General features: G+C 33.5%; 4 protein-coding genes and 1 non-coding gene across 7 annotated transcripts in view; 2 read left to right on the top strand and 3 right to left on the bottom strand.

Annotated features, from left to right (window-relative positions):
• Positions 1-13,064, bottom strand: part of LOC138713147 (uncharacterized) — a 15,282-nt gene extending 2,218 nt beyond the window's left edge. Inside the window, exons 1-4 of one of the 2 annotated variants that reach the window (XM_069844968.1) lie at positions 13,021-13,064; positions 7,068-7,462; positions 3,675-3,941; positions 255-574 (exon numbers count right to left, since the gene is read on the bottom strand). In XM_069844968.1, coding sequence (XP_069701069.1) covers positions 255-574; positions 3,675-3,941; positions 7,068-7,395 — 915 coding nt within the window. In that variant the 5' untranslated portion in view covers positions 7,396-7,462; positions 13,021-13,064. Of the gene's footprint in view, positions 1-254; positions 575-3,674; positions 3,942-7,067; positions 7,463-7,562; positions 7,724-13,020 lie in introns of those variants that run through there. The other variant, XM_069844969.1, reaches the window with a different exon arrangement.
• Positions 13,065-25,758: 12,694 nt separating this feature from the next.
• LOC138713144 (valine--tRNA ligase-like) lies at positions 25,759-69,687 on the bottom strand. 2 transcript variants are annotated; one of them, XM_069844962.1, is made up of 18 exons: positions 69,441-69,687; positions 68,061-68,268; positions 65,362-65,608; positions 62,752-62,980; positions 59,568-59,747; positions 59,131-59,255; positions 57,197-57,342; positions 54,994-55,110; positions 51,593-51,842; positions 47,312-47,425; positions 45,491-45,598; positions 43,490-43,649; positions 38,185-38,474; positions 33,101-33,310; positions 32,846-32,960; positions 28,375-28,553; positions 26,098-26,247; positions 25,759-25,990 (listed from the first exon to the last, which is right to left on the bottom strand). In XM_069844962.1, the coding sequence occupies exons 1-18, from the start codon at positions 69,685-69,687 to the stop codon at positions 25,910-25,912; spliced, it is 3,156 nt and encodes a 1,051-aa protein (XP_069701063.1). In that variant the 3' UTR covers positions 25,759-25,909. The 2 variants fall into 2 exon arrangements, with proteins under 2 accessions (XP_069701063.1, XP_069701064.1); XM_069844963.1 differs by having other exon boundaries at positions 47,312-47,416.
• Positions 69,677-76,464, top strand: Su(P) (prostaglandin E synthase Su(P)). The gene is made up of 6 exons (XM_069844966.1): positions 69,677-70,009; positions 70,205-70,414; positions 70,648-70,850; positions 71,111-71,222; positions 71,568-71,668; positions 74,245-76,464. The coding sequence occupies exons 1-6, from the start codon at positions 69,677-69,679 to the stop codon at positions 74,504-74,506; spliced, it is 1,221 nt and encodes a 406-aa protein (XP_069701067.1). The 3' UTR covers positions 74,507-76,464.
• Positions 73,003-121,457, bottom strand: LOC138713146 (uncharacterized). The gene is made up of 10 exons (XM_069844967.1): positions 120,957-121,457; positions 114,841-114,993; positions 114,609-114,739; positions 111,174-111,306; positions 110,964-111,089; positions 102,811-102,894; positions 99,678-99,833; positions 89,136-89,264; positions 82,851-82,978; positions 73,003-74,419 (listed from the first exon to the last, which is right to left on the bottom strand). Exons 1-9 carry the CDS (start codon positions 121,129-121,131, stop codon positions 82,857-82,859), a joined length of 1,209 nt encoding a protein of 402 aa, XP_069701068.1. The 5' UTR covers positions 121,132-121,457; the 3' UTR covers positions 73,003-74,419; positions 82,851-82,856.
• A 12,463-nt stretch (positions 121,458-133,920) lies between these two features.
• Positions 133,921-133,992, top strand: TRNAN-GUU (transfer RNA asparagine (anticodon GUU)). The gene has a single exon. It is a non-coding gene; the product is annotated as a tRNA-Asn (tRNA).
• The last annotated feature ends 10,187 nt before the right edge of the window (positions 133,993-144,179 follow it).

Raw genomic sequence — 144,179 nt, 5'->3', positions numbered from 1 at the left:
TACAGCAGCAGTGTATTATGATAATAAATTATTGAAATAATTTTAGTTTTGTCTTTTAAGTGGGCAGAAATTTGATTCGTACAAATATAACAAAATATGTAAAGCCGGTCGTCCAACTTCATGTCCAGGGACTAATACTATTGATGAAGGCATATCGTTACTTCAAAATTCCTATCAAGAGTCAGAGACATAATGTCATGTACAAACTTTTAATCTGGATTTAAGATAATATTATATTGCCTTACGCTCCTGACCTGTAACATTCTGTCCATGTTATTCATGCGTACTTCCAGGGTAGCACTGGTGGTTATGAAATAGTGAAGATCTATGACCGGCGAGCCCCAGTAAGCCAGCTGGAAGTCCACAAGTCGAGCCCTGCTTCCGTCCCTGCTGAACTGGATATTGTTGACCCACAAGTCAGAGTGGGTCAGCACGTTAAACGATGAGTCGTCGCGTTCAATGGTTTGTTGAACCAGCTTCATCACGTCGGGTATCTGGCGACGCAGGACGTCTGCGTACTTCTTGAAATCCTCCGACCACGTGTCCAGTTCTTCTACCAGGGTCGTCGCCATTCCTGACATACGTATGAAACCAGTTTAACATATAGTTATGTTCGTAATTATTTCCAACGCCTATTTTAAGTTTTAATAACGAGTGCCGAAGCTCTTAAGAGAGTTTTGAGTCTTAGCCTACCCAAAAAATTTGAGTTATATTTAGTAACAGTATAAGTTTGTAATAACGATGTATCATGTATCGTAACACATGTTTCACTCCGATCCTCTTGGCAGTTATTCCAGAATGGACAGTTCAGTGCGAGAGGCTTGTGGCAGAAGCCTTGTAGCGACGCGCGACAGCCTTATTCACAGGCAGCGGTACCCGTAAGTTTGAGGGAAGTCGGGGGAGGAGAGGGCGTCGATTTGCTACGACTCAGCAGCAGAGGCGTGGCTACCCCCTACATCGTGATATAATACGCCGCGCTTTTTGGTGTTCTATGAATGCGCTGCGTTATTGATTGTTAGCTTAATCAAAAGTACATGCATGTGTGTTACATACTAATTTTGTATAAAATGGCTCATAATGAGAGAAGTATTTGCAGAATTAAAAGAGAATCCGTTTTCAAGTTAGGCGTATGAAACAAAATGAGCTTACAAAGACAGAATGTTAAAATGTTATGTTTTATTTAACGACGCTCGCAACTGCAGAGGTTATATCAGCGTCGCCGGATGTGCCGGAATTTTGTCCCGCAGGAGTTCTTTTACATGCCAGTAAATCTACTGACATGAGCCTGTCGCATTTAAGCACACTTAAATGCCATCGACCTGGCCCGGGATCGAACCCGAAACCTTAGGCATAGAAGGCCAGCACTATACCAACTCGCCAACCAGGTCGACACAACAACAAAGATAGAAGATCAACACTATATCTACATATTAAAATAGCGTTTGGAGGAAGAGAAAATAGAAAATTTCAATTTTCAATTGTTTGTATGCATCTGAAATCTGACTAGTGTAATATGTATCTAGTCGGCGATGTATGCAATGGAGGGGGAAAGAAACTGACCATCCCATCCCATTATCTCTTGGCTTAGTTGCCTCATAAGTGGTGCCTTCTTGGTATTACCACAGTCTAGTATATACAGTCACGAAGCTTGAATTTATGAGGGTACTGGAAATAATAGACTGTGCAGGTACTATTTAGCATTTTCTGTAACGAGGCGATAGTAGCGATCCTAGTGGTTAGCAACTATCTATGGATGCATATTTATTATGTATTGAGCTTCGTGACTGTATATACTAGACTGGTATAACTTGTAAATTTCAGACGTGTCTTCGGACAGTTAATTAAACAATAAAATAACAATTTTATAAGAAATATCCTTGGCTAACAGGGTGCTCTAAGACAAATAAGTTATATTGCTATACCTGTATTTTGTTTGGGAGTGAAAATTAATGGTCATCATCTTCTTGTGGGGTCCGTGTCAAAAAACATTTTTACAGAAAAGCCGAGAAACATCTGCTCTATAAAAATATATAAGGTAAGCAGATTTTTTCAGCCTATCCAATATTTACACCTTAGCTTTGCCACTGAGTTTTATATATGGGGAGGGGGGTCAGAAACAATGGGGTATAAGTACACTTAAGTTATTTTTCAAAAAATGTGGTTGAAAGTACTTAAGATTTCGTAAATTCTGTGAAATTTTTTATTTAAATTTTAGTGTATGATATGGTTAAAAGATGCATCCCTTTGCCACTAAAATTTTGAATGTTTTAGCTTTCCCTGGATGTACCTAACTCATGTTCTTAGAAATGTCATTTGTACCCCTTTGCTTCTGATACCCTATGACTTTACCGCTAAGAATAAGGAAATTGGTTGAATGTTCCATAATACTTGCTAAAAATGTCATTGGTAATGGCATGCAACTTTCTTTTTCTATCCTAAATAATTTGTCTGCAGAAGAATCCAGAGAGAGGAGCTGAAGCTACTTTACAATTAACCAGAGGAACGCACTATTAAGAATCTTCGACACATCCCTAGATACAGTTCCTTACGAATGATTTCCTGAGGCTGTATACTTCTAAAGAACTACAGTCATGTTTCAGATACTTGCGCTTTAGGATGAAAATGATATCAACTTGATACGTTCCTTCCAGGATTATGGAACTGCTATGATTCAGTTCTACAGGTCTTTTCCAGAAGTAACATAGCCTAATAGTACATTATGCAACGAGCCTGTAATGGTAGTAATTAAGACGCGAGTATGTTTGTTTATGAAACGAGCGCAAGCGAGTTTCATAATTTTCATACGAGCGTCTTAATTACCACTATAGGCAAGTTTCATACGACTTTTTATGCTCGACCATATTTCTAACTTGAAATTATTCATAAGTATTCATGTTATGGTTATGTAAGTAAGGAGAGGAACTGACCTGAATTGTGAGATGTGCGCAGACGCGAAAGTATTGATGTTTTCCGAGGCAAGAATGTCATTGACCTTGATATAATCTAGAGAATAACATGAAGATTAGTCTTGATATAACCTGGAAATTGATTTAGAATTGAAAAACGAGATGGCAAATTGAATTTATTTGAATATTATTTACAATTAACGCTAATTATTATAGTAACAGAACATAACCTTCTGCGACTGTATTGGATTTCCAGCCTCCGTGACTATTCGCTAATTGTCTTTCGATTGCATATCCGAGAATAATCGATACTTGCGGTTTTATAATGGTACAATGGTGATTTCTCATTGGCTGAACAACTGAATTATAATGAATAGGTGTACTTTAATGAGGTACATTAAAGGGATACTATCAGGTGTATAATTACTAGGCCTACATTTCGGCATGGTCGAGCATAAAAGATTTGCACAATAAATTCTGAGTTGTAATTTTCTCACAGAAACACAAAAACAGGCTGATACAGAAACAATGTTGAATCAACTTCATCGTGGAAAATAATTAAGGAAATAGTATAAAAATAGACTATAATGGTGACATTAGGCCTATTACTATTTATTGTTATCATTATTATTATTACTATTTGTGTGCAGGTGGTTATAAATTGTAAACATATAATTTATTGGCAGCCACTGCAGTGGATTGTGTCTCCGTATAAGCTTAACTTATCTGTTCAATTCAATAAGAAAATCAATTATTAATGTAGCCTACCTGAGAAGAATTTTGACCAAGCACTGACCGTGCCTGGATCATGGTAGAAGCTTACGAGGAACTTCTTTATGGACTCTGGGTACCGTTGGTTCAGGATTACTGACGCGGCGTGAAACCTGGCTATGGTACGCATGACGAGCAGACAGTGCTGCAGGTCCAGTCCAACACGACGGTTCTCCATCTTGAATCCTAGAGCCGTCAGATCCTCCATCACTACGAAGGCTTTGCAGGCATAGTAACATTTCGGAGCCAGAGGTTGGAAACTGTCTGCAGGGAACAATCAACGTTTTTCATTCAACAGATATCATTCCGAAAATTCCTTTATATGTATAAGAATTGCTAAATCTATATATATATATATATATATATATATATATATATATATATATAAACTATACATATATACTACACATATATACACGTGACGTCATCAATTTTGCAAATAGCACTTTAATCATGTTACATTGATTACACATATTAAGACGAGTTCAGAAATGTATTACAATATCACCTTCCTAATCAATAACAACAACAAAACGAAACAAAAACGTACTTCCAATGTGATAATGTTATGCTTTGAGAGTCACAGAAAATGTTCCAAATTGTGACTATTCACATTAATTCGAAGGACCGTATGACTGCCGGGGATGTTGCTGGCTGAATGGACACACAAGCCTGTCGAATGCGTTGCTGAATGTCGTATGGTGTTGTCAGAATGTTCTGGTACACGCTGTCCTTTACAGTTCCCCACAGGAAGAAGTCAAGTGGCGACAGGTCCAGAGAACGTGCAGGCCACTGTACGTGGATTGTCGCGTCGACAGTTATTGTGACTTGTTTACATGTTAAGACAGCAAACACACAACACACGACGTGTACGGACGTCAGTCGTCTTTCGTTTTGTGTAAGTTAATGCACAAGATGAATGGGGCACCACAACAAACGGCACGTTCTGCTGGCATTCATTTTGCATTTTGTTGTTGTTATTGATTGTGAAGGTAACATTGTGATACATTTTTGAACTCGTCTTAATGTGTGTAATCCATATAACATGATTAAAGTGTGTAGTGCTATTTGAAAAATTGATGACTTCACGTGTATCTTGTACCATAATGTATTTACATGCACTAAATCCCTACAGTGTTCTTAGTCCGTCGTTCTAACATAACTCTCAAAAACAATATATATATATATATATATAGCTTCAGACCGCTAATTAAATCAAGTATACTGCATTCGAAGAGTCTCTATGTGCTGTAACCAATGAAACAATTGGAACAACTGTAACTTTCTAAAATATCTCCGAGCCTACCGCACGTCACACAGAAAGCACGGTGAGATAAGGAGAAACAAACAAGTGTTTCTATAGCACGGATTGTTATGCGTGTATGTCAAAACTAAAAAAATCGACTATTCATCTCTCTGTATGTAGCTCTTCTATTCCAGTGAAGTAAATGAGTCTGATATTAACAGTGGGTGGTTGTTTTTCATTTCAGCAGTATGAAGAATTTTTTTTCAAACAGATAATGCCGACACACCTGTCTCTTCCACCCGCAAGTCTGCTTCCAGGAATCGAAATCGTTACCGTAACGATCATCAAGCTTGGAGATATTCTGTGACCACTGTAATCGTGGCGGTTTAGAATCGCTTTTTTCTTGTAACCGTTAAAGGATAAATCAAAGGTATTCGGAAAATTAAAAATACACCGAGTGCCGTTATTGGGAGAATGTAAAGTTAAAACCCTCCACTCTAAATGTCATAACGACCAGTAGAAGTCACGAAGGTACAGTTCCATACTTTCACGACTTACGCTTTATAATAAGGTAGTGTGATCGACACCACTTTCAGACCGCTTTACCCTTTACAGCAAACTAAGTTGAATACACTGGCGTATAATACGTTTTTGCAACGTCACCAAATGGAATTGACAGGACGTTCCAGTACTTAGATGTTTGTTCTACAAACTGAGCTATACGACCGCCATGAAGTAACAATACACCATTACTTACTTACAAATGGCTTTTAGGGAACCCGGAGGTTCATTGCCGCCCTCACATAACCCCTCTATCGGTCCCTATCCTGTGCAAGATTAATCCAGTCTCTATCATCATATCCCACCTCCCTCAAATCCATTTTAATATCACCCTCCCATCTACGCCTCGGCCTCCCCAAAGGTATTTTTCCCTCCGGCCTCCCAACTAATACTCTATAAGCATTTCTGGATTCGCTCGTATGTCCTACATGCCCTGTCTGGATTTCATGTTCCTAATTATGTCAAGTGAAGAATACAATGCATGCAGTTCTGCTTTGTGCAACGTTCTCCATTCTCCTGTAACTTCATCCCTTTTGGCCCCAAATATTTTCCTAAGAACCTTATTCTCAAACACCCTTAATCTCTGTTCCTCTCTCAAAGTGAGAGTCCAAGTTTCACAACCATACAGAACAACCGCTAATATAACTGTTTTATAAATTCTAACTTTCAGATTTTTTGACAGCAGACTAGATGACAAAAGCTTCTCAACTGAATAATAACAGGAATTTCCCACATTTATTCTGTGTTTAATTTCCTCCATTTGTTACTGTTGCTCCAAGATTTTTTTAATTTTTCCACCTCTTCGAAAGATAAATCTCCAATTTTTATATTTCTACTTCGTACAGTATTCTGATCACGAGACATAAACGTATACTTCGTCTTTTCGGGATTTATTTCCAAACCTACCGCTTTACTTGCTTCAAATGAAATTTCCGTGTTTTCCCTAATCGTTTGTTGATTTTCTCCTAACATATTCACGTCATCCGCATAGATAAGAAGCTGATGTAACCCGTTCAATTCCAAACTCTCTGTGTCATCCTGAACTTTCTTAATGGCATATTCTAGAACGAAGTTAAAAAGTAAAGGTGATAGTGCATCTCCCTGCTTTAGCCCGCAGTGAATTGGAAAAGCATCAGATAGAAACTGGCCTATACGGACTCTGCTGTAAGTTTTATTGAGACACATTTTAATTAATCGAACTAGTTTCTTGGGAATACCAATATAGCAAATTAAAAATCACCGTTGCCTTCGAATAACAATTGATCGGTTATTGTTGAAAGGAAATAAGTCCACTTTTTAAAGTTTTGAGATAATAAAAAAAACTGATTTGTGAATAATCTATCGAAGATTAAACCAAAATATATTGTACATATGAAATATATGTGTACAATATATTTTGGTTTAATCTTCGATAGATTATTCACAAATCATTTTTTTTTTTCGATTATCTCCAAACTTTAAAAAGTGGACTTAGTTCCTTTCAACAATAACCGATTCAATTGTCTAACTCACAACTAGTAACCGAATATAAATTTAAAAATTATTACACATTTAGCGGGAAACGAGGGAAGTGTATGCTTTACCTGGCATGGCCTTCTGTAGAAGGGCGTGTATTTTAGGCAAGATATCGCTGTATATCTCCTTTTCTTTCTTGTAGATGATGCTATTCTTCATGATATCGGCAGCCTCTCCCCCTTCCATGCAGATTTTAACGAGAAGAGGAAATACGTCACCTCCTTTGACCTTCACTTTCAACCGCTGAATACTGCTCAGGTAGTTATCGCCTTTGGCCGTGGAAACTTCTACACCTACGTCCGTCACAGTTACTTCGCCGTGGTATTCCCGTAGCCACAATTCCAATCTTTTCTTGTCAACCCATGGTGGAGATACGAGTGCTTCGGTTGTTGTCATGGTGACCTACAAGATCTGGATCTTGAAGAATAAGTAGTTTTCACTTAACTGATAGATGACTGCAAATCTGAAAAGAATTTTAGAAGGTGAGACTGTGAACTCCACTTTTGTGTTTTTATATTTCCTGATTATAGTAAGTACAAAGATAAAGTAGTTTGAGTCCACACCTGATGGCCTGGGTTTCGATTCCCGGTCGGAGCAAGTTACTTGGTTGAGGTTTTCTCCGGGGTTTTCCCTCAACCAATATGAGCAAATGCTGGATAACTTTCGGTGCTGGACCCCGGACTCATTTCACCGACATTATCACCTTCATCTCATTCAGAAGCTAAATAACCTAAGATGTTGAAAAAGCGTCGTAAAATAACCTACTAAAAATAAAGTAGTAGTCTGATATAGCAAAACATGGATTTTCATATTTTCGCGGAAATACAATTTTTCAACACTCCCAATTACTCACCATTTCATAGAAGCTGCTGGTAATGCTCTTCATTACCGAAATGTAGCCATAATTAGTAATTTTAAAATCATTTATGATTTAGACTGACTTCTTGGGAGGTTATCAGAGTACCAAATTTGAGGCATGTCATGACAACTTTCATTTTCAAAGTTAAGCGATAATATCACGAGATATCTTATGTCATATGGCATCCAGTGTATATTGTTGCAACACTAGATGGTAGTGTGATGTATGGTTATCGTACAGAGAGCAATGTGATTTCAGTTGTGAATCGACCGCCGTGTCGTGCACCATTGCACGAGTATGTGATCGTATCACTAAATGAGTATGATATGGTTATCGCAGAGAGAGCAATGTTATGCGTAATTCATAATGCAGTTGTGAGTCGACCGCCATGCACAATGGATGTGGCCCGGTGGGTTTTTGGGGTAGGTATGTATGCTGTAATGCTATTCCAACTACCGTAATGAATACGAGTAGCATGATACTGTGTCATGTTTGATAGCTACCTACCCTATCCTACACCCCTAGTAGACATAATGCGCTTTCAAGTAGCATATACATATAGTCTACTAGCCACCGGCGTGGCTCAGTCGGTTAAAGCGCTTGCCTGCCGGTCTGAAGTTGCGTTCGGGCGCGGGTTCGATTCCCGCTTGGGCTGATTACCTGGTTGGGTTTTTTCGAGGTTTTCCCCAACCGTAATGTGAATGCAAGGTAATCTGTGGCGAATCCTAGGCCTCATCTCGCCAAATATCCTCTCGATATCACCAATCTCATCGACGCTAAATAACCTAGTAGTTGATACAGCGTCGTTAAATAACCAACTAAAAAAATAGCCCATCCTACCCTTTAAAGTAGCATGTTACTGTGTCGTTTAGGAATGTTTTGATCCCTGCCTTACGCTATCCTACTAGTATACACAACCTGCCCTAACATTTGCATATTTCAATATTTCGAACCGCGCCCTTATTCTCACACAAAATAGTTGCTATGATCTATTCTCCACTTTCACTTTTATCACAGATAAAACTAGCACGCATGAAATCAGAAGAAGAATTTCAAATGTCATCCCACTTTTCTTCTCTTAGCACGCTACGTCACGGTTTTCGGGTTCCTCACTAAATCAGGCACTTCTGTATATTGTTACCCTGCAATTTCCTTCTTGATTTCCGCATCGGCTAAGTTTTAATGTATATAAATATCCCATATAAGACATATTGTTCCTGATAGGCATCGTTATCTAGGCGTTATCACACTGAACAACTGGCCGAAAACAACTCACGACCTTATATTTAGTATAAGAGTGACTTAAAGCACTGTTCATCTAACTTGAAGGCACGTGACTTAACAATACTATATGAAGTCTCCTAAATTTACGGAGCAAACTAACTCTCTGGACTGTTGATGAATTTGAAGTTTTCTAAATTTACAGAGCGAACTCTCTGGACTGTTGATGAATCTGAAACCTCCTAAATTTACAGACCAAACTTAACTCTTTGGACTGTTGATGAATCTGAAACCTCCTAAATTTACAGAGCAAACTTAACTCTGTGGACTGTTGATGAATCTAATGCCTCATAAATTTACGGAGCAAACTTAACTCTGTGGACTGTTGATGAATCTGAAACCTCCTAAATTTACAGAGCAAACTTAACTCTGTGGACTGTTGATGAATCTGAAACCTCCTAAATTTACAGAGCAAACTTAACTCTGTGGACTGTTGATGAATCTGAAACTTCCTAAATTTACAGAGCAAACTTAACTCTGTAGACTGTTGATGAATCTGAAGCCTCCTAAATTTACGGAGCAAACTTAACTCTGTGGACTGTTGATGAATCTAATGCCTCCTAAATTTACGGAGCAAACTTAACTCTGTGGACTGTTGATGAATCTGAAGCCTCCTAAATTCACGGAGCAAACTTATATCTGTGGACTATTGATGATGATGAAGCCTCCTAAATTTACGGAGCAAACTTAACTCTGTGGACTGTTGATGAATCTGAAGCCTCATAAATTTACGGAGCAAACTTAACTCTGTGGACTGTTGATGAATCTGAAGCCTCCTAAATTTACGGAGCAAACTTAACTCTGTGGACTGTTAATGAATCTGAAACCTCCTAAATTTACAGAGCAAACTTAACTCTGTGGACTGTTGATGAATCTGAAACCTCCTAAATTTAAGAAGCAAAACTTAACTCTGTGGACTGTTGATGAATCTGAAGCCTCCTAAATTTACGGAGCAAACTTAACTCTGTGGACTGTTGATGAATCTGAAGCCTCCTAAATTTACGGAGCAAACTTAACTCTGTGGACTGTTGATGAATCTGAAGCCTCCTAAATTTACGGAGCAAACTTAACTCTGTGGACTGTTGATGAATCTGAAGCCTCATAAATATACGGAGCAAACTTAACTCTGTGGACTGTTGATGAATCTGAAGCCTCATAAATTTACAGAGCAAACTTAACTCTGTGGACTGTTGATGAATCTGAAGTCTCATAAATTTACAGAGCAAACTTAACTCTGTGGACTGTTGATGAATCTGAAGCCTCATAAATTTACAGAGTAAACTTAACTCTGTGGACTGTTGATGAATCTGAAGCCTCCTAAATTTACGGAGCAAACTTAACTCTGTGGACTGTTGATGAATCTGAAGCATCCTAAATTTACGGAGCAAACTTAACTCTGTGGACTGTTGATGAATCTGAAGCCTCCTAAATTTACGGAACAAACTTAACTCTGTGGACTGTTGATGAATCTGAAGCCTCATAAATTTACGGAGCAAACTTAACTCTGTGGACTGTTGATGAATCTAATGCCTCATAAATTTACGGAGCAAACTTAACTCTGTGGACTGTTGATGAATCTGAAGCCTCCTAAATTTACAGAGCAAACTTAACTCTGTGGACTGTTGATGAATCTGAAGCCTCATAAATTTACGGAGCAAACTTAACTCTGTGGACTGTTGATTAATCTAATGCCTCATAAATTTACGGAGCAAACTTAACTCTGTGGACTGTTGATGAATCTGAAGCCTCCTAAATTTAATTAGCAAACTTTACTCTGAGGACTGTTGATGAATCTGAAGCTTCATAAATTTACGGAGCAAACTTAACTCTGTGTATTGTTGATGAATCTGAAGCCTCCTAAATTTACGGAGCAAACTTAACTCTGTGTACTGTTGATGAATCTGAAGCCTCCTAAATTTACGGAGCAAACTTAACTCTATGGACTGTTGATGAATCTGAAGCCTCATAAATATACGGAGCAAACTTAACTCTGTGGACTGTTGATGAATTTGAAGTCTCCTAAATTTACGGAGAAAACTGTCTGGACTGTTGATAAATCTGAAGCATCCTAAATTTAAGAAGCAAAGCTTAACTCTCTGGACTGTTGATGAATTTGAAGTCTCCTAAATTTAAGAAGCAAAACTTAACTCTCTGGACTGTTGATGAATCTGAAGCCTCATAAATTTACGGAGCAAACTTAACTCTGTGGACTGTTGATGAATTTGAAGTCTCCTAAATTTACAGAGAAAACTGTCTGGACTGTTGATAAATCTGAAGCATCCTAAATTTAAGAAGCAAAACTTAACTCTCTGGACTGTTGATGAATTTGAAGTGTCCTAAATTTAAGAAGCAAAACTTAACTCTCTGGACTGTTTATGAATTTGAAGTCTCCTAAATTTAAGAAGCAAAACTTAACTCTCTGGACTGTTGATAAATTTGAAGTCTCCTAAATTTAAGAAGCAAAACTTAACTCTCTGGACTGTTGATAAATTTGAAGTCTCCTAAATTTAAGAAGCAAAACTTAACTCTCTGGACTGTTTATGAATTTGAAGTCTCCTAAATTTAAGAAGCAAAACTTAACTCTCTGGACTGTTGATAAATTTGAAGTCTCCTAAATTTGAGAAGCAAAACTTAACTCTCTGGACTGTTGATAAATTTGAAGTCTCCTAAATTTAAGAAGCAAAACTTAACTCTCTGGAGTGTTGATAAATCTGAAGCATCCTAAATTTAAGAAGCAAAACTTAACTCTCTGGACTGTTGATAAATCTGAAGCATCCTAAATTTAAGAAGCAAAACTTAACTCTCTGGACTGTTGATAAATCTGAAGCATCCTAAATTTAAGAAGCAAAACTTAACTCTCTGAACTGTTGATAAATCTGAAGCATCCTAAATTTAAGAAGCAAAACTTAACTCTCTGGACTGTTGATAAATCTGAAGCATCCTAACTTTAAGAAGCAAAACTTAACTCTCTGGACTGTTGATAAATCTGAAGCATCCTAAATTTAAGAAGCAAAACTTAACTCTCTGGACTGTTGATAAATCTGAAGCATCCTAAATTTAAGAAGCAAAACTTAACTCTCTGGACTGTTAATAAATCTGAAGCATCCTAAATTTACGGAACAAACTAACTCTCTGGAGTGTTAATGAATCTGAAGCCTCCTAAATTTACAGAGCAAACAAACTTTCTGGACTGTTGATGAATCTGAAGCCCTTTAAATTTACATTTCATTGTGAAATTAATATCAACAGAATGAAATTAATCTACAGAAGTAATTCATAATACAACTACAGTAACAGTATATGCGGAAAGAAAGTATAAAATACTGAAACTGATTTACTTGTATCACACACACTGAAACGCTCAAACATTTGTCTAATTTCAGCGTAATAAAAACATCAGTGCCATGTTGAAAATGCAAAGTGGGCTATGGTACGAACCTCGCCAGCGATGTGATAATTCAACAAGACTGACAAACAAACAGATTTATATAAACAAATAATCATAATTACATTTCCGTTAACATAGATAATCATAACCCAACTGATTAAAGATTTCTGATATCAGAGATTGGTGTTCTAAGCTCGATATATTTCATGACAATTGCAGTGAGCGTTGCATCTGTTGGAAAAGTTTTCTCCTATTAATTCGGATTCCTCTGCTAGTTCTTATCCTACCGTTGCTCCGTTTTACCGAATCCCATTTCATCGTTTATGAATAGTTAGAAAAAAGATTTCAATTTTAAAAATTCCAATTCATTATCAAAATGTCTTTCACGAAAGTATTCTAACGATATTGTATTCTCTAAACTAATAGAAAACAAGCAGAATTCGACTTATATTTTATTACAAATGCTTAAACAAAGTTATGAAGAGTAGCTCACCTCTTTCTCTTCCGTTAAATCTTGCTCTGAAACTGTTATTTTGCGCAGCTCTTTTATATGCAGCTGATAAGCGAATAAAGCCCGCTGCTCTTGAAAGTTGCTTACATATTGCTAACTCATTCTGTTTTTCAAATTTCTATCATCATTGCTAATTTCAACACAAGCAAATGCTGATTACAATTTTGATTAGATAAATTTCAATCCCTACTAACAACTAGATAATTTTAGAAATGATCTAATTTATGACATCTATTAACTGCAATGGTTATCTAGCATCTGAATGATATGAAAGTAATAAAAGCAGCGAAATGGTGTTAACTGTTATTCTCCACACTAGTTACGTCACACAGAAAGTAGAAAAGAAAATAAGTAACAAGAAAAGTATGAAAGACTTTGTCTATCCAAACTTAAAATCAGCCATAAGACCTATACCACATGGTCCCACCATTCCCGTACCTAAACCGCCCCTTGCTTAACATCATCATCATTATCATTATCATCATAATCATCATCATCATCATCTGAATCTTCAGACCATTATTACGATTCGTCACCCACATGACTACCAAAGTAGTTTACATAAGAAGAACTGAATGACTTGGTCTGAGATTTGGGTCTCTCAAAAAGAATCTGCACAAGTTTTTAGGTCTCGAATAAATGAAAAACATTTGTTTACTCAAGGCACAACATTCTACTGGTTGCGAACAAGAGAAACAGAATTTCGCGAATATTTCACCAAAAAAGGCTGTCTTGTTTATTGCAAAAACATTAAAGGTGTATTATCAAAATTTGGAGACACAAACAACACTTCCGAATTGAGGTTATTTATTGATTCCAACAAAAGGAGCTCGAAGGCTGTACTTCTACACAATGGTAATAAGTAGGCTTCGTAATTTATCTTCCTATAAACTGGAATGAAGTAGCCCGATTCTAAGTATATGTGACATCCTAGCGCAGGTACAGGTACGTTCGTATACAAAATAGTTACGCATCCTCTGCCCTCTTCCTCTAGAAAGTCAAAACGCAGTCATAGTGAATAGTCTTATCGATCACTGCTCTTACTAGTCGTATTATTTAAATAACTACATCTTTGTGTTATTATTATATTATTATGATGTACCGAAGTACATACGAGGCGCATCCAGAAAGTAAGTTTCCCTATTTAAAAAAAAAAGAACACACACTTTAAGGAAAACATTTATTGGCAACAGGTACAGCAATTTTTCAGCTATTTTTCAACATAGCCACCATCAGAATTGAGACACTTGTCGTATCGTGGGATCAACTTTTGTATCCCTCTGTCGTCTTCAGCTCTTCGTCGTTGCCAAAAGGCTCACAGGAGGACAGGGATTTCTTGAAAAAAGAGAGAGAGAGTGAGTGAGCGAGAGGGAGAGGGGGGAAAGGGGGAGGGGAGGGAGAGAGGAAGGGAGGGAGATGAGGGAGGGAGGGAGGAGGAGGAGAGGGAGATGGAGGGGGAGATGGAGGGGGAGATTGAGGGGGAGGGGAGGAAGAGGAGGGAGAGGGGGAGAGAGAGAGATATATATATGTTCGGCCCATAGGCCTGACAGCTGCCGATGAGAGCTGGCAATGCTTTGTGCATTAAAGAACTTTATCACCGACCGAACCTCGGGGCGGCGGCAGAAGGAATAAGAGCTTCAATTTCGAACCACTGCTGCCACGCTACTGGCACCAGGCGGGACCTGTCCGGCTGGCATATGATTGATACGTCATAGATCTGTTACGCATGCGCAATTGACACGGCTAATTACGTTTACTTTCAAGGGGAAAAAATCGGGAAACTTTCTTTCTGGATGCCCCTCGTATATTTCCGTGCAGGAATTCTGCGTCACCATATGATGAAAGACGGACAGAACTGAGGGGATTCGATCCGGCGACGGAACTGGAATCCGGTGTGGCTTAGTGGATGAACCATCAGCACGAGAGCTGAAAACCTGGGTTCGAGTTCCGGTGCCGGAGAGAATTTTTCTCTGTTCTATCTATCTTTCATTACATTTTTGTGGCTGATTGAAGGTTCATTGGAGAGGTAAAATACCTTAGGTAAGACGTTCGAGCGTGTAATATTGCAGGGCATAATTGAGGATAGTTTAACTAATATTTTCACTTTCAATATAGACATTACATATAAGTTGTGTAAAATAAACATAAAAGTGACAAAAACAGTGCACTGAAAGACACGGCAATACCAAAAGGCACAGAAAGTGTACTGAGCGTAATCCAAAAGAACCAGTACCATCAAAATCTGAAAATTATGAAGATATTAACTCGACGTTTAGCATGCATCTATGTAGCCTACCATGACGTTCAGTGCCAACATCCCAATTAATAGATTAAATAATCTACATTTCAGGGAATTTCTAGAAAATTATATAGAAAATTAGTGGGTTTTCAGTGATGAGCAACATATGCAATATCCTAATGAAACACGAAAAAATATCAGACAAGAATATCTTGTACTACATTATGCACCAATAACGTCATGTGCTACTGAAAGAATTTCTTGCAATATAAAATAACTTCAAGTGACATCCGCATATGTTCAAGTTCCGTAACTTACGAATGCACGTTATTATTCACTGCAGAGATCACGACGAAAATGAACATCACGGCTCAAGCATGTGTTTACTAGTATAGCTTCAGAATGTCGGGAGTTGACTGTACTCCACGAACACGCAGCGACGACCTGTTTGTTTATATTCTTATCCGTTGCATTATAGTCCGCATCACCGTTTTTGGCGTGTGAAATAAGTAATGGGAACGTTAAGTGTGAGTGTTTTACCTTTAGCGTAGTCAGTCTGACAACTGTATTTGGCAAATGGCTGATGTGACGTGTATAGGAAGTGGTACCATTCTCAGCTGCACTAGCAACATTCTCACAAACTGGGCACTATATTCTAGGACACACGCCAAAAACCTGTGTTCGGCGTACTATATACCAATGTGTCTTTAAGTTCAATCTTTAGGTAGTTGGAATACGAAGCCTAGTAATAAGAATAATCAATATCAGTAGTATATTCTGTGCACTTGAAGGAAAATTATGAAAACATGGAGATGTTGAAGGCATTAAACCATTCAGAACACCAATGGGTAGTATGTGGAGACCTGAAACTCGCAGGAATGTTGCTGGGACAACAGTAAGGCTTTACAAAGTTTCCTTCTGTCCTGTGTCTCTGGGATAGTCGTGCTCGTGAATCACATTGGCTTAGAAAGCAATGACCCGCTAGAACAACAGTGAATCCTGGGGAGAAAAATATCATTAGAGAATATCTGGTAAAACGAGATAAGATCATCTTGCCGCCTCTTCACATTAAACTGAGAGTAATGAAACAGTTTGTGAAAGCATTGCATAAAGACGGTGATTGTTTTAAATACATAAGTTCCGATTACTCCTTCCTCTTTGAGGCTAAACTTGAAGACCCAATATAAGAAGTTTGATGAAAGATGAATACTTTGACAATTTAATGACCCATGAAGAACGACTGGCTTGAACAGAATTTGCTGGTTTGCAGGGTTGTTTTTCACTTCCATTCTGTACATTATATTATATTTTTTTTTCTTTACAAAAGAATTAATTCGAAGCATTATGTGTACGACCTTTTTTACCGTCTTCACATCTTCTCAAGAAGCAAGAAAAAATTCGCATTTTTTCATAAAGATGGCGCAACAGCACGAATCGGCGCATTTAATGGAAATCCTACGTAAAGTATTTGATGATAGACTAATAGGTGGTGGCATATGACTTCCTCTGTACCCCAGATTTGTTGGTGCGTGACTGTGACGAAAACAACCCGTGTATCCTGGAAGCTCCCAAGGATGCAATAACGTGGCTAATAGGCCTACGTAATATTAGTAGGGATGAGTGCAGAGAGTGTCTCAGAATTCCATACGTCCGATGCAAAATGAGTGAGTGAGTGATTTGATATAGAGCGTTGGGAGTACAGACAATACCATTATGTAATGTAGGTGTATTCTTAGAGGACTTCCCCTCCCTCATTATAATTTTAAAAATGATGTTTTATTTAACGACACTCGCAACTGGCGAGGTTTATCAGCGTCGCCTATGTGCCGGAATTTTGTCCCGCAGGAGTCCCTTTACATGCCAGTAAATCTACTGACATGAGCCTGTCGCATTTAAGCCTACTTAAATGCCATTGACCTGGGCCGGGATCGAACCCGCAACCTCGAGCACAGAAGGCCAGCACTAAACCGACTACGCTACTCAGGCCGACCCCTCATTGTAATATAACTGAAATAAGTTAATTATGCATTTTCTAACGTATATAAAATATCAGGAGTAAATCTATTCCATCTATTCGGTTTAGAAATATTAATAAACTAATATATGTCTATTTATAAGCAATACACTGCTCTGTCGATTTAGTAGAATACTTTTGAGTCTAAAAAAAAAAAAGAAGAAAACAGTACAACGTGGTCTGCTGTTGTAACGAGAATCTAAGCCCCGGCATACCAGTAAGGCATCATGTCACAAACACGTTCACGTCTGAGTATTTCTGACAAAGTAAATATTATTCAAAGCCTTGAAAACAGCACAAATGTTAAGGATATTGCTGGAGAGAGTAAGATAATATATATTTTCTTTATTTAATCTTTTATTTATTGATTTATTTCTTTATTTACTTCTTCATTCATTAATTCGTTCGTTCATTCATTCATTCATTCATTCATTCATTCATTCATTCATTCATTCATTCATTCATTCATTCATTCATTCATTCATTCACTCTATTTATTCTTTCTTTCCTTCCTTTATAACCTCACTCATTTTCCTTCCCTCCCTCCTTTCCTTCTTTCTCTTTATTTAACTATTTATTTATATATTCATATACTAGTCACCCTATCCCATTATCTCCTGGCCTAGTTGCCTCATGAGTGATGCCTTATTGATTCAAACTTGTCTTCGGACAGTTGACTAAACAACAACAATATTCATGCATTCATTCATTAAAAAAAAATGTTATGTTTTATTTAACGACACTCGCAAGTGCAGAGGTTATATCAGCGTCGCCGGATGTGCCGGAATTTTTTCCCGCAGGAGTTCTTTTACATGCCAGTAAATCTACTGACATGAGCCTATCGCATTTAAGCACACTTAAATGCCATCTAGCTGACCTATGATAGTTTTATACCAGTTTTAAGTCCATACTTGGACCGTTTGACATAATATATTCTGCTACTCGTCATGTCATTTGAACGTCCAGAAAAAAAGTCTGTGGAGAGAAAGTATACTGGAATGCGAAAAAGGAAAACAATTTTTACTATACAGTATTAAAAAATGGGATAAAACTGACCTTCAGAAGAATAGCTAAATTATAATAAGATCTTGTTACGCAACTGATTGGCAGTCAGTCTTATCAATTATGACGTCAAGATTTTTCCCAGACAACAAAGATTCGTTTAGTCTAGGCTATTTATATAATGCACGATGATTTGCGAAAAGTACAATGATTAATAGACTATATTGAAAAAGTTAAGAAAGAAGGGAAAGGAGAAAATGGAAGAAAATAAAATAAAATAAAAGCAACCTAGGAAACAAAGTTAAAATAATCAAATGGATCATTAATACATTAATGAAAAGAATACGAGAAATGAAAAAAGCAGAAAAAATTATAGAGATGGAAAAGAAAATGCAACGAAAAAAAAAATCTGTGTAATAGGCCTACGCAATAGAAGTGAAATTTCTTAAGCTGTACAAGTGTAATAATCCTTTGAAATCTTCGTCCAATGACAGATGGTAAATAGAGTTAAATTTAATACTTTGACACTGAATATTTTTCGAGTTCAAAAATTAAATCACTGATTCATGATAGCTAAAATTAGGTATGAAAAATGAAGCCATACAAAAAAAATTGATTATTTATAAATTGCTTTTCAAATATATATTTTTTACTTGGTTATTTAACGACGCTGTATCAAATACGAGGGTATTTAGTGTCGATGGAATTGGTGATAGCGAGATGATATTTGGCGACATAAGGCCGAGGATTCGCCAAAGATTATCTGACTTTCGCCTTACGATTGGGGAAACCTCGGAAAAACCCAACCAGGTAATCAGCCCAAGCGGGGATCGAACCCGCGCCCGAGCGCAACTTCAGATCGCCAGGCAAGCGCCTTAACCGACTGAGCCACGCCGGTGGCTTCTTCAAATATTTGATGAGCACTTTTATTTGATTTGAAGTCCTCGTATGGTGAAGTGCGATTTAACTAACATCAGTTGGATCAGCCATTGCATTCGGTGATTTTTCATTGATTGTTGGCAATGCAGGAACATTCACTAAATCGTTGAAACTTCGCAACTGAACTGCAGAAGTGAGGTTATAAAATTCCCTTTCCTTGGCCTATATTCTAACGGTCTTACTAATAAAAACTCTATATACAGACGTTTAACTGTCTTATACTTATACAATGAGTAGCTCGTTTATAAGTCGTGTGTAAATTCCTTACTAATAATCACTACATACGTCGTGTATAACAGTATAACTGTTACACAGCTACGTCATAGTTTCGTCATTACTTCGTTACGAAAGGTAATAGAATATCTGAGGTTCTCTATTGCATCCGGTAGAGCTCTAGTGTGCCGTGTTAAGAATCGATAGTACAACTGGCTCTGATCGATTACCATACTATATTTTGGTCAAAGAGCACAAGCTACAGCAATAATATTCTACTTATTCTGTGCTCTTTTGTTTGTTCTTCTGTGGTTACAAGGCAACCATCATCATAAAATGACAGTCGACACGAACAGCTGTTAGAGGGGCGGCCATTTTTTCTCTATATACAACGCTTAAACAAGGGGTTTCGTATATATAACTACCGCAAAGAAATTCCCATTGTATAGTTACAGGCTGTTTATACATCCATCGCTTATGAATGGTTTATTAGTAACGTTTTCTGTCTCAACGCTGCATAAGTCTCGTATAAAAACTATACACGGTTTATTAGTAAGACCGTAACTGTACTAATTTTCGGAGGTTCATTTGTATGCTTTTCTTCAAGCCAAACTCTGGTATTCTCGTTCGTTCTGCCCCTAATTTTGGCGCATTTTCTAGCACAAAGCTTCTAAACAATGTGATTTCACTGACTGGTTTAGACTGTGTAAAGTCATAACACCACACAAAAGACGCACTGCCCGACAGCAGCCCCACTCCAATAAATTTATGCATAAATCTGCGTAAATTTCTTACAAAAAAAAAACATAAAAAATGTTATTTACACGATAGCACAGAGCCACCGGTGTAGCTCAGTTGGCTAAGGTGCTTGCCTTTCGATCAGGAGATACGCTCGGGCGCGGGTTCGATTCTCGCTTGGGCTGATTATCTGGTTGGGTTTTTTTCCGAGGTTTTCCCCAACCGTAAGGCAAATTTCAGGTGATCAACGGCGAATCCTCGGCCTCATCTCGCCAAATATCATCTCACTACCACCAATTCCATCGACGCTAAATAACCTCGTAGTTGATACAGCGTCGTTAAATAACCAAGTAAATAAAAACGATAGCACAGTGATGTACACAATCCAGTAGCAACATGCAAGGCTCTCTTCAAACGTCTGTCACAGAATTTTGTTTCATGGTGTTGGACTTTCAACCCAGCATTAAGAAGTTTCCACTTCAAAAAGTCACAAAGAAAATCGTGTGACGAATTTGAAGTAGAAGTGGGTGTATTTCATCCTGTAGACACGTGAAAGTCGTGGATATCTCAACAGGCTTTTCTATTTGATTTAGCTAGTAACTGTTAAGTAACTGTTATACACGGGTCTCTGATAATTTACGGTAGCATAATCCAACCTTTCAGAACTCGAAGATATGTTGATCATAAAACCGAAGCTGCAGGTCGCTATGCCAATTTATAAAATGAATGGATACCACAAACAAATTATTTATAAATACCTACACAATATATACTTAGTTATTCAAACAAATCTTATAAGCTAACTTGATTATATTTTTTGTTCATAAAATATATGGTTCGCACTTCTTCCAGTATTATAATCACAATACTTAGACGAATACATTTATGTAATTTTAGAATAAGAATATATACATACAAATATTAACTTAAATTACTTTCTAATCTATACTAATAATAAATCTGTAGCCAAAATTTTTCTGGTAATTTACGATTTTCCAAAAATAATTGGTGTAACAAGTATAATTAACCATCCTGAAACCGAAAATCGCTTTTTTGAAATTTTTGTTTGTATGTCTGTCTGTCTGGATGTTTGTTAACTTTTCACACGATATGGCTGAACTGATTTATATGAAAATTGGAATATATAAATTAAGTTCGTTGTAACTTAGATTTTAGGCTATATGGCATTCAAAATACTTTATTTAAAAGGGGGGGCTATAAGGGGGCTTGAATTAAATAAATCGAAATATATCCCTTATTATTAATTTTCGTGAAAAATGTTACATCACAAAAGTTTTTTTTTAATTATTTCCGATAATTTTTATTCTATACAAAATTTTGATAGTACTGATATTTCATGAGATAAATGAGTTTTAAAATGTATATAACAATGCCATCTAAGGTGCTGTAATGAAATAAAAAACAAATGACTTCATCTATAAGGGGCCTTGGACAACAACAATCGAAAGCTATTAAACATAGCTTACCGAGAATGTTTCTGTGTTTGTATGAAGTAATATCGATTAAAGGATATGCAAGACTTTAAAATAGCAACATAATACATTTTCAATGCCGCCTCAGATTATAGCGTTGTTGTTCCTGCAGTAACTCCAATGTGCAAAATATAAAATTTTTGAGTAGAAAAAAACACATTTATTTATTCCATGGCAATGGTACATAGGAGATCGTGAATTCTTACATTTACGAAAGAAAGAAATGTAATTACATATCACTATATATCACTATTTAAGTTATTTGAAGGGTTCAGAACCATAGTGGGCCAAGCGCCATTTACTGAAGACGTAGGAAACAAGGGTTAAAATTAAGTTATTACCATAATTCAATCGAAACATATAGCAAGTAATATAAAGTATACACAATAAATCCAAATGATGTCAATCTTCATTAAACTATGGTTGCATGTAATAACAATTAAGAAACATGTTAAAGGAATTGTCATTGCACCAAATGAGTGCTCTCTGGACCAAAATGTTCGTATTTTAATTATTTAAATACAATTTAAATTAAGTAACATATTAAACGATTTATCCTTCTATCAAACACGAATGTTCCCTGGATCAAATGTCCTATTTTAATATTATGTAATTACTTTATATTTATTTCTAACGGGTGCAGCGGAGCGCACGGGTACGGCTAGTTAATTAAATAAATATGCATGTAAGTTAACACCTGTGTAGGTTCACTCAATAAGCTGGTTGCAATGCTTCCAGAGCTATTTACTAATAGATGGGATCCAGGATCAAATAAAGAAAAGTCTATATGTAACCAAAATAAACCTACATAAATACATGAGTTCACTCTACTTGCTTGGGCAGGACTGACAAAAAAACTGTTCTTCCGTCAACAATAAATTCAGAATCTTCCACAGTCCAATGCAAGATCAGATTAATTTTCCAAGATTTCCTTTTTGTTGCTTATTCAACTATCTGAAGACAGGTTGCAACTCGTAAGTGACTCGTAGGGCAACTAAACCAGGAGATAGTGGAATAGAATGGCCAGTTCCTGGCACATCGAATTCTTTCACTAAAGAACTGTTAAGTTCCCTTTACACTATTCTACATGAAATTTTTTACTACAAATAACGCAGACTGCTTGAAACAATAAATAGAATACAACATACAACTTCACTAACAAAATGCCATAAAATAACCGGACTCAGTGTTGACAAAGTTCTTTATTTTATACTTATCTACCAGTAATGGTGTTACAGATGAAGTCCACATTAGGTTTTCATTACGAAATATTCGAATTTTAGCAGAGATGCAGTAGACAGGCAAGAGTGGGCTTAAAAATGACTCCATTCTATTTAAGTGGCAAAGAGTGGCACCCATTTTTACTACAAAGGCAAGCATTATGTTGCAACAACGCACTACGTCTTTCTTTTTTTTTTTATTCATTGCTAACTTTCTAGCACCTCTTAGTGATTTCTGATTATGCTTAACGATGGCGTTACATGTCAAGAATGTGAAATTGAAACTTGTGGTTAGATTTCTGCCCAGCAACAGTCCTGATATTATTGATTTTGAATAAATTTTATTCAGCTTCCTCCAAGTGAAGACTGTCTAGAAGACAAAGCTTACCATAAAATTTTCTTTTTTTTTTTAAGTAAATGGTAGGTAAATAATTATAATGGGAAAAAAAAAACAATGGAGAAGGAAAAGAAAAAGAAATAACACAATTATAAATAATTGAAGACGACTAAACAAAACATCATTAATTTCAGAAGAAACATTAAATTTCCTAGTACAGTATCTATTTGCTATCAGGTGATAGCAGTCGTCTATTTAGCACAAGTTGCAAGACTCAACTTAAGTGAGCAGATCGCCATAGCAAAGAGATCAATCTATTTAAGTGTAGAGATGGTTTCTTAGGATTTTTATAGATCCCTTCACTGCAGATACTTCAGCGACAAGAGTTTGTCCTAGACCAAACTGCTTACAAAAATGCGCGAATCTTTTTCTGATGGTCCCTCTAGCCCCAATCAGTAATCCAATAACTTCGATCGACGTTAGATGATATTTTTCCTTACAATATGGTATAGTGGGGTCGTATATATCGCATTTTTCCTGATGTACCTCAGTAGGTTGATTGTATTTCTTTCATATTTTTAAGACTGGTTAATTAATAATCCGGTACACTCACAATCACACTCACATTCATACAAATTTTCAGACTCTAGACACTGGGAACTTTTCTTCTTCAAGGAAAATTCCCAGAGAGCATAGCCCGGGAATCAAACCTGGGACCTCCAGATCTGGAAACCAGCATGCTGACCATCAGACCACACACGCAGTCGTTCAGTTGTCTGTCGACATAAACAATATATTCAAGCCACCAAAATAAACTTATTATTTATGTGGGCCAAAGGTAATACTTGCAAGTTTAAAACTGACTAATTCTGTATTTTTTTTTTATTTCTGCACGAATTCGAGAAATTTGACTTCAACATGGATTTGAGAAAAAAGAGCCATTTGCATACCGTAACTGTTTCTGCTAAAGGCAAGTTCTTTCTATGTCTTTAAATCCTATTTAGCCTTCTTTGGGGCTAAGATGTAGGTCATCCCATATTATTTGCAGATGACACAAGTATAGTAATTACAGCCAATAACTCCAACACATTCCAATCTTCAATGGAGGAAATTCTATTCAAAATATGTGACTGGTTCTCAGTCAATAAATTGGCATTAAATTGTAACAAAAATAACATAATTCAATTTAAATCCTGTCCAAATCCAACCTCGCAAATTTCTAGCGCAATAATCAACAGAAACAACAACAACAAAATTTCTTGGCTTAAAAATCGATAATAATGTTAAATTGGAAAAATCATATTAAAGAAATTACCCCCAAACTAAATTCAGCTTGTTTTGCTATTATATCTATGCAAAAGATAGTAAATATTAATACCTTAAAAACAATATACTTGGCATACTTTCACTCGGTAATGAGTTTTGGAATAATATTCTGGGGAAATTCCACAGATAGTAACAGTGTATTTCTACTACAAAAAAGAGTACATAATTAGAATAAAATAGTAGGTGCCAAATCTAGGGAATCGTGTAGGACTATTTTCAAAAAAACTACAAATAATGCCCATGGCTTGTCAGTGTATCTTTTCATTAATAATCTTCCTCGTATGTAATCGTGAAAACTTTGTAACTAATTCAACAGTTCATAGCATAAATACACGTCAAAAAATTGACTTTCATACTCCATCGGCAAGTCTATCTTGCTATCAAAAAGGAGTGCGTTATATGGCAGTAAAATTTTTTAATAGCCTCCCTACCAATAAAAAAAATGAAACTCAAAACATAGGATTATTTAGGGCCAAATTAAAGAAGTACCTAATTTCTCACGCCTTCTATTCTGTAGGTGAATTCATAACATTCAATAACACTTCATGAAATTGATACTAAAACTAAGTGTTGTACTAGTAGACTATATTGTAAATCTCGTCTGTATATATTTCATCTAGACTGTGACTATAAATTAAGACTTCATAACAGTATTAAGTTTTTTGACTTGTTCCATATTCTAGTTGTAAGCATGTATGAATACCATGGAATGTTAATAAATATAATACAATACAATCACGAAGGACTGCACATATTCGGAATCAGCAGACATGGCTAGGAGGAAGAGAAGGCCTAATGGCCTTAACTTCACCAGAATAAATAATAATAATAATAATAATAATAATAATAATAATAATAATAATAATAATAATAATAATAATAATAATATTCTAATTGCAAAGCAAGGAAAAAATACTTTAAAACATAAAAATCAGGGTGGTGGTGATGATGATGATGATGATGATGATGATGATGATGATGATGATGATGATGATGATGATGATGATGATGATGATGATTGAAAAACTGTAAAATAATGTTAGTAAAAACGTACGTACCTCTTCAAACCTGTCCCAACAATCTTTGTACATCACAAACTAGAGTCAGTGATGTTTGAATCCAGGTCTTTGGCACAGAAAACCGTTCAGCTAATGATGTATTTGGTGTAGAAACGATTAATAATAAAAATAAGCAAGAAATTCACTTTACATACTGTCAGTCTTTAATTCAAAGGGAAGTAACCTGAGAAAAGTTTCCACTAACACAAAACACAAAAGTAGCAACAGATTACAGTTGTGTAAGTTAAACATGGCCGACTATAAAAAAGGAAACTTTATTTACATAAGTTCATCATGAATCTATATTCATTAATTTTCTCAGTGTTTCTCTGTGTTTTCGAACCTGTCTCAGTTCATTTTCCAAGCCCTGGATCTGTGGAGAGAGAAGAAACAAAATAAATTACTGAAGACCACAAAATCCTGAAACTTGAAATATTTGATTAAATACATAATTTTAATCTGGTTATTGTGATGCCTCACCTTAAGCAAGTGAGCCTCTTGCACATGGGGTGGTGCCTTGCTTTTGTAGCCGCTAGCAGTTGTGATCTTGGTGAGCTTTGCCAGTTCCTTCTGCAACTTCTGTTCCTTCTTGCATGCCTGTGCATCCTCCTCAGAAGCATTCAAGTTCTCCTGCAGGAGAAAACCGATGCATACATGCCATAAAATGCATCTCAAGAACTTCTCGTCCAGTTCTCTTTACTCTCATTTCAAGGGCTCGTAAATTTTCCTTTAGCTGTAAAGCACTGAAAATGTAGATCACGTTGCTATCTTAGATGTTGTCCAGGCTGTATCACATGAATGATGGTGGTGGCAACAGCTGTGGTAATAAGTGGTAATTAATGATAGCAGCAAAACAGAAGAACTTTGTTTCAACAGTCCACCAGAAACCCCACAACTTCACTTTGCCTAACCAGAACCTGAATCTGGCGACATGAAAAACGACGTTCTAACCATATTTTGCCTAATGGTGCATCCATCACAAACTTACATGTTACAAAAACAATACATACATGGGTCATTTGCAAAAATTGTAAACAAATGGACGATTGAGAACGTCAAAATTAAAGTACTATTTAGTGCATATTCTGCATGTATTAATATAGTGCTGAATATTTAAATACTTATATAGTCACAATCATGCCAATCACATCAACGGACGTATACACGTCATCCAACATCGTAAGATGAAGTTTACATTTCAATGTTTCTTTCAACCCATAAGCAGTGCTGACTAGATCAGATGCTATGGACAGTACTCTATAACAGAATCGCCAGTATGAGAGGAGAATTTCAAGCCTTTGGCGTGAAACGAACTCGATAGCTCAGTTGGTAGAGCGCCTGACAGGAGTACAGGAAGTCGCAGGTTCGAATCCTGCTCGAGGTTGTGAGGTTTTTCTTTCATACATGGCATGATTGTGACTATATAAGTATTTAAATATTCATTAATATGTCACATCAATGGACGTATATACGTCATCCAACATCATAAGATGAAGTTTAATATAGTGCAATGTCTCTGCCATAGTAAACAGCCACTGTACACTCACCTTGCTTTACAGCACTGTTTTGAATGATGTAACAGACATGACGGAGTAACAGATCTGACAGGTAATAGACTTGACAAAGCAAACAAGCATGTGCGAACCTAAAATGTTTTTGCTTAAAAAATCTTTAAAATAGCAACTTAACTACTGGACATGTGTACTATTATGTCCTCTTTATCTTGAGTTTTTATGTTGTTATTTGTGGAAAACACAACACAAACAGATCTGACAGAGTACAAATGCACGCTTAGACTAAAACACAAAGCAACAGTTTGACACACAAACTCGCCAAATCAAAATGGGTGAACATAGCAGTACAATCTAAATGGGTCTTTGTGCATCATCTTGGCTTATGCTGACATCTGTGGGATTTCTTTTTCAACGTATCCATAGGAACAGAATGGTGTAACAGACCTGACTGACTTACTGGACGAGAGTAATTATGTAATCATATTTAAGGAAATATAAACTCAGACATAAATGGAGAAGTTTTGATAATACCAAATGTTTCTTTAATTTTTTTCTCAATTACATTATTAAACAAACCTTTATCTGGACGTAATCATGCTCCATTTTAAAAACTTAACTAGTATGGACACTGCATTTTAGCTGTCAGTATGAGAATTTTATTTTATTCTCGTGAAATATTTCACATGAAGGAAATAATTCTTGTGACGTTTACTACATTAGTATTGAAACTACTCACTGTTAGGAATTTATAACTGTATCGTTATAAATACAATAATGGGAAGGGTAAGAATTGATGGACATCATTTGTTATACAAATTCTGCAAATGACCCAATTACATACAGCAAAATCTTAATTTCCATATAAAGGGTTAACAAGTAGATAGCTGTGAGTTTTCTTCGTATTCATAATATATAATTAAATGTAAACTAAATAAAATAAACTTTTGGGATGAATAATAAGCTTATATGTATGAAGCTAATTAAATTCGCATTCTATCAAAATATTCCTCTCACCATCATGCATTACTGGCCAATTTCCCTGGTTTTGTATACCAGCTCACTGTAAGCAATGTCATACATACCTACACACAGTTTTTGTGATTGAAACACGTCTTCATATTGATAACAATGACAGTGAAAATTAGAACTATACAGCAATATTAATTGTTTACACCCTAATTTTCCATTACAAGTCATGTGGTACACATATAACCCACAGAAAATTCAATTAGTATTCAAATACCTTCATAACAAGATGTACAGAACCATTAGAACCCAGAGCTTCTGTCACGGAACAGTCCCTGAGTTTGGAAGAAGCTTCAGCTTCTATCTCAAACCTCTGACATCCTGCCAACATCTTCACAATTGCAAGGTGTTCATTGTACACCTCTCTTTCAGATGGTGATGGTGTTACAATGTGAACTGCAAGATAAATTGGACAAGAGAATGAAATGAAGCTATAATTATAAAAAAAAAAAAAATCACAATAACAATATTTAAAGATTAATCAACTTGTTAAATGAATAAAGATTGCTTTTTTTCTGACTCATAAACACAATCTAGTTACCTTTTCTTGTCTCCAGATATGATTAACTAAGATCCATTTGCATTCAGCCTGCAAGATTTCCCAATCAAGCTACATTTATAAATGGGATGAATAGGAATGCTGGGGTTAATGGGAACTGATTTTTATTATTTTTCATTTCTTAATGTCAAAGAGTAAATATAATAAGTGTGTTTATGTGTCTGTTCGTAACAAGTGAACAAATAAACACTGTTATTATTATATTTACATCTTGATTACACAATTTTTAACACTGTATCACTTCGGAATATGTATGGTAAGAACAATGAACCAACAGGATTACAACGAAGAACTAAACACACTCAAATACATAGCACAAAGAAACGGATACAACCCCAACATAATAAACATAATACGTAAGACAAAACATAATCACAAAAAAACAGAAGAATACAACAAAAACACAAGAACACAAAAAATACATTACACTAACATACGAAAACAAAAACACACATAAAATTGCAACCTCATTCAAGAAATTAAATTATAACATTGCATACAGAAGAAATAACACTCTACAAAAACATCTCAACACACAAACAACACAAACAAACAAAATACAACCACAAAGGCGTATACAAACTCAAATGTAACACCTGCAACAACTTCTACATAGGACAGACAGGCAGATCATTTCAAACACGTTACAGAGAACACATCACAGCCATAACAAAATTACAAAACACCTCCAGATATGCAGAACACATCACAAATTCCAACCACACCTACAGAGACATCAACATAGACATGGAAATACTGGACATCCAACCAAAAAGCCAGAAACTAAACACACTAGAACAATATGAAATATACAGACACACGAAAACACACCCCAACAATATTCTCAACACACAATTCAATTTCAAAACACATACACTCTTTGACTCTACACTACGAACGCACCCACACAAGAAACAAGAGGCACCAAGACCAACAACGACCAGTTCTGAAGATGACCCAAAATAGGTCGAAACATGTTAACAAGATACGTTAAAATTTAACACAAGAAAGTTCTTATCATACATACTCCGAACATATTATAAGTACTACTGCATTTACTAATCGAACATTATCATTATGATTAACAAAATATCTACTGGAAAGTACATGATATACATCTATTTCCGAAGTAATTCACATATTACTTGGATTATATGACCGTCAGCTGAAGAAAATTGCACATTAGCTCATAATTCTTAAATAGTTTGAGGTATTGGGATGAAGTAAGAAGAAAGAAAACAAATTCAGACTATTATTTGTAAAATTATTTATTTATTTTTCAATATAATTAGAATTATCATTACTGATAGGCCTACTATCCATAAACTTTTGTTAATACCTAATTTCTCCATCATTTGTGAAGAAATCTGCTGCTGTTTCTTCTTTCAGTCAGTTCTTCACATCAGCCTTCCTTTGAGTTCAGTGTTGAAAGTAACTGAAATTTAAATGGTGTCAGTCTGGACTGTAAGGAGGATGTGAAAGGACATCTACTTCAGCATTTTCTTCCAGGTCTTGAAGCGTATGATCGCACACTGTTATGATGAGGTGTAGTTTGGTGACAGTAGCCCAAAATACAACAAATATACCTGAATTACCCAGATATCTTTGATTAATAGACTGATAAATTATTGTTCATGAATGTGATTTACCATAACATGTTTTTCTAAGCAAGCTGCATTCTTTACATAAAGTTTATCAAGATCACAGCTCTTTATAGTAAATACGACCACAAAATCATCACCAGGAACATTTATTAATTTTTTATTTTATTTTAGTAGGTTATTTTATGATGCTTTATCAACATCTGAGGTTATTTAGTGTCTGAATGACATGAAGGTGATAATGCCAGTGAAATGAGTCCGGGGTCCAGCACCTAAAGTTACCCAGCATTTGCACATATTTGGGTTGAGGGAAAACCCCGGAAAAAAAACCTCAACCAGATAACTTGCCCCAACCGGGAATCGAACCCGGGCCACCTGGTTTCGTGGCCAGACGCGCTAACCATTACTCCACAGGTGTGGACAACATTTATTAAATGCTATCAAATATCTGTAGGTGATATAGTAACAAACTCAATGATACAATGTTCTAAGTACACTAACATATTGTCAGTACATAAATCCATATTTATGCACTGCCATCCAGTTGGATTCATGCCACTTAACATAACTGTATACTAAAACCCATCATGGCTTCTCTTTCAGAAGTTATGAACTCATGTGCAAAACTTTTCAGCTGCTCCTTCATTCTCATAATGTTTTCGATTGTTTTAATATTACCAATATATAAACCAGGTTAAGTTAATTAAAAGCTAATCGATAAGGATAACATAAATATAGCTTAAGAATAAAGAATTTATTATTTATGATAAAGACATCTGATAGAATTTATTGCATGTTACGACAAAATTATAGACAAAATATGACAGAAGAGTTAAATTTTAGTGTGGGAATGAAACATCACCCATCCTCAAACAAGAAATTCAACACTGACATACTAACATAATTACTTACACCTTCCAGTGCTTTTAACCCAGAAATTAAATTCGAATTGGCACACTAGTAGAGTATAACATGATCTAAATGTCCATATCTGGAGACACAAATATTAAATTAATATTTACATCGTCAATTGAGGCATTCCCTGGAATAACAACTTAACGAACATTTCTCTGTTTCAAACATATATTGAATCCTTAATAACTCTTCTTCCTTCTAACAAAATACCTGTACCTCGTTTTAACCATGACAATGCTTTTTAGTTCTTTTGAGCATTCTGATTGAGGGACTATTTTACTTCCGGAAAATTTTACACTGAGGGACTATGAATCATAAGCAGTGAAAAATATAGTGGGACTGCGTTGGTGTTAATGCAGCTTATGTGGGTACTTCTTTGTTACTTGTTAGCTTAAACAACAAGTTTAAGCCCCCTCACCACGACAAGGTGAGTACCCACGAGAGGGACAGCAACAGGCATCTATAATGAACACCGATCAAAATACCCCTCATTTCTCGTGAAAAACAACTGAATAGACTACAGTGGACTATAGTGGACTTTATGTTGTCAACAAACAGCTGGATACATTAAGAAGATTGATTGATTGAAGCATTCTGATTATTGTGTTGTGTTTCTGTTTTGTGAAGGATTTTAGATAAGAGCGCAAACAACCATAGTAGCTGACGCGCTCTTTTTAAACCCCACTAACTCTAACAAAATATTATTTCTCTCCAATAAACACAGCGCCCTCTAAAAACATTTGAATGTCGTTCTGCGTAATGCTGTTACACGAGATCTAAAATGTTTGATGCTCTGTATCTAAAATTCAATATTTTATACTTAAGTTCTTGTTTGTTTGGAAGTAAATCCCGAAAAGACAAAGTATATGATTATGTCTCGTGACGAGAATATTGTACGAAATGGAAATATAAAAATTGGAAATTTATCTTTTGAAGAGGTGGAGAAGTTTAAATATCTGGGAGCAACAGTAACGAATATAAATGACACTCGGGAGGAAATTAAACACAGAATAAATATGGGAAATTCCTGTTATTATTCGGTTGAGAAACTTTTATCATCCAGTCTGCTGTCGAAAAATCTGAAAGTCAGAATTTATAAAACAGTTATATTACCTGTTGTTTTGTATGGTTGTGAAACTTGGACTCTCACTTTGAGAGAGGAACAGAGATTAAGAGTGTTTGAGAATAAGGTGCTTAGGAAAATATCCGGGGCTAAGAGGGATGAAGTTACAGGAGAATGGAGAAAGTTACACAACACAGAACTGCACGCATTGTATTCTTCACCTGACATAATTAGGAACATTAAATCCAGACGTTTGAGATGGGCAGGGCATGTAGCACATATGGGCGAATCCAGAAATGCATATAGAGTGTTAGTTGGGAGGCTGGAGGGAAAAAGACCTTTAGGGAGGCCGAGACGTAGATGGGAAGATAATATTAAAATGGATTTGAGGGAGGTGGGATATGATGATAGAGAATGGATTAATCTTGCTCAGGATAGGGACCAATGGCGGGCTTATGTGAGGGCGGCAATGATCCTCCGGGTTCCTTAAAAGCCAGTAAGTAAGTAAGTTCTTGTTCCAGAGAATGCCTCAGTCACTTGTCTTCTTTACCTTGGGATCTAGCTTTATCAACATTGTACTTTGTTCTCAGTCTTCTAATAGCAGAGATCACGTTCGTTATAAGCTCCAATTCTTTTTCCAATTCTTCGTCATTCCACTGTTCCCACTGAAAAAAAACAGTATGGTATTCTTACAATAATATATAGGGCTGATGTTTCAGCTTTCAAATTGAGACAAAATACAAATTGAGTTTCATCTCATTAAATTGGCCCATTTCCCCCCCCCCCATAAAACAAGAAATCAAACCTGCTGAGGCATGGGGTATGGCGCCACCATAATGCTTTCACTGAAGTGGTGCTCTTTGGGACGAGGAAGATGGTGGTACAATTCCTCAGTCAGGAAGGGCATAAATGGACTCAAGGCATGCAGAGCAGTATCCATACAACACAGGAGAGTCCTGCACGTTGCAACAGCAGCCTCTGACTCTGGTTTTTTAAGTACCAGCTTTGTGGTTTCCTGCAACACATCAACAACTTTATTGCAGCCTGTATGAGAGTGCATATCAACATGTTCACATCCCCTATTTTCTTTTCTTTCCTAAAAAAAATATATACTGTACAAAAGAAACCAAATGACCTGGAAATGTACAAAAACTTTCCCAGACATGTTCAAACATTTTTACCTGGTAATCTGAGAAGTTTTTCATATTGAAGAAAAAGCACTGATTCAATATGAAAAACTTATCAGATTACCAGGTAACAATTGGCATTCATACAGTCCTCTTTGTAGATTGAAAACTCAAAAAAGTTTCATATCCATTGCTCAAGAATTAAAACAGAAAATCAATATCCCGAATTTAAAAGAAAATTTACAAATTAAACCAAACCCTTTAACTCTATTAAATATAGAATATAATCTAAATTTAACACAAGTAATACTGAAATCAGAAGTAAACACTGAAATAATGAAACAATTGTCTTTAGAGACAATTAATATTAGGTACCCTCCACAAAATTGGCTTCAATTTATACACTGATGGATTCTTGATCTCCAAGGAACAAGGTGCCGGTGCAGGTGTTACGTGCTGTCTCTTCTCACTTTATAGATCTCTTGGATATGGAGCAACAAGTTTTGATGGAGAAATCATTGCAATAAGTGAAAGTCTCAGGAATCTTCTATGCCACATCAATAAATTTAAGAATGCAGTTATATTGTCAGACTCCAAAGCAGCTATTCTATCAATAGTCTCTAAACACACACCTTCATCTCAAACAGCAGAAATAGCTAAAATGCTCTCTCAATTAATATCACTCAATAAAAGAATTGTATTCCAATGGATACCATCCCATTGTGGAATCTGGGAAACGAGAATGCGGATGCATTAGCAAAGGAGGGCAGCACTGCTACTTACAGACCTGTTACTAAATCTATATATTACTCTGTGAAAAGATTTATTAAATCTACATACTTAGACTTCAACAAACAAAATTTGATAGCACAATCTCAAGGGAAAAAATGGAACTCTTTGCATCATAATCCACAGTTAATTCCCGATTTACCACGAAAATCGTCTGTAGCTGCATTTAGATTCGCAACAGGCCATGACTGTTTGGCCAAACACCTGCATAGAATTGGAATATATCAGTCCCCTAACTGCACATTGTGCAACTCAAACCAAGAAATGGATTCGGAACACCTCAAAATCTGTGCTTCAGTGGCTGACCATGATAATATCTTTGAAAAATATTGGAGTGCAAGAGGTCAAATGACTTTATTGTCAAACGCCTGGCATTAGAAAACAACAACAACATATTCCAATTCTATGCACTGTTTGGCTAAACAATCATGGCCTGTTGCCAATCTAAATGCAGCTACAGACGATTTTCGTGGTAAATCGGGAATTAACTGTGGATTATGATGCAAAGAGTTCCATTTTTTCCCTTGAGATTGTGTTAACAAATTTTGTTTGTTAAAGTCTAAGTATGTAGATTTAATAAATCTTTTCACAGAGTAATACGTAGATTTAGTAACAGGTCTGTAAGTAGCAGTGCTGCCATTCTTTGCTAAAGCATCCGCATTCTCGTTTCCCAGGATTCCACAATGGGATGGTATCCATTGGAATACTATTCTTTTATTGAGCGATATTAATTGAGAGAGCATTTTAGTTATTTCTGCTGTTTGAGATGAAGGTGTGTGTTTAGAGACTATTGATAGAATAGCTGCTTTGGAGTCTGACAATATAACTGCATTTTTAAATTTATTGATGTGAAATAGAAGATTCCTGAGACTTTCACTTATTGCAACGATTTCACCATCAAAACTTGTTCCAAATCCAATTGAACTATAAAGTGAGAAGAGACAGCACGTAACACCTGCACCGGGACCTTGTTCTCTGGAGATCAAGAATCCGTCGGTGTATAAATAAAGCCAGTTTTGTGGAGGGTACCTAATATTAATTGTATCTAAAGACAATTGTTTCATTATTTCACTGCTTACTTCTGATTTCAGTATTTCTTCTGTTAAATTTAGATTATATTCTATATTTAATAGAGTTAAAGGGTTTGGTTTAATTTGTAAGTTTTCTTTTAAATTCGGGATATTGATTTTCATTATCAATATTAATGTATCATTAGTTGAACGAGCAGAGCTTCAGATTTCCATGTCAGAAACCTATGTTGAAATCCCAGCAATTTCAAGATGAATTTGTAAGGTACAAAGTAGGTTTTTGGAGTAGGTTTTTGCAAAGTGATCCCATTTTTTTTTTAAATTCCTTAATTTCTCTATGAATCATAATCACCCCGTGGATGCACTTTCTATAGTTCACCACAGAAAACATTTATTATGCCAATATCCCGAAGGTAAAATAGTCCTCTATTCAGAGCTCTGGGTGAGTACTATTACTTCTGACCTCAAACACAACTTGTGTGTGAGAAATATTGGATAGCAAGAAAGTTAATGGCTTTATTGCCAAGAATTCAGTATTAGTTAACATCTTTATTATAACAAATAACCACAGTTTTGGCGACTTAATCACAGTGTCATGAAGGTAGGGGAGACTGTCGTATCCTCAGCATAGTGTACCTTTGAACATTTTTTGTTTTTTAATTTTTGCTGCTACCTAGAGGACTCAAATTGAAGTAGATTGTAGAGAAAGCCACTAAGTAGCTCTGGTTTGATTTATTGCAAAGTGTGAGTTCCGTAGACAAAAGAAATTTTTTAGTACCAAAAGTAAACATTTCGTTCAATGATATATGTTTTCTAACACAAAACCAGATTGTATTTGTTTCTATCCTTCAAGTACGGTGTTTTGTTTCTATCCTTCAAGTACGGTGTGTTTCCTATCATGTAGTGAGTAATAACATATTTTAATTTCCATGATTTTTTCGAATCTCTGGTTTTGGGAGCCATGTTTGTTTAAAAGTGCACTCTCTTGTACCTTTGAACACAAAACATATTGTAACATGGAACATGTTCCAAGGTACAAGATACTATCGGTTTTTGTTTTTCTTTTATTTTAAGGTCATGTCACGAAGTAAGTCTGGAGTTAAGAGGTCCCAAATTAATACGGATACCTTGAAGAAAGTTGTTGGAGCAGTTATTGCTCCTCCAGGAAATAAAATCTCAATCAGAGAAGCCTGCTCTGTTTATGATTGCTAATACATTTTAAATATGATTGTCAGTTTTTACAGCTATATTCCCACCTATATTCCATGTGTTCCAACTTACAAGAGGGTATGTTCCAAGGTACGTGAACCTGTTGTACCTTTCAACACATTACATATCTTTTCATTTTATTTTTTCCATCCTTAATAGATCTGTGAAACAGGAAAATACATACAGGAAGTTGTAAAGGAATCTTCAATAATTATTTCAAGCATTTTTTTATTTTAAAAAATTTCATTTCCCAAAATTAAAAAAAAAATAAAATAAAATGTGAAAAGTGTTTAAAGGTACAACAGTCTCCTTGTAATGAGGGACGTAATTGTTGAGTGAGCGAAAATGTTTCAAGATCTGTAGCATGGTTTATAAGAGGCTACAATTTTAATTCCTGCTCAGCATAGACCTTAAAACTTGAACAGAAAAGCGAAGTGAATATCTTGTCATCGTATGAATCAAAACTTTCGGTCAGAGCATGCGCAGTATGGAATTTTTTGACTTAGAAAATACTCGAATCGTTCAATTATTATGTTCCTCACTGTACATACAATATATTTGTACAAGTGATAGCAATACATTTGCCACATTGCAGTCTACTTGCTGTGAAACACAAACACCCAAAGATCAGTGATTTAAGGTGTCCCAGTTTTAGTGGTACAGAACTGATTTTGATGTTTTTGTCCCACATTCCAATATGTCTGGTAAGACACATAGATGTATTCTTTTAGATAAAAATGCACTGCGGTCTTAGGTTAGTTTGTTAGAGAAAAATGTGTCTTCGAAATATGTATTATGTCTTTCTCATGTTAAATATTACTGTACCTGGTTAACATGTTTCGGTCTGTTATTGACCTTGTTCAGAACTGGTTGTTGCTGGTCTTGGCGCCTTTTGTTTTGTTTCTTTTGGGGATGTGTTTGTGTAGTGTAATGTGGAGTCAAAGAGTGTGTGTGTTCTGAAATTGAGTTGTGTGTTGAGAATTTCATTTGGATGGAATTTCAGAACACACACACTCTTTGACTCCACATTACACTACGCAAACACACTCCCACAGGAAACAAAACAAAAGGCTCCAAGATCAGCAACAACCAGTTCTGAAGAAGGTCAATAACAGACCGAAACATGTTAACCAGGTACGATAGAATTTAACACGAGAAAGACATATACTGTAATACATATTCCGAAGTGATATAGTGTTAAAAGTTGTGTAATCAAGATGTATAGAAAAATGTCTTCTGGAGATGTGTTATAGTTAGGCTTTTGAGGTATAAGACAACACAATGTACTGCAGCCCAGAATTCCCAGTACAACAGAGACCTTAATTTTTGTTTTGTAGGTTGCTCATTTTCTTTTTCCACATCGAAATCCTCTAATCTTTTTTGTGTTGGTATAAGAAACTAAAAAGCAAAGATAGAACTGGTCAGAATTGAGGGCCGTTTTTGCAAAACTTGCTAACTGAAAAAACTAAATCTTACAGGAGAGACAAAACATTATAGTAAGCAAGTTTTGCTGTATGTCTCACTTATAGCAGAAAGCAAGTTTTGAAAAAACGATCACACTTGGACACACTACAATGAAGAGAAATAACCCAATTTTACTAAGACACTTTGAACATCATGCAGAGGCCTGCCTTATGTTAACGAATCCATCAAAATCTCAATTTTGCAAATTTTGCAGTTAGTAAGTTTTGCAAAAACGGTCCTCAATTATGGAGGGGTTAAGCAACTTTTCTTACCAGGTAGAAATCACAAAATTCGTTGTACAGGAACATTCGCAGAGCTGAAGTAGCTACATGGAACTCAGCAGTACTCAGTCCTCTGTGGACTTCAGATAGCATACGAGCCAAGCAGCTCAGAATCCATCTGTCCAGCTTGCTGAGATGGCTCTGGGAGCTGCCCAAGTCGTAATCCAAAGACAATGGCACTTTTTCGACACACATCTTCGTGTACTTGGTGGCTTGCCATATTTTGTTACAGAACAGCCTGTTAGAATGACACTGCTGCACGTCGAAGTTGATGAAGTGATCTGCAACAATCAGCAATGTCTGTACTCCGCTTTGAAAAAGGAAGTTGCTTTGTACAAAAACTATGTTACATAATTAGCACATGTATGTCCTTCAGACCATCTCTGTTTTCACGTAAATTAATTGAACGTGAAGCAGTTGAAACATATTTGTTATTACAACTGTTGTTAGAAGTGCAAAAGTTTTTTTTTTTTTTTTTTTTGAGAGGACTGAAATAAACTGAATAATTGAGGGAAAAATTGTTCCGGAGCCGGGTATCGAACCCGGGACCTTTGGTTAAACGCACCAACACTTTACCACTGAGCTACCCGGAAACTCTACCCGACATCGATCCAATTTTTCCCTCTATATCCACAGACCTCAAAGTGGGCTGACAACCGTCAAGCAACCAACATTGAGTGCACACTAACTCTGTGTGACTTAAATTGTGGTTTTTCTGTTAACGAACAGTGACGTATATTATGCAAATAAGCTTTCAGGTACAACTCCCTATGAAGTTGATTTGAATAATTTCGAGGGAAAAATTGTTCCGGGGCCGGGTATCGAACCCGGGACCTTTGGTTAAACGTACCAACGCTCTACCACTGAGCTACCCGGGAACTCTACCCGACACCGATCCAATTTTTCCTCTATATCCACAGACCTCAAAGTGGGCTGACAACCGTCAAGCAACCAACATTGAGTGCACACTAACTCTGTGTGACTTAAAATGTGGTTTTTCTGTTAACGGACAGTGACGTATATTATGCAAATCAAGCTTTCAGGTATAACTCCCTGTGAAGTTGATTTGAATAATTTCGAGGGAAAAATTGTTCCTGGGCCGGGTATCGAACCCGGGACCTTTGGTTAAACGTACGTAAATGAACTGGTTTTTCACTTACAACAAAGAGTTTTATTCTAAGTAAATCAACCAACAATGTACAATACTGCTACACATAAACCAAAATACAATTTTTCTATTTCATTAAGTATCAATCAATCAATCAATCTTCTTAATGTATCCAGCTTTTTACTGAAGATCTGGAACACATTCTTCTATACTGTCCATCCATAAACCACAAAAGAAGTGAATTAAACTCATCAGTACCAGTTGCAGAAGACACAGCCCTGCAGTATATATTGACTACACCCCAACTCTGGCTACTATACTGTTTTTGCTGTAAGAAAAATCCTAATGTAAACATAAGCACGTTGCCATCATACCCGTGATTGGCTCTCAGTCGAAACACTCACATGACGCAGGAAAATATAGTTCGTATTTGGAAACCATAATCTTGTATTATATGAAAATAAAACATTGAATTCTAGTTGTTACATACGATGAAACATTTAACTTTACACATATATAAAACGCTATATAAAAGAAAAGCTACTTTTATATTTTGTTATGTACTATGAACGCGGATGAATACCAACAGTAATACCGAGGTAGTCTGTTCTTGTAACAAGCTGGCGTCACTTGAGCTCGTAGTTGTTCACGTAACCACGTGATACTGAAGTATGGCTTCTGTATCCTCGGTGTGTGTGGTTATTAATCATAAGAGTGGAAACCCTCTCAAAAGCGGAGAAAAACAAATAGTCTTAAATGTATAAAATAAGTTAAGTGAGTTGAATCCAACGTTATCTATTCAGAGCAAGTCAATCAGACCGCATGTTCCAGCTGGAAGGGATAACTGATGCTGTTGTCGACCGTCTCGTCATAAATCCTGCCGACGATAGTTCTGACAACTCCGATTGGAAGGAATAACTCCTTTGTCTGGCAGCGATTGAACTTACACCTAAGTTTAAAATAATTTAATTACAGTAATTATAACGTAAATGTTTCCTAAGCAAACGAATGCATAGTAGTGAGGTTAGGCCTACTTGACGAGTAACGGGAAATGTTTAACATGGAACAGAATGTACAACAGTAGGCGGGAACATGTACTGAGAATCTATGGTGCCAAACAGCGGCCAATGAAGCCTCACTTCAGTCACGTGCTATTGTTTACATTAGGATTTTTCTTACAGCGAAAAGATTATAGCAACAGGCATCTATAATAAACACTGATCAAAATACCCCTCATTTCTCGTGAAAAACAACAACTGAATAGACTACAGTGGATAGTGGACTTTATGTTGTCAGCAAACAGTTGGATACATTAAGAAGGTTGATTGATTGATAAAGTCCACTATAGTCCACTGTAGTTTATTCAGTTGTTATTTTTCACGAGAAATAAGGGGTATTTTGATCGGTGTTCATTATAGATGTCTGTTGCTAGTAGCCAGAGGTGGGGTGTAGTCAGGGCTGTGTCTTCTGCAACTGGTACTGATGATTTTAATTATTTCTATTACACAACCAACAATAACAATAAACAACAAAGTCTTTGTGAACAAAATTAATGAAGGTTTAAACTTACTCCAAGACTGAGCTACAAATAATAATACGAAGATAAATACCAGTAATACAGTGTATAAGTTTTCTCCTTAAGATATCAAAATCCTTCCTTCAAACTGTTAATGTTATCCCTGCTCACAGTGTTCCAGGTAGGACCTAATATCCCTGTTGCCATCGCTGCAACGAGAATGAAACTTTCCCTCATGCTCTAAGTTTCTGCCCCAAAGGACAGCTATTAAGAAATAATAGACATCACATGGTGAGGAGTAACACTGCCAAATGGCTTCGAAAATTCAAAAAAAATATTGAAATGTATGAAGAAGTACCAAAGGTTCTAACATCAGTTTTGTTATTAACCAACAGTACATTTTGAAAAAAGAGATGCAAAGAGTAAAGTAGATCGTGAAAAAAAGAGGCACTATGAATCTTGCTTCAAATAGCTGGAAGAAAATCACTGGGAGGTGACTGGAATATTGTTTAGAGCACATGGAACTATTTCAAAATTTTAAATTCCTCTTTGTTAATTGTAAATCATCATCTGTAAAATAAATAAATAAGTAAATAAATAAGTAAGTAAGTAAATAAATAAATACACAAATAAATAAATAAGTAAACAAGTAAACAAATACATCTATACTAATAATAAATCTGTAGCCGAAATTTTTCTGGTAATTTTCGATTTTCCTAACATATACAATTAACCACCCTGAAACCGAAAATCGCATTTTTTTAATTTTTCTTTGAATGTCTGTCTGTCTGTATGTTTGTTACCTTTTCACGCGATAATGGCTGAATGGATTTCGATGAAAATTGGAATATAAAATAAGTTCGTTGTAACTTAGATTTTAGGCAGGGCATGTAGCACGTATGGGCGAATCCAGAAATGCATATAGAGTGTTAGTTGGGAGACCGGAGGGAAAAAGACCTTTAGGGAGGCCGAGACGTAGATGGGAGGATAATATTAAAATGTATTTGAGGGAGGTGGGATATGATGATAGAGACTGGATTAATCTTGCACAGGATAGGGACCGATGGCGGGCTTATGTGAGGGCGGCAATGAAACTTCGGGTTCCTTAAAAGCCATTTGTAAGTAAGTAAGTAACTTAGATTTTAGGCTATATGGCATTCAAAATACATTATTTAAAAGGGAGGTTATAAGGGGGCCTGAATTAAATAAATCGAAATATCTCCCTTATTATTGAGTTTTGTGAAAAATGTTACATAACAAAAGCTTCTTTAAAAATAATTTCCGATAAGTTTTATTCCTTGAAAAATTTTGATAGGACTGATATTTAATGAGATAAATAAGTTTAAAATTAAAATAATTCCATCTAAGGCCGTGTAATGATTAAAAAACAAATGACTTCGTCTATAAGGGGCCTTGGACAGCAACAGCTATGAAAGATAGCCTACAGATAATGTTTTTGTGTTTATATGAAGTAATATCGGAAGCTAAATTAACAGATTTGTATAATTAATTATTAATTCACCATTGGAAAGTGTAGTTTCTCTAGATGGACATAATGCTATAATGTTATTACAGTAACTTCTGAGTGAATCGAGGACAGGTAAGATTAAAATAGCTTCTTATGCACAGAAAACTTGATAGGCTATTCTGTATATTCGTTTCCTGTATTTCCTAAAATAATTTTTATGACCAAATGAGTGGTCTCTGGATCAAAATGATCGCATTTTAATTATGCAAATACAATTTAAATTAAGTAACATAATAAACAATTTATCCTTATATCAAACACGAATGTTCCCTGGATCAAATGTCCTATTTTAATTATGTAATTACTTTATATTTATTTCTAACAGGTGCAGCGGAGCGCACGGGTACGGCTAGTAAATAAATAAGTACATAAATAAATACATACATAAATAAACAAATACATAAATAAATAAATAAATAATTCGGTTACAAGGATGGATGCTAAAAGAAAGGTGAAAGAAAAAAACTTAACCATGTATAGTTTTTATTATTTTTATTTTTTTATTATTAATTACGTGACTCAAAGAGTGAAAGCACAAAATATCTAAGTATCAAGATAAATAATACACTGAATTGGAACACATACACAGATATATTAGAAAAGAAAGTCTACAACGAATTCAAGCTAATCACAGATTTGAAGATGGTTCTACGTATACCTTCACTTACACATGTAATGATGGGTTGATGTAGCTCTTATACTACGTCATATTCAGTGTCCCCTGTGTGCAATAACTTGGACAGTTTGCACGACATGCCAGGAACATGATGTTTCCCTAATCGGGCTGTAGACATATACACATCGAACGAAAAATATTGCAATGAGAGACACATTTATGAAGTTTGGTTATTAATAACATATCGTCACCTAGGTAACTCGAAATTTTCGTTTTTTAGTTATCTCTGTTACAGCATAGCAAAAATCGCACACAATGTAATGCAAGAATTAGGTAACTGACCGAACAATATCAGGAACATCTATTTTCCAATGTAAAAAATAGGTAAAAGAAAACGAGATGTATTCCTTAGTGCAATAAATAAGTAAATCTCGAAATAGGAAGAATTGAGTTACCTAGTTCTTGCATTCAGGTGATGATATGTTAAACCAAATAGACCAACGTTTTGCATAGCTTTGCTGTACTTACGCTTGATATTTGTGGAGCACAGAGTGAATCTAAGGGCATCTGCCCCACATTCAGCAATTCCTTTTGGAAACATTTTCTTCTGGCCATCTAATATTTTCTCCAACTCTGATTTGGACAGGAATCCAGCCTCGAAACTTTTATGTGCCTGAAGATTCAGGTTCTGAACAAAAAACATTTAACCCTTTTATTTCAGCTTCAAATGAAGGTTAAATTATATTTTAAATTATCATACAGTTTTCTGTAATATGGTGCCTCCAAATTGTTGTAAATTGCAAATACATTTTGTAAACTGTAATAAAGTGCCTCTAAATTGTTGTAAATTGTAAATATATTTTGTAAACTGTAATACAGTGCCTCTATATTGTTGTAAATTGTAAATATATTTTGTAAACTGTAATAAGGTGTCTCTAAATTGTTGTAAATTGTAAATATATTTTGTAAACTGTAATAAGGTGTCTCTAAATTGTTGTAAATTGTAAATATATTTTGTAAACTGTAATACGGTGTCTCTAAATTGTTGTAAATTGTAAATATATTTTGTAAACTGTAATTGGTGTCTCTAAATTGTTGTAAATTGTAAATATATTTTGTAAACTGTAATACGGTGCCTCTAAATTGTTATAAATTGTAAATATATTTTGTAAACTGTAATATGGTGTCTCTAAATTGTTGTAAATTGTAAATATATTTTATAAACTGTAATATGGTGTCTCTAAATTGTTGTAAATTGTAAATATATTTTGTAAACTGTAATACGGTGCCTCTAAATTGTTGTAAATTGTAAATATAATTTGTAAACTGTAATATGGTGTCTCTAAATTGTAAATATATTTTGTAAACTGTAATAAGGTGGCTCTATACTGTTGTAAATTGTAAATACATTTTGTAAACTGTAATAAAGTGCCTCTAAATTGTTGTAAATTGTAAATATATTTTGTAAACTGTAATACGATGCCTCTATATTGTTGTAAATTGTAAATATATTTTGTAATACGATGCCTCTATATTGTTGTAAATTGTAAATATATTTTGTAAACTGTAATACGGTGCCTCTAAATTGTTGTAAATTGTAAATATATTTTGTAAAATTTCTTCTATGATTTTTGTAAGTTCTGTATCAATTTAAAACATTTTTAAATAAACGTGTGCAGCTCTATATTTAAGTATGGGCCTGAAAAAATTTGCGCCCCCCACCAACTAACCTAAGTAAGTCTTAGAGTTTTAGCAATCGAACTGTAAAAAAAATGTCATGTTATAACAATTTACGCTACTATCTAAAGCAGGCATCTGTGAAGTGGGAGGAAAATATTGAAAATTTAATTTCAAGTCGATTTTCTTTTCCTTTCTTAAAATGTTGCCGCTCCTACAAATTTGCTGTCCTAGTTCACACTCATGTGTTACTACAGACCTGAAAGCATTTATTTTATTTTTTTTTATATATAATAATCAGGAGTACTGCATTTACTCATGTAATAGACCAATCACATAATGTATGCACCTCAATGTTTGACAGTAATATGTAGGGAAAAAAAATTCCTACATAATGTATGCATTACATGTCCAATTACTACCTTCGAATAGGATAAATAGTGATAGAGTTACCTTTACAAAGTATACCTAGTTTTTCCTTTATTTATATTCAGTTTTAGGTTATGTTGTTTTACATTTTTTATTAATTTCGTATGTTACGCACTTTACAGTATTACTGCAGGTAAGCATTCGATATATCGATGTTTTTGAAGTCATACAATCGATCATTTTCAATATTACTCCAATGTAAGATGTCGAAACCAGCTGTGTTTATCAGTGAAATGTCAGAAGTTATGATTTTTCTCCTAAAATATTTTTTTCACATATAATATGCATCCTGGATTTTTAATAAAAAATTATGGAGAAAAAGTGTGTCTATTATAAAAAGTACTTAAATGCCCATTGTGGAAACAATGAACTACTACAAAAATACAGCTATACGACCACAACTGAACTATTAAAATAATGTACCTCCAATGAAATGCCAGTAATAATGTCCTCGGGATATATCACATTTCCGAGGCTCTTTGACATTTTTCTTCCTTGAGCATCACAGATAATTCCATGGAGCAAAATATTCTGCAAAACAAAAACAAAGTCACTTCTTTCGACAAACACAGAAGACTGTTTCTTAAAAATATCATGGACAAATAAATGTCAACTTGAAAATCTGTCAGTAGAAGAATAAAACACTGTTATGTTTACTCTTTGAAGTCAATTACTTAATGATGCTGTATCAACTGCACAGTTATCTGGTATTGGTGGAGTTAGTGAAAGCAAAATGGTATTTTGGTCAGAAGAGTCAAGTGATTTGCCTTACAGTCCGGAAAATCCTCCGAAAAATTCAATACAGGTGATCAGCACAAGTAAGATTTGAAATCATGCTCAAAGTACAGAATTGCTCGCTATCCCTGTACCACAAAGAAGCCTTCTTTTTCTATTATTTAAAAAATATGAGAAGTGCGTCTATAATACTGTAAACGTAAAATAACATGGTAAGAAAAAAACTAATACAAAGGATAAACTGAGTGAACTTCAAAATCAAAATTTCTCTATTACTAGAGGCATTAAAATATCGCAATTACGATTATGCGATAAGAATATGAAAAGTGCTTTTCAGTTTTCTTTACATTTCATCATAATTGTAATCCTTTGAAGCCAGTTTCATTATTGCGAATTAATGTTATTAATGGATATTATTACGACTATTTCGTTTATATGACGTCATTCCATTTTCGACCAATGAAGTGTAATGCAATTTTGAATTCCAACCAATCACAGTCATACATCACGATAATTTCTGCAGCTCGAATTATCACTATCAATTTATCGCATGGTCGTTCTTTTGTTTAGTCAGTGTCACCAATTGTTTCCACGTATATCGATGAGCATGAATCCATTGTACTAAATAAAATGCGAAATCCAACTTCCACATCTACATCTTCATCTTCTAATTCCATGTTCATTGTATCTAAAGACAAAGACACTCCTTCATAACAATTGTTCATTTGATTAATGTATTAATCAGGTTATTTGTAATTATACTATAACATGTTTAAATTAAATTATGATTTCAGCAGATAATGAAAACGTATTTGTTATAATAACAAGAGAAAAGCGCAGTACATGTAATTAACATTGTTAAACCTGTATTTCGCTTTTCTCAATTGGCATTACTGAATAACATTCAATTTCTTTATTGCAGCAATCGATATTCATCTATTTCGACTTCACAATGTCTGAATAGGTTAAGTATTAATAAATATACAATTATTAACATTTTGTGAACGAATTTTAGGGATATATTATTTACATTTTTATTTTATTCACGAAATGGTCCTAATAAGAAGTCTGATATTTCAGCAAATCTCAAATCTCTTATGACATTACTATAGATAAATTGTATTTTCAGCAAAATACAAATAATGTCAAAGAATTCGTAATATATTCCTTTTAATTATTTTAATTTGAATATATATATTTTTTCATGACACAGGCGGAAACTTCGTTTTTGTGGTCTAGCATACATCAACCGCACATGTGTAATACTGATATTTTTCATCTGCTAGAGAGCACATTGACCAGAGAGTGTAAATCTGATGCTCTCTGACATGGACATGGATATCATTCCTGGGCAGGGGTTTCGACAGTAGACTTTTAAATTACAATAAATGTCAGTTGCCATTGAATTTTAACACAAACGTTCATGGTACATTCAGCGTTATAGTAAAATGGGTTATTTTCAAGATAAAACTATTAGAAATACAGATTAAGAAATTTACTTTCATGTACCTTAAAAGGCAGTTGTCCTGTGAGCTGAGTTCCCAGCATGACCATACGAGCTACCCAGAAGAACAGGATGTCATGTCCCGTTTCCATTAGTGTCAATGGGTAAAACTTCTCAAGCTGAAAACAAAAACGACTATGTAAACAAAATGTTACAGCAGTGATTTTCTTCAACTGGGCATTCTGTAGCACAAAATATTCAAGAACTTCTTAATTTATATTTGAGTAAAGTATGATTTGATGAATAAATATGAGATTACTTATCTTATTCTAATTTAATTACCAAGGCAATGCTTCACTTGTTTCCCCTGAAAAATTGCCGCTGTTGAAGGGTGTAGTGAATTGTGTGGAATAGCAAATTTGTTATACGTGAAGATATGGCACAAATATGTAATAATTTTTCTTTACATCTACTTCGGATATTGGTTTTTATATTACACTGGTAATAATAATAAAACTGCTAATTTTTATTATTAAGGTTTGGAAATAAATTCCGAAAAGACAAAAGACATGTTTATGTCTCGTGACTAGAACATAGTACGGAATGGAAATATAAAAATTGGAAATTTATTCTTTGCAAAGGTGGAAAAATTCAAATATCTCAGAGCAACATTAACAAATACAAACGACAAATTAAAAGCAGAATAAATATGGGAAATGCGTGTTATTATTCGGTTGAGAAGCTTTTATCATCTAGTCTGCTGTCAAAAAATCTGAAAGTTAGAATTTATAAAACAATTATATTACCGGTTGTTCTGTATGGTTGTGAAACTTGGACTCTCACTTTGAGAGAGGAACAGAGGTGAAGGGAGTTCGAGAATAAGGTGCTTAGGAAAATACTTGGGGCTAAGAGGGATGAAGTTACCGGAGAATGGAGAAAGTTACACAACGCAGAACTGCATGCATTGTATTCTTCATCTGACATAATTAGGAACATTAAATCCAGATGTTTGAGATGGACAGGGTATGTAGCACGTATCGGCAAATCCAGAAATGCAAATAGAGTGTTAGTTGGAAGGCTGGAGGGAGAAAGACATTTGGGGAGGCCAAGATGTAGATGGAAGATTATATTAAAATGGATTTGAGGGAGGTGGCATATAATGGTAGGGATTGGATTAATCTTGTTCAGGATTGGGACCGTTGACAGGCTCATGTGAGAGCGGCAATGAACCTCCAGATTCTTTAAAAGCCAGTAAGTAAGTATTATGCCAAACCATAATAAAAATTAGCAAAATTTTTTATTTTAGAAAGTAGGCTTTCATGGCTGGCATCAATATATAAAGGATTCTTTGGGCTGAGAATGCATAACCTGCTGGTGGTGTTGCACCCAGATGTTTCGTCTACACTACAGCAGACATCTTCAGCAGCGAGGCACATGTTGGCAAAGTGATCGTCTCGGTGTATAGGGGCCTCTCAGCTCGAAGAATTCTTTTTAGTATTGTTGTTATCATGATCATCATCATATATTTTCATAAATTTTTTTGTAACATGCCCTTATTGTCGATAATTGAAGCCTGGTTTTCTCATTTATTTTGCAAAAGCAGATTTATTTCTATAAAATGCATTGTCCTCGTCAAATTATTACGCATTTCTGTGTTTTGTGCAAATAAACTTCATTAGAACAAATTAATCTCAGCATTAACATACCTTCATTCTACCAAAAATAAAAAGTTAATGGTGCACAATTCAACTCTTTATGTAGGATGTAAAAATTGAAAAAAGTAGATTACAGTGAAGGACAGTTATTGTACTTACAGTATCACAATCCATGACAGTTACATGAAAAAGAAACATTTAACATCTATGACAAGTTTAAACTTTTTATTATTAATATAGATGGAATTCTGGTGTGTGTGGCATGCAATCTTTCCATCTCAGGAATTAATTTATCATGATTAAGTCCACGTTTCAATATACAAGGACTCAAAATAAAAGCGCAAACAACTAAAGTAAAAAAATAAATAATTAAAACAGACACTTAAATTACAATAATTAATAGTGATAAATGACGAAGTAAACAAACTAAAAAGAAATTGATAAACAAAAGATAAACAAGAAAAGAAGAGTGAAAGAGCAAGGAATAAAGGGAGAAATTACAAAAATTTTTCTCTAATATGGACATACTGTGCTAACCCCAAATTTTGACGTGGGTGAGAAATGACCAGCAAATTTTTCCAGAACCCCTCTATCAGGAACACGGTACATTCCAAAAATTTACGACTCCCAGCTTTACTTTCCTTCCAAAACAAAATTTGATAACACAATCTCAAGGGAAAAAATAGAACTCTCTGCATCATAATCCACAGTTAATTCCCGATTTACCACGAAAATCGTCTGTAGCTGCATTTAGATTGGCAACAGGCCATGATTGTTTGGCCAAAACCTGCATAGAATTGGAATATATCAGTCCCCTAACTGCCCATTGTGCAACTCAAACCAAGAAATGGATTCAGAACACCTCAAAATCTGTGCTTCAGTGGCTGACCATGATAATATCTTTGAAAAATATTGGAGTGCAAGAGGTCAAATGACTTTATTGTCAAATGCCTGGCATTAGAAAACAACAACAACTTTCCTTCCAAAGAAAGCCATCAAGCTAAAGACTTTCAGCACCTTTTAAAAATCACTGCACTCAGATTTGAACCTGCGAACCTTGGATTCAATTACATGCATAGTAAGCACCAGACCATGTATAATGATTGAATTTCCTGACATGAATGTACACATAGAATTATTTGCATGATATGTCTTACTTCTTACATATAGACTTCATTATAGTCCTTACAGAGTACTGCCCAAGATTTGAAGAAATATGGCAATCCTAGTTAGGATACGATATTTACATACACAAAACTGGCCAGAAGTTGATTTGCCAATTATGCACCAATTTATGGCATCAATGCCAGTTGATAAATGTATTCCACGTAAAACCTGCACTAAAGAACATGACCTAAACTAACATATAACACAATGAAAGAGTAATGGAATGGAATGGAGAAAAATTCTCTCCCGCACCAGGATTTGAACCTGGGTTTTCAGCTGTACATGCTGATGCTTTATCCACTAAGCCACACCGGACACCCATCCCGGTGTTGGACAGAATCGTCTCAGTTTAAGTTCCAACTCTTGGGTTCCCTCTAGTGGCCACCCTCTGCACTACGTCATAGATGTATATGAACGTGGGACTGAAGTCCACACATGTGCTGAGTGCACTCGTTATGAGTGACTAGTTGGCCGGGATCCGACGGCTTAGTGGATAAAGCATCAGCACGTAGAGCTGAAAACCAGGGTTCAAATACCAGTGCCGGAGAGAATTTTTCTCCGTTCCATTACTCTTTCATCATATGATGACGCAGAATATCTGCATGGAAAAATCATATGTACTTCGGTACATTAAAATAATATATATAACATATAACATATTAACATGATATAAGCAAAGCAAAACATAATTAACAAAATTATTTTCAGCTGAAACAAAATTCCTGGGTAGACATACTATATGAAATGTTTTCCTTGGAGAAACAGTATACTTATAACGGGTGCAAACGGCATAAATACCGAAAATTTTACTAGTGACAAGGATGGTGTTCCTGAACAAAAAATCTAGTAACATTTTTCTAAATTCTCAAGTATAAACTTAAAAAAGAAAAATATTAATACCTACATGTTTTCAGAATAGGTAATAAAATGTAAAATTCTTCAGAAACACATTGTTGCTCATTATTAACCTATCTTTTTGACCACACATTAAAGCAGATATAACATTCCAATTACTTTAAAAGTGAATTTAGCACACTTGATATCAAAAGCTGGAAATTAAAATCATATGACCACAATATAATAATTTTAATAATTAGATTATCTTTTAAGTCATTAATAAATAAATCATTAAATACGTTCTTAACTCCGAAATAAATACAACTATTAAATAATTAAAAGGCTACTAATTAATATATGACGCTATCAGCCAACAATAACATCACAATGTTCGTTTGTTTTTCTAAATATAAATTCAATTATCATTTGTCATATTATAATTTAAACTACTATCTTTTCTGAAAGTATTAGACTCATAAATTATCGCCAATTGCAGGAAACAACTGAGACTTGAATAAACTTTATTAAGACTTGTTTCGAATTATGATATCTACCATCCATCAAAATTTCAGTATTTATAGCATTTACACCTGTACACCAAGAAGAATAAATATATGCACAACTGTTACACAATGCATTACAGAGATGTCAGGAATGTACTAAAATGAATTAAATTAACAATTGTACCTTTCCTGGCCAGCCCATTGAAGAAAACGGGAACAGAGCAGAGGAGAACCAGGTGTCGAGGACGTCCTCATCCTGGCGCACAATCGTGATATCAGACACCAGCACACTCATCCTGAACGCAGCCTTCTGCTTTGCTTCATCCACATCTCGTGCTGCGACCCATACACTCGTCTCAGGGTCAAACACACTCCAGCATTCGTACACTGGGATCTGGTGTCCCCACCACAGCTGACGAGATATGCACCAGTCCCTGTAATCAGACATCTACTCGCAAAACAAGCCTGATCAACAGCTACTAAGACCTAAACAGTTTGTGTTTGATTTATATACACACTATTTACTCTGATAATTTTGCCCCTCGAGTAATTTTCTCCCAACATTTTAAGGGGAGAGGATGGTATTTTTGCAAACTTTTTTTCCTATTTGGTGTAAAATATTAATTTTTTGTATGTAAAGAGCTCATAGCTGTAGCAACTCAACCAAATATAAATATTTGAAAAAAAAAATTATTTGGGAGCCCAGATTTGAAAAAAACATAACCAATGCAGGATTTTACTAAAACCGATATATCTAATCCATTTTTAAAGACAGATTCAAACAGTTTTCTGCAATCCACTTGCAAAAGCATACTCTACAAACTTTCTGTAATAGAATTTTGATATTAGTCCCTACATTTGTAAAATAAACAATTAAAATTTAATAACACCTTTTTTATTTCTTTTTTGCAAACAAACGGACATATTTCTAAAATGAAATCAATTAACAGAATTCTGTTGCAGAGAAAAGTTTCTTAATAGTCTAAAGAATGTGTGTTCTAAATTTCATGCATGTATCTTTAATAGTTCAGAAATTATATCCATTTTTGTCTGGCAATGTAGCAAAAAAATGTAGTTACCGGAATCAACGATAAAAGGCAGTGTGTGATTTAAAAATCCATAGCGCAGGAAGTTTAAAAATGGCGTCTAAATATTCAATAAGGCAAAAATACCCATAAAATGTTATTCAATGCATTCCACACATATCACAGAGTATTTTAAAGAAAAATTTTCCTTTTTGAAAATTTGCTCATTTTTCACCAAAAAGTACCATCCTCTCCCCTTAAGGACGTCTTTTTCAGGATTTTATTTTCTTTGCGTAATTTCTCCCTCTTTATTTAATTCGTGGAGATTCAAGTATCTAAAGAATAAGTATGGAAGATCCAAGATATTTATTCATCCCTTCTAAAATAAAAAAGGCCTAACGACAAGGAAGACCATTTGGATTTGTTGTCTGTTGGAAGTACGGTAGTGGAGTATGATATACTATACATTATTTTGTTTATACAGGGCTTTCATTTCAAAATTTCCCAGTCTAAATAACTAATTACTTAAATAATGAATTCAATTTAAACAAAAAACACGTCAGTTTAGATATTGAGGGGAAGTCTGAAACCAGACATTTTAGATTTCACCCACACCCCTCAGCCATCCCATTTCGAAATTTCAAATGGCACCCCTATATTTTTATACTTAAATATGAAAAAGCAGAGTTCGTATAGGTCAGTTTCTGTCAGATGTGTTTCCAATTCACTGTGGGCTAAAGCAAGGAGATGCACTATCACTTTTACTTTTCAACTTTGCTCTAGAGTATGCCATTAGGAAAGTCCAGGATAACAGAGAGGGCTTGGAATTGAGCGGGTTACATCAGCTGCTTGTCTATGCGGATGACGTGAATATGTTAGGAGAAAATCCACAAACGATTAGGGAAAACACGGGAATTTTACTTGAAGCAAGTAAAGAGATGGGTTTGGAAGTAAATCCCGAAAAGACAAAGTATATGATTATGTCTCGTGACGAGAATATTGTACGAAATGGAAATATAAAAATTGGAAATTTATCTTTTGAAGAGGTGGAGAAGTTCAAATATCTTGGAGCACCAGTAACAAATATAAATGATAGTCGGGAGGAAATTAAACACAGAATAAATATGGGAAATGCGTGTTATTATTCGGTTGAGAAGCTTTTATCGTCCAGTCTGCTATCAAAAAAACTGAAAGTTAGAATTTATAAAACGAATTTATAAAACAGTTATATTACCGGTTGTTCTGTATGGCTGTGAAACTTGGACTCTCACTTTGAGAGAGGAACATAGGTTAAGGGTGTATGAAAATAAGGTGCTTAGGAAAATATTTGGGGCTGAGAGAGATGAAGTTACAGGAGAATGGAGAAAGTTACACAACGCAGAACTGCACGCATTGTATTCTTCACCTGACATAATTAGGAACATTAAATCCAGACGTTTGAGATGGGCAGGGCATGTAGCAGATATGGGCAAATCCAGAAATGCATATAGAGTGTTAGTTGGGAGGCCGGAGGGAAAAAGAACCTCTGGGGAGGCCGAGACGTAGATGGGAAGTTAATATTAAAATGGATTTGAGGGAGGTAGGATATGATGATAGAGAATGGATTAATCTTGCTCAGGATAGGGACCAATGGTGGGCTTATGTGAGGGCGGCAATCCTTAACCCTTTCCAGCCCAAATTAAATTGAAAATTTAAAAAATATTTTGACAGGAAGGAGAAACGCTGCCCTATAGTGTTTTGTTTTGGGATTTCAGGGGTGCCACCTATCTTAAAAATAACTAAGAATATGGCTATGATAACATATGGAGTCATTTGGCATTTTACATGCATTCTCAGAGCAGGTAAAGTGTATGATGCCATATGGAATCATTGGGCTTGAAGTAAGTAAGTAAGTATATGAAACATCATTCAATTGTTTATACACCTCATTCATTTGTTTTCGAATCTTTTGTTTTCTAACTTCGCCTAGCAACCTGGATTCTTGTTATTGTTGATTAGAGCTTAAGAGAATAAAGCTACAAAAACTTATTGAGGATTTCATGTAATAGTTGTGTTTGTGTATTAAATTATTTTAAAATGGTGTATACCCTTGGAGAGGGAACATAAATCATCCTTATTGATTAAATTAGGAAATTATACAAAATAAGCTGTGTTTTCATTCTACAATCAAGTGATAATAACAAAAATACAGGTTGCCATGCGATTATAGGAAACAAAAGATGCGAAAACAAATGAATGAGGTGTATAAACAACTGAATGCTCTTTCATATTTAAGTATAAAAATATAGGGGTGCCATTTGAAATTTCAAAGTGGGGGTGGCTGGGGACTGGGGAGTGAAATCTAAAATGCAATTAAGCCGGTTTCTGACTTCCCCCTCAATATCTAAATTGACGTGTTTTTTGTTTAAACTGAATTCAATTTAAATAATTAGTTATTTAGACGGGGAAGTTTTGAAATGAAAATATTTATTGTACGCCAAATGATTATGTATTTGAGAAAAGACTGTGAAATTCTATATATCAAATAGAGAAGTGTTCTTACATGAACAGGGCAGCTTACCTCATATCGTGCAACCACGTGTACCAAGTTTTCTCGAAGAAAACTGGGTCAATCTTTAGTTCTCCATTCTTCACTGCTAGCAGTGCTTTCTGAGCCATGTCCTGGCAGTTTACAAACCTAAACAAATTAAAATTAATCAGAAATTTGAGGATTTTATAAGTTATATTCACCTTGCCTTTGAGATATTCCATCTCAAATCGACCGAAATATAGAGAAAATTGACCTTACAATTTCTAAATACAGTGAAACATTTTTTGTATGTATATAGTCCACTGTAGTCTATTCAGTTGTTGTTTTTCACGAGAAATGAGGGGTATTTTGATCGGTGTTCATTACAGATGCCTGTTGCTAGTAGCCAGAGGTGGGGTGTAGTCAATATACACTGCAGGGTCTCAAAACTTAATAAACATAAAAACTGTGTGCATTTCGTTTATTAAAATACATCACACAACACAAATAATACACGAATTTTAGCTTCGAATATTCACTTCACTCAAAACAAAAGCGAATATTCACTTCACTCAAAACAAAAGCGAATATTCACTGACAATGAAAGTTCGTGCGAACTTCCTAATGTGGCAATACTGACATCCCGAACATAATTAAATAAACATAAAAACTGTGTGGATTTTTTTATTAAAACACATCACACAACACAATTAATAATACACAAATTTTTGGTTCAAATATTCACTGAAAACGCAAGTTCGTGCTAACTTCCTAATGTGGTAAAGCTGACGGCCCCGATTGTGGCAATGTGGCAGATTCAAATTGTTTTTTTTGACCCAGCCAAGTGCCGTTGTTTTGGTATTGCTGGTTATTTGGGTGCCAGTTATGAGGGATTTTACTGTACTATTCCTGCCTTTCATGGTTTTTATTTGTTTATGTGTCCATTACCAATTATACATCTTATTTTCATTTAACCCTCTCAAATACACAAAATAGCAAAACAGGTTTTATGTAATAAATGCTATTTCTTCAAATCAAATGGTATAAAATGCTATTTTGAAAACATTTTTGCTACGAATATAAAAAAAATAATACTAAAATTTCACACGTATAGGCTTATTGTATACTAGCCGTACCCGTGCGCTCTGCTACACCCGTTAGAAATAAATATAAAGTAATTACATAATTAAAATAGGACGTTTGATCCAGGGAACAACTTTTACAACAGCGCAAGATAATCTGCTTCGCTCATTACCCACTTTTTTTTTCATTGCATTTATTGCATATATATTTTACGTATTTTAACACGATTCAATTGAGCATAGTTAAAATTTGAATGATAAAATAATGGATTGCTAAGCTAACGTACTATTACTGCATTCTAAATCAATACACTCTCGTTGTTCGTTAATTCTCTGAGATTAAAATGAGTGTACATAAATATTATTTTAAGAAATACAGAAAACGAATGTACAAAATAGCCTATCAAATTTTCTGTGCATAAGAAGCTATTTTAATCTTACCTGTCCTCGATTTACTCAGACGTTACTGTAATAACATTATAGCATTATGTCCATCTAGAGAAACTACACTTTCCAATGATGAAATAATAATTAATTATACAAATCGGTTAATTTAGCTTCTGATATTACTTCATACAAACGCAGAAACATTCTCTGTAGGCTATATTTAATAGCTTTCGATTGTTGATGTCCAAGGCCCCAGTTTCGATTGTTGTTGTCTAAGGCTCCTTATAGATGAAGTCATTTGTTCTTAATTCATTGCACCGTCTTAGATTGCGTTATTTTAATTTTAAACTTATTTATCTCATTAAATATCAGTGCTATCAAAATTTTGTAAAGAATAAAACTTATAGGAAATCATTTTTAAAGAAACTTTTGTTATGTAACATTTTTCACGAAAATCAATAATAAGCGAGATATTTAGATTTATTTAATTCAGGCCCCCTTATAACCCCCCTTTTAAATAAAGTATTTTCAATGCCATATAGCCTAAAATCTAAGTTACAACGAACTTAATTTATATTCCAATTTTCATATAAATCAGTTCAGCCATTATCGCGTGAAAAGGTAACAAACATACAGACAGACATACAAACAAAAATTTCAAAAAAGCGATTTTCGGTTTCAGGTTGGTTAATTATATATGTTAGGACCAATTATTTTTGGAAAATCGAAAATTACCAGAAAAATTTCGGCTACAGATTTATTATTAGTATAGATTAGATACTTACCACTGGGGCTTCATCAGCAACTCAACAACATCCCCTGATCTGCTGCAGAATGGAACTTGCATCGAGTGGTCTTTTTTACCCCTTAAGAGACCAAGCGAATTCAGCTCTTCTGTGATGATCCTCCTTGCATCAAAACGCTTCATATTCTGCAACAGATAAACTCATCTAATAACATCTTTTGACTTTTAATTCTTCCAGATACGATCAACTAAGTATCTTTCTGGAATTCAGCTAGATTAGCACATTTGAATTTCATTTCCAGTTATGTGGGAATATGTAAGGAGTAATTGATTATGCTCCATAGTAAGATTTCAGGCGACGATGACAACCAGCAGTTTAATTTTGATATTGATGGAAAATGGCTGATAAACTCTTACCAGGGGCTCCATCACATTGGGAAGGATTCATACAAATAAGTATTTTACTAGGGAATTCGATAAGTAATGGCAACAATGCTGTAAATCAGTGCTCCTAGCAGTGACCTTGAAATCATATGAAATCCGCATAACACTGTACTGAGTATAGTGGTAAAGCGTACAGTGAGTGGGGGTACTGTAGAATGTATGCCAACAAATATGCAAAGACGATTGCGAAATTCAAGGAACTAGCACACACTCTTCCTCTACCTCCAGAGCCCATTGTTACTAAATGGGGTAGGGGAGAGTCGGGTAGTATCGGACATCGGGAAATATAGGACAGTGTGTTTCTTTCATCTACCACCATATGGTAGTACCTGAATGACATGGTTACGTTTCTCTATGAGACATCACAGAAATGTAACCATGTCAATCAGGTACTATCATCGTGTGGTAGATGAAAGAAACTCACTGTCCGATATTACCCGATGTCCGATACTACCCGACTCTCCCCTACATGGCTCAATGTAGCTATTTATTATGCTAAATACTCCTGTACAATTGTGTAGATAATCTACACATTCAGTGACGACTGTTCTGCAATCAGAATAATTAAAGCTCTGGATTTGAAGGTTCTGACGAATAATTTGGTTTTCATACAAAACCATTTTCAAACTGTGCCTGAAACTATTACACGGTTAGAAAAGTCAGAGCAAGAGATGCCTGAAGCCCTCAAATTAGTTGAGGAAATGACACAGAGAATTAATGAGACACCAAGTACACCGGTTACTGAACATGTAAAACAGAAGTGGAAATCAATTTTATGTAAAAGTAACGGATATGGAACATTGCGTAACATAAACAGCAAATTGGTGGACATAGAGTCACCCGAAAATAAAGGACTGTCTCTTAGAGACTGCAATGATGTTAGGTTTCTTCGTTTTGCTCCTATCACGTCATGCGGCGTAGAGCGCAGCTTTCTACAGTACAAACTTTGGCAGATAACCGAAAAAGATTTACGTTTGAGACACTGAGAATGTATCTTGTAGTACATTGCATTTCGGTACTGTAACTACACTTCCTAAAGACGACCAATAGGATAAATGAAGAAAATATAATTGCTACATGTTTATTTCCACCATTAACACTTGTATAATTAAACACAAATGGCTACAAAAGACAGGAGAATAAATGCTTTCCACATTTTTTTGACATTGTCATTGCGTAATGTATATTTACTTTCAGAATGTACATATGTCTGTTTCCCCATACTATCGTACTCTACTCTAAATAGCAATGTTGTTACCTCAACACATCTCTACCTTTTGCTACCTACAGCGAGTCAACAACCTATAGTACATTTATTGTATCGGGTCCCAAGTCTCGAAGCCTAGAGATGACCATGGTAGCCATTGTTTTAAACACAAATGTGACAGACGTAGGAAGTAACAATAACGGTATTCTCTCATAACCTCACTGCATTATTACAGCATGGTACCCTATATTTTTCATTTCCCCAAGCAAATTATAAAAATAACTAAACACCACTACAATAATAGTAGATCGTGCGATACTCACAGCAAATTCACCACATTTTTCATTCAGATCTCCTCTTTCATTTATAACAGGGATGATTTCCAAGTTGTGCCTCTTCCCAACTTCAAAATCCCTGCTGTTATGTGCAGGTGTTATCTTCACAACTCCTGTAGAGAGATAGAGTAGATAAAAAAAATTGCATCACCATCATTGTCATCATTATCATAATCATTGTGTCACTATAATCATTACAGCTGTTAACTTTTCAGAGTAACATTCAATGGGATATCGTACAGAATCACCAGTATGAATCCAAGTGTAAACAGTTTGTCAGTAAATTGGTCTACACAACTAACTTCATATGGGAAAATAACAAACAGTCAAATATCCGCCATTAGTAAAAGAAAATTGTTTAAAAGATAAAATCAGGAGCATTGAAGTTTTAATTTAACTTTGGTAAAATCATGTTAAGAGTTTACCTGTTCCCAGATCCGGATCAACAAAGTCATCACAGATGATGGGTATCCTCTCTCTCCGGAATGGATGCCACACTTGTTCTCCCCACACATTCTTGTACCTGTCGTCGAGGGGGTGAACTGCAAGGGCTGTGTCACCGAGCATGGTCTCCACCCTTGTTGTGGACACCACAATTTCACCATCTAAAACAATCCACGTGATTTGATGTTGTTAACATACACAATCTAATCGTCTAAGAATGTGCCCTTCCTTGCTTCCGCCTTCCTTTGGTATCGCTATTGTAAAGATTTACCAAGATTCAGATGACAGTGATTGAATTCGGGTATTTTAAAGGACTGAGAAAGGCTGGTGACTTTTTGTTTAGTAACATTGTCAGTACTGGTCTGTAAATTTCATTACATTAATATTCTCATTATATAAATATATTCTAGATTTATATTTTTCTCCCTTCTAGTAAACTTATATTAAATTAATTCTCACCATTTTACTAGCTATCTCAAATTAATTATAATTGATTGAATTAAATTAGCTCATAAATTAAGTTACTGCTTTACCTTATAGGTTTATCTAAATTTAAATAAATATGTATTAGTCGTTAAAACTTAACTGAAGAATATTGCTGGAGAATCTTTTAAGTGTAGTGTAAATATTCGTAATTTAAATATGTATTGTATTGATTAAGGCTGGTTGAGTGGAAGAGAAGGCGTTAACTCTGCCAGCGAAAATAAAACATTCTATTCTATTCGAAGAAGCTAATGCAATGATGGATATACAAACAAAAACTCTTTTTTTTCGTTGTTGGTAACTCTATAGCATCTCTTAGATGATTTATTTACTTTATTGGGTTATTTTACGACGCTGTATCAACATCTAGGTTATTTAGCGTCTGAATGAGATGAAGGTGATAATGCCAGTGAAATGAGTCCAGGGTCCCAGCACCGAAAGTTACCCAGCATTTGCTCGTATTGGGTTGAGGGAAAACCCCGGAAAAAACCTCAACCAGGTAACTTGCCCCGACCAGGATTCGAACCCGGGCCACCTAGTTTCGCAGCCAGACGGGCTGACCGTTACTCCACAGGTGTGGACTAGATGATTTATGGTTGTGCTACCAGATGGAGTTACTTGTCAACAATGTGACGCTGAAACATGTGTTCAGGTTACTGAACAGCGACAGTCCTGATGTATTTTTATATTTGTGATGATTGGTTAATTAATATTAACCCGGCACACTCACAATCACACTCACGTTCATACAAATTTCCAGACTCTAGACACCCAGGGAATTCTTCTTCAAGAAAAATTCACCGAGCGCCGAGCCCGGGAATCGAACCCAGGACCTCCTGATCTGGAAGCCAGCATGCTGACCAACAGACCACGGAGGCAATCACATTACACAACAAGTGTGTTTATTTCATATTATGTGTTGTGTTTTACTATTTTAGTGCCAATCCCATTAATACAAATTATGCATATTTCACATAACATCATATTATATTATGTTTTATATTCCTATGTATCTTTTTTCTAGTAGAAACCATCACATATCCACCTACATTTTGGCGTACCTCCCATTTAAAATGTAATTTACTACATTTTCGAACAATTCTGTTTTTTAATTATATCGCTATAAAATCCTTAAATATTCAACTCCATTTCCACAAAAATCCCATACAAATTCCACTATTTTCACTTTAAAAATCACCACAACTACCTGTGCGCTAGTTTCTCCAAAAATTGAAAACTGATGTTGAAAATGCTGCATTTACCACTCTTTAACACTTTTAATATCTTAAGTCAGGGTTATAAATCTTCGACATATACAATTTTAAAATAACACTGCCAAATTGGTGATGATCTTAAAATATTGTGAAATGAATTTTCTTAAAAACCTGGCTACTAGCAACAGGCATCTATAATGAACACCGATCAAAATACCCCTCATTTCTCGTGAAAAACAACAACTGAATAGATACATAGATAGATAGATTTATTGATATAGTTCACAAAAGTACAAAACTTAATAATTTAACAAAAGATCTATATACAAATGTAGTTCTACATAATAAATATACAATTTCCTAAACTAATTAATCTATCGCAAATCACAATAATTTATTGGTTCAAACTTGCACTTACGTCTTGTTTTAGTGCATGTTTAAACCAATCGTGATAACCCTTAAGACTTTAAACCTTATTTATTTGCTCCTTTTCAAACTTTAATTGTAATATTTAGGTCTTATTTTACATAATAATTTATTATTCCAATTAGGTGATCAGATGTCGACATACTGTAAGTCATGAACCTGAAATAGCTTAATCGGTACATTCCATATGTAGGTTAATCTTTCTTTCTTGCAATATTTTCATGTCAGCAGAAACGTTTGCGTAAATTCTATGAAGACTACCGCATACCTGCTTAAAAACAAACTTGACAAGTTGCTTACATAATCAACCTCAATTTAGTTTCATCATTGTGTCGCATGCACTCATTATCGATTCATTGCTATTATGATGACTAATAAATTTATTAGAAATGCATTCTTATTGAAATTAAAATATATTAGTTAACCAATTTATAAAGTCAAATTTTCTTCTGAACTTTTACTAATTAATATAGTTATCGGAATACATTAATAACTACCTTAATTCTCTATTTTCAATTTTTTTATTATTATTTTAAAAACCTTGACGTAATTCTATCTTATTTTCAAAAACCTGTCTTCTTATCTTATTTAATTAATAATAAGTTTTTCTGATTTTAGGAAAATTTAATCTTTGTTGATGCCTCTCTCTTAGTAGGTAGTTTCGTTCAGTATCTATAGTTTTGATTGAATCTACTTTATTTCTGTTAGAGTTTCTATTTGTCATTCTACCTCTTATTAACTGTTCGTCACCTGCTTCTACTTCATCGGTCGATATCGCACAGCTCCTCCAAATTGCAGCACTTCCTCTCGCGCACCCCGGACTACCAACAGCATGTGGCCTTCTTATTAATTCATCTTCACTTGCGCTGACTTTACCGGTAACAACTGAATAGACTACAGTGGACTATAGTGGACTTTATGTTGTCAGCAAACAGCTGGATACATTAAGAAGATTGATTCTTTCTTAAAAACAAAAACCACTTTCATGGAATCTATTCGAAGTAACTCTATAACTGACTGAGGCCTAGTGAAGAGCAATTACCTCTATCACAGAATTTGTATGCAAAGTCTGTAAGCACGCCGAACTCCACAGGTTCAGTGTAACCAGGAACTTCGATTCTAGTAGCCCCTGTCACCTGCTTCAACTCCACTTCAATGTCGGAGATGGCTGACTGCAGGACACAGGACCAGTTCACAAGGGAGTTGGCCCGATATATGAGATCAGCATCGAACAGGGTCACAAATGCTTCTGTAACTGCAGCAGACTGCATCTGTTCAAAAGACAGTGATTACTGAAGGAGAGACATAAACTGCAAGGCTTCAGAAAATCACTAATATCTTCTATAGTCGCAACGCTGTTATTCCCGGCATGACCCCTCCTCTTTGCTTACGTCTTAGAAAGTGAAGGCTCTATAAAGTCTAGGTAGGTAGTATCGTTCGCCATTTTTGTTCTTTCATTGCCGAGCTACCGGACGAGGGATCTATTTGCCACACCGTTAAACATTATCATGTCGTAGCTCCTATGATAATAAATCAAACGCACTGTAATTCAGCAAATAATTGAGCGGCAAATAACGTCCTTGTGTGCGTTTTGCGAACGCCAACGAAAGAGCCAAAATGGCGGACGATTATATTAAGTATTTATCGAGCCTTCTTTATCTTCATCAGTGAATCACAAGACGCACACTTTTAAATGTAGCTGACCTGCAACGCAATTGGCTGCAGGAAATAAGAGCGATGGAACTATAATGTGTCACACCTAGAACTATGAAATTTTGCATACTAACATGTAACTATATGGTAATGGTCTGTGATTTTTTTCTAATTTTTATGCATCCAGCTTTTAATTTTTTTATTTCTCTAAAAAATCATGCATTACTATGCATAGGGCCTATGTGCCTTTTTTTGTGGAAACTGGCTAATGAAACCTGAAATTTTTTCCGCTCAGTAAGAGAACACAAATGCAACATATTATGTAGAGACTTCTGCATATTTTTCTTCTTTTTTATATATATAACATTTTTAATTTTGATAAAAGAATTAGATTACAAATCAGTTTTCTTTGGTAATGTAAAAAAATAAAAGAAAGCATATTTCACAATTCTTTTGCTAGATAAAGTAAATCAACTCAATAAGAGCTAGCATGCAAAGTTTTGTCCAATGGTTCCTGAGAAAATGTACATATTACATAAGTATTGAAGAATGTAAGTTACGGGAAAATGCGGACAAAGTTAAACATTGTTTTCAGTACCTTATGCTCCTTAGATGTCTTAAAATTGTAAATACACATAATCAGGACCAAATTTGGCCCTAAAATTTTGAGGAAAGGTTCTTGAATCTATGTACTATTAAATGAGACAATTTTTTTCTTTGTGTGTGATTTTGTCCATTTTGACTGACATCTTCCCTTAACATTCCTTTTACAGTAAAAGTGCCTATTCATAGGTAACGAAATTGAGACAAAAAAAAAGAGCCATGATGGAATTGAGAAGTGCAAGAAAAATCAAAATATCCGTGAAATAGTGTATGTCCACACTAACATGCATATATGTGAACACATGGAGACATACACACACACACACATCCACATTATGCAACTCTTAACACAGGAAGTATAAGAATTTTTCTGTGACTTCAGAAAGAAGCGAGTAAATGTGAAATGTAAGTGTAAAACATGTAAAAGTTTTATTGTATTAAATATATATACAAACTGGGTGTTTCACAAGTATAGATACAAACTGCAGGGTTGACTAGACGACAATGAAAGAAAGAAAAAAGTTATAATAAAGGAAGCTCTGGAAACCAACAGTTTCAGAGATGTGATATTTTTAGGAAAGACTGTGGTACATGCATGACGGAGCACTGGCTCACTTTCATTTGAAGGTTAGAGAGTTCCTATGCGTAAGTTTCCACAACAGATGTATCGGCCATGGTGTACCAGTACCACGGCCTCCCAGGTCCCCCGACTTCAATCCTCTTGATTTGGGGGGGGGGGAATATTTGAAATGTTTTGCATATTCCAGCCCTATTGTTAATGTTAATGAGTTCCAGAACGCATTGTCAATGGTTGTCAACGCATTAGAGACATGCCAGAGATATTCGAACATGTACGATTGTTGATGAGGAAATATAATGATATCTGCCCTATCATGAATGGTGGCCATATTGATCACATGTTATAAAACTCTCTTACTTCAGTGCATATTGAATGTTATGTTACCCCAGAAAAACTGTAGTGACGAGATAAAATAAAACTTCATATGTTTATTAGGAATTTTGCCTTCTTTCACTGTCCTCTACTTACTGTCCGTTACTCAGGAGAAGACGAGCGGAAAGAATTTGACCTTCTTGACTATCGCTGTTGATTATTATAAACATCACTCAGAGAAGCATCCCAGTAGCCAGGTTATTACTCGTGCAGGAAACATGAGTAAAAATGCATATGGAAATTAAAGCAAAGTTGAACAGAAGGAGACCTAATGTTTCCGCTTACTGCAGTACAAATATTGAACGTGTTGTCGTATGTTATCTGTTCACATCCCTTCCTCCTGAGTCACCGACAGTACCCCTGCTGTTTGTATCTATACCTGTGAAACACCCTGTATATATAAAGCTTCCCCAGAACGATGTAAATCTGTCTGTGATCACTTACTGGGTCCATTGTGAACATTTCTCTGGTCCAGTCCAAAGACAATCCAAGTCTTCGGAGTTGCTGGACGATGGAGTTTGCCTTCTCTTCCTTCCACCTCCACACTTCCTCCACAAACTTGTCACGCCCAATATCATGTCTCGTCAAACTCTTCTCCTGCCATAGCTTCTTCTCCACCACAACCTGTGTTGCTATGCCGGCGTGGTCCATGCCTGGCACCCAGAGAACTGGTGAGCCCCTCATTCTGTGCCTGAAGAGAATATAACCAATTACCAACGAATTCATGTTCCCGTCAGTGAATATTTTACTTTGAAGATTTTGATGGAAAAACATAGGGAATTTAATAAAGAAAACTCACTTGGCTTTTATTGATTACGAAAAAGCTTTCGACCGTGTTGACAGAAATAAGCTCTTTCAAATTTTGGCAGATGACTCAGTTCCAAACGCAATTATAAGAACAATTTACGAATTACATAACCACAATATTATCAAAATTACTATTGGATCAGGACATACCTAATGGAGACCGATAAACTGTGGAGTTCGTCAAGGATTCCCCTTCTTACCACTTTTATTCAATATATACATCAACTCCAACATCAGGCATTGGCTACTAACAATTCATGGAAATATCCCGCTCTTCCGAAATTGTACTCTAGATAAATTATTATATGCAGACGATCAGGTTCTTTTTGCTACAAATGAAGACGAGCTGCAATACTCAATACATCACCTGAATATAATAGCACAAAATTCAATATGAAAATTTCCCCAAACAAAACAAAAATTATGGCGTTCCAAGGTAAACAGCCAGTTAGGAGTAAAATTTGCATTGGAACCCCACGTTAGAACAGGTAAACTCATTTAAATATTTAGGTTATAATTTGACATATTTACCTGTTACTGATATATCTGAAAACATTCAACATTTTAAGGGAGCCTTAAGAACCATCAACCAGGTTTTCACGACCACGAAAACCCAAAAACATACCAGGTTAAAAGCATATAAAGTTCTAGCAAGACCTGTCCTCATGTATGGTAGTGAGGTCTGGACTGTCCGAAACTCAGATGTTCAACACCTAACAACTGCGGAAATGAGATTTCTAAGGACTGCCGGCTACAGCTTGCTTGACCACAAAAGGAATGAACTAATTACAAAAGAATTGAAAATTACACCTATTTATGAACATCTCAACCACTATAGACAAAATGGCTTAACCATGTCAATAGACTGGACCGTTCCAGACTCCCAAGACAAACTCTCCGCTATATACCACATGGAAGACGATCTTTGGGACGCCCCCTGAAAAGATGGATGGAGAACGTAACAGGCCACTAGGCCTAATACCTGCAAGGACGATGATGATGACCAGTGAATACTTATGTCACAAATGACTCTTGGCTTTATGAAAAAATGGCCATCATAAAAAATGTTATTCTGCATGGCATATTTTTATTTTTATCTGTTTATTTTGAACTAGTCATACCCGTACGCTCCGCTGCACCCGTTAGAATTAAATATAAAGTTGTTGTTGTTTTCTAATGCCAGGCATTTGACAATAAAGTCATTTGACCTCCTGCACTCCAATATTTTTCAAAGATATTGTCATATAGAGTATTACATAATTAAAATAGGACATTTGATCCAGGGAACATTCGTGTTTGATAGAAGGATAAATCGTTTATTATGTTACTTAATTTAAATTGTATTAAAAAAATTAAAATACGATCATTTTGATCCAGAGACCACTCATTTGGTCATAAAAATTATTTTAGGAAATACAGGAAACGAATGCCTATCAAGTTTTCTGTGCATAAGAAGCTATTTTAATCTTACCTGTCCTCGATTCACTCAGAAGTTACTGTAATAACATTATAGCATTATGTCCGTCTAGAGAAACTACACTTTCCAATGGTGAATTAATAATTAATTATACAAATCGGTTAATTTAGCTTCCGATATTACTTCATACAAACACAGAAACATTCTCTGTAAGCTATGTTTCATAGCTTTTGATTGTTGTTGTCCAAGGCCCCTTATAGACGAAGTCATTTGTTTTTTATTTCATTACACCGCCTTAGATGGCGTTGTTATTGTAATTTTGAAACTCATTTATCTCATTAAATATCAGTCCTAACAAAATGTTGCATGGAATAAAACTTATCGGAAATTATTTTTAAAGAAACTTTTGTTATGTAATATTTTTCATGAAAATTAATAATAAGGGAGATATTTCGATTTATTTAATCCAAGCCCCCTTATAACCCCCCTTTTAAATAAAATATTTTGAATGCCATATAACCTAATTTCTAAGTTACAACGAACTTAATTTATATTCCAATTTTCATATAAATTGGTTCAGCCATTATCACAAACATCCAGACAGACGTACAAACAAAAATTTCAAAAAAGCGATTTTCGGTTTCAGGGCGGTTAATTATATATGTTAAGACCAATTATTTTTGGAAAATCAAAAATTACCAGAAAAATTTCGGCTACAGATTTATTAGTATAGCTTATTCATCAAATCCTTTCTTGATTATTAAAAACAAGAACTGTAATTCTACTAAAAGGCATGCGAGAAAAAAGAATTAAAAACATTGGGACATAGCATCTTTTCTATCCAGTGTGTATGCATTTTGAAAAAAAAAATAGTTCCACAAGATTCTTTTACTGATGAAAGAACACAATAAATTATTACCATCGTGCCAGTACGTCCTGAATTGTACATGTCAAGGCATGGCCAAGATGTAGTGTGCCGGTCACGTTTGGTGGAGGAAGAACCATGTTGAACGGTTCTCCCATTGCTGCCAGATTTGGCGAGAAGTAGCCTTGTTTCTCCCACCAGTAATACCAGTTACTTTCGACATCTTTTGGAACGTATGCTGCTGGAAAACTTGACTTCTCATCTGGAAATAAAAATTCAAAACAGCAATGGTTATAACTGAAACCAGATTTCTCATATGAATAAAGAATGTGGAAAAACTGTTTTTGAAGTTATTTCACATTTTCACATAGACTTCTTGGCATCACGTCACCAAATAATTTAAAATTATCCGCAATAGGAAACTATGAAAATTAAATCAACCTAATATAAGTTATTCCAACTTAATCCTGATTACATTTTCATTAAATTGTTAGTCCTAACTTATGTGTCAGTTCTACTGTAGTGACACACCAACAACACACGTCAATCTGGTGTGATATTTTATTATGGTTGGCTTGGAAGTGAGCCACCGGGGGGAGTAGACAAAAAAAAAGCGGTTGTTGTGTGGCGAGCGTGCGGCGAGAGTGGGAATAACTTCTCCTGGTGATCTGTTCTTTCAGATTTAGCCGAAACGTATTTTGTGGTCCAGGGAAAATACTCTTCCGAAGTGTTGTAATAGCCAGTAAATATTTTTTCTGGACCAAAGACACAATACAAATGACAGTACTGTGCTTATCATTTATCCTTGGTAAGCAAGCATAAATGATTCCGTTCAAAAGCAACTAAAGAAGGGAAAGTTTTTTTTTCCTTTAATTTAACCTAACTTAACCTGGCCCAAGCACTAACCCAACTTTACCCTGAACACTACTCAGAGCTAAGACTATTCGATTGTTATTACAAATGATCACGGTATTATTATTTCTCCATTATAAAAACTATCCATACTCATGCTATTAAAGGTGTGTGATGTATCTTGTCTCACTGTGAAAGGAGATACGTTGTACTTCGTCTATGTTGTTATGGCGATGGGGAGTGGAGCGGTGCCGTCCATCCATCCAGTGTCGGAAGGGACTAGTTGATACATTATGTAGCGCAAAATAAAATAACAAAATATCTCTCTTCATACTGTGTAGTTCCGTCACTGAGCTTACCTTTCAAGAAACGAGTTCCGGCAGCCTGTACAATAACAAGATTTTGAAAGGAAAATTTACAACCCTCCTATAACCTCCACCCTACTTTGAAGGGACTTGGTTTTATTGCTACTGAGACAAGATAAACCTTACCAGGTATAAGTACATGAAAAACCATTTTTAAAAACCCTCTTTTGAACCTTTCGAACGCAGGTAAAGTAGTACCCGTCATATTGTTCCTTACTTTTAACATTAGCACCTTTCGTGGCAGAAGCACGTGTACTGCCACACTGATTCCTGCAATATCTTCTTTGATAATAAATTGTTTTGCGTAATGACTTTAGCAGTGAGTACGAATTACACAAGAAAACATTACAACATTTAGACACTGTACCACATTGTCGCATCTTCCCAGTCATTTGTACAATGAAATTTTCAAGTTGGCCTCCAGATAGCATTAAAGTAGCACGTGAGAGCAAGATGGCAGCCATGGGTGTTGCAAAACTATGTATCAGATCATATAGAAATTCATGTTTTTGTATATATAAAGCAAGAGATATTTATTCAACACGAAGCTATGGTTTAATGAATGTAAGACGGTTGTCAACACATGGTAAACCATTCACGTCGAATATGAGACAAAGCAGTACACTCACGTTGGGCCTTCTAGGTATCAGCATGGGTGCTGTAGTAGGTGCCGGGTATACTTACTACAAGAATTCACAAAGACATATACCAGGTATACTAAATAAAAATATGGGTGTGACAAGTGCAGTATTGGAGAGTCTGCCAGATGTACAAATATCTAGAGAGGTGAGCACTGGAAAATTAATTCTTTATATGCATGTATAGGTTAGGAAGAATCTTTCCGAATCTTTTATTTGACATAGCTTAGTGGTTTAGTTTCCAGACACAGGAACTGGAGCTGATTCTCACAAACATACGAATTTGTTATCAATACCTTTTCTCTTATTTGTATAATAACTAAACTAAACTGTTTGTTTATAGGTGATCATGCCTACTGATAATACAGGACTGAAATTGACGTTATTTCAGTACACTACCTGCCCATTTTGTTGCAAAGTTCGGGCATTTCTTGATTACTACGGCTTCTCGTACAATGTGATAGAAGTGAATCCAGTCCTGAGACAACAGATAAAATGGACTGAGTACAGAAAAGTTCCTATAATACTGGCACATGTTGAAGACGGATACCAGGTAAGTAATCGAGTGTACGAAATACTCCACGTCGAGCTTTATCATATTTTATTGCCATAGGCCTTTACTATACGGAGAGTTTCTATGAAGACCGGCCCCAAGTAGTAAAGTTCTGTTGGCTTCATGATCGTAGCAAGGAGCGTCTGGCCCATACTGCAGCATGCTGGAATTGTTCATATAGCGTCCATTTAACTGTTTGTCTCATTTGTAATGCGCAAAATGTTTGCTTACAGCAACTCAATGACAGTTCCATGATCATCTCTGCTTTGGCTTCCTTCCTACATGACAGGGATCAGGGTTTGAAGGAAGTTGTGAAGTGTTACCCCACCATATCGTTCAATGATGATGAGGGAAAAATGAAAAATGAGATTTTGAATCGCTATTTCCTAATGTACCAAGGAAATATACCAAAAGGAAGAACAAAAGAATCAATCTTGTAAGTTTTGGTAGAAAATCGTTTCTTTATAAAGTCAGTAATTTTTTTATGAACTTCTGCTGTGAAATTTCCTTTTATTATTTTTTGTGTATTTAAAAAATTATATAATGCAGTAATTATATAATTACATACACTTCTATGTTGTATTAATATGTTAGAACTGGTAATTTCTTTACTAGGTGTTGTCTGTTATAGTCTATCTGACTGTAAACCTATATATATATATATATATATATATATATATTTCATGTTGCTTGCAGGGAAGAAAGGAAGTGGAGAAAATGGGCCGATGATGTGCTGGTACATACGTTGTCTCCCAATGTATACCGTACAAAAGGAGAAGCACTGCAAGCCTTTACTTGGTTCTCAGAAGTAAGTTCGTTACAATCTTATAGGAATAAAAGTTATCAGAAGTGTAACAAACCAAAAATAAACATTCATGTTTCTCAGGAACATTAATAATTAAAATTTTCTTTAAAATCTGCAGTAAATTAATCGGATCAGTTAAATAATGTTATATCTGTAAATTTTTCATTTAAAATTTTTTGTAAAAACATTTCGTTTTCCTCAAAATGGAAAGCTGTTGTAATTGCCATTTACCTAATGGTAAAACCAAAAAAGAATGATATGAGAAGAATATAGTTTCATATGTGAAATTATATTTCAGCTTGATTTTTCTATTCATTTCATGTTGGTGTGTTGATGTATTTTTCGTAGGTGGGAGAATGGGAGAAGCATTTCCCAGCCTGGGAGAGGTACCTGATCATATATGTTGGAGCTTATGCCATGTGGATCATAGGAAAAAGACTTAAGAAAAGGTAAGAGATAGTATTACGGAAGTACTGCATACTTAATCCGCAGATACTAAAGTCGTGTTGCTGTTATTTCCGGCGTGACTCCTCCTCTTTGCTTACGCCTTAGGAAGTGAAAGCTCTATAAAGTCTAAGTAGGTAGTATCGTTCGCCATTTTTGTTCTTTCGTTGCCGAGCTACCATACGAGGAATCTATTTGCCACACCGTTAAACATTATCATGTCGTAACTCCTATGATAATAAATCAAACGCACTGTAATTGAGCAAATAATTGAGCGGCAAATAACGTCCTCGCGTGTTTTCTACGAAAGCGGACGAAAGAGCCAAAATGGCGGGCGATTATATTAAGTATTTATCGAGCCTTAGGAAGTGAATTACATCATCACCAGCGAATGACAAGACGCACACGTTTAAATGTAGCCGACCTGCAACGTGATTGGCTGCCAGAAATAAGAGCGACGGGAGTATAGCTCCACAAAATTCATTATTGTATGTTTTATTAAGATAATTTTCCACAGTTGTTAACCAGCTTATTACTACTAAAAAGTAACTTATATTAGACACGAAATTGTCTAATTATGGGATGGCAGTGTACTGTACTGTACTATCTATCCTGATTGAAGATTCTCTTGGCTCTCTTGAATCTTAGAGAAATTAACATGTAGGCTATATTAAAAGTAGGCCAGAATTCCAAACTTCTAAATACCAAAATTAGGTACTCGCTAACCCTAAATTATAGTTTGCATTTAAATACAATATCTATACATCTAGGTTTTTTCATATCTTCAAACCTACGTTTTGGTCTTTCTTTGATCTAAGATGGAAATATTTGATTTCTGTGACTTGAGGCAAGCACTTGTCAGGAAGCACTTTTAAGCTAGCATAGGATATTATAAAAATAAGGACAAATACTCTAAACCTAAACAAATTTGAACCTACTACTAAGATTTCCAAAGTTAAAGTTGTGCATTGTTGCAATTACATTAGCTAAATCTATTACAATCCTGCCATGTCTTAGGTCACATAATTTGTTATTGCCACATCCATTTCTTGGATAAGTTTAAATCTGTGTTTCAAGTTGTGTTGTATCTTGCAATATCAGTATTTTTAGCAAACGAAATTATTTTGAAACTTGAGTATAATAGAATTTCTTCAGGACGTGTTGGAGACCTATTGCCAGGTAGTATAATTCTGTGGCTGTCATATCTTATTCTGTGGACAGATACATTTATAAGCTCTCAGGCTCATTACTAGTGGAATCAAAACAACTCCAATATATTCTATGAGATTCCTCACTAATATTAACAGCATCAAAATGATAATAGAAGAAAAAGCACTGATTCAATATGAAAAACTTCTCAGATTACCAGGAAACAATTGGCATTCATACAGTCTTCTCTGTAGATTGAAAACTCAAAAAAGTTTCATATCCATGGTTCAAGAATTAAAACAGAAAATCAACATCCCGAAATTAAAAGAAAACTTACAAATTAAACCAAACCCTTTAACTCTATTAAATATAGAATATAATCTAAATTTAACACAAGTAATACTGAAATCAGAAGTAAACACTGAAATAATGAAACAATTGTCTTTAGAGACAATTAATATTAGATACCCTCCACAAAATTGGCTTCAATTTATACACTGATGGATCCTTGATCTCCAGGGAACAAGGTGCCGGTGCAGGTGTTATGTGCTGTCTCTTCTCACTTTATAGATCTCTTGGATATGGAACAACAAGTTTTGATGGAGAAATCATTGCAATAAGTGAAAGTCTCAGGAATCTTCTCTGCCACATCAATAAATTTAAAAATGCAATTATATTGTCAGACACCGAAGCAGCTATTCTATCAATAGTCTCTAAACACACACCTTCATCTCAAACAGCAGAAATAACTAAAATGCTCTCTCAATTAATATCACTCAATAAAAGAATCGTATTCCAATGGATACCATCCCATTGTGGAATCCTGGGAAACGAGAATGCGGATGCTTTAGCAAAGAAGTGCAGCACTGCTACTTACAGACCTGTTACTAAATCTATGTATTACTCTGTGAAAAGATTTATTAAATCTACATACTTAGACTTCAACAAACAAAATTTGATAGCACAATCTCAAGGGAAAAAATGGAACTCTCTGCATCATAATCCACAGTTAATTCCCGATTTACCACGAAAATCGTCTGTAGCTGCATTTAGATTGGCAACAGGCCATGATTATTTGGCCAAACACCTGCATAGAATTGGAATATATCAGTCCCCTAACTGCCCATTGTGCAACTCAAACCAAGAAATGGATTCGGAACACCTCAAAATCTGTGCTTCAGTGGCTGACCATGATAATATCTTTGAAAATTATTGGAGTGCAAGAGGTTAAATGTCAAATGCCTGGCATTAGAAAACAACAACAACACTACTGTCATTTCTCATACCTTCTATTCAGAACAATGGCTGTTTTCACCTCTGAATTCAATCGCCAACACCACAGACCCCAATTATGAATACTACATCCCCAAAATATGATATACAGTCGTTTAATACAGTATATTAAGAGATATAATCTTGCCTTATTTTTCAGATACAACCTGAAGGATGACGTTCGAGTTTCCTTGTATGATGCATGCAATCAATGGACGAGATCGCTGAAGAAGCAAGGAACAAATTTCATGGGGGGAGACGCCCCCAACCTCTCTGACTTGGCTGTGTATGGAGTCCTAAGCAGTATTGAAGGATGTGATGCTTTCCAAGACATGCTGAAAAATACATCCATAGGAACGTGGTATAAAAACGTGAAGGAGAGTGTAATGAGGCATGCGGGCAGTGCTGCTATGTCTATTTGAACCACACAGCTAAATAACAAATTAGATTAACAGAACTACAGTAACATGTGTTGATATCAGATTGCTTGTAACGATAATAGTGGAAACTTCTGCGTTAGATAGGTATGCAGCATTATCAGTAGCAACCAGCAGTTTCTGAGGTGTATACAGCAGAAATAATGTAATTTTGAAATAAAAGTTTTCACAACTTTGGTATATTCGTTTATATGCTCTTCGAAGTATTTCCCAAATTAAGGGGTTAGGTACAGCTTACAGCAGTAAAATTTTTGGAAATATTCAACGTTTTATTCCTCCATTACTGTATCTTGTATAATAATGAAAATTGGTATGTGAAAATTGCTATATGAAAAAACATATATTTATATATTTTTACGATTTAAAAAAAATATTTATTTATTTTTTTTCAAAATGTTGGCAGTTTACTGTGTAGTAGAGTTAGGTCGATTCGTGAACGAATTGTTCATTCGAACGACTAATAATAAAGAATCATAAGAATCGATTCGTGGTATCAACGAATCGTCGTTCAAAAGAATTGTAACGAATTGACATGGTATCGTAACCCACGATTCTATTTACTTGTTTGATGTAACCTGTCAACGGACATTTCCGAACCGTGCCGAATACTCCCGAGTGAGAGTGAAATCAAAATACTGCATTTGTTAAATATGGAAAATAATGAACACAAACCTGAAATTTGCATAGTTAAATAGAGATGTAATGCAAAAAAATGTACTTCGTAATAAGGTTCAGTTGATAAATTATAATTTAGAAACATTATCTAATAGAAGTCATGCTGAATGGTTCCAGCCAATGAGAAAGAGACAATCCAATGTCTCGCCTCTTATGCCATCTATGCGAGAGATGTAGAACGTTTTTGTTCTATGCGTGGTTTGCAAAGGAAAGTGTCCTGTAAGTCGTTCGTTGATGAATCGTTGGAATCGCAGAGTAGGAAGAATCGTGAACACGTTGATGATTCAAAAGAATAGTTGGAATCGCAGACTGAGAAGAATCGTGAACGAATCATTAGAATCGATTCATAATGTCTGATTGAATCGTTGGAATCGACTTCTGAAAAAGAATCGTGTTGCCCAACTCTACTGTGCAGTGATGAAGTGTTTCCCTCATAACTCAAAAAACATGTTAACTTTTTCACGTTCTCTCTCCTTTATTTTATTCCTAAAACTCATGTTTACAATATCATGCTCTTTCAACTACATTCCTTAATAAATAATATTTTTTTTTTTATTTTGTGCAAGAGAAAATATTGATATTTGACCATTTTTTAAAATGAATTTATTTTTTATCAGACAATCTATCAAAGGTAGAGAAGTGATCTTGCATCATATTGTAAATATTACATGCATAAATACTCACAAAAAATTTCATCACAGAATGTTGGATAGTTCTTTAATTATGTGGGAAATGCATCAACTCTGCACAGTGAACTGAATTTTGAAAAAAAAAAAAAAAAAAATGTAAATAATTTTTTCAAATCGTAAAAATATTTTTTTCGTATAGCAGAAGGACAGTGTTTTTACACATACTAATTTTCATTATTGTACAAGATCAGTAATGGAGGAAAAAAATGTTGAGTATTTCCAAAATATTACTGCTGTAAGGTGTACCTAACCCCTTAAACAGAAAATGGTCTTCTAGAATGCAATATACTAGACCAAATATCTGCAAAAGATAGAAATTTTATTCATTACCAGAATGGCTAGAAGAAGAATTGTGTAAACTTCTTACAATATGTCTATAAAAGGAGAAAAATATTGCTCAATTCTTGTCTCTTTCAGTGAACTCTTCACATCTAAAAAAATACTGCTTCATTTTAAAGAGTAGAAGTCAGTACTGTATTATATTGTACCAGTGTATAATTCTTAAGAAATTGAGGTAAATACTAGATACATGTTCTGAGTTGTTTGTGTAGAAATTCTTAATGAAATGAATGTCAATTAGATGGAGTTACTTTTCTAAAAAATACCTGTCTCTTATTTTCCACTTTCAACACAGAGTATTAGCCCTTGCTCAATTGCTTTCCCTCCATTTTGTATTCTGTGACAACAGACCAATACAGTTTATCTATCACGTTTATTATAATGGTAAAATAACGCCCTGTTTGGTATTGAAATAATTCTTCCATGCACAGAGTCAATTGAATTTGAACAAAATTGATACTATGAATTTATCTTGAAATTCAACTAAATAAATTAGTATTTCTAAAACGTGATTTTGCTGGTTGGCCTGTTATTGCGTAACTCTATCCAATTAAAAGTGACCTACTTCCCCACTCCTCTCCCACATATTATTTTTAGCACAAAAGACTCTGAAATAAACGAATGTACTGTGTTATGAAACACATGAAAATGAAAGTCATAAAAACAGAAAAAATGTTTTCGAACAGATCAACTTAATTCTAATAAAAATCATAAAAACCAAATACGAAATTCTGTAAGTAGCCTACTTTTATGCTCGACCATGCCGAAATGTAGTAATTATACACCTGGTAGCAGCCCTTTAATGGACCTCATTAAAGTACACCTATTCATTAAAGTTCAGGTGTTCCACCAATCAGAAAATACCATTGTAGCAATATGAAAGCGCAAGTATCGATTATTCTCGGATATGCAATCGAAAGACAACTAGTTCTGTTACTATAAAATTAGCGTTAATTGTAAATAATATTCAAATTTGTCATCTCGTTTTTCAATGTCTAATTCAATTTCAAGGTTATATCAAGATTAATGTTTATTTTACTCTCTAGATTATATCAAGATCAATGTCGACATTTGTTTCTCGGAAAATATCAATACTTTCGCGTCTGCGCACATCTCACAATTTACGAAGTATTGCACAAGGTCAGTTCCGCTCCCCAGTCAGATAAGAATAACATGAATACTTATGAATAATTTCAAGTTAGAAATATGGTCGAGCATAAAAAGTCGTATGAAACTTGACTATAATGGTAATTAAGACACTCGTATGAAAATTATGAAACTCGTTTGCACTTGTTTCATAAACATACTCGCATCTTAATTACTACCATTATAGGCTCTTTGCATAATGTACAGATGTGGACAAATTATTAGACTAAATGAATTATATGTGCAACAAAGCTGTATTTATCTGTAGAAATAATGAACAAAAATGTATTTTGCATAGAAATAATGAACAGAAAATTGAGTCTTGAGGTTACTAATATTTTGTGAACATTTCCTTATTCTTTATTAACACGTTGATTTTGTCAGGGATGCTGGAAACCAAAGTTTGACACTTTCTTTGAATATCAGCATCATTTAGCCAGATATCAGACAGTGCTTAAATGAGTCCATGTTTTGTTGTAAGCCTCTTTTTGTTCATTTTCTTCTTCAGTACAGATCATAGATTTTCAATTCTGTTCATGTCCGGTCTTCTTGCAGGCCATGGGAGAACAGACTGTTGAATATCTTCTGCAGTATATCATTAAAACACCAGTAGTACCAACATAGCCAGACAAAATATACTTAACCATTGGAAAAATATACCAGAAGATGTAAACAATCATATTTACAACAACAGAGACTCTGTGAATTATAATGATAGTTGATATGACGAATTATATTATGTTTCCAAGAGAAACGTTTTTGTCTAATAATTTGTCCACGTCTGTACTATAATGGAACAGGATTTGGAGTGAAATAATTGGTCAACTGACTTAGAACTCATCCATTAAGAGACTTATCATGCAGTAGATATGATTATTTAATTTAGCACATTAGTCTTCTTCAGTTAGCTAGTACACTAAAAAGAGATTTCTAGCAGGTGAAGGGAACATGATGTTGACTGCGGCATTTTTCATTATTATGTGTTAATACATATAGTAAGGATTATATTAGGCCGAGAGCTTCTGGATATGAAATAATGTTTGTGTAATTTGACAATCATTACTTGGGTTTCTGTGAGTCATTTAACTAATCATTGCTTGAAGTAGGAATTATTTTAGTTGTTTCGAGTTAGAGTCATTTAATGATAATTATGTAACTAAATGTCCTTTATTTTCTATCAGCTTTTCCAATTTTGTGAATAGTATTGTATAATATTTATAGTGTTAGAACGTGCACTTTTTTTAGTACCTGTATTTCATTTAAAGCTCTTAAGGACTTATATTTAGATCATTGCTGGATAATTTCCTATGGTATTTATTAATAAACATTTAAATTTATTTGAGCTTATTTTAAGTTCAAAGCCTGGAAAGAGAGAAAGTTAGCTATTGCCCTATCCATTAAGAAGAAGAAACATTGTAAATTTCAACCCAGTGTTTTTAATACAAATGATTTTTCTCTTTGTTATAATATAAATCTAGTTGAATTATTATATGTTGTAAGATGTATCTTTTCACATGTTTTATTTACTGCCTTGTATCGGAACTAGCTTTCCCCCTTTCACAAAGAATTTTTCACAAACAAAATCAATCCAGTTGTCTATCTCGCATTTCACTTAATGTTCATTCTAAAATCATCTCTGTTTTCAAATCTTGGACTTTTTAAGCAAAAACTTTGTACCACACAAGTTTCTCACATTCATGCAATATTTAGATTTAGATTTTCCTCATTTACCCTTAAATTAATTTCTCTCTCGTATTTTAAAAATAAATGTTCCTATGGGCACAGAAAATGATAAAAACTTGCGTTCCTCAGAAAATTGAATAATCTAATCTGAATATAATAATATAAAATATCATCTTGTATGTACAAGGCAAGAGACAAAACCTTCATATATTAAGATCATTGTGCAGCTATAGTCGAGATAGTAAGTGAACTGATATTACGAATAGATAACTACCTTGTAAATATTATTATAGATAATGTTGATAAAATGATCTCGTAGACTACAGGTTGAATTCTGTGGTGGGAAAGGAGTGAAATGTAATTTGAATCATGTAAATGTTGTGTAATAAAATATGTTTTTGGAATTCTAGTCGTTTTTTATTTAACAAAAATATATTTCTCAATAACTAGGTATTTCGAAAATGAGTCATGACTAGAGCCCGGATGTTTGTCAAAATGCCTTTTTTACTGGGTGGAAGTAAATCATTATTTCCATAGATATAAATGTGATTTGGGGTAAATCAGAGTGATGAAATTAAAATATTTGAAACTATGACAAACTTTACGAACAATAAAAGTAATTCATTTCGGTGCTTAATCTGCTAATAATCGTGCTTTAATACTATTGGTGTAATACGAATAATGATCGACAATCCACAGTTACAAATATAATATTGTCATGTCTTCACGATACTAACAATCAGCTTTATAATTTTTAAATATTAAGCCCGTTCTCATAGAAGTTGTCACGTAATATTTCCAATTGTTTGCTTTCATATTTTCAAATCTTACTGTTACAATTTTGTGCTACACGTGTTTATTATTGTAGGAGAAAGAAATTTGAGTGAGGAACAGTCAGTTATTGTCGGGTGACAGGTCAGTAAACCATTGAAAAGTAAACTTCCTGCTTACGTTAGTGAATTTGGTGCCGATGTGTTTTCAACTGATGGAACAGTTTTGTTATGTAAGGTTTGTGCAAAGACAGCCTTTAAACTGAATAGTTCTACATTAAGATTGATTCTGAGAAACAAATAATACGAGGTAGAAGTATATATATTTTTTTTTTTCCTGAGAGAACTTGCTATATCGAGTACATTCATTTCCTGTGGGATATAATGAAGTACCCTAGATGCTAATCTCAAACAAGGCAGTGGTATTGAAGTTAGCTAAATATATTAAATTTATTTTAAAGCATTCCATTATTTCAGCATAGACCTTCGAATAAATTATGCATAAATGTAACTCTACAAGTCGAATGTTGAAAAATAAATAATAAGTTTATTATAACAAACATATGCATTCAAAACTAATAATCCTAAATAAAAATATTTTTTTCTTAAATACTTCTATTACATTAAATATTATAAAACGTGTACAAAATTATAAAATGTAAAAAATAAAATAGAATAATAAAAATATAAATGCCTTCTCTGCAATAACTTACATCATGAATGACAACTGTATGTTCATTTGTTCACCTTATCGTTTTAATTTAACAAACATAGGAGCTGATTTTTTTTAAATATTTTATGGTGGGGTACAGGACTCTGCACAAAAATCAGAGAAAACTTAATTGCTGTTTCTAAAATAGTTCCTTACGTATTTTACAGAAAATAACATCGTCTGATTTTTGTCTGTGACATTGTTTGGTTATGAATGGTTCTCATTTTGAACACCTGTGGCAATGTTTGTTTAGGATAGTGTTTTGTTTAGTTTCATGGCCAACTCAACACGATTTTACCACAGTCTAGTATATACAGTCACGAAGCTTTAGTTTATGAGGGTACTAGAAACAATAGACTGTACAGGTCCTATTTCGTATTGTCTGTAATGAGGCGATAGTAGCGATCCTAGTGGTTAGCAACTATCAATGGATGCATATTTACTATGTATTGAGCTTCGTGACTGTATATACTAGACTGATTTTACATACCCATTTGTCTGAAGTTTGAAGTCCACAAAACAAGTTTAATGATAGTTAAAAGATATGAAAAGGGAGAATAGGTAAAATTTCTATACATTCACACATAAAATTTAATTTAGATTGGGAATATGTAAATTTTAATATAGGTAAAGTTTACTAGGCCTATCACACTCTGTATACCTGAATAACTTTTTGCGAACTTCAACAGCTTTTGTATAAAACTTTTTTTATATAGAATTAAAATTTAAGAAGTTATTAGCAATATTCCGTAATTATTGTTCATTCTATACAGTTGCCTATACGCTATTATTATCAAAGTTACATGAATAAAAATAAACGGGAGATAATGAATCGATAATGACGTAGTGCACGCCGGCCATGCAAACGTATCTGATGCACGCGTTCCCCGTCGGGAGCAGAGCTGAACTGTCTGAAAAATAACTATTAGATTTAAAGTCAAATATAAGTTACAAATTTGAAAGTAACCTGTTGATTCAGTGGTGGAGTGGTAATTATGAAATACCGCTTTCGTAGGTTGGTACTATTAATACATATTCGAGCCCTCACAAAAGAGTCGGACTCAGAAGCGTGTCCTGAATCTGCAGTTCCGATTTTTAACCATTAAATCAGTGGGCGGCAAAGATGACGTTATATGAAATACACCCCGCAAAACACAGCAATGGGGAAGGTGGAAGGAGGGAGGTATAAGAGGAGAAATCGAGGAACATCTTCACTATTGCGAGTTTTGCAGAGACGAACAGTGAACATACACAAACTAAGGAAAAGATAAATAAAGTTTATGTAAATATATATTTATGCTCGACCATGCCGAAATGTAGTAATTATACACCTGGTAGCAGCCCTTTAATGGACCTCATTAAAGTACACCTATTCATTAAAGTTCAGGTGTTCTACCAATCAGAAGACACCATTGTAGCAATATGAAAGCGCAAGTATCGATTATTCTCGGATATGCAATCGAAAGACGACTAGCGAAACGTCACGGAGGCTGGAAATCCAATACTGTCGCAGAAGGTTATGTTCTGTTACTATAATAATTAGCGTTAATTGTAAATAATATTCAAATAAATTCAATTTGTCATCTCGTTTTTCAATGACTAAATCAATTTCAAGATTATATCAAGATTAATCTTTATTTTACTCTCTAGATTATATGAAGGTCAATGGCATTTGTTTCTAGGAAAAAATCAATACTTTCTCGTCTGCGCACATCTCACAATTTACGAGATATCGCACAAGGTCAGTTCCGCTCCCCAGTCAGATAAGAATAACGTGAATACTTATGAATAATTTCAAGTTAGAAGTATGGTCGAGCATAAAAAGTCGTATGAAACTTGCCTATAATGGTAATTAAGACGCTCGTATGAAAAGGAAACTCGCTTGCGCTCGTTTCATAAACATACTCGTGTCTTAATTACTACCATTATAGGCTGGTTGCATAATGTACTAATGTTAAATTCTTTCTCATTTTTGTATAATATGATTTGTTTCTGTTATTTCATACAAAAGTTAAACATTAAGATGAATGTGTAATTAACTCATTAAAATTAGGAGTCAAGCTGCATGTAGCGAATTGTAACTAAGCAACGAGATGTTCGTCTATCATACTCGAAACTGATTTTGGTTTTACAACTGATCCTATCGTGTTTACTTAACATTGCGTAACTTAAAATGAACAAGTTATAGCTAAGAGGAAGGAGGGACGGGTATTGACTCACGAGACAAGAAATGCCGACCACTGCATTAAAGAGTACAGTTCATTGGCAAGCACAAATAAATAGTATAAGAAAAGAGTGCGGTAGAACAAGCTTACAGCAGTTTATTGACAGGGTATCTGTCGATAATTAAGGCTGAAGCCCCTGTTTTCGTTGCCTTGAGCCACGCCACCCACAAGATCTCCCTCGTTCGTCACAACTGTCAGCACAAATGGTTTTGATGCAGCTGCAAAAAAACAAAACAAAACCAATTAGCTACATTATAGCCTACGAGCTATTCCATTTCAAATCGACCGAAATATAGAAAAAATTGGCCTTACAATTTCTAAATACAATGAAACTTTTTTTTGTACGTAGAGAACTGTGATACAATGCTTTGTGCAAAGTTTGAGGCATCAGAACTTCATAGTGTTTAAATTTAAAATATTTAAATTTATCGTATTTTTCATAAAATTAGCAACTTTAAACTGTTGTAGCTCCGAAACCCTTTCACCCAATGATTAAAATCATGGTTTATTTTGATGCTGAGAAATTAAAGTTTATATTGACATATAAACAGATTTTCTTACTTTTTATGGAAATGGAGAAATTTAGATTTTTCCTCATTAAGACGCCTTTGGCTAGGAAAAAATATTTTAAAAATATATAGTTAGATTCCGCTTTGAAAGTACAAATAAACAGATATTTTTTACTGATGGTATGTTGATAAGAAAGTATTGAAAATATCAAATAAAGAAAATAAATAGTACGCGCGTGAACTAACCAGCTCACTGTGAGGCGGAAGCTTAGCCGAGACAAGCAAGGCCAGGAGACAAACACGTGGTGTGTCGTCTAGCAGTCATGGCTGTGCTAGCTTTGCCACAAGTTTCCATAAACACAGGAGTAAAATGATGCCCAGCGCTCGCTTATCCTCAGCTCTCGGCCAGTGCGTGCGGTATTGCACCGTTCAAGTCTAGGCGTGTGAAAATAATTTATTTAATACCCTTGAAACTTATTGCAGTGCCACTAAGCAAACAATGCCGAATCCTCTTAATAATGCAAGGTTTTTTTCAATATTTTTTTGCATTTTTACAAATGAGCAAAAAGCCTAAAAGTAAGTAAAATCAGATTATCTGTCTCTCTGTGTACAATAAAAATAAGGATTACTTCTTAACATAACCTACCAAATGTCAGCTTCAAAATAAGCCCCCGTTCAATGTTCTGCAGTAAATGGTTCCAGAGTTCTGAGCGCTGAAAGAGGCTTGTTTTTATAAAATACGCTAAATTTGTCGCTCAACAATACGAAAACCGTTTGACTTTCGATAGTATATTTTTGAAAATGCACTCTCCTCAGCACCTTGTATAAATAGGGAAAAAATTAGAGTTTAAAAAATGCGAGGTTTTTTACTGATCGATTTCATATGGAATAGCCCCTACACTCAGTATCCTACAGCTACAGGTTAGGTAAAATTTAGGATAAATCAAATTTAAGAATTTGGTAATATCTAAGGTAGGGATTATTATCCTAACAGAAGTAATGACCGAGATACTGAATGGCACAATACAAAATGAATGGATTAAATATGTATATTATGTTGATCCGAAGCAGGATGTAAAAATTAGGAATTAAGTTCAAGAAACTGGCCGCATGGAGATATCACGACGATCTGATGTATCGTAGCAGTTACTCGGCCCTGGGACAAGTAAGCAGTCTGGTCTAGAGAAGAATATACTCTGGTAAGCTAAGGTCTGTAGGAAAATATTTGGTTGATGCGTAAGTTTGTAGCGCTTTTGTTCGTAAACACAACACTGCGTTGCTAGGAGACTGTTTTTCGTTTGTCATTTGTCATTTGTTATTTGAAGTGTTGTGCTTGTGAATACGCCTTGAATTTTGCGGATTTGAAGAAAGTTTGTGCTATTTATGGGCTAAATAAGATGGAGTGTCACGTGGAAAAAACGAACACTTACGATATATCCTTTGTTTCAGTTTAATAGAGAAACAAAGGCAGTGGAGGCGGCTTGAAACATATATGCCGTGTTGCAGGGAGAATGTCATCGGAGAAAGCACTGCAAGAAAACGTTTCTGTCGTTTCAACACACAACACCCCATTACAAAAGTTATTGTCCATTCACAATAGATGATGTTATACGTCTGATGGCATGAAGAAGACGTCGTGTACTACGAATTGCTTCCCAGGAATGTAATCATAACTGCTGATATTTATTGTCAACAACTCAGTCGTCTTGCGGCCGCAATTGAAGAAAAACGACCAGGTAGACTGCATTAATCTTCAAGGGAATTCCTTTGATAATGAAGATGCTTTACAAACTTGGCTTGATGATTTCTTTAACCCTTTCTAACCCAAATTAAATTTACAAGCAATCCATGTTGAAACAAATAGCTGTATTAGGACCAATTCAGTGACCAAGTTACGGGAGTGGCAACATTTGAAACAAAACTATATTGATGAAAATGTATTGAAATAGAAGTTATCCAGCAAAATTTACCTTCATATGTAACACACGTGTATATAAATGCTATGAAGTTAATTATTGCCATATGGTATCTATAGGTAAGAAAGGGTTAACACCAAACCAGCAGTTTTCTTCAGACGCGGAATGGAAAACCTATCTCAGAGTTTGCAGGCAGTCATAGATAATGTAGGAATATATATTACTGATTAATTTCTGTCTTCTGTTCATCTCAAATAAAAACTTTTGTCACAGCGGAAAAGCGCTACGAACGTTTGCATTAGCGCTATAGAACAGGCAGTTCTGCAGATAACGAATTTTTGTAATTTTCATTACTCCCTAATCAAATAATTAGGCTATCTACAATTTATCATTCATAATGTAACATATGTTTGTATGCATCTGAAGTCTGATTAGTGAAATATGTAGCTAATCGGCGATGTATGCATTGGAGGGGGAAAAGAACTGGCCACTCTACCCCATTACCTTTTTTTAGTATAGGTTATTTTACGACGCTGTATCAACATCTTAGGTTATTTATCGTCTGAATGAGATGAAGGTTATAATGCCGGTGAAATGAGTCCGGGGTCCAGCATCGATTGTTACCCAACATTTGCTCATATTGGGTTGAGGGAAAACCCCAGAAAAAACCTCAACCAGGTAACTTGCTCCGACCGGGAATCGAACCCAGGCCACATGGTTTCGCGGCCAGACGCGCTAACCGTTACTCCACAGGTGTGGACTTACTCCATTATCTCCTGTTATCTCCTGGCCTAGTTGCCTCATGAGTGATGCCTTATTGGTGTTACTTATGAGGTACAAACCTGTCTTCGGAGAGTTGACTAAACAACAATGTAAAATGTGGTGCTTGTCCAGGCAGTCGTAGGCGCAATAATTGTTGTAGTGTAAAAGGGTTTGGAAAAAGTTGTAGTTCAGTCTATGATTAGAATTCCTTTACGATTCCATGAACTGTCAGAGTAATACGTTACGGGAGTCTTTTGTTTATTTTCATTCGGTCTATTACGTCTAGTCTTCACTTGCGGCATTTAGTATCCAATAAATCAGTGTTAAACACTTTATCAACTAAGATGGTTATCTAGTGTCTGAATGAGATGAAAGTGATAATGCCAGCGAAATGAGTCCAGGGTCGAGCGCCGAAAGTTACCCAGCTTATGCTTTTAATTGGTTGAGGGAAAATCCCGGAAAAAACCTCAACCAGGTAACTTGTCCCAACCAGGATTTTCACCCGGGACAGCTCGTTTCAAGGTCAGACAGGCTAACCGTCGCTCCACAGGGGTGGATTTTACAATGTACTGAAAAGGACAACGATGAACACATAGTACACCCCCTAACAGGGGCGGCTCTACAATAAGAACTGCAGAGCTGCAGAACCGCCATTTAAATGGACCTGAAAAAATTAAAAATGTAAAACGTGCTTTTATGTAATCTAGTTCATTGTTTCATTTATTTTTCAATTCATTCTCCTTCGATTCGAGATTTTACTGTCTGTAGGAACCTTGAACTGCTAGATAATGTTAGCTGCAGTGTACTTTTCGGATCTGTGATCGGCAGTTCCTGGAGCTCAACGTAGGGTCATGGATAAATATATAATAGGATGCGAAACTGCGGTCAGCACCATCTAGATTTGGTGCTTTGAAGTAAGGTGATCAGCGCCCGACGTCGTAGGTGGTGAACATTAGAACTACGTGTTGGGTACATTACTGAGAGTTCTCTATTTATCTGTTCGAGATATTGTATGGGAGGGTCGAGGAGAGAAGATGGCGGACTGAAACTTACTAATAAGTGAACATAAAGTGATACGTGTGTGTATAAGCAGTGTATGTTAAACAGGGATGTTTATGGACGTTGTAAAAATTGTGTTGAATGTATTGTAAAGTAATAGTAATATAATAAATTGAACTATCTACGTAGTTCTTACAGACTTTTCCATTGTGCTGTACAATAAATACCCAAAGAATACAATCCCAATTATCTAACCTTTTGCTTTATTTTTTGTCTCTGTCTGGTTATATTTTAATCGGGTAGTGTAAAACACATCGTCTCTTTTATCTTCCTGCTGGCTCCGGTAAGAATTTTCAGTAGAATATGCTGTGAGGAATAAAACTGTAAATGTTTTATTTTAAATTGGGTTAGTTTTGAATATCGATGAGGGTAGGAGGGAATACTTTCTGCACAGTTTAACATTTTCGTCACCAGGTGCGCTGCTAAATGCATGGAGTAATTACTCTTTTCGCTACTTGGTGCGCTGCTATTTGTAATAACGCCTCTCCCAAAAATAGATGGCAGCAAGATCAATTTCTACAACAGCGCCTCTAGTATGTGTTACGGGAAACTCATTAAGTTTCGCATCCTATTATATATTTATCCATGGTAGGGTAGTCGGCAGCAGAAAACTGGTTTTCTTCACCGTCCCATAAGACTGCATTAGAGCTGCAACCGAAGCAGCTCTCTCCGAATATACAAAAGAACCGCCAACACCCTCATCTCTTTATGCCCTGCGTTAGAACACACAGTCTCCTGGACTACTGCATATCATTACAGTTCCAGTGTGTTATAGTACTGTGTGTGGTGTCATGTGATCAGTCAGTGTGTCTAAGGAAATATTTTATATTAAAAATGAATGAAATGAAAACCTAATCAACCAACCCTTTTCGAAATTAAAAGAGAAATTGCATGTTAACTTAAGAAATTAGGACGTCCTACACAAAATTTAAATATTGAAATTTCTGAATAAATTCGAGGAAATCATGTAGCCTACTAGTCATTTTAATACCGAAATGTGTAATGGAAACGATTGGTTTTTTGCTGCGCTCATGAAAACAATTTCTCCCCTACCCGTGTATTCTGTTTAGAGTAGAAAATACATGGACAAACACCGGAGTGAAGGATTTAGTTAATTTGACTTAAGGGTATACGTACGTGAACGATCACAATTATTATCAGAAAATGCAGGCTCTAAATTTCCAAAATTTTATAAGAAAAATGAACTCACAATTGGACTAAAATTACAAGGTACCACAACAAGACTTATTAGAACTTAAATATCTGATAAAAGTATAAAAAATGTTGCTAATAATATTTTTAAGAAATCACTTTTTACTTTAAATTAAATTTTCCAAAATTTGAAAATGTTCACACATATTATTTCATAACTCCACAACCACTACAGACAGAATTCTGAAATTTTGTACACTGATTTAACATGAATTTATGCAAAAGGTAGACTACAATAATGCCCATTTCTTTGAAAATAGAACAATTAGGTCAGAAAACATCATGCAAATTTTAATATATTTTATATATAACAAATAAGAATTAACTGTATTAAAATAAACAACTCTACATGTCTGAGAGTAGACTGCTTTTCAGAATGATGTCAGAGAGACCATAACAATGTTATCATTACCAAATGATGTAACTGCAGAATTTTTCTTTTTTTCATACTCTTATAAAACTGGTTTTGAAAAATAGTATTATTAACCTTTCTTATACTTTTATCAGATATTTAAGTTCTAATAAGTCTTGTTCTGGTACCTTGTAACTTTTGTTCAATTGCGAGTTCATTTTCTTATAAAATTTTAGAAATTTAGAACCTGTATTTTCTGATAATATTTGTGGTCTTTCACGTACATATGCCCTTAAAAAGCATGTGGGGCACATCTCCACTACGTGTCTAGTTGTACCAGGTGGGAGAGGTGTAGCGCACGGATGGTTGAAGTACAATTTCCGGTGCACAGTCAACTTCGAGAAGGGGCTGTAATTACACGCGTTATCCGATTTAGATGCAATAAACAGCATGCGTTTGCTAAATACACTATTTTTCATGCAGAACTGCCAACCTTTGTAACCGCGGGCCGCTACTGCCTCCTACCCTCCTGTCTTCCAATAACAATAGTCATATGTGATCTTACTTGTTTTTGTCACAAATCCATTTCCACAAAATCTGTCAGTGTTGAGAGGATCTGAGCCCACGTAAGGGTTTGGTATCACAACGAAGTCAGTGGTGCACTGCGCACCTGACTCGGCAACCACGTCCGTTCCTGTAAGAAGAAAAATACTACTAGGTTCAAAAAGTTCCCGGAATTTTACTACCATTTTTCGTATTAATATATAACAAGGGATATTATACATTTGTTTTGTTGGTAACATTCATGATGTCATTTCCTTTAAGTTTGTTGATAATGGCGATTGTTGGTTTTGAGTTGTAGGCAATTGTTTATCATAGTGTTTTGTTTGTTCGTCGCATTTTGTAATTATGTCCACAGAGCAATGTACAAACATCAAGTTCTGTGCTTTGTTACACAAAACTCCTGCAGAGACATTAAGATTGTTGGAAGAAGCATATGGCGAAGCAGCAATGAAAAAAACTCAAGTGTATGCTTGGCATAAACGCTTTTCTGGTGGCCGCGATAGCATCAAAGATGACGTACGCAGCGGCCGACCAACAACTGCAACAAATGAAGCAATCGCTCAGCGTGTGCGTAATGTTGTGAGGGACGACCGACGTAAAACCATAAACCATAAAAGATTGGAATATCATTCGGAAGTGTACACAATGTTCTTCACAAGCATCTCAACATGCATTACGTGTCTCAGAAGTTAGTTCCGAAAATGTTGTCGGCAGAACAGAAAGAAACAAGAATGACTCTTGCTGGGGACATGATCAGTATGGCTGATGAAGATGGTGATTTCTTAAACAAAATTATTGCTGGTGATGAAACTTGGTGCTACTTGTACGACCCAGTCCCTAAACGATAGTCATCTGAGTGGAAATCGAAAACATCTCCTCGGAAGCAAAAATTTCCTAGGGACACTTCCAAAGGCAAAGTTATGTTGGAAGTTTTCTTCGACTCTCAGGGTCTCATGCACCATGAGTTCATTCCAGAAGGTCGTACTGTAACGAAAGAATTGTACGTAGAAACCCTCCGTCGCCTCTGGGATGCAGTGAGAAGGAAACGTCCAGAAAAGTGGGTAGAAAACAACTGGTTCCTTATGCATGACAATGCACCTGCTCATCGCGCAATTATTGTAAAGAATTTTCTTGCCAGGCACAACATAACTGCTTTGGATCACCCACCATACTCTCCTGATCTCTCACCACCTGATTACTTTCTGTTTCCCCGTCTGAAAAGTCATCTGAAAGGACGGAGATTCAATGCTGAAGAGGTTATCGCAAACGCGACGAGAGCACTAAGACGGGTTTCACAAAATGGCTTCCAGGCCTGCTTCCAGGAACTCTACACGCGTTGGCAAAAGTGTGTTGTTGCGGAAGGCAACTATTTTGAAGGGAATGCTGTAGAATAGTGTTTAAGGTACGTTGTTTCTATGATGCTAGCAAATTCCGGGAACTTTTTGAACCTAGTATGTATATATTATTACATGGAAACTGTTTTATAATAATACACAAGTAGAAAGCATGTGACTGTCGGAAAGAGGATGCGAAATAACAAAATTGCAATAAAACATAGTAACTTACTTTATTTAGCCTACTGGTTTTCATTCATAAGATGCTGTAAATACCCTCAATCGTGTCTAACGCGCAATTGCAGTTTCTGGAACGGATTTCCATTCACATATCGAAGATCAGCTGTAATATTTCTAATTTCAATTCTAATATTTTCTTACAGATCAAATTATCGTCATGGATTATGTGTATATACTTTAGATTCGATATATTCTTCTCTCCTACAAAAAATTAATCGGGTGACCTGGCTGGCCAGACATTGTTGCTGATAATTCTGTCCCAAACGATCCTTTCCAATTGTTGTAAGGATTATACCTCCGGTATGAACAAGTGCTGAGTCCTGCTGAAACTAGGCTAATTGTTTTTCTTCGTCAGACAACTGCAAAATGTATCCAGGTAACGACATTTTATTTTATAGACATAATTAGTAACAAATTGGTCGAAGAACGTACTGACCCGATACTCTATGTCAATCTAGAGACTGAATCACATTCACTTAATTGATGGGTAAGTTGTGTTTAGTATAAATTTAAGTGCTTGCTCTCGCTGCTGACGTTTTGGATATCCTGATTTCTTAGCGAGGCGTTTTAAAGGTTTTTACAGAGATTATTCACACCTATTCTACAGATTTTGATTCTATCATAGCTCGTATATAGACATCTTCTTAGTGGACATCATCCCCTCATAGTAATATAATTTTAAGTTATTTACGTATTTACTTACTTACAAATGGCTTTTAAGGAACTCTAAGGTTCATTCCCGTCCTCACATAAGCCCGCCATCGGTCCCTATCCTGTGCAAGATTAATCCAAACATACAAAATAATAGATTGAGTCTAAATATTTACTGACTTATATACTACTGACTTTGCCTGCCTGCCTGCCTGCCTGCCAGCCTAACTATTTATTTATTTATTTATTTATTTATTCATTTCCTTTTTATTTATTAATTTACTTATTTATTTCCTTATTTATTTCCTTCTTATTTATTTATTCATTTATTTATTTATTCATTTATTTATTTATTCATTTATTTATTTATTCATTTATTTATTTACTTATTTATTTCTTTATTTATTTCCTTATTCATTTCCTTTTTATTTATTTATTCATTTATTTACTTACTTATTTCTTTATATATTTCCTTATTATTTCCTTTTTATTTATTTATTTATTTATTCATTTATTTACTTATTTATTTCTTTATTATTTCCTTATTTATTTCCTTTTTACTTATTTATTTATTTATTTCCTTCTTATTTATTTATTCATTCAATTATTTACTTATTTATTTCTTTATTTGTTTCCTTTTTATTTATTTACTTATTCATTTATTTATTTATTTACTTATTTATTTATTCATTTATTTACTTATTTATTTCTTTATTTATTTATTTCCTTATTCATTTCCTTTTTATTTATTTATTAATTTATTTACTTATTTATTTCTTTATTTATTTATATCCTTATTCATTTCCTTTTTATTTATTTATTCATTTATTTACTTATTTATTTCTTTATTTATTTATTTCCTCATTCATTTCCTTTTTATTTATTTATTTATTTACTTAATTATTTCTTTATTTATTTCCTTACTTATTTCCTTTTTTATTTATTTCCTTTTTTATTTATTTCCTTATTTATTTATTTAATTCCTTATTTCTTTATTTATTGCCTTATTTCCTTATTTATTTCCTTTTTATTTATTTATTTTCTTATTTATTTATTTATTTATTTATTTATATCTTTATTTCTTTATTTATTACCTCATTGCCTTATTTCCTTATTTATTTCCTTTTTATTTATTTATTTACTTTCTTATTTATTTATTTAATTCTTTATTTCTTTATTTATTACCTTATTGCCTTATTTCCTTATTTATTTCCTTTTTATTTATTTATTCATTTTCTTATTTATTTATTTAATTCTTTATTTATTTCCTTTTTATTTATTTATTTAATTCTTTATTTCTTTATTTATTACCTCATTGCCTTATTTACTTATTTATTTCCTTTTTATTTATTTATTTACTTTCTTATTTATTTATTTAATTCTTTATTTCTTTATTTATTACCTTATTGCCTTATTTCCTTATTTATTTCCTTTTTATTTATTTATTCATTTTCTTATTTATTTATTTAATTCTTTATTTATTTCCTTTTTATTTATTTATTTAATTCTTTATTTCTTTATTTATTTCCTTATTGCCTTATTTCCTTATTTATTTCCTTTTATTTATTTATTTATTTTCTTATTTATTTATTTAAATCTTTATTTCTTTATTTCTTTCCTTATTGCCTTATTTCCTTATTTATTTCCTTTTTATTTATTTATTTACTTTCTTATTTATTTATTTAATTCTTTATTTCTTTATTTATTACCTTATTGCCTTATTTCCTTATTTATTTCCTTTTTATTTATTTATTCATTTTCTTATTTATTTATTTAATTCTTTATTTATTTCCTTTTTATTTATTTATTTAATTCTTTATTTCTTTATTTATTTCCTTATTGCCTTATTTCCTTATTTATTTCCTTTTATTTATTTATTTATTTTCTTATTTATTTATTTAAATCTTTATTTCTTTATTTCTTTCCTTATTGCCTTATTTCCTTATTTATTTCCTTTTTATTTATTTATTTACTTTCTTATTTATTTATTTAATTCTTTATTTCTTTATTTATTACCTTATTGCCTTATTTCCTTATTTATTTCCTTTTTATTTATTTATTTACTTTCTTATTTATTTATTTAATTCTTTATTTCTTTATTTATTATCTTATTGCCTTATTTCCTTATTTATTTCCTTTTTATTTATTTATTTTCTTATTTATTTATTTAATTCTTTTATTTATTTCCTTATTGCCTTATTTCTTTATTTATTTCCTTTTTATTTGTTTATTTACTTTCTTATTTATTTATTTAATTCTTTATTTCTTTATTTCTTTCCTTATTGCCTTATTTCCTTATTTATTTCCTTTTTATTTATTTATTTACTTTCTTATTTATTTATTTAATTCTTTATTTCTTTATTTATTATCTTATTGCCTTATTTCTTTATTTATTTCCTTTTTATTTGTTTATTTATTTACTTCTTTTTTGTATGGAGGAGGGACTCGAAGGCTTACACTACAGCCTGAGGCTTATTGTGCTTACCACTGCTATTTTGTGAATGATTGGATAGCCGAACGTCCGCGCTCTTGTACAAGTACAGCACACCGCACCGTGAACATAACTCGGGCTATTGTATGGATGATGATTGTGAATTAATGATGGCGAAATGAGTCCGAGGTCCAACGCCGAAAGTTATCCAGGAATTATGCTTCAATTGGTTGAGGGAAAACCCCGGAAAAAACCCAACCAGGTAACTTGTTCCAACCAGAATTTGAACCCGGGGCCAATTGTTTCACAGTCAAACTCGCTACTCAACAGCGGTGGATATTTATTTATTTATTTACATATTTATCTTCAAGATGCCATCGTCACCACCATAATAAAATTTTCTGTAGTGATATTTCACCAGCATCTTTATGGTGTACATTCAATTTAAATTATATTTGGTTCTACTTTTTTTCTTATGTCTTAATCACTTTTGTCTGAAACCTGTTTATATAATTTTTCATTTTAAATTTTACTGTGAGATATTCTGTGTCGCAGGGCAAACCCAAAATATTGGGTCAGACCAATAAATTGATTAACTTACTTACTTATGTATTTATATATATATATATATATATATATTTATTTATTCATTCATTCATTCATTCTTTCATTCATTCATTCACCTATTGATTCACTTATTCTTTCACTTATTACTTATTTATTTATTCATTCATTCACTTATTCATTCACTTATTTATTTATTTATTTATTCATTCATTCATTTACTTATTCATTCACTTATTAATTCACTTATTCATTCACTTATTATTTATTTATTTATTCATTCATTCACTTATTCATTCATTCACTTATTCTTTCATTCACTTATTTATTTATTCATTCATTCACTTATTCATTCACTTATTGATTCACTTATTATTTATTTATTTATTTATTTATTCATTCACTTATTCATTCATTCACTTATTATTTATTTATTTATTCATTCATTCACTTATTCATTCATTCACTTATTCATTCATTCAATTATTATTTATTTATTTATTCATTCATTCATTCACTTATTATTTATTTATTTATTCATTCATTCACTTATTCATTCACTTATTATTTATTTATTTATTCATTCATTCATTCACTTATTCATTCACTTATTATTTATTTATTTATTCATTAATTCACTTATTATTTATTTATTTATTCATTCATTCACTTATTCATTCATTCACTTATTATTTATTTATTTATTTATTCATTCATTCACTTATTCATTCACTTATTATTTATTTATTTATTCATTCATTCACTTATTATTTATTTATTTATTCATTCATTCACTTATTCATTCATTCCCTTATTCATTCACTTATTATTTATTAATTCATTCATTCATTCATTCATTCACTTATTCATTCACTTATTATTTATTTATTTATTCATTCATTCACTTATTCATTCACTTATTATTTATTTATTTATTTATTCATTCATTCACTTATTCATTCATTCACTTATTCATTCACTTATTATTTATTTATTTATTCATTCATTCATTCATTCATTCACTTATTCATTTACTTATTCATTTACTTATTTATTTATTCATTTATTTATTTATTTATTTACAGTCAATCATTGAACCAGGGGTGGTTATTCAGGTGAAGTAGGTGAAGTGCTACTTCATCTATTTATGTGTAAAACACAATTTTATCTCGTATTAATAATTAATTCTAGTTATTACCGGTCTTTATGAACAGTGTTTAGTTATATAAATAGTACCTGTAACCGTCCGCTGAAGAGAATAATGTCAACTGTTACGAGCGCCGAGCGGTGGCTATTGGAACTTACAATACAGTAGAAGTGAAATTATTTGGGTTCCCATTCTCATACAGCACTTGGTTTCCATGGTAACGTGACGTCACTCACTGAAGAAAGATTGTATGAGTGAAGTGCGTTTCTGAGTCTTTCAGTTACGGAGAATTGTCAGACTTGTAGGTGGAGTAACCAGTTTGCAGATCTAACGGTACTAATAATACAGAAGGGTTGAAGCAAGCCCCTACAGTCTCGGCTGCGCGAAACGAGGAAACCGGGGCAAATTGAACGCTGCGCTTGCCGCCATATTGTTGGAGAGCAGACGCATAATAGCAATACGTAAATCACGCAAATTAACGCTGTGATGTTCTAAAATTGACAGATTATGGCCATTTTCGACATTTAACGTAAAATTAGGACGAAATAAACATATTCAAAGTTTCATTGATATACGTTAGAACATTAAAGGAAAGAAAATACGTACGCAGCAATTTATAGAAAACATGCTCATACATCCATAAATAGGCCTACACAATACACATTATAGCTTGTATAATTTTACGATAATCAGCAAATTGTTAGGTTTCAGAGAATCTAAAATTATATTAACATACATTACTCTTAGATCACAAGACATAAATATATGCACCTTGATTACACAAGTTCTTATTATAATCAAATTCTTAAGTGAAATAAATATGTGATAATCAGTATAGACCTGTTGTTAAGTTTTAGAGAATCGAAAATTATATTACCGATATTTCTAGGCCACAGGACATAAGTAATCTGACAAAATATAATGTGCGAAGGTAGCCAAATTACATTGAATTCATTCTTCAATTGATCTGTATAGCGCTAAATGCGCTGATCGATCAATAAATCATTTTAAAAAATCTTCAATTAATAAAGGGAATGCTATCAATTATAAAAAGTATCGGTACCTAATACATTGCAAACAATAGGTAATTTGAAGACCTAAAAACTAAACAATCACTTTATGCAAGATAAAAAAACCACATTTTTTATGTGTGGATTTTTTACATATTGTATTTTTATTTTAAATAAATAAAATAGATATATTATCATTGCTTGCGGAGTGATGGTACATGATTTTTATGCACATATGTAATATCAATAAGATGCCATTCCTTGCTTTTGTTAATAAAATATATGTCCGGCAAAATGTAAAAGAGTTATTTATAAGTGAACTCTGAATCATAAGTTCACAAAGAAGGCTTAGCTATTATAGCTATTTATTTATTTGTTTATTTATTTATTTATTTATTATCTGTATATTTATTTATCCATATATGGATCTTGAATGAAAGTTTATAATCTTGCAGATAAATTCATTTACATAATAAAAACAAAAATTTATCTTTCCACTAATGTTTTAACATATGATGTGTAAGTCTAAATAATTCACTCAGTGTGATTTCTCTACAGTCTGATAAGTATTCTTTATTGTCGTAAACTACTGATTGATTTTAATTATATTAATATTGTAACAACAGAGATAATATTATATCGTACCTTTTGCAAATGGCTTGGAAAATTAAACAGGGATGGTATTATCGCCACGCTCTCATGGTTAACATTCGGCAGGTCTTTCAAATTTAATTGTATTATTGTTTTCAATTTCTTCCATTATTAAATGACACTTACTTGTCTAATCCACGTGGACTAAAACCGAGGTTGCAATGTCTTGTGCTGAGGACGAACATTAAGGTATGTGACTAAAAATTATTATTAAAGAGTTATTATTAAGAGTTAAGAAAGCCAACATAACAAACTAGTGCTTATTCTTATCGTGGAAGTAGACGTGACAACGTGACGCTTAGAGTGAAACCTACAGAGCAACAATCGGGCGGCAAAATTATGTTTTAAAAGCACGCCGCACGTTATTGTATGATGCCGACATGTTAAGCATAAGTCCGCGGCGGTAATATATCATCTTTCAAAATTCTATTGCCATTACTTTCACACTGTTCACTAAAACACCCGAGACAAAACAAAGGACAAACATGACAATCGTGTTTACCGCTCTATTTCTACCAGTAGCATGGCGGCGTAAACATGCGCAGACTGGTTTCAATTTTGGACAGCACACCAGCGCTCTGTGTGAGTCTAGTATACTATTATAACGTCTTTGGGTTGAAGCTGGTCTCCAAGGCCGGGGGCTATTGTTTAAGGGCCGTGAAATTTTACAGTATGTACTACCTGACTCGAGAATAGTTTTCTCATTCCCTCTGTCCAAGAAGTCTCTTCTGCAGTGCTAAATTAGCTGGCTCTATGTTATTTTATCAGGAATACACCCCACATACATTCGCAAAGTTTAAAATTGTCTTTCGCGACGTGTATTATTTCTTCTCATGAGCTCGTCAGTTATGTTCCAGGTCTTGTATTTGAAAGTTTAACGCAAGTGTAAATGTACACATGTAGTTTCATACTGTATACGTATATATTAACTTATTAGTTAATGTATTTAGAGTATATTAGTGATAAGTGTATATAGTGTATTAATCCTACATCTAAGTATACCGGTATATTATATGTTTAATCACTATGGTGCTATTATACAAATGTGAGTACTTAGGTACCTTACCAGTATATAGAAAATGTGGTAAACGAGTGCAAAATATGTATCCCGAAAATGAAACAGTTTGTAATTTATTAGAAATGCCGTTTTGTAGACTTAATATGAGGATAAAAAAGTTTTCAATTCTGGACGACCTACAGTTCCATTTGTTCTTTGTTTTAAAAAGTGCTACGAAAACAGAGAAGTTGCATAAAATAACTTAAAAAAATTCTTCCGATGAAAGAAGTTTTCTGTTTGAAAATATCGAAAATTTCACTCGGAATGCTACATTACTTTCATCATTAGCCCCATAGCTTTGCATAGAGATATACTGTCCACCCTCAGTTAAACTCAGATATTTTATGAAGACATCATCGACGGGTTTGCTGCTTAAAAGACAGGAGGATTGACTTGGTATGCAAGAAATTGGGTGAGTCCTGAAATAAATTAATTTTCCTGTTTGCATGTGTTCTAGAACTAATAAAATTGTACGTAGTTTACGAATAGTAGGCCTACTCATTATATTGGTAAAACTGTTCATGCATTTGTTTATGTGAACAGCACTTCACCTATATTTTTTACGGCGAGCCGCTACTGCATTGAACACAAAGCGTTTTAGACTTAGTCCAAAAAAATACTGTAACTAAGCATTGCTCTAAAAATGAACGTTTTATGTTCTTTATAAATATACTGATATATATTATTTTATTTGTATTGCTAATAACCGTATAAATAGAATATATTTACTTCTGTTATTTTATATACGTTGGAAAATTAGTACTGTTGCATAAGCTATATCACAAAGTTGAGGAAGTCCGCTAAGAAGACGTCTATATGCCCAATGGTATTTTCTAAACTCCGAACGCTCTATAGGAACGTTTCCTCGTGGGAAGTCACTTTGAAACAAACGACGACACATTGATAGAGTTGCAAAGCTGCGATAGACTACCGTAGGATATGAAAGCACTCGTAGAATACAACGCAACCTTAGATACATCAAGGCTCTGCTAGCTGCATAAACAAAAGGCGATGTTAGCTATCCATGCTTTTAAAATGACGATATAATAAGCAGATTCTGTAACATACAGCTTCGTGATCTAACGATCAGCTTTCGTGACTACAAAGCATGAGATTTCGGGATCCTGAGTTCGATTCTCGTCCACAGCATGATAATTTATTCTTAACGAATCTATTTAATATTTTCAATCGTAAAAATTTAGGAGAGTGAGTGTACACTGTAGGTTATAGATTCTCACTACCTCCCGCGATAGCGAAAGAAATCACCCCAAGTTCGGCGCGGGCAGAAGCGATGCGATAATCCTTGTTGTACTATATCTAACGATTAGAAATAGGCTCAACAATAAGGAACTTGTAAGGCCCTACAAGTTTTCATTCAATTCATAAAGATTGTAAACTTAATAATTATTAATAAATACTTCAAAATATGAGCATGTACGACAATATTTGCGAACTCACCTAGAACATCAGGATCTATTCCTCCAGTGTCACCAGACACGGTGAAGGAGTAAGGGTCGTTGGCAGCCTGTCTCCACTCTATGCTGCAGTAGCCGGGGGCCATTCGAATACAGACACCGTAGTTGAGGTTCGCCAGCTCTCGGGTCCACACCGTGCCTAGGATATCAGAGAGACGTCAAGTTGCAGCGGAAAACAAATTTTGAATGTTACGTAAATAATAATAATAATAATAATAATAATAATAATAATAATAATAATAATAATAATAATAATAATAATATCAATAATAATAATATCAATAATAACAATAATAATAATAATGATAATAATAATAGTAATAGTAATAATAACAACAACAATAATAGTATCAATAACAACAACAACAATAATATCAATAATAACAACAATAATAATATCAATAATAATAACAACAATAATATCAATAATAACAATAATAATAATAATAATAGTATCAATAATAATAATAATAATAATAATAATAATATCAATAATAACAACAACAATATCAATAATAATAATAATATCAATAATAATAGTATCAATAATAATAATAATAATAATAACAATAATAATAATAACAATAATAACAATATCAATAATAATATCAATAATAATAATAATAATAATTTCCGTTAGAGGAAGAATTATTATTTATATCTAAAATCTGATTAGTGTAACATGTTACTAGTCAGCGATGTACGCAATGGAGGGGGAAAGGAACTCGCCACCCTACCCTATTATCTCCTAGCTTAGGTGACTCGTGAGTGATGACTTATTGGTGTCACTTGTGACGTACAAATCTGTTTCCAAAGAGATGACACAATAATAATAATTTATTTATTTTTATTTATTTATTTAGAATATTAAAGTGCAAAAACAACAGCACAAGGCCAATTAAAGTTTTGCAGTTAATAATAATAATAATAATAATAATAATAATAATAATAATAATAATAATAATAATAATAATTTTTTACTTGGTTATTTAACGACGCTGTATCAACTACTAGGTTATTTAGCGTCTATGGGTGTTGGTGATAGCGAGATGGTATTTAGCGAGGTGAGACCGAGGATTCGCCATAGATTATCTGACATTCGCCTTACGATTGGAAAAATCCTTGCAAAAAAATCAACCAGGTAGTCAGCCCAAGCGGGGATCGAACCCGCACCCGAACGCAACTTCGGATCGACAGACAAGCGCCTTAGCCGACTGAGCTATGCCGGTGGCTAATAATAATAATAATAATAATAATAATAATAAAATAATAATAAACTAATAATAATAATAAAATAATAATAATAATAATAATAATAATAATAATAATAATAATAATAAAATAATAATATTAATAATAATAAAATAATAATAATAATAAACTAATAATAATAATAATAAAATAATAATAATATAAAACTAATAATAATAATAATATTATTATTATTATTAATAATAATAATAAAATAATAATAATAATAATAATAATAATAAACTAATAATAATAATAATAATAATAATAATAATAATAATAATAATGTGTCAGAGGAAGAGCAATAAATGCATCTGAAGTCTGATTAGTGTAATATGTATCTAGTCAGCGATGTATGCAATGGAGGGGGAAAGGAACTGGTCAGCTTATCCCATTATCTCCTGGCTTAGTTGACTCATGAGTGATGCTCTATTGGTGTCACTTAAGAAGTTCAAACCTGTCTTCTGACAGTTGACTAAGCAATAATAATAATAATAATAATAATAATAATAATAATAATAAATGACACGACGCCCATGAAGGCACAAGCTCGACCAACCGACTGCTGGCCTCATGTCCATATGCATCAGTAGAGGTGAGCGATTATCGAATCAGTATACGAAGCTATTGTGTGGTTGAATAGACTGTATGTGCTAAACTTTCCACTCCCTGCTAAATCTAATTTTACTCTCTTGTAGCTACTATAAATTACTATTTCAAACAATTCATTGGCGTCATATTGATGTGTGAATCGTTTCGACTATCAATTGCATTGTTGTCTTGAGAGTAGGCCTCATGGAATGAGGAAACGGTTATGAAGAAGTTAACGAGAAGGCTCCGCCATGACAAACAGAAGACAATCGAAATGGTGGTAGTAAAATTCGCGACTATATTCTTAAATAAATCACTCTATTAGTCAAGTGCAAGATTTATGCAGTACAACGACGATGTTTTGAATGCACTAAAAGAAAATGCTTATGTAGTAAGATCTTAAAGTAGGTTATGACAAAGAAATAAAGAGGAAAAAGGTGTGGTTCACGGAATATCATTTAAATAACGGAAAGTAAATTTCCGGTTAATGTTCACCAAAGCATTAAGTAGATAATTATGACCACGTTGCAGTTTTATTTGTGGCCTAGAGAAAATACCTAGCCTTTTACGAAAAAAAAAAAAAAAATTAGATTCCATGAAATTATTCACCGCTTTAATTATATTACCGTCTATCAATATTACGCAACAAAAACTGTCATAAAGGTCATGACCGACTAGAAACATCGATACCGAAGAGATAAATCCATTTGGCCGTGATGAAACAAAAGAAAATGCGAGAGAGCTTTTAGTTCGAGATAAAATGGACAGACAATTTTGATGACCATACTGTTAGTAACTGGAGATCGATTGTAAGATCTGTCTTAATCTTCTATGTAGAAATGTCGTCCAAGCAAATTGGTGGTCCAGGGACAAATCATTGCAATAAATGAGAGTAACAGTGGTGCTCTCTCTCAGTAATGTTCAGAACGAAGGATGTAGACAGAAAAAGAAACAAATTTCTCCTTCTAACGACACCACAGACCAAAATCATGTTCTTATGTTGGCAACATTGTGTATGTAGTTAAATTTGGAGGTAAACGTAACGGCACGGTTCAAAGTTGCCGTGGTAATTCTCCAGTAGAGCGCAAACCTTTATTTCAAATCTTTCAAATCCCAAAATTCGTCGTTAAAATACCCATCATTCTCACAATAACAATCATGAATAGGCGAACAGCATTAACGTTTGACATAATGAAATTATTGCGATTTTATCAATCCCCTCTCAATCGATTTTCACATTGTTCTATTTTAAATCAAGAAAATCTTTGACTTACCAACGGCCCTACCAGCAGCAGCATAGTTGAAACTGTTGACTCTTCCATCTGTTCCTGTGTAGTACATTAAACAGCCAGTAGGAGCTGTGAACAAGAATCATATTCGTCTGAATGTAACTGGTCAAGCTTTCCCACAACAGCTGGGTACACCATGTCAATTTAAAACCTAGATCACAGAATAGCTTGTTAGGGTCTATTTCTCCAAATTATTGTGAATTTTATTAGTAACAACAATGTAATTTATTCGTCACAACAATAATTCCTTTCTACAATTCACCTTAAACGCTCTCGTCAACAATTGGATCTTCACTCAACACAGTATTCGTTATAGCACTCCACCGACGACAATGACAATTTACTTAGACTATTACGCACAACAATGAACTGTTAATCTTAACTAATATTTACAAAGCACTATTTACAAATCAGAACTACCAGTTCTCAGTTCACAGTTCTTCTATCTCAGTCACTCGAGTTCACAGTATCTCGAACCACAGACCTTCAGAGACAGTTCACTGTACTCGAACTCGGGTCCCTCCAACTGCGGTCCACTGCACTCGAACTCAGGTCCCTCCAACTGCAGTCCACTGCACTCGAACTCAGGCCTTCGGCTGCTGACGCAGTTGCGGACGCAAACTCGAGTCGAACTCCGGTACACAAGACTGGCTTCCTTGCTCTGGCTTTCTCACTGACTGAATAACTGAAAACTCTCAAAACTGCTGTCGTTCCTTCGCGTCCGTAATTTATAACCACAGCGACGTAGCCTCGAAGGTTCCACGCGTCTCTAGAGATGGCATTCCAGAAAAAGCCAGAGGCCTCTCCTCTCTACCAGCACCAGATGCGCGCGCACTCTCGCTCCACTCTCTCGCCGCGTTGGCCCTTTCCCCTCTTCGCCGCGCGCCATCACAAAGTGCTCCGCGCGATCTTCTCTCTTGCGGGACGCTGGTCGTGAGTTCGAATCTCACGTTGCTGTCACATTATGTTAAACTTGGATTAAAGTAAAGTACAGCAATTTAAATTAAATTTTCAGTTTAAACTAAATTATTTCATTTTCTTCAAAAAACGTTTGGTTGCAGTCTAGTGTAAACTATATCTTGCTAATTTTAAGCAATGTTGTCTACACTGATTCGTGGTTTGTCACGTCTCGTTTCTTTATAGCATTTTCGTCAGTTTTGTTAAATTTAGATTAAATCTAACCAATATTTTGTGCATTTTTGGGGGGAAAGGTACACTATAGAAAATAGTGAGATAATAATAATAATAATAATAATAATAATAATAATAATAATAATAATAATAATAATAATAATAATAATCCGTGGCATTACAGCCCGTGAAGGGCCTAGACTGACCAGCCGGCTGCTGGACTCACGCCCACATGCCGAAGCAGAGGTGGACGATCATCCAACCAGAATGGAGGTATCGTGTGGTTAGCACGATGATCCCCCCAGCCGTTATAACTGGTATTCGCAACCGGATTTCGCTACCTATCATAGCTCCCCAAGTGCATCACGATGCTGGGTGAGCACCGGTCCCATCACTGGCCGAAATTTCATGAGAAAATTTCTTCCCCCATGAGGACTCGAACCAACGCGCATTCCGTAACGCGAGTCCTAGGCAGGATGCCTTAGACCACGACGTCACGGCGCGGGACAATGAGAAAATAAAGAGGTGTAAAAATTTTAACAGAGAAGAAATTGATCTGTTACTCACATTAGTAACTAATGCAAAATACATTTTTAAGTGTAGAGAGACTGACAGGCCTAATGTTGTTGCGAAGAAGAAAGAAATGGCATGGAAAGAATTAACAGAATATGGATATGTTGTTAGAGATTAGAAGATGTTGAAAGAAAAATATGAGAATGTTAAAAAACTGCAAACATTTTCCGAGGGGAAGTATGTATCAGGTATTGATGGGCGACCCAGTTCAACTTAATCACCAACACAAATACTAGAGTGAAGTAATAAATTGAAAGATACGAAGGTTGAAGGGTTTAAATTCCAAAAGCGACTACTTATTTACGTCGAAGTAATTTTTCTCGAGTCTCACGAGAATATCGGGTATATTTGTTGCAATTGTGATATACCGTTTTACTAAATGTGAAAATCATACAGGGATATCATTCTATTTTTACTTCAATTTTTATTGTACCTGAGTTTTTGAATGTACTTCACTCCCACTCCTTCTACTAATTAAGTTCAACCGTCCTCCACACAGATCCAAGACCGCATATACAGTCATAAGAGCCTTACGGTCATAGTAAACAGTACGTTCCAAAAATATGTTCGCGTTTTCCAGTGACGAAAGAGCTTTCAATATTGCATCATTTTCCATTTGCCTACGTCGCATCCCGGTTTCCCCCACCTGCTTCTATTCGCCTCTCTGTAAATGCTAGTGGCTGGGCTGTCTTAGCTCTTTTCTGAGGACATTAATTTCTGTTAGGAATTGGACGTCTACGTAATATTATACCTACCCATACAATTGTTTAAAATAACTTAAATAAAAGGGCCTCGTTAAGTAATTAACTGTCACGTGATTTCCTCCCTTTCTACAACGATGCGACGTAACCACTTGGATGGACAGTAGATAGCATGCCTGAGTAATTTTATCTTTCCGGATCGGGCAGAAGTGAAAATTGAATTTACAGTACGTAAGGTCTCTTTTAAAGAGTAGGTACAGAATTGTTTCAACTTGAGTTACTGATACGAAGTACGAACCTGGTAAATGGAATTACAATAGGCCTAGTCTATAGTGCGATAATATGCACATTAGAACTGAAGCCTGTATCGAAATGAACGGCCACCATTTTCAAAAATGTATATAAATATCCATATTATGATAATTTTTTTTTTCAATTTAACTTCATTCTCTATAGTGTACGCTAATGTGCTGTAGACAGTATAATATACACTGCATAATGAATACGTCCGAATGGAAAGCTCAGTTCGTGAATAAAAACACTTATTGTTAATATAGTACTGTATTTTGATTAAACAAAAACCTAATGAAAATTATCAAACTCAAAATCGTGATATTTCCTAGTTCACGTAAATGGATGAACTACTTTTCTTCCCTCCTACACCTAGTTAAGTGATTTGTTTATTTATTACGCCTGTGTTATCGAACTGCAGTCGTGGAAGGAGGTAGCAAACGCTGTTTCCGGTTCTCAACCGTTAATCCAAGGTATAGCCAGGTTAATATTAGAAATGTTAGTAAAAATAAAATGATGTCCCTGTACAATAGTTAACTATTATAATAGTTGGCAATAAAATATATTGGCAATCGTAATAGAAATACAGACTGATTTTATTTCTTTTACTTGTTTATTTAATGACGCTGTATCAAGTACTAGATTATTTAGCGTCGATGGATATTGTAAGAGCTAGATCAGGGATGAAAAACTGTCCTACAATTGAAGCATACGTCATAAGTCTGAACACGTAACTCATCCCTTCCCTGCAGCCCTCGCGTCACTGTACGGAAGGGGGGGGAGGAGAAGAGAGAACAGTGTGTTTGTCAAACGTCACAGAAACGTCATTGAAGGCTCCGGCCTTGTGTATGGGGGGAACGAACTCTTTCCCCATGCTTCCACCCCTTTCTTCCCCAGTTCTGCAACCCTGAGGTAGATGGTATTTGGAAAGATGAGACCAAGGATTCGTTATAAAATTACCTAGCATTCGTCTTACAGTTCGAAAAATTTTCAGAGGAACCAAACAGATAATCTGCTCAAGCGGGAACCGAACCCCAATCCGAGCGCACCTCCGGGTCAACAGGCAAACGCTCCTACCGTCTAAGCTACCCGATAGTTTTGTTTTTCGTCTTCTAATTCCATACTATTAATTTTCTGCCAAAAGTCAGTCCTTGTGTAACAACCACTACTTCTGTTTATCTTTTAACCCTCACAAATTTCACGTGAAGTCACCAAAAAATTCAACAGTATGCATGAAGTTGGAGTAATGGTTTTCCTATTCTTTCCGTACTGAAACCTACTTGTAAGCATACAAATATACATTAAATACCTTCATCTACTGTAGAAGGTTGATAAAGGAAACCACACTTAGGTTTTATTAGCGGTTGTAGTAATATAAACTATGATTTATATGCATAAAAAGAAGTGTAGAGAGTGAACCGTAACTGTCATCAATTTCAGAGGGTTAATACCATTAATATTTTTAATTGTGGTTTTCTAGTTTCCGAGTGAAATGAAGGTGATAGTCTAATGCCAGCCAAATGAGTCCAGGGTCCATCGTCGAAAGTTACCCAGCATTTGCTCGTAATGGATTAAGGGAAAATTCCGAAAAGAACCTCAACGAGGTAACTTGTCCCAAACAGGATTCGAACCCGGGCTCGCTCGTTCCACGGTCAGACGTGCTAACCGTTTATCCTTAGCGCTGGAGACTACTATTATTATTATTATTATTATTATTATTATTATTATTATTATTATTATTATTATTATTATTATTATTATTATTTTTAATCGGTTAATTTACAAAGTTTTATCAACTGCTATAGTTTTTTAGTTTCTGAGTGAGATGAAGGTGATAACGACACCAAAATGAGTCCAGGGTCCAGCGCTGAAAGTTACCCAGCATTCTTTCTTAATGCTTAGAGGGAAAACTCCGGGAAGAACTTTAACCAGGTAACTTGTCCCAAACAGGATTTGAAACCGGGACCGCTCGTTTCATGGTAAGACGTGCTAACCGTTACTCCACAGAAGTGGGCACTATTATTATTATTATTATTATTATTATTATTATTAATCGGTTAATTTATAAAGTTTTATCAACTGCTATAGTTTTCTAGTTTCTGAGTGAGATGAAGGTGATAACGACACCAAAATGAGTCCAGGGTCCAGCGCCGATTGTTACCCTGCATTTGCTCTTAATGGGTTGAGGGAAACCCTCGGAAAGAACTACAACCAGGTAACTATTACTCTGCAGCGGTGAATATTATTATTATTATTATTATTATTATTATTTATTTATTTTTACTATTAGTATTATTATTTATTTTTACTATTATTATTATTATTATTATTATTATTATTATTATTATTATTATTATTATTATTATTATTATTATTATTATTATTATTTAAAGGCGATACTCCTCAATGTGCCATCGCTTATGCTGCTTTGCATCGTTACAAAATATCTCAAGGATAAAAACGTTTACCAATGGTGCAATATTGATGGTTCGAAAAATAACCAGGATCATAGTAATAAAGAAAGCTACAATATGTGAAAGTGGGCAGCAAAAAGGGACGAAATTTAATAAATTATACACAGTATTACGTAACACGTCCTTTAATAGTGACTGTAATTACAGTTACATATATCATGATTTTATAAATTACAAATTAAATTTAATTACAATGTTATTAACGGAATTATCGATCATGTTTTCCTATACCACCACTTATTTTGACGTTGTTTTAGCTCAAGTTGTTTGACGAGTGCCAAACGCTGCAGCTGTTCTGTGGTTAACCCGTTAGGTTCTTCAGAAATTTTACGGATGGTCCTGTTTGGACTTGGTGGAAGTTCATCATCTTTGAGAGGAGGACTGATGCCACAGTGTGATTTTCCCGTCAGAAAGTCATATATGACCAGAGGACCACCTACAAGAAACAATCACATGTGTGAGTGCCAAGGATACAAGACGCCCTCTACGCTACAAAAACAGATGACTCTGGATAAATTGATATCTTCTCACAAAGGATACTTATCTGGTACTCTCAGCTTAGTAGAATTTAGATTTCTGGACATCATGTCTATTAGCTCTCTTTATGAAAGCAATATCGGTAGCTTAAATTTCTTGTTTCCCGTTCCTTTCACATAAATCTTCGACTGAACTTCATATTTTTTTCATAATATCTTTCAGAGTCAGGCGTTTAATAGACTGACCATTTACTGACAGAAGAACCTCGCCTTTTTCTTGTCTATTGGCAGAAGTTTGCGACTTGCTAAGTAGTACAGGGTGCTCCATGTACATTTTCGCAAGCTTTTAAATTAGCTTAACTCTAGTCAAGTAAAACTTTAGGTAATTGAATTTCTCTCTACAAGAAAGTTTATTGTTTAGTATAACGACATCGGCAGAAAGAAAACAAAGACCATGGTAACGAATAAATACCCACTATGATGTAAATTAGAAATTGGTAAAATCATTGAACAAATATTGATATTTAAATATTTGGTAGGAGAGTGATGGGAGTTTAGAGAGGGAGGTTTGGTATCAGGCTGGAAAAGCATCCCGTCTCTTCGGATACTTAAATGAGTAAATTACATAATATGAAATAACAAATATACCTGAGAAAGGAACCAAAAGTGAGAATTTGTAAAGCTGTTATTAGATCTGTGCTTACTTATATTGCAGAATCTCGAGCAAATATTATAATAACCAGAAATTACTACAGGCAACAGAGGTGAACACAAGAGAAAGAGTTGGGAAAACAAGACTTGATTGTGAAAGGAATTTAGATGTCAGAGAGCAATGTAACATTGAAGGGATATGAGAATTGGTGAATAATTAAATGAATAATAGATTAAATAAAAGAATAACTGAATAAATAAATGAAGAATACAATAAATAAATAAATGAATAATGGAATAAATAATTGTATTAATAAATAAATAATTTCATAAATAAAAAATGGGCCAAATTGCATAAATAAATAATTACACAAATAAATAATTGCATAAATAGATAACTACATACATAAATAATTGCATAAACGAACAAATAATTGCATAACTAAATAAATAAATAAATAATTGTATAAATAAATAATTGTATAAATGAACAAATAATTGCATAAATAAATAAATAAAGTCATATATATAATTAATTGTATAAAGAAATAAATAATTGCATAAATAAATAAATAATTGCGCAAATAAATAAATAATGTCATAAATAAATAATTGTATAAAGAAATAAATAATTGGATAAATAAGTAAATAATTGCTTAAATAAATAAACAAATAAATAATGTCATAAATAAATAATTGTATAAAGAAATAAATAATTGCATAAAGAAATAAATAATTGCATAAATAAATAATTGCGTAAATAAATAAATAATGTCATAAATAAATAATTGTATAAAGATATAAATAATTGCATAAAGAAATAAATAATCAAATAAATAATTGTGTAAATAAATAAATAATGTCATAAATAAATAATTGTATAAAGAAATAAATAATTGCGTAAAGAAATAAATAATTGCATAAAGAAGTAAATAAATAATTCCATAAAGAAATAAATAATTACGTAAATAAATAAATGCATAAAGAAATAAATAATTGCATAAAGAAAGAAATAATTGCATAAAGAAATAAATAATTACATAAAGAAGTAAATAAATAATTCCATAAAGAAATAAATAATTGCATAAAGAAAGAAATAATTGCATAAATAAATAAGTAAATAATTGAATAAGGAAATAAATAATTGCATAAATAAATAATTCTATAAATAAATAAATAAATAATTTCATAAATAAATAATTGCGTAAATAAAAAAAATTATTGCATTATTGCGTAAATAAGTATATAAGTAAATAAAGTAAATTAAGCAATTAAGTAATAAATTAAGCAAGCAAATAAATAAATAAAATTTTTCTCGGCCACCTTGACGCGATTGGTGACCCATCGGAATCACGCGCTTGAAATAAGCGAGGTCGAACGCAAGGTAAAGATTACCACGTTGCTTCATTTGCAAGCTCCCGTGTGACGACACGTATTCTACGTTACGACGTACCTTTGGTCAGTATAGCCTCTCGATTTTTATGCTTAAGAATCATAAATCCGGTATCATACTACTACCTACAGTAAAAGACAGGCCTATAAAATGAGCTTTTATATCCACCTTCTACTATGGACGAAATATTTCCACTGGTGTTAATGAATGCGACTATTAAAGCGATAGAAAAATCATTACCTGCAACTTATATATACCACTGAGGGAAATATAAATACGGAATCACGAACAGAGAAGTGGCAACACTGGTGTCCACCACTAAGATAGCTGTGCTTAACTCTTATAACATAATTCGAATTTAATCTCAAATTATCGATAGACCTCAAAACAAAAGCCGTATGACCACAATACAGCCTTACAATGAAAAGTATTGTGTTTGGGTACTAACCTCTTTCAGGACTTGTGCATTCTATCTGATTTATTCTGATGTTCCACTTGCGATTAGCTGTCACGGCGGGGTTAGTCCTAACCGTGATCTGGATGGGGTTGTTATCGGCAGGGAAGTCCACGTATACTGAAACAAGATTTGGAATATTTCATTGCATAGTTCCATAGCTGAAACAGCAGAGAGTTGTGCAAGATTTATGTACTTTCTCACCGTGCTGGCCTGTATTTTCGCCACAGATTCGAGGTACAGAGGAAGCGCCACCTGTGATCTCGAGGTAGTCGTCAAGACAATTACCATTGGCATCCGGTTGTCCCACAGTGAAGTCTAGTAGATCAATACGCAGCTGAAAATTACAAAACTCAGTGTTATCAACTTCCGTCAGGAGAATCTGATATCAAGAAATGCTACTGAGTTGAGCCATTGTTGCTCCAAAGGGATAGTACTAACACAATGGTAATAGCACAGTCTAGTAGGCTATATACAGTCACGAAGCTCAATACGTAGTAAATATGCATCCATAGATAGTTGCTTAGCACTAGGATCGCTAATATCGCCTCATTACAGATAATGCGAAATAGTACCAGCACAGTCTATTGTTCCTAGCAGAGTGCTGCATTGGAGTTAAATCGCTCGCTTGAACTCGGTCGAGTGTCGCACCCTCGAGTGAGATACGGTCGGTTGTGATACGCTCGTAATAAATAGAAGCACAGTACAAGGTCATCTCACCGACATGTCTTATCTTGTATGGAAGGCGACAGATAAGATACACATATGTTTTGCTCACACGGTAAAAATAAGGCTTAATTTTCTGCGTTTATGACAAACGTTTAATGGAACGTACCAAAACAGGAACATGAAGTTATAAATAAAATAGTATGAAAAACTTCGAGATGCAGTTATTATTGCTAATTAATAATTATTCAATATTTGATTTACCACATACATAATGTGATAGGTCCATACATAGTGTTCCGCCTATATACTGCGACAATATAGAAACGTTTTATAAAATATTGATATAGCAGTAGATTAATAACAATATTAGTACAGAGATAACTACACAGAAAATATAATAAAACTAATAATCATACTGCACAACTGTTACAGACGCAAAGATTGATACACTAATTATTATTATTATTATTATTATTATTATTATTATTATTATTATTATTATTATTATTATCATTATTACTAGAAAACTTGATACAGTTCTTGCATTATCGTGATTGTGTTCTCCGTTTATAATAATTACATTTACATCCAATAACAAAAACAAAATCACTTCTGTGTGGAAAAAAAAAAAAAAAAAAAACATTTACCTTCAAGATTTATATTACATTTTAAAGCAAGTTTTGTAGTTGTACTATGGAGAGGTTAGTTAAACACTGCTAAGTTTTGAAAAGATAAACATCTATGATGTTACTACACAGTTCATCACTGTAACAAGAACGAAAGTCTAACGCTCGACTTATACCGTTCGAGGATTTATCGCTCGTGACAATTTTACCCATCATGCATGTGCGCTACCTATCGGATTATGCTATGAACTACTTGGCGCTCGAGCGAAAACGTCCCATGCAGACCTTGGACTTCCTAGCATCCTCACAACTCAAGCTTCGTGACTGTATATACTAGATTGTGGTAATAGAGTAAAAAAAATTCGGAGTACGCTGTAAAGGAGAGAGAGAACAGGAAGTCTATGCCTGATTACGTTATTGACAGAACTGCTGTTAGGCAGTGACGATCAACATCTCTTGCACTCGTAACCTCTCGTTTGTTACGCTGCCACATTATCCCTAGTCTATGGATTCGAGTCAAAAATGTTATCTCAAACACTGACAAAAGTATTAAAACTCTGCCACTACATAAGAAATTTCGTTCATGTGTGAACCAAAGCTCTCACGAAGTTAGCCGAAGTCTTCCGAAGAGAACTTAACGTTTGGCAGTCGGTTTTTAGTTTTTTATAAGCTGTTACATTGTGGTGTCTATGTGGATGACGTGAATATGTTAGGAGAAAATCCACAAACTATTAGGGAAAACACTGGAATTTTACTTGAAGCAAGTTAAGAGATAGGTTCGGAAATAAATCTCGAAAAGACAAAGTATATGATTATGTCTCGTGACCAGAACATAGTACGAAATGAAAATATAAAAATTGGAGATTTATCCTCTGAAGAGATGGAAAATTCAAGTACCTTGGAGCAACAGTAACAAATGAGCCGTTCAGAGCAGAAGTGGTGTAAGTCAAAATTGGGTAATGACGTTTAAAGTAAAAATTCTGTAAAATACAGCGCAAAGTAGCAATTAACATGTCCTTCGTGCTATCCACTGACTACTAATAGTTTAAATAAATTGAATATTAATTGCTACTTTGCGCTATATTTTACAGAATGTTTACTTTAACTCTCATTACCCATTTTTGACTTACACCACTTCTGCTCTCAACTGCTCAAATATAAGTGACACTCGGAAGGAAATTAAACAGAATAAATATGAGAAAATGCCTGCTATTATTCGGTTGAAGGTTTTATCATCCAGTCTGTTCTCCAAAAAGCTGGAAGTTAGAATTTATAAAACAATATCGGTTGTTCTGAATGGTTGTGAAACTTGGACTCTCACTTTGAGAGAGGAACAGAGGTGAAGGGATGAAGTGACAGAGAATGGAGAAAGTTACACAACGCAAAACTGCACGCATTGTATTCTTCACCTGACATAATTAGGAACATTAAATCCAGTCGTTTGAGATGGGCAGGGCATGTAGCATTATCGGTAAATCTAGAAATGCATATAGAGTGTTAGTTGGAAGACCTGAGGGGAAAAATCGTTTATTTCTAACATTAAGGGATAGCAATGTAGGCTATATTCAAGAAAAGAATTTGTCGCCAAAATGTGCACTTTCCTCGATAAAGCAATAATGATCAACATTTCAACACTTCAGCTTGTAACACATTTCCGCGAAAAAGAGTATAAATGCGTAGTAATTTTGAAGGCTTCCGCTAGAATACAACATGTCACAGGTCCTATATCACACTATTTCATATTTCTACCCTAATTTCATATTTGTAACACTTCCTCTATACGGAGTGGAAGTAAAATAACCTTGCAGATTAAAATGGACGATAGGGCACACTTAAATGAATAGAAAACCTAGATTACGTTTTGTGATTAAATGCACGGTTAAATAGAAAATTAAGTTTGAAGTTTCAGTAATCGGGCAACATCGCCGCTAACACATTCTTCTCGTGATACAGATGTAAGAGGTCAACGAACTAGGTGTGTATCGGTAGATGAGCTTCTCTCTGCCTCGACGTTGCCACTTGTCGCATCGTGCAGTGGCTTGAAATTAGAGTCTTTATTAATTAAATTTACACGAAAATCGTCAACGCTATTGAAATACGCCAGAGAGATAAATTATTCTTTATTAGATTTCTTATCGAGATGGGCAAAAATCAGGATTCTACTCGCAATAGTTACGGAATAATAGCTTGTTAAACATTTGGGGAAAAAAACTTTTTTTTTCTGAGAAAACTATGAACTTTCCACCAATATGATATTATAGTTTTTTTGTTACATATAACATGAGCTGAAAATCTGAAAATCTGCAAGGCTATTTCACTTCCACCCTGTATATGAGCCATTTACCTGGCATATGTTGGAGTTGCACTTGGTGATAGAGATGCTGCATCTCCCGCTGCCCGTGTACAGACCCGGGTAGCCAGGGTTGCTGAAGTAGGTGCAGTTGAGGTTGGACGTCGAGCCACACGTCCTCTGAACTGTACACAACATATACGACAGGGTGAGAAAACCAGCCTGCAGACATTCTTCCGTGTGGTAATTGCTTACAGTCTTTCCTCACGACATGTCTGTGACTTACTGACACAGCAGGTGCCCCAGTTGCGGGCACAGCTTCCAGAGGCGAGGCCTGATAGGCTGGCACACTCCTTCCTAGAGTAGCAGGTGCCACACAGCCCGTTCGTTCCTGTGCACTGCACGTTCTTGAACCGGATCACGTTGAAGAAGGAGAAGACTGCGAACAGGAATTATTTATTGATTTATTTACTTATTTATTTAACTTTTCATTTATTGATTTATTGATTTATTGAGTTATTGAGTCAATTAATTAATTGTCAATTAATTAATTAATTAATTAATTTTTTATTTATTTATTTATTTATTCAACTTTTGATTTATTGATTTATGTATTACTAATTTATTGAGTTATTGAGTTATTTATTTATTTATTTACTTGTTTAATTTTTGATTTATTGATTTATTTATTACTGATTTATTTATTTATTTATTTATTTAACTTTTGATTTATTGATTTATTTATTACTAATTTATTGATTTATTGAGTTACTGAGTTATTTATTTATTTATTTATTTATTTATTTACTTATTTATTTAACTTTTCATTTATTGATTTATTGCTTTATTTATCACTGATTTATTGATTTATTGAGTTATTGAGTGAATTAATTGTCAATTGATTAATTAATTAATTATTTATTTATTTATTTATTTATTCAACTTTTGATTTATTGATTTATGTATTACTAATTTATTGAGTTATTGAGTTATTTATTTATTTATTTACTTATTTAATTTTTGATTTATTGATTTATTTATTACTGATTTATTTATTTATTTATTTATTTATTTATTTATTTAACTTTTGATTTATTGATTTATTTATTACTAATTTATTGATTTATTGAGTTACTGAGTTATTTATTTATTTATTTAATTGTTTATTTATTGATTTATTTATTACTGATTTATTTATTTATTTAACTTTTGATTTATTGATTTATTTATTACTGATTTATCGATATATTGAGTTATTTATTTATTGATTTATTTATTACTGATTTATTGAGTTATTTATTTAATTTTTTATTTATTGATTTATTACTAATTTATTGATTTATTGAGTTACTGAGTTATTTATTTATTTATTTAATTTTTTATGTATTGATTTATTTATTACTGATTTATTTATTTATTTATTTATTTATTTATTCAACTTTTGATTTATTGATTTATGTATTACTAATTTATTGAGTTATTGAGTTATTTATTTATTTATTTACTTATTTAATTTTTGATTTATTGATTTATTTATTACTGATTTATTTATTTATTTATTTATTTATTTATTTATTTAACTTTTGATTTATTGATTTATTTATTACTAATTTATTGATTTATTGAGTTACTGAGTTATTTATTTATTTATTTAATTGTTTATTTATTGATTTATTTATTACTGATTTATTTATTTATTTATTTAACTTTTGATTTATTGATTTATTTATTACTGATTTATCGATATATTGAGTTATTTATTTATTGATTTATTTATTACTGATTTATTGAGTTATTTATTTAATTTTTTATTTATTGATTTATTACTAATTTATTGATTTATTGAGTTACTGAGTTATTTATTTATTTAATTTTTTATGTATTGATTTATTTATTACTGATTTATTTATTTATTTATTTATTCAACTTTTGATTTATTGATTTATGTATTACTAATTTATTGAGTTATTGAGTTATTTATTTATTTATTTACTTATTTAATTTTTGATTTATTGATTTATTTATTACTGATTTATTTATTTATTTATTTATTTATTTATTTATTTATTTATTTAACTTTTGATTTATTGATTTATTTATTACTAATTTATTGATTTATTGAGTTACTGAGTTATTTATTTATTTATTTAATTGTTTATTTATTGATTTATTTATTACTGATTTATTTATTTATTTATTTAACTTTTGATTTATTGATTTATTTATTACTGATTTATCGATATATTGAGTTATTTATTTATTGATTTATTTATTACTGATTTATTGAGTTATTTATTTAATTTTTTATTTATTGATTTATTACTAATTTATTGATTTATTGAGTTACTGAGTTATTTATTTATTTATTTAATTTTTTATGTATTGATTTATTTATTACTGATTTATTTATTTATTTATTTATTTATTTATTTATTTATTCAACTTTTGATTTATTGATTTATGTATTACTAATTTATTGAGTTATTGAGTTATTTATTTATTTATTTACTTATTTAATTTTTGATTTATTGATTTATTTATTACTGATTTATTTATTTATTTATTTATTTATTTATTTATTTATTTATTTAACTTTTGATTTATTGATTTATTTATTACTAATTTATTGATTTATTGAGTTACTGAGTTATTTATTTATTTATTTAATTGTTTATTTATTGATTTATTTATTACTGATTTATTTATTTATTTATTTAACTTTTGATTTATTGATTTATTTATTACTGATTTATCGATATATTGAGTTATTTATTTATTGATTTATTTATTACTGATTTATTGAGTTATTTATTTAATTTTTTATTTATTGATTTATTACTAATTTATTGATTTATTGAGTTACTGAGTTATTTATTTATTTATTTAATTTTTTATGTATTGATTTATTTATTACTGATTTATTTATTTATTTATTTATTTATTTATTTATTTATTCAACTTTTGATTTATTGATTTATGTATTACTAATTTATTGAGTTATTGAGTTATTTATTTATTTATTTACTTATTTAATTTTTGATTTATTGATTTATTTATTACTGATTTATTTATTTATTTATTTATTTATTTATTTATTTATTTATTTAACTTTTGATTTATTGATTTATTTATTACTAATTTATTGATTTATTGAGTTACTGAGTTATTTATTTATTTATTTAATTGTTTATTTATTGATTTATTTATTACTGATTTATTTATTTATTTATTTAACTTTTGATTTATTGATTTATTTATTACTGATTTATCGATATATTGAGTTATTTATTTATTGATTTATTTATTACTGATTTATTGAGTTATTTATTTAATTTTTTATTTATTGATTTATTACTAATTTATTGATTTATTGAGTTACTGAGTTATTTATTTATTTATTTAATTTTTTATGTATTGATTTATTTATTACTGATTTATTTATTTATTTATTTATTTATTTATTTATTTATTTATTTATTACTGATTTATTGAGTATTGAGCTTTTGATTTATTTAGTTTTTTATTTATTTAGTTATTAATTATTTATTTAGTTATTGAATTATTTAGTTATTGAATTATTTAGTTTATTGAATTATTTAGTTACTAATTTATTTAGTTATTGATTGATTGATTTATGTATGTATTTATTTATTTATTTGGTTATTGATTTATTTAGTTACTGTTTTATTTATTGACTTATATATTTATTTATTTATTTATTTAGTTAGTTATTCAATTATTTAGTTATTGATTTATTTAGTTACTGAATTATTTAGTTATTGATTTATTTAGTTACTGATTTATTTATTTATTTGTTTATTTATTTATTTATTTATTTAGTGATTGATTTGGCTATTGATATAGTTATTGATTTATTTAGTTACTGATTTATTGATTTATTAAGGTATTGAGTTATTGATTTATTTTTAGTAGGTTATTTTACAACGCTTTAATAACATCTTAGGTTATTTAGCGTCTGAATGATATGAAGGTGATAATGCCGATGAAATGAATCCGGGGTCCAGCACCGAAAGTTACCCAGCATTTGCTCGTATTGGATTAAGGGAAAACCCCGGAAAAACCTCAACCAGGTAACTTGCCCCGACCGGGAATCGAACCCGGGCCACGTCGTTTCGCTGCCAGACGCGCTAACCGTTACTCCACAGGTATGCACAGGAATTTCTATCAAAGAAACTTGTAAGGGAAATTATCATTGCGAGCATGTTTGTGGAAAAACTGTGGATTCGAGGAATTGTTTATGGAAAATTATAGAAACGCAAATGTACGAATAAGAATATGCTCCTACTAGACGTTCATATTAAATTCAGTCAAGAAAATTTTCGAGAAAAAAATGAGCGAAGATTTTTTTTAAGAAATAATTTATCTAATTTTGGAGATACTATTTTCTAAATAAACTCACAAGATATTTTCCAACACAGCATTTTAGAGAGAACTTTTCTGAACAACTTTTAAAGATAACGTAACCAAATAAAAATTTGCAACAGAGAATTGCATAAATTAAATTTGGGCTACAACTTTTATAAATACATTTTTTAAAAATCATATAATGTAATTTTAAAAATAATTGATTAAATGGCGATCTTACTCGTGTTAATTATGTAAGCATGTGCGGCTCACAGCTGTTTCGGTGCTACTTGACACCATCCTCAGAGCCTACTAGATCTCGGTGCTATCTCACCTTCGCTGCCTGTTGTGTGGGTACGTTCGTGTGATGAAGAGTTGTGTCAAATAGTATGTGTGTTCTGAAATTGATCTGTGTGTAGAGAATTTGATCAGGATGTGTTTTAGTGTGTCTGTATATTTCATATTGTTCTAGTGTGTTGAGTTTTTGGTTTTTGGGTTGTATGTGTAGGATTTCCATGTCTGTATTTATGTTATTGTATGTGTGTTTAGCATTAGTTATGTGTTCGGCATATGTAGATGTATTGTGTCCTCTAGTTATTACTTTAATGTGTTCTTTGTATCGAGTTTGGAATCATCTGCCTGTCTATCCAATGTAGAAACTGTCGCAACTATTGCATGTGAGTTTGTATACGCCTGTGTGGTTGTATTTATTTGTTTGTGTTGTTTGTGTGTTGAGATGTCAATTTCAGAACACACACACTATTTGACACAACTATTCATCACACGAACGCACCCACACAACAGGCAGCGAAGTTGAGATAGCGCCGAGATCTAGTAGGCTCTGAGGATGGTGTCAAGTAACATCGAAACAGCTGTAAGCCACACATGCTTACATAATTAACACAAGTAAGATCGCCATTCAATCAATTACAGCAGAACTTGGTTATAGCGACCTCGTTTTGTGCGACACTTCGCCTATACCGTCAAATATTCTGTGGTCCCAACTAATTCCCCTTAAGACATATGCTTTCCTACCTTGCTTAATACGACAAACGCATGTGCGTCTACCTCGCATATAACGTCATTTTCAACCTCGGTTCGGAATAAGATTTTCTAAGAAGCAAAGTATCTTAAGAAATATTTCGTTGAAATCTGACCCTGACAAATTCTTTACAGTCTCCTTCTGTCATAGACCTCTGGAATGCAGGCGGATTCCCCACCCCATTGTAACCTGCCCGAATTCATGCGGTATTAGATCAGTTTCGACAGGAAGTTTTCACTAAGTGCACGCATTTTAACGCACTATGGTCACTAAAAGAAGTGAGTGACGCTTTAGAAGTCATTAGAATTATGAACATGTTCTATGAAGCTAGGGAAGGGAGCAGTGAAATTGCAACTGAAATTATGAACATAGAACGTAATTTAGCCCTAGAAAGTGTGTATTGGGCAAGTAGAAGACAACAGAGTAAAATGACTGATTACTTCACTTCTAAGTAAAGTAGTTCGGTGAGTACTGAACAAACTGTTTTAAAACAGAATACTGTATTTGTAATTGTAGGCCTAGGTGTATATTATTATGTTCATTGTAACCTTAAAATTCAATACATAAATCTAAAATAAGTCTAATTAAGTTTGTTATTTTTCATTTTCCACATAACTAGGTTGATAATGTGAATCTCGGTTACTACGACACTCGTTTATAACAACATAATTTTTAAGGTCCCTTGGATGTCGTTATAACCAAGTTCTATTGTATTTATATTCAAGTGTTAAAAGTAGTGTACGAAAGATTCAACATGGATAATTTTAAGAGCTGAGAATTTTTTGAAAATATTTACCTAAACTAATATTTCGTAAAAAAAAATTAGATAGTATATTTTACAAGAGAAATGTTGTAAGATTTTGTGAAGTAATAGAAAATTTGAAAAGAATTTAGAAATCCTTGAATATATTTAGGAGGTAAAAAAAAAGGTATTGGAAAAAATGATATAAGAAAACTTTAAGTGAAATTATAAATCTTTTGGCTTAAAAACTTACACCTTTCGTCTCTCTGAACTTGAGTCAGGTTCTGCCAATCGGGATCTATCCACGTGGTTTGGTTGTTCCATTCCTCTACCTCGTAACCCCAGGCAGCAGCGCTGGTGAGCACAAGTATCCAAAAGAGGGAAACCATCGCAACGGATTGGCACTCAAAGGTCCGCCACAGCCCCATATATATATAGTCTTGTACTGTTTGCACTTCTCCGCTAATTGCTCTAAACAGGCCTGTTTGCTGTCTAACAGTTACCCACCAGCACCAATGTTTTCCTCTTGCCCCCGTTCTATTCAGCAATAATATAGATTTCGAGAATCCCAACTAGTTCAACCTCCTCTCTCAATGTTTTGCAAACATAACCTCAAAAGTGAAATATTTCTATTAAATAGTAAAACAAACTGATTTATGGGCATATACGTGCGAGGAATTTATGTAAATGGAAACGTGTTATAAGACTGTCTAGTAGGCTCAGTAACAGGTCTACTGACATTATAAAAGAATTATTAATGGCTGAAGATGAAATCGTGTTATCGATCAGATTAGATATCATTTATTGATTAGTTATTGTGCATTCTATGATTCAGATACGTGTGCAAGGTCAAGTGAATATGGTACACAACACTGGTCTAAAAAAAAAAAAAAATCTTTGTCTACTACAGTAATGTCAAAGCAAGCGCATTTTTCTGACCTTGACGTCGTGCGCGGGCAGCAAGCGCTAAGTATGGAAAGAGGAAGGGTTGTGTGTATGAATAATCAACCTGTTGGATTAAGAAAACAGTGGTGCACAAACTTCAAACGGAACGTGAAGTTTTATGTCGTTATTTTTATATGGCTTCTTTCTGTTGAATATTATCTATATTGTCTGTAAAACAAAAGTACTAACACTGATTTCTTAATATTGCTCTTGTGTTTTAAATCTTAATAACATAATAGAGAGTTAAGAAGGAATATTCACTTCAATTCCATAGTAGTATAATATTATACTGTATAAGTGGATGAAACACATCATTCATAAAGAAAGTGATATTCCAAAGAAAGACATGATAAGTTGGAATTTATATTGATGGTATCTTTAGCCTTACAAAAGTAATCAATAAACTAATCAAAACAATATTACAGTACAAAGCAAAGTTACCTAGGTACTGTACCTGTTTTAAGTGTAACTAATATTACATAACAAAACTCTTATCGCATTATGCTTTTAAGGTGATATTTGTGAGCAACTTCCTATCATCAGAATATTAAATTATTTTCTCGAAATGTGCTGAAGCTATAGAGCTGAAATTTTTACAACACATGGGCACGTATCTTTTGCTTATGATGTAACAGTAGTTGCTTTGCTAATTCATTTCCTTACAAACAATTTCCATGCGAATATTTTCAAAATTTTCAATGCACTATCTTCAGTAACACGTATATACGGTATATTAGATTTACGAAAACATTCTGTAAGGCTACTAAATCCATAGGCCTATACCTGAAAATTTCACTTTTCTATACGAAAAGTTTACAAAATATTGCTTTTGAATAAAAAAAATCAAACTTGTGAAAAATGAGCATTAAAATTAAAACTTACATTCTTATAATGCACTTATACTTCTCATGAAAATCTAAAAATTAACATGGATACAGTTTTAATAAGTTCTCTTCCCTTTATCTATTGAATCAGTGCTGGCCATCCTTGAATATAGCTCGACCAAGCGGCATACACCACCTCTTTCGTCTGTCTCTTTCCTTTCCGCTGTAAAGCGCTCAGGCTCTCCTGGGCTCTAAAGCGCGCGCTTGCTCCTGTGGGCATCAATTGATATGGCTGGTCTACTACTTAGGAAATTTCAAGTGTTCTGTACTGAAATTGATGCGCTGATTCCAGATCTGTAATCATGTTTATCATAGCCACACCTCTATTTTATTTTAATACTGAATACTCTCTCACAACACCATATCACTCTCCATTCCTAAACACAGAACATGCTTCTACTCTTCATCTTTCACCGTCTCTGCACCTCATCTCTGGAACTCTCTACCACAACATGTCAGACTGTCTGACATTGTCTAGTTTAAAAAATAAACTAAAATTGCACTTTTTCAATTCTGATTCCTTTCAGTTATAAGCTCTTTTCTCTGAGATAGTTTTGTAAAAATATATAAATTTATTTTCCTTCCTTTCCCCTTTTTCTTCTCTTGATCACCAGATGAATTTATCATCATCCCCTTTTCATTGTGAATTTTATTTAATTTTCGTATTTCTTTTCTTTTTTATTATTTTATTACATTCCATTTTGTTATATTCTTCCTTACGTTTTCCATATTAACCATTTGTACTAAATGAGTTGCTTTCACTATATTCCAATGTATTTTACTTTCTTTTTTTTCTGTTATTGTATTATTTTCATGTTGTTTAGTGTCGATTTTATTATGCTATTATTATTATTATTTTTTTGTAATATGTTAGTATTCTGTTCTTTAACTTTTTGTTAAATTTTAACTGCTTGTATACTTTGTGACCTGGTAGAGTGTAAGAGAAGTCCCTATGGCCTTAACTCTGCCAGTATACGTAAATAAAGAATTATTGTTATTATTATTATTACTATTAACTTTTTTTTTCTTGTGTCTGTTGGATCCATTTTGGATTTTTCTAATACCTACTGGAAGTATTCTCAATTCTTCTGCAATATTTGTATTAGTGGTCCATATCCTGTATTCGTGATGTATCTGTCGCATTCATTGTCCAGTTTTCACTACCATACAGAAGTATGGGAAGAATTAGTGTATTCCACAATTTTGATCTATTTTTCTGTAGGGTTTCCTGTGCTTTAAGCACATTGTTTATTATGCCTATTACTTTGAAATATTTGATTTATGGCTCTGAAACTGATCAGAAAAACAAAAAGGATTTAGCTGGGTCAATGGCTGACAAGGAACTGTCTGCTAAAGGATGCACTGGAAGGAATGGTGAACGGGAGAAGATTTCGGGGCAGAAGAAGATATAAAGTAATAAACGACATTAAGATACATGGATCATATGAGGAGACAGAGAGGAAGGCGAAAAATAGAAAAGTTTGTAGGATGCTGGGTTTGCAGTGAAAGACCTACCTTGCGGCAGAAAACTATGAATGAATGATTTATGGCTGATGTCTTTTTCTCTCTCATGTAAAATGAAATTTCCTAAATAGTTAAAGTATTCACTTGTTTTTTTGTGTAGTTATTGATGACTAGGATTTTCAAATCGCTAAAAAGCAAGTTTTGCATTGGTAAATGTACTACGAATGAATGAATAATAATTTTTAATCTTTCTAAACTTGGTGAGATTGCCAAAGACAAACAATGTTAAACAGTAACATTTAAGATGACATTAAAAATGCCTTACAAGAAGTTTGTTTACAATAAATTGAAATTTACGGTAAATAATGTTTTACAATAATGAAAATTTGCAGCAAAATAAAAAAAACAGATAAAAATAGAATGTGCAAATTCAATTGTAATTTCAATTGAAGTACAAGTGTCACCCCATCTACTTAATTGCTGTTTCTGAAATAATTCCTTATGTATTTATAATATGCAAAAATATGAGAAAAAAATAGATTATATAAAAGTGTTTTTTCTGTATTTCTTTTTATAATATCATTGATTTTTCTATTTATTAATGAAAATATTGTAAAGTTTATAATTGAGAATTCGTTTGTATACAGGAAATAACATCGTCTGATTTTGTCTAGCACATTGTTTGGTTATGAATGCTTCTCATTTTGAACACCTGTGGCAAAGTTTGTTTAGGATACCGGTAGTGTTTTGTTTAGTTTCATGGCCAACTCAACATGATTTTACATACCTATTTGTCTCCATAGGGTGATGGGAAGCATGAAGGCACCTTCTACGACTTTTTTTTTTAAATTGTAGTCACAAACCTAGTCATTTTAATCACATTCGAACACGCACTTCAGTCACTTATATTAAAATATGGTAATAGAAAAACAAACTTACAAACTTCTTTCCTTTTTTTTTTTCTTTTTTAAATTTCATTACCTATGTTTACATATTATGTATATGTATTTTTTTGAGGTTATACTGAGTCTATAAGGACAATCCTAAATAGGTTGCAGTTTGTAAATAATAAATATATTCCAATTTGAATCATCCTTTAAACTGAATAGTTCTACATCAAGATTGACTCTGAGAAACAAATAATGCGAGGTAGAAATATATATATTTTTTTCCCTGAGAGAACTTGCTATATCGAGTACATTCATTTCCTGTGGTAAATACATAGTGATGTACCCTAGATGCTAATCTCGAACAAGGCAGTGGTATTGAAGTTAGCTAAATATATTAAATTTATTTTAAAGCATTCCATTATTTCAGTGTAGACCTTCGAATAAATTATGCATAAATGTAACTCTACAAGTCGAATGTTGAAAAATAAATAATAAGTTTATTATAACAAAAATATGCATTCAAAATTAATAATCCTATATAAAAATATTTTTTTAAATACTTCTATTACATTAAAATATTATAAAACGTGTACAAAATTATAAAATGTAAAAAATAAAATAGAATAATAAAAATATAAATACCTTCTCTGCAATAACATACATCATGAATGATAACTGTATGTTCATTTCTTCATCTTATCGTTTTAATTTAACAAACATAGGAGCTGATTTCTTTTAAATATTGTAGGATGAGGTAGAGAACTCTGCACAAAAATCAGAGACAACTTAATTGCTGTTTCTAAAATAGTTCCTTACGTATTTTACAGAAAATAGCATCGTCTGATTTTTGTCTGAGACATTGTTTGGCTGTGAAAGGTTCTCATTTTGAACACCTGTGGCAATGTTTGTTTAGGATAGTGTTTTGTTTAGCTTCATGGCCAACTCAACATGATTTTACCAGTCTAGTATAGTCACGAAGCTTGAGTTTATGAGGTTACTAGAAACAATAGACTGTGCAGGTCTTATTTCGCATTGTCTGTAATGAGGCGATAGTAGCGATCCTAGTGGTTAGCAACTATCTATGGATACATATTTACTACGTATTGAGCTTCGCGACTGTATATACTAGACTGTGATTTTACATACCTATTTGTCTCAAGTTACAAGTCCATGAAACAAGTTTAATAAATAGTTGAAAGATATGAAAAGTGAGAATAGGTAAAATTTCTATACATTCCTAAATAAAATTTAATATAGTCTGGGAATATGTAACTTTTAATATAGGGTGCCATTTAAAAAATAAAGTTTACTAGAGTCTATCACATTCTGTATACCTGAATAACTTTTTGCGAACTCCAACAGCTTTTGTATAAAACTTTTTTTTTGTATTAAAATTTAAGAAGTTATTAGCAATATTCCGTACTTATTGTTCACTCTATACAGTTGCCTGCACGTTATCATTATCAAAGTTACATGAATAAAAATAAACGGGAGATAATGAATCGATAATGACGTAGTATACGCCGGCCATGCAAACGTATCTGATGCGCGCGTTCCCCGTCGGGAACAGAGCTGAACTCTCAGAAAAATAACTATTAGATTTAGAGTCAAATTAGTTACAAATCTGAAAGTAACCTGTTGATTCAGTGGTAGAGTGGTAATTATGAAATACCACTTCCGTAGGTAATACATATTCGAGCCTTCACAAAAGATTTGGCTCTGAGGATGGTGTGAAGAAGCACCGAAACAGCTGTAAGCCGCACATGCTTACACAATTAACACGAGTAAGATCACCATTTAATCAATTATTTATATTCAAGTGTTAAAAGTAGTGTACCCTTACGAAAGATTCAACATGGAAAAGATTTGGGCTCAGAAGTGTCTCCTGAATCTGCTTCTCCGATTTTTAACCATTAAAGCAGTGGGCGGCAAAGATGACGTCATATAAAAATACAGCCCGCAAAACACAGCAACGGAGAAGGAGAAAGGAGGGAGGTATAAGAGGAGAAATCGAGGAACATCTTCACTATTGCGAGTTTTGCAGAGACGAACAGTGAACATACACAAACTAAGGAAATAGTACATTATGCAACGAGCCTATAATGAAGGTAATTAAGAAGTGAGTATGGATATTTATGAAACGAGCGCAAGCGGGTTTCATAATTGTCATACGATCTTCTTAATTACCATTATAGGCGAGTTTCATACGACTTTTTATGCTCGACCATATTTCTAACTTGATATTATTAATTTTATTGTATCTGACCTGGAGCAATGTCCCGTATGTTGTGAGATGTGCGCAGACGCGAAAGTATTGATTTTTTCCGAGGAACAGATGTGCACATTGACCTTGCTAGGCCATAAGAACCTACAGAGATAACATTGAAATAAAATTAGACATTGAAAAACGAGATGACAAATTGAATTTATTTGAATATTATTTACAATTAACGCTAATTATTATAGTAACAGAACATAACCTTCTGCGACAGTATTGGATTTCCAGCCTCCGTGACTTTTCGCTAATTCTCTTTCGATTGCATATCCGAGAATAATCGATACTTGCGGTTTTATAACGGTACAAAGCTGACTTGTTATTGGCTGAACACCTGTAAGCTGAGTTGTCATTGGTTGAAAACACCTGTACTTTAATGAGTAGGTGTACTTTAATGAAATGCATTAAAGGACTGCTACCAGGTGTATAATTACTACATTTCGGCATGGTCGAGCATAAAGGTTAATAAAGTTCATGTCAATCTATATTTGTTAAATTGTTTCTCATTTTTATATGATTTGATTTTTTCTGTTATTTCATACAAAAGGTAAACATTAAGATGAATGTGCAATTAACGCATTAAAATTAGGAGTCAAGCTGCATGTAGCGAATTGTAACTAAGCAACGAGATGTTCGTCTGTCATACGCGAAATTCTTTTTGATTTTACAACTGATCCTATCGTGTTTACTTAACACTGCGTAACTTTAAATGAACAAGTGATGGCTAAGAGGAAGGAGGGAGAGGCATTGACTGACGAGTCAAGAAATGCAGAGCACTGCATTAAAGAGTACAGTTCATTGGCAAGCACAAATAAATAGTATAAGAAAGGAGTACGGTAGAACATAGCTTACAGCAGTTTATTGACAGGGTATCTGTCGATAATTAAGGCTGAAGCCCCTGTTTTCGTTGTCTTCAGCCATGCCACCCACAAGATCTCCCTCGTTCGTCACAACTGTCAGCACAAATGGTTTTGATGCAGCTGCAAAAAAACAAAACCAATTAGCTACATTATAGCCTACACCAGTGATGTCAAAGTAAGCGCATTTTTCTGACCTTGACGTCGTACGCGGGCAGCAAGCGCTAAGTATGGAAAGAGGAAGGGTTGTGTATATGAATAAGCAGCCTGTTGGATTAAGAAAACAATGGTACACAAACTTCAAACGGAACGTGAAATTTTAAGTCGTTATTTTTATATGGCTTCTTTCTGTTTAATATTATCTATATTGTCTGTAAAACAAAAGTACTAACACTGATTTCTTAATATTGCACTTGCGTTTTAAATCTTAATAACATAATAGAGAGTTAAGAAAGAATATTCACTTAAATTCCATAGTAGTATAATATTATACTGTATTAAGTGGATGAAACACATCATTCATAAAGAAAGTGATATTCCAAAGAAAGAGATTGAGTATGACATGATAAGTTGGAATTTATATTGATGGTATCTTTAGCCTTACAAAAGTAATCAATAAACTAATCAAAACAATATTACAGTACAAAGCAAAGTTACCTAGGTACTGTATCTGTTTTAAGTGTAACTAATATTACATAACAAAACTCTTATCGCATTATGCTTTTAAGGTGATATTTGTGAGCAACTTCCTATCATCAGAATATTAAATTATTTTCTCGAAATGTGCTGAAGCTATAGAGCTGAAATTTTTACAACACATGGGCACGTATCTTTTGCTTATGATGTAACAGTACTGGGGGTGTTCATTTCAAAGTGTGTCATGACGTCACTGTTGTTGGGTCACCGATTTGAAGCGAGTTTCAGCTTATATGTTAGAGAAGTTGCCTATTATTTAAGGCGTTCTTTAATCTGAACTTGAGAACGTGTACGGTGTAACTTGAACGTCGTAGCAACAGATGGCGGTCTGTACGGTCTGTGTGCTACCATAACCTCTTTCGAACTGTGTTTTGCGCCGGCAAGTCGTACGCAGGGTATTTGTTATCATCGGTTGCGTACGGTAACATCCCACAACACAAATCAAATGCTCCGTGTCCATGTTGACCGTCGAAGTTAATGTCAACAAATACGTAAGTAATCGTCTTAACCCTCTCCCCATATCCCGACAGTACGTATTTCCAAACAGTTCACATTCCTGCCACTACCGGCGTTACCATACGTATCGGTACGTACTCTTCAGAATGAACGCCGTACTTGCTAGGCAACTTCTCTGCCTTATAGGTTATACGCCTCTGCGGAAGTGTAGGAAGATTGAATTCTCTAGGCTCGTCGGCTAGCCACATGACGGCATACAGCTAGCCATGACACACTTTGAACTGAACACCCAGTAGTTGCTTTGCTAATTCATTTCCTTACAAACAATTTCCATGCGAATATTTTCAAAATTGTCAATACACTATCTTCAGTAATACGTATATACGGTATATTAGATTTACGAAAAATTCGGTAAGGCTACTAAATAAATAGGCCTGTACCTGAAAATTTCACTTTTCTATACGAAAAGTTGAGAAAATATTTCTTTTGAATAAAAAAATCAAACTTGTGAAAAATGAGCATTAAAATTAAAACTTACATTCTTATAATGCACTTATACTTCTCATGAAAATCTAAAAATTAACATGGATACAGTTTTAATAAGTTCTCTTCCCTTTATCTATCGAATCAGTGCTGGCCAACCCTGAATATAGCTCGACCAAGCGACATATACCACCTCTTTCGACTGTCTCTTTCCTTTCCGTTGTAAAGCGCTCAGGCTCTCGTGGGCTCTAAAGCGCGCGCTTGCTCCTGTGGGCATCAATTGACATGTCTGCAGTAAGTTACACCTTATACTTTCCTGTCTTCTAATAACGTAAAATACTAGAGGCATGTAATCTTACTTGTTTTTGTCACAAATCCATTTCCACAAAATCTGTCAGTGCCGAGAGGATCTGAGCCCACGTAAGGGTTTGGTATCACAACGAAGTCAGTGGTGCACTGCGCACCTGACTCGGCAGCTGCCGGGGTTCCTGTAAGAAGACAACATAAAAATTAATATTACATGGAAACTGTCTTATAATAACACACAAATACAGTAGAAAGAATCTGTCTGCAAGAGGATGCAAAGTAGCAAAATTGCAACACAAGTAGGCAGATGAAGCGAGGAACATCACTGTATGTAGAGGAGATGTCTATTTAGATTATAAATCCAAGTTTTCACGTTTTGTGCCAGATTTACTTACTTACTTACTTACAAATGGCTTTTAAGGAACCCGAAGGTTCATTGCCGCCCTCACATAAGCCCGCCATCGGTCCCTATCCTGTGCAAGATTAATCCAGTCTCTATCATCATACCCCACCTCCCTCAAATCCATTTTAATATCCTCCCATCTACGTCTCGGCCTCCCTAAAGGTCTTTTTCCCTCCGGTCTCCCAACTAACACTCTATATGCATTTCTGGATTCGCCCATACGTGCTACATGCCCTGCCCATCTCAAACGTCTGGATTTAATGTTCCTAATTATGTCAGGTGAAGAATACAATGCGTGCAGTTCTGTGTTGTGTAACTTTCTCCATTCTCCTGTAACTTCATCCCGCTTAGCCCCAAATATTTTCCTAAGCACCTTATTCTCAAACACCCTTAACCTATGTTCCTCTCTCAGAGTGAGAGTCCAAGTTTCACAACCATACAGAAGAACCGGTAATATAACTGTTTTATAAATTCTAACTTTCAGATTTTTTGACAGCAGACTGGATGATAAAAACTTCTCAACCGAATAATAACACGCATTTCCCATATTTATTCTGCGTTTAATTTCCTCCCGAGTGTCATTTAGATTTGTTACTGTTGCTCCAAGATATTTGAATTTTTCCACCTCTTCGAAAGATAAATCTCCAATTTTTATATTTCCATTTAGTACAATATTCTGGTCACGAGACATAATCATATACTTTGTCTTTTCGGGATTTACTTCCAAACCGAGATTTACTTCTTACAATTATTGCCGTTCTGTCTTGGAAAACGGATCCAATTCAACCACCACCATCACTATCTCCTCATGGACTAAAGCTCGATCCAGTCTCAAGAAGTGTCTCTGTCCATGGTTTTCTTGGTTTACCTGCAGTCCTTTCAACAACATGTCTATATTTGAACACATTTTGGCATTTAATGATCTTCTCTCCCAAGTTATTCAGCAAACTTCATCTCCATTTCTTGTAATTTCTCCCACTGATTTAATCAGGGGCGTATTTTGCGGGCTACCGGCGGTAGCCCAAGAAAATTACAAAAGAAAAAGTTTATAATATAACATAATATAATAATTTTGTATTATTAGTTTTACCATAGTAATTAAAATTAAAGTAATTGTTAGATATATTTTGTGTAATAATAGGGTCAGCGGTAGCCCAAGCCCTTTAACCAGTATACGCCACTGCCCAAACCCTTTAACCAGTATACGCCACTGGATTTAATGTACAGAGTGAACCGTAAGTAAAGTAATTAATTTCAGGGGGTTGTTCTTTGAGATATTTCAAACAGAAAGTTTAATACAATTTTGCCCGTTTTTGCTTCCTTTTCCAGATAAAAATTGTTTTACCTATATGAAACATTTCATAGCGTGTTTTGGGAAAACCATTGATTTAATTCCCAATAAGCTCAGTCAATTTAAGAGAGCAGTGTTTTATGATACCGTAGAAGAGGGTAAAGTCGATCAAAATGTTTCAATTTTTTAATGATATTAAGGTTACGCAATGGAGCGAAGTTCCTCAGAAAATAGCATTTTGTCGTCATATCCTTCACTTATGAAGGCACGTTACAAGAATTGAATTACAATCTATAAAAAACTGTTTGTTTTTATTTGACTTGTGACTGAAGTTACGTGCTTAAATAGGGTAAAGTCGATCACCATTAAATTTTTAGTTCAAGATCGATTTTAAAATATTGTGGAGTAAAATCGATCACTGTTCATGTTTTTAAAAAACAAATTAAGTGTATACATATATTTTATTTCTTATAAGGGGTGTAAAAACAATAATAATCTTCAATATATGCCTATAGCATTATATATACTGTATCTTTTGTTACTGTGATCATACTATTCGATACAATTAGGCCTATAGGTCTCCACTGTACTATCGTGACTATGACTGCCGACTTATAAAACATAAAAACACATTTTAATACTTCACATACCAACAAACAAAGTTTTAAGAATTCAAAATTTACATTGAAATACCACTCTTCAATTATAATCTAAAATGCAATTCAACATTGCTTAGGTTTATATCAGATGTTATTTTAAATCTTCCCCTCCTCATGTCACTTTAGAAACTACGTTGTTCCCATAGTCAGGTACAGAGGGGTGTACAAACTATGTTCCTTTGGCACTGCTTCTCTTACGCAAGAAATTCACCATAATTTCGTCTTCCTCTTTCCCCACTATCCCATCTATATAAGCTATACTATGATACTTTTCTGTTTATAAGTGTTAGTTGGAGGTATTTCGGTGAACAATTTATTCTTCCTGTTGGTCCTATCTGTTTCGAGTAGGTCGATGGCACGATCGACTTAACCCTACAAAGGTACAAGTTTTCTTAAAATAATAAGTTTCAATATTAGCATTTACGAACTGCAAGACTATTATTTCAGAATACAATCTCAACGAAAAGTACTTACGTATACTTCCTGTCTCCTGTCACTGCAGAATATAATTTAGAGTTTGTAAGACTTTGTTTTCACGTAAGAGAAAAAGTTGAAAATAACGAATTTCACTTCAACAGTAATTACACATTGTTCCCATTGTTGGAATTCGCAGGCTTTTTGTTGTCCCTCTCGCTTACATTCACAATGTAAGGCAATGAAGTCAGCATAACAAAATTTTAGCAAGTAACTGAGAAAATATATAATTTTCAATAAAAATCGCAAATGATCGATTTTACACCCACTGATTGACTTTACCCACTTTTACGGTAATAAATGATTGAAAGAATTTTAGTTTTGTCTTTCAAATGTGCAAAAATTGTGATCCGAACAAATGTAACATTGTAAAACTTTATTTGCAGAACGAAAAGTTACAATTGTTCGGATCAAATATCTGCACATTTAAAGGACAATCATTTCTTATAGCAATACACTGCTCTCTTAAATTGACTGAGCATATTGAGAACTAAATCAATGGTTTTGCCAATACACGCCATGAAATGTTTAACACACAATTTTTATCTCGAAAAGGAAGCAAAAACGAGAAAAGGTATTTTTTAAACTCCGAACGCACTATAAGAACGTTTTCATCTGGTAACTCACGTTAAAACAAACGACGACACTTTCTTAGATTTGTAAAGCTGCGGTAGACTACCACAGAATACGAAATGGCGGTGGGCAGAATACAATAGTTTTACTAATAGCATTCGTAGTATACAAAGCAACTTTACATGCACCAAGACTCTTCCAGTTGCACAAACAACAGGCGATGTTATCTATCAATGCTATTAATAAGGAGCGGATTCATATGTAATTAAATATTCTTTTTGCGTGTGATAAAACACAATTAACAAAGTTAAAAATTCCAAACATGAAGTTTCAAGATTTCAGGTATAACTCCCTGTAAAGTTGATTTGAATAATTTCGAGGGAAAAATTGTTCCGGAGCCGGGTATCGAACCCGGAACCTTTGGTTTAACGTACCAACGCTCTACCACAATTTAAGTCACACGGAGTTAGTGTGCACTCGAAGTTGGTTGCTTGACGGTTGTCAGCCCACTTTGAGGTGTGTGGATATAGAGGGAAAAATTGGATCGGTGTCGGCTAGAGTTCCCGGGTAGCTCAGTGGTAGAGCGTTGGTACGTTAAACCAAAGGTCCCGGGTTCGATACCCGGCTCTGGAACAATTTTTCCCTCGAAATTATTCATGAAGTTTCAAGTATAAAACCCGAATTTTATTTCACATAAAAACACATATGTTCACAAAAAAATTACGTAAATACATATTTTCAGGAAATCTATTATAAACACATAAATCTTGGAGTTTTTTTAATTACATAATTTTTACAAGAACTTTTAAATATTTTAAAACTAAATCAATTATATCACTCAGAAGTACGTTATCTTTTTAAAGAATTCTTGGTTGCTTCGTGTTTCTAAGCGCTGTGTGGTGTATCCGTGATCCATTTTTGCAATAGTATCGCCTCAAGTTCTGAGAACTGCTAGGCAGCATATCAGTGTTATTATTAGAGAATAAATTAACATGGACAAGGAGGAGAGATCTTGCAACACATAATTAGGAATGTTTATTGTAGCTGAAGATGATTTCATTCCACGCTTTGTTTGTGAAACACAACAGATAAGAGCTCGGGTATGAACATTATTTAATTTAAACAAATCTCTCGCCTCTCGCTCATGTCTATCAAGTAAGGCAATACATCTTGTTGTGATTCCCTGTTATCGGGCTTCGTCAATCGATATCCTTCAAGATACACTGAAAGATGGTTATTTAAAAAACGATTTGGCTTTCCTATTAGCAAATTTAAGCTTTTTGTGTGACACCATAAAAAACTCGAAACATCCAAAAACCTGTTGTCTGAAACAGGGAGGTGCGTGCCGTGGAAATTAAACTAGACTCGCTACGAAGCACAATTACTAAGGGGCAAATTCCAGAATGTGTCTGGGAAAAACAGTGGATTTAAAAAAATGTGTAAAGTTGCTCAAGTATTGGAGGATGTGCCTGTATCATTCCTCTCTTAAATGTGCACGTCTGACGTCCTGTGATGGGGAAAGATCGTTTTCACAGTATAAGTCGTTGTTCAGAGATAATCGGCATGCATTTGTGATGGAGAATTTATAGATGACCTTTCTTGTTCACTGCAATTCTCGGCCAACTACTAGCACTCAAGTGTGGTTGGTGAGTACCTAGTAACATTTTTTTTTTCATATTTTTGTCATATTTAAAAAAATATATAAATTTTTTATTTTTAGCAAATATTTTAGTACTTTTTACCACATAAAAGATAAATATATTTAAATTTTTAGCACATACAAATCTGCTCCCTAGCTATTAATTGACGATACAATAAGCAGATTTTGTAACATACGACTTTTTGGTCTAGCGGTCAGCACATTCGTATCTACAAATCATGAGATTCCGGTTCGATTCTCGTACTGAACATGATCATTTATTCTTAACGAGATTATTTAATACTTCCACTCTTAAAGATCTAGAATCTAAAGAATTTCTGTAGGAGGGAGCACTTAAATGTTCATAGTTCTCAGAATGTGTAGTCGATTTGAGTGTGGGAACTGTACGATACAAAAACCATCAACAAGAAGCAAGCCAAACGCAAATATTACATATCGATTTACCATAATGCAGTGGCAACTGAACACTTAAGATATTACTTAAAAAATGCAAGTAAATCAATTGGACTATAAATTCAAAATTGTAATAAAGTTAATTTGAACATTACATCGAGTTATGTAGTTGAGATGAAAGTAAAATAAATAATTTAAACATTCAGCGTTAATATCTCATTTCTAATTTAATGAAATTGAAGATTAATGTCTATAATGTATGTTAACGTGTGTTTTTCCTATAGAAACTCTTAATATACGATCACTGAAGTAACTTCTGGATCCTTTCGAGTTCAAGAAAACATCGTAGTCCAGAAAAGTCTATTTCTAATAAAGGAACACTATTATAGAAAATGTCTGTGATTGTTTGTCTATTTCTAATAAAGGAACACTATTACAGAAAAGTCTGTGATTGTTTAAGTCTATTTCTAATAAAGGAACACTATTATACTATTATAGAAAATGTATGTGATTGTTTAAGTCTATTTCTAATAAAGGAACACTATTATAGAAAATGTCTGTGATTGTTTAAGTGTATTTCTAATAAAGGAACACTATTACAGAAAATGTCTGTGATTGTTTAAGTGTATTTCTAATAAAGGAACACTAATACAGAAAATGTATGTGATTGTTTAAGTCTATTTCTAATAAAGGAACACTATTACAGAAAATGTCTGTGACTGTTTAAGTCTATTTCTAATAAAGGAACACTATTATAGAAAATGCCTGTGATTGTTTAAGTCTATTTCTAATAAAGGTACACTATTATAGAAAATGTCTGTGATTGTTTAAGTCTATTTCTAATAAAGGAACACTATTACAGAAAATGTCTGTGATTGTTTAAGTCTATTTCTAATAAAGAAACACTATTATAGAAAATGTCCGTGATTGTTTAAGAAAAGTAATACAAATTCTTTCAAAGCGTCTGGAGCTTCTGTCTAAATACCTATTTGATATCCTTCACATACGCCTTCACACCAATCCTACAAGGCATTTCGTTTGTTACTGTATGATTTGTAATACTTAATAAAAAATTAAATTAAATAAGTTCGCTTTCTATACATGCATTCAAGTTTCTTTTCGAATCAATACTACGATCATTTCTACCGTAGAATATTTTTTATATTTATATTTATATTTATATTTATATTTATATTTATATTTCAGTATTATATCAATAGGACCAGTAATTTTTTTGCTGTTATTTATGCTCGCTTTAACATCTCTGGTCATATTACGAGTTAATCTTTTCGGTGAAATGCGAAGGCCTGTGTACTATTGTTGAGAATGGTTCTTTGTTGTGAACTAGATGGCGTCTGTAGATATTATATAACTAATTTCTTATGAATATGATTTTGGTGATGAATTAAGCCGGTGATGTGGGTCGAATTTCCTGGCATCTGCCTTACGGTTGAGGGGAAAATCCGACCGGGAATCGAACCCGGGACCTCTGCGTAAGAGAACAGTATGCTGACCCTTACACTACAGAGGTGGTCAGGACCAATATTCTACAAGGCCTCAACTGTACACTTTCGCATAAATGGTATCTGTAATACTTCTTTACAGGAAACACTCTTTGCTGTAAACTGTACATAATTATTCACACATTGACAAAACAACTGAGACTGAATACAGCTTGTGTAACGACCGCCTGCAGACTGACTGCTCATTCTCCCTACCTCCCGCGATAGCGAAAGAAATCACCCAGAGTTCGGCGCGGGCTAGAAACGTTGCGTCACTTTAGATACTCCCTGTAGTCATAAATCTAACGATTAGAAATTGGCTCAACAATAAGGGACTTGTAAGGCCCTACAAGTTTTCATTTAATTCATACAGGTTGTAAACTTAATAATTAATAAATACCTCAAAATATGAGCATGTACAACAATATTTGTGAACTCACCTAGCATATCAGGATCTATTCCATCAGTGCCACCAGACACGGTGAAGGAGTAAGGGTCGTTGGCGGCCTGCCTCCACTCTATGCTGCAGTACCCGGGGGCCATTCTAATGCAGACACCGTAGTTGAGGTTCGCCAGCTCTCGGGTCCACACCGTGCCTAGGATATCAGAGAGACGTCAAGTTGCAGCGGAGAACAAATTTTGAATGTTACGTATAATAATAATAATAATAATAATAATAATAATAATAATAATAATAATAATAACGATAATAATATCAATAATAATAATAACGATAACAATAATAATAATATCAATAATAATAATAATATCAATAATAATATCAATAATAATAATAACGATAACAATAATAATAATAATAATAATAATATCAATAATAATAATAATAATAATAATAATAATAATAATAATAATAATAACGATAATAATATCAATAATAATAATAACGATAACAATAATAATAATAATAATAATAATAATATCAATAATAATAATAACGATAATAATATCAATAATAATAATAACGATAACAATAATAATAATAATAATAATAATAATAATAATAATAATAATAATAATAATAATAATAATAATAATATCAATAATAATAATAATAATATCAATAATAATATCAATAATAATAATATCAATAATAATATCAATAATAATAATAACGATAATAATATCAATAATAATAATAACGATAACAATAATAATAATAATAATAATATCAATAATAATATCAATAATAATAATAACGATAATAATATCAATAATAATAATAACGATAACAATAATAATAATAATAATAATATCAATAATAATAATAACGATAACAATAATAATAATAATAATAATATCAATAATAATAATAATATCAATAATAATAATAATAATATCAATAATAATAATATCAATAATATCAATAATAATATCAATAATAATAATATCAATAATAATATCAATAATAATAATAACGATAACAATAATAATAATAATAATAATAATATCAATAATTATATCAATAATAATAATATCAATAATAATATCAATAATAATAACGATAACAATAATAATAATAATAATAATAATAATAATAATAATAATATCAATAATAATAATATCAATAATAATAATAATAATATCAATAATAATAATAATAATAATATCAATAATAATAATATCAATAATAATAATAACGATAACAATAATAATAATATTAATAATAATAATAATATCAATAATAATAATAATATCAATAATAATATCAATAATAATAATAACGATAACAATAATAATAATAATAATATCAATAATAATAATAACGATAACAATAATAATAATAATAATATCAATAATAATAATATCAATAATAATAATAATATCAATAATAATATCAATAATAATAATAATAACGATAACAATAATAATAATAATAATATCAATAATAATAATAATATCAATAATAATATCAATAATAATAATAACGATAACAATAATAATAATAATATCAATAATAATAATAATATCAATAATAATAATAATAATATCAATAATAATATCAATAATAATAATAACGATAACAATAATAATAATAATAATAATAATAATAATAATAATATCAATAATAATATCAATAATAATAATAACGATAACAATAATAATAATAATATCAATAATAATATAATATCAATAATAATAATAACGATAACAATAATAATAATATCAATAATAATAATAATATCAATAATAACAACAACAATAATATCAACAATAACAACAATAATAATATCAATAATAATAACAACAACAATAATAATAATATCAATAATAACAACAATAATAATATCAATAACAACAACAATAATATCAATAATAACAATAATAATAATATCAATAATAACAATAGAAATAATAATAATAGTATCAATAATAATAATAATAGCATCAATAATAATAACAACAATAATAATAATAGTATCAATAATAATAATATCAATAATAACAACAATAATAATATCAATAATAACAATAATAATAGTATCAATAATAATAATAATAATAATAATAATAATAATAATAATATAAATAATAACAATAATAATATCAGTAAAAATAATAATAATAATAATGTCAATAATAATAATAGTAATAACAACAATAATAATATCAATAATAACAACATTAGTAATAATAAGAATAATATCAATAATAACAACAATAGTAATAATAAGAATAATATCAATAATAACAATAATAATAATAATAATAATAATAATAATAATAATAATAATAATAATAATTTCCGTTATAGGAAGACTTATTTATATTATATCTAAAATCTGTTTTGTGTAACATGTTACTAGTCAGCGATGTACGCAATGGAGGGGAAAGGAACTCGCCACCATACCCTATTATCTCCTAGCTTAGGTGACTCGTGAGTGATGTCTTATTAGTGTCACGTGTGAGGTACAAATCTGTCTCCAAACAGATGACATAATAATAATAATAATAATAATAATAATAATAATAATAATAATAATAATAATAATAATAGTAATTTTTTCACTTGGCTATTTAACCACGCTGTATCAACTACTAGGTTATTTAGCGTCTATGGGATTGGTGATAGCGAGATGGTATTTAGCGAGGTGAGACCGAGGATTCGCCATAGATTATCTGACATTCGCCTTACGATTGGAAAAATCCTTGCAAAATATCAACCAGGTAGTCAACCCAAGCGGGGATCGAACCCGCACCCGAATGCAACGCGCCTTAGCCGACTGAGCTACTCCGGTGGCTAATAATAATAATAATAATAATAATAATAATGTGTGTCAGAGGAAGAGCAATAAATGCATCTGAAGTCTGATTAGTGTAATATGTATCTAGTCAGCGATGTATGCAATGGAGGGGGAAAGAAACTGGTCAGCTTATCCCATTATCTCCTGGCTTAGTTGACTCATGAGTGATGCTCTATTGGTGTCACTTATGAAGTTCAAACCTGTCTTCTGACAGTTGACTAAGCAATAATAATAATAATAATAATAATAATAATAATAATAATAATAATAATAATAATAATATTAATAATAATAATAATAATAATAATAATAATAATAATAATACCTCCATGTCCCCCCAAGTGCCTTCATGGCATGTTACTGGGATACCTTTAATAATAATAATAATAATAATAATAATAATAATAATAATAATAATAATAATAATAACACATGACGCGACGCCCATGAAGGCCAAGCTCGACCAACCGACTACATCAGTAGAGGTGAACGATTATCGAATCAGTATACGAAGCTATTGTGCGGTTTGACAGATGCACTAAACTTTCCACTCCCTGCTAAATTGAATTTTACTCTCTTGTAGCTACTATAAATTACTACTTCAAACAACTCATTGGCGTCATATTGATGTGTGAATCGTTTCGACTGTCAATTGCATTGTTGTCTCGAGACTAGGCCTCATGGAATGGGGAAACGGTTATGAAGAAGTTAACGAGAAGGCTCCGCCTTGTTAAATTTAAATGTGGGGAGTATGAAGATAGAAACGAAAAGAAATATAAAACTTTTATTTCAAATCCCAAAATTCGTCGTTAAAATACCCATCATTCTCACAATAACAATCATGAATAGGCCTAGAGATGGAGGAAATAAATTATATACCGATATATGGATATTGCAATATATTGCGAACCTAATTTCGATAAACGATATATATCGCAGAAAATAAATCGATATATCGAACAATTATCGATATATCGCTATTTCATACGCAAATTGCATTTTCAGGCGTACATTTATTGTATTACAATAAAATTACTTAAATTTTAATATTCCTTTTTGCCATTGAAATTATCATAACAGTCAAAAGCAAATGTAAAATTGTAAGAATAAACAAATTTTCAAAAACTTACGATGAAGGTCCTAACCTAAATCAAAATTATGATGGAAGCAAGGGAGCTTAACTGATATAGTGGGAAAGAGTTAAGTGAACTCCACATGGTTGAGTATTTGATGTTGGAACATAATTCAATTATTCTAATATTATATAGGATTCAATCCAGGACAAAGATATAATGTTCTTTTCTACCTATGTACCGTAATCATTTTTAAATGTAAGTAAACATAACTTGTAATTATTTTTAAATGTAAGTAAATCGTACTTAAATTTACAAGTTTTAATAAACTTCACAGTTGATTTGATACAATCCTTCTATAGTAAGGTCCCATTGCAAGTTATTGTTACACTCCAACATTCCAAACAACAATGGTGATGATTATAGGAATAGAACTTTTTTGCACTAAAAGATATAATAAGAAAACAGAATGTCAGCACTAGATTGTGCATAGAAATCATAGACGTAAACAAATGTCACATCGGTATTAAATCCTTGTTTCTCTTTTCATTTCAGAATATAGAAATAAAAGTTTTGATACCCGTTTTGAGGTCAGACGGTTCCCTTTCAGGGTGGGAGTTGCTCCTGCCTTGGAGAAAAATATTAAAACAGTAGTAGATAAACCTCCCGTCTGTCTCACGTTCGCACACGCTGCATTTTGAATTTGGTGCTGCATATTAAACAGTTTGAATGCGAATTCCAATCCAGCCAAATTAGAACAAGGTATTGAGTGAGGTTGCACAATTATATAACAGTCAACCTTCAGTAGCGCTATCTCTCGGGAACTAACGGAGTTGTCTAGTGTGGATTTTGTTGTTGTTGTTGTTGTTGTTGTTGTTGTTGAAAATGATAATTCCACAAAAAAACTCGATAAATGTATGAGAAAACCGATATATTATGCGATATATTGAATCAAAATTTCGATATCGATATATCACTATATCGAAAAGAAAATATCGGTATTTCGTAAAAACCGATATATCGTTCCCATCTCTACACCAACATGAACGTTTGATATAATGGAATTATTGGGATTTTATCAATCCTCTCTCAATCGATTTCCACATTGTTCTATTTTAAATCAAGAAAATCTTTGACTTACCAACGGCCCTACCAGCAGCAGCGTAGTTAAAACTGTTGACTCGTCCGTCTGTTCCGGTGTAGTACATCAGACAACCAGTAGGAGCTGTGAACAAGAATCATATTCGTCGAAATGTAACTGGTCAAGATTTCCCACAACAGCTGGGTACACCATGTCAATTTAAAACTTAGGTCACAGAATAGCTTCTTAGCGCCTATTTCTCCAAATTATGTTAAATTTTAATTAAAGCAAAGTACAATAGTTTAAATTTAATTTTCAGTTTAAACTAAATTATTTATTTTCTTCAAAAAATGTTTGGTTGTAGTCCAGTGTAAACTGTAACTTGCAAATTTTAAGCAATGTTGTCTACACTGATTCTTTGTTTGTCACGTCTCGTTTCTTTATAGCATTGTTGTCAGTTCTGTTAAATTTAGATCAAATTTAATCAATATTAGTGCATTTTAGAGGAAAGGCACAATATGGAAAACAGTGAGAAAATAAAAAGAGGTAAATATTTTAACCAAGAAGAAATTGATCTATTATTCACATTAGTAACCAATGCAAAGGGCATGTATAAGTGCAAAAAGACACAGGCCTAATATTTTTGTGAAGGAGAAAGAAATGGCTTGAAAAAAAAAATAGAATAATTTAATAAAATTAGTGGGTATGTTGTTAGAGATTGGAAGATGTTGAAAGAAAAATATGAGAATGTTAAAAAAACTGCAAACATTTTCTGAGGGGTAGTATGTGTCAGGTATTGATGGACGACAAAGTTTAACTTGATCACTAACACACATATTAGAGTGAAGTTTATTGGAAGAAACGAAGGTTGAAGGATTAAAGTTCCAAAAGCGACTACTTACTTACCTCGAAGCAATTTTTCTCTAGTCTCACGAGAATATCTGGTACACTTGTTGCAATTGTGATATACCGTTTTACTAAATGTGAAAATCATACAATAGTTAACTATTATAATAGTTTGCAATGAAATATATTGGCAATCGTAATAAAAATACAGACTGATTTTATTTCTTTTACTTGTTTATTTAATGACACTGTATCAAGTACTAGATTATTTAGCGTCGATGGATATTGTAAGAGCTAGATCAGGGATGCAAAACTGTGCTACAATTGAAGCACACGTCATAAGCTTGAACGCGTAACTCATCCCTTCCCTGCAGCCCTCGCGTCACTGTACGGAAGGGGGGGAGGAGAAGAGAGAACAGTGTGTTTGTCAAACGTCACAGAAACGTTATTGAAGGCTCCGGCCTTGTGGATGGGGGGAACGAACTCTTTCCCCATGCTTCCACCCCTTTCTTCCCCAGTTCTGCAACCCTGAGGTAGATAGTATTTGGAAAGATGAGACAAAGGATTCGTTATAAAATTACCTAGCATTCGTCTTACAGTTCGAAAAATTTTCAGAGGAAACCAAACAGATAATCTACCCAAGCGGGAACCGAACCCCAAACCTTCCGCAGCTCCGGGTCAACAGGCAAACGCTCCTACCGTCTAAGCTACCCGATAGTTTTCTTTTTCGTCTTCTAGTTCCATATTATTAATTTTCTGCCAAAAGTCAGTCCTTGTGTAACAACCACTACTTCTGTTTATCATTTAACCCTCACAAATTTCACGTGAAGTCACCAAAAAATTCAACAGTATGCATGAAGTTGGAGCAATGGTTTTCCTACTCTTTTCGTACTGAAACCTATTTGTAAGCATACAAATACACATTAAATACCTTCATCTGCTGTAGAAGGTTGATAAAGGAAACCACACTTAGGTTTTATTAGCGGTTGTAGTAATATAAAC

The sequence above is a fragment of the Periplaneta americana genome, chromosome 14, assembly GCF_040183065.1.
Source record: "Periplaneta americana isolate PAMFEO1 chromosome 14, P.americana_PAMFEO1_priV1, whole genome shotgun sequence".
Taxonomy (NCBI): domain Eukaryota; kingdom Metazoa; phylum Arthropoda; class Insecta; order Blattodea; family Blattidae; genus Periplaneta; species Periplaneta americana.
Note: the sequence above shows the minus strand (reverse complement) of the source record. Positions and strands in the feature narration are given on the sequence as shown.

Excerpts from the sequence above, each read along its gene's own strand:
- LOC138713144 (XM_069844962.1), bottom strand. The coding sequence starts at position 69,687 with ATGGCTGCCATCTTGCTCTCACGTGCTACTTTAATGCTATCTGGAGGC. Across the intron at positions 68,269-69,440 it reads GAAAGGTGCTAATGTTAAAA|ATGAGAAGTCAAGTTTTCCA; the intron begins GTAAGGAACAAT and ends TTTTATTTCCAG. Across the intron at positions 65,609-68,060 it reads CAGGACGTACTGGCACGATG|GCACAGAATGAGGGGCTCAC; the intron begins GTAATAATTTAT and ends TATTCTCTTCAG.
- LOC138713146 (XM_069844967.1), bottom strand. The coding sequence starts at position 121,131 with ATGGGGCTGTGGCGGACCTTTGAGTGCCAATCCGTTGCGATGGTTTCC. Across the intron at positions 114,994-120,956 it reads AGTTCAGAGAGACGAAAGGT|TCTTCTCCTTCTTCAACGTG; the intron begins GTAAGTTTTTAA and ends TCCTGTTCGCAG. Across the intron at positions 114,740-114,840 it reads CTGGGGCACCTGCTGTGTCA|TTCAGAGGACGTGTGGCTCG; the intron begins GTAAGTCACAGA and ends TGTTGTGTACAG.